Source organism: Cinclus cinclus, chromosome 25 (genome assembly GCF_963662255.1).
Source record: "Cinclus cinclus chromosome 25, bCinCin1.1, whole genome shotgun sequence".
Lineage (NCBI taxonomy): Eukaryota > Metazoa > Chordata > Aves > Passeriformes > Cinclidae > Cinclus > Cinclus cinclus.
The window spans coordinates 6939989-7081602 of NC_085070.1; the positions used below are offsets into that span (position 1 = coordinate 6939989).

Sequence of the window (141614 nt, forward strand, 5' to 3'; positions counted from 1 at the left end):
TGCCTTCACTGTTTTCTTGTATTAATTACAGAAGTGTATAACCCTTCAGTTCTGATTTGAATGTGAGCAACCAGCACAACCACGTTATTAAATCAAGTTGCAAATCCGAGATCAGGGTCATGTGGTTCTCTGTTTGATGGGCTAATTTCTTAAGTGATTGAACTTCTATCATTCCACTGGATACCATGGTAATTTACTTATTTCACAAATGTGATAAATAAACCACAGCCAGCAAATCACTCAAATGGTCCTAATTTAGAGCTCCTGGCTTTTGCTGACACATGATGGGAGCGTGGCAGGGCTATCAGGGAAATGGATGTGCTGAGGAGCCAAGGAGAACAAGGTGGTTTGGAGTTAAAATGTCAGAAGCCATCAAAACCCACCCAACTGGCCCAGCAGCTGCCTTTCCTGGGGGGGTTGGTCTGTAAATAAAAAAAATCCACTAAATTAAAAAAAAAAAAGAAAACAAAAAACCTGTAAATAAAAAGTCCAGGTTTGCTGTACCTGCCTGGATCAGCAAACTTCCAAGTTTAGTTTCATTTGTGGCAAAGCTTTTCTCCAGAGCTGTGGATAGGGAAGGAAGATGGATGGATGTGGATTACAGGCAATGGAGTTTCCCAGTAACTCTTTTTGTTAGAGCTCCAGCTTCAGAAGTCATTTGAATGTGACTAAACGTGTCATTTGAATGTACCTAAAGCTGTGACCTCAGGAGGGGCTCAGAACGGGAAGAGGGGGAGCCCCAGTGTTAGGATCCTAGGGAAAAACCTGCAAAAAGGTTTGAGCAAATCCTGAGCAGGCAATTGTTTGTGTTAGTGGCACTGGAAGTGGCAGCAGGGCTCTGAATTGCCTCATTTGCAGCAGTGTTGCAAAGTGAAGTGTCCACATACTTAAAAAATGTAAATAAAATTGACGAGTGGAGCATTCCTGGGGCGAATTTGCATTTCAAAGAGCTTCAGTGGGACCAAGATCTGCTCTTTGCAGGCAGTGGCTGGGCACAGGCATCTGCTGGGGTTTGGGATGTTTTCCTGGTCAAATGTGGGTTAACCAATGTTTTCCTGGTCAAATGTGGGTTAAGCTGTAAACGGTAGGGACTGGTTATCCTCGATAAATCCCCCCCTTCAGCTGTGGCTGGAGCCCCTCTTGTGCACCCCTGGGGATGGGCATTCCCTGAGCCTGCTCGGAATCAGAAAGATAAAAAAAGGATGGTTTTGGCAAAGCATTTAGTGTACGGTATCAGGTTGTTTTTTCAGGCCAGATCTCACCTTCGGCATCCCTGTCACAAGTCCCCATGGACTTTCTGATTGAGATTCCCTGCTCTTGGAGGAGACAGGGAGAGGAAGGACGAAGTGCTGCCCACGTTTTTGTGGCAACTTGTGACAAACAATTTCAAATCTGGCAGCTGCAACAAAATTGTTGGCTGTACCCTGCCACCACTCTGGGGCTCAGGAATGTGTTTTTGTAGCAGATGGAGCTATTAGTTAGCTGTGCTATCTTGAAGAATTGCTTTCCCAGGTAATCAGCTCTGCTCATTTAGGATGTCGTTTCCCCACCTCGATATGTCAGGCGAGGAAGCAGGAGTGATTAATCACTGCGGCTTGGACACTGCACAGGAATCACTGCGTGGAGGGAATCGTTCTGCCGAGCACCAATGCCACAGGGAGTTTAAAGTGCTCTGATGCAAAGCAAACAAGATGGAAAAGATGACCGTGAAGCTTCCTGATGGCTGCGCGGCACCCTGAGAGTTTCTGTGGCAACCTGGAGATTTGAAATTCATGGGGAGCTTGGAGCGAGACAGAACTTTGGGCTGCGGCTACTGCGGAAGGGCCAGCGCTGGCCTCGCTGCCTGGCAGCATCCCCCACGCAGGGACGGACGGACGGACGGACGGACGCCTTCCGCGCCTCCCACCCGCTCCTGCTGAAGGTCTCTGAAAGGTTCATTAAGAATCAGCTGTTGATCCCCGCTGCAGACTCTGCCTAAAAGGCTGGGTTTGCTGGACCGAGCAACAGAAACACTGGGAAAGCAGCACATTTTTATTCTTCCTGGTTTAGAGGCTGAAAATGAGATTTTGTTTGTTTTTTTTTTTTTTTTCAATTACTGATATTCTTAAATTACCGGCAAAGAAGGCTAATCCCTTTTTTTTTTGGTTATTTTTTTTTTCTGGCAGATCTCAGGCTTAAGCCTGTTGGTGGCTGTCTCTCTTTTCATTCCACCCCTTCGAAAGCAATTTGGGATATTTTGCAAGACTTAGTGTTGCCACGTGCCTTATAAACATAAGATGCAAAATAGGGCAGTCTGGGATTTGGGATAGAAAGGGTATCAGCTTTAGCTCTGAAGTGTGACCAGGGAACTTGTTGTGAGGATCACGACGCAGGTTTTTCAGCCTGTCCCTCCTTGCAGCAGCCTTCTACCACTCCCCTTCCCTGCTGGGCTGAGTGCTCCGTGGCACCGTGCTCCTTGGGCTTTTCCTCGTGGGGAGGGATTCTCCAGGGTTTGGATGTCCTTGGAAAGAGAAACCCATAAAGGACTTGTGGTGTCCCAGAGCTGAATGCATCAGAGAGCAGCTGCAGAGGGGTTTGCTGGCTGCTGGGCTGAGTTAGAGCCAGCTGGGGCGGGTGGAAGGCAGCAGGGTGAAGCTGTGGCCCAGGGAACGCCTGGCACCTCGGAATGCAGACCCTGGAACCCCAGCAGCAGCTCTCCTTTGTGACCATGAGCCTTAATCCCATTTCAGACTGGGCTGTTCAGCCACTGCCGAACCCGGACCATAAAAATGATAGCAGCATTAAACCTTGCAGCGTGAGCTTTACGGTGGACGAGTGGTCCTGCAGGAATTTATGGTGGGAGCTGATCAGTGCCTTTGGTGTGGCCAGAGCAGCTGGTGCCAGCACGGTGAGCCTGTGGGCGTCCATCCTTCTGCTGCCTTTGGGAAAATCTCCTGGGGGAGCTTGCAGCTTCCTGTGGACCTGGCTGGAATGGTGTCCTGGGTGTGCTGTGGGCTGTCTCTGTCCGCGTGCCCTGTCCTGGGGCAGCTGCTGCCCAGCTCCCGGCGTGTCCCTCTCCACACTGATGGACACGCAGCTTTCCTTGGCCTTTCTGCACCTCATCCTGGCAGCTTCCATAAACCTGGGAGCAGGCCAGGCACCTTTGCTAGGTCTGACATCACCACGTTGTTCTGGACGTGGAGAACCAGCTGGGTGAGGAACGCAGAGCCCCAGGGAGGCTGCTCTGTGCCAGCTGCCCCGGGTGCCCAGGGCTGTGCAGTGGGGATACTGCACCTCAGAGCCTGTCTGGGAACTCGTCTTCTTCTCACCTAGCTCAGTCATGGCTGCTTCTGAAAGATCTTCCTGTTTATTTTCAAAGCACCCCGTGCCTGTAGCAGAATTTTGAAGTTAATTGCCTGGATGCAGACTGCACGGAAGGCGGAGTGTTACAAGGAGATAGCTGGAGATAGAGAGGCTGAGAAAATAACCTCAGGGCATCTGCCTGTGAGCAGGCATGTAAAAATACTAATTTTTGAACTTTTGACTTCAAATGGTTTGTGTAAAAATGTTTAAGTATTTTTTTTCCTCTCAGATTTGATCTTTTTGAGTCACAAGACCTTTTTGTGGTTGGCAGGGCTCCTGTAACATATTTCTTTTTAAACGATCTCTGAAGTTGTTGAGTACACGGGTATGAAAGTGTCTGATGGAAAGCTGTACAATTTGTTCAGGCAGGAGCATAGAATGAGTTTCTTTTCAGTGGAAACTGAGTTGGCTTTTTTTGAAGCTCCTCTTGCTGTTTGAGAAGAGATTTTCTATGTGAGGGCTCAGCTGCTGCTTTGTGGCTCTTCCCAGAGAGCCTGTGAGCAGCCCTGTGTGCAGGTACCCTGGGGGTGTGCACTGACAGGTACAATTTGGGGCAGCCTGGTTTCTTGGAACTGAAAAGTTTCCTAGAATAAAAAAAAAAAAAAAAAAAAGAGAGAGAGAGAAATGCAGGGGTGTGGGGCTGGTTGGAGCTGTTTTCGTGTCAGCTCCAGTGTTCTGTCTGTGCCCCATCTGCCAGCATCGTGACGTGACGGGCGAGCTCCTTGGCCCCTGGTTCCCTGCTGGTTTTGGCAGAGCAGGAGCATCCCTGTAGGACACACGGCCCTGTCCCAGACTGCAGCTGAGTCACAAATGCTTCAGCTGCTTCCACTGGATTTCCTCCACACACACTGGGAAATGAAAACCCGGAATCCCAATAATGGGAGCTCCCAGTGTAAATAAATGAAAAACTCACCACGATGGCAGAGAGCTGCAGCCTGCCCCCAGCCCGTGCCTTTTGGGATGTCCTTGCAAACCTCCTGTGGTGTTTCTTGGGTGCTGGAGGTGACTTTGGTGGCTTTGTCCCCCTGAGTCTGACTCTGCTGTTGTCTTGAGCCAGGGGCTGGAACATCAGCGTGTCTGTCCTTCACCAGCATTAGCCACTTGAGTGTAAGTAACGTGGAGCTAAGAAACACAACAGAATGCTCCTGGAATATTTCATAAATCCCAGAAAGTTGTGTTTCAGTCTTGGTCTCATTCTCTGGGAAATGATAACATGCACCAAAGGATGTTTTTGCTAGTCTTGACTCTGGTTTTGACCTAATACAGCAAAAGGACAAGGACAAAAGAGCAGGGAAATGGAAAATGGAAAAGAAGGTGTCTTGTTTGCACATGGTACTTGGCAGGCTCCCCTTGGTGTCTGGGGTCTCAGCCCTGTCCCTGCAGCTTTCCCAGCTCTCCCAGTTACAGCTGAGCACATGGCAGAGCATTCTGCTGAGTCTAGGACTTAATGAGGGGCCATGTTGGGAATAGAGTTGTGCTCCCAGACTGGAGTTCATGGTGGAGTGTACCTTTAATATGAAGTGACACTTGTCAAAACAAATGAGCGAGATTTTTATTGCATGTTCACTCGCTTGTAAAATTCGCTAGTCTGCAGTGGCTCTTAATCACCGCCACGAATTAGCCAGGTCCTCCTGCAGTTCAATTACTGGTGTGTCATGTTTAAATTCTCCCTTGATGAACTGATGGTGAGATTATACGCACGGTTTCATAATAGGTAACGGGCAAAACACAAACACGGGAGGGGAACACAGATGGTGCAAAGCGCTCAGTCCGCAGCAGGGAGAGGTGTGCTGGCTGCTGGGGTGGGACCGGGGGGGCTCTGGGGCACCACAGCCCCCTGTGCCTCGATGGGGACGGGGATCCGGCCGAGAGCAGGGCCTGGGAGCTGCATGCAGGTGTGCCAGAAGGGGCAGGCAGTGCTGGCCGTGCCATAGCCAGCGTTCCTTCAGGTCGTCCCCGTGTTCAGCAGCAGCATCGCTGGCACTGGGCTCTTCCCGCTCTTGGCACCGCGCTGTGCCGTGTTGCTTTTTGACAATGCCCACGGCCAGTTTCTTATAAAATCACAGGGGCAGAGGATTGGCCAAAGATGCGGATTTTGGGAGGCTGGTTTCTCTCTCTGCTGTTGCTTACGGCTTTCCCATCCCTGCTCCTTTCCCATCCCTGCTCCTTTCCCATCCCTGTTGGTGCTGACTGTGCTCAGCTGCTAGCTGAGCCACAGTGTTTAAAAAGAGTGGCAGGTGGAGCAATAGAAAACGTTCAGCTGCAGTGAGATGCACTCCCACAGACTGTCTGGGACACAGCACTGCCTTCCTTTCCCTTTCCCCTTCCCTTTCCCCTTCCCTTTCCCCTTCCCTTTCCCCTTCCCTTTCCCCTTCCCTTTCCCCTTCCCTTTCCCCTTCCCTTTCCCCTTCCCTTTCCCCTTCCCTTTCCCCTTCCCTTTCCCTTCCCACCCATCTGGAAACAGCCATGCTGCCTCCCTTGTCTTGACCTCTTGCTCAAAATGAAATTCTTAATTACCAGGGAGCCCATGACTGAGTCATGCTGCGCGTTGTCAAGGAGACAAATAAAGCCCGTTGAACTCGCAGGGATTGTACTGGAGAGACTGGCATGATTCCTCCTTGTTCTAGAAGCACTCTGAGGCAGTGCAGCCTTCCAGATGTTAAGTACAGCTGCTACCTTTACAATATAGGTTGCAAAATTGGGTACAAAAAAACAGAGTCGTTCCCCCATCTCTTGTCTGTGCTCTGGAAATTCTCTGCTTACCTTGATAATGACCAGAGGAGATGAGATGAGATGCACGAAGTTGTAATTGGGGAGGAAATAACATTTAAGGAGTGGGAAATTGAAGATGCTTTCCTGATGCTGAACAGGTCTAACCGATCTCTGTAAAGTTTCCATAGAAAATTGAAATGAGGGTGTTAAGTCCAGGGCTTTAAACTTCACACTGAGCTGTTAGAGCAAGGTGAGTCTGGGGATGGAGTGAGTGTTGCCACATCTCTGAGCAAAGCATGATCAGTATCCTGAAAGCTTGGCCCCTCTGCTCAGTTTGATTACCCAGGAGATGCTTTCCTGTGCCTGTACCCCACTCAGGGCTTGGGAGGATCCAGATGCACACACCCATCAGTCTGGCTGATGAAATTAGAGGTAACAAATTATTGATAATTAGGGCTGTTTTTTGTTTTACCATTGCAAAAAGTGAATTTATAAAAGCCAATTTATTTTTATCTCTGGCCTCAGGAACTCCAAAGCAGTTGTACTTATTTTTAATTGCTTATTTTATGGGTGAAAATGAAGCTGGGATGTAAACGACAGCACGGGGGGGCCTGGGATAGAGCTGCTGCCACACTCAAACCATGAGGAGGAAAACTGGCATTGAAGATTGCCTAATACTCCACAAATTCCAATTTTTATTAAGTTTAACAATGCAGCCGTTTCCAACCATCCTAGAACTAAATATAGTAATGAAATTTTATTTGAAGTCAGGAACATTATCGAGATATGACTTGATGTGTGTGAGATACTGCACATCACCAGAGTGGTACAGATTGTGTTAAATGGGCCTGAAATAATCTTCAGGAAAGAAAATCGTTTTCTATTCTCCTTGACACAAAGTGTTTGTCACAGATACGCGTTCTTATCCACGTCTTGTTAGTGAAATCATTATACTTTTCATTACAACTTTTATGCAAATATGCTGGTTTTCCTTGATTAGGTTTACATGAATAAGCTGTAATTGCAGGCTGAGGTGATATTAATGCGCAACAATTAAATATGTAATTACTGTGTGTAAATGTGGTGTGAGGGGTGGGTGGTGGCAGCCTGGGCACTGGGCTGGGCTTTGAGCTGGGCTTTGAGCTGGGCTTTGAACTGGGCACTGGGCTGGGCTTTGAGCTGGGCTTTGAACTGGGCACTGGACTGGGGTTTGGGCTGGGCTTTGAGCTGGGCACTGGACTGGGGTTTGGGCTGGGCTTTGAGCTGGGCTTTGATCTGGGGTTTGAACTGGGCTTTGAGCTGGGCTCTGGGCTGGGGTTTGGGCTGGGCTTTGAGCTGGGCTTTGAGCTGGGCTCTGGGCTGGGGTTTGGGCTGGGCTTTGAGCTGGGGTTTGGGCTGGGGTTTGAACTGGGCACTGGACTGGGGTTTGAGCTGGGGTTTGAACTGGGCACTGGGCTGGGCTTTGAGCTGGGCTTTGAACTGGGCTTTGAGCTGGGCACTGTGCTGGGGTTTGGGCTGGGCTCTGGGCTGGGGTTTGGGCTGGGATTTGAGCTGGGCTTTGAGCTGGGCTTTGGGCTGGGCTCTGAGCTGGGCTTTGGGCTAGGGTTGTGCCCACAGGGCTGCTCTGAGTGTCCAGTATCCAAAAAAGATGAGGAGAGGGAGCAGGAATGCACTCAGCATCCTGCAGTGCCCAGTATAAAGTGCTGGATAGTTTTCACTTGTCCCACTTGCATTCCTAAACACGTGGAGTCTTTGAAGTCTTGTATTTAAGGAAACTTTTCTCCCAGGCAGCTGCTTGTAGCTGCTGTCATTCCTGTTAATCTCTGTGTGCACAGGGCTCGCTGGGGTGCTTTCCCTCTCTGTGGCACTTCACTGTATTTGCAGTTGGTGCTGCAGAGGAAATACAAAAAAAACCCCCAAAAGCACAAAAAAAAACCTCAAAAGGGGAAATGCTGAGCCGTGTGTACCTGCCAAAATTGTCCTTTTGGCAAGCAATCAGATGTGCCTCTCCAGTGGAGGTGGCACTGAGCTGTCCCTGATGCTGGGATACCCCGGTGGTGCTCTGGGAGCATCTCCAAGGCTCTGTTACTGTTCGCAATCCCCGTGCTGGGAGGAGGTGTCATTGTCACCAGCCACAGGGCTGGAGGTGACCACGAGCAGTGAAAAGATGTCTTGGCAAAAGCAGGTGTTCAAATGGCTCTGCTTTATTTTTTTTTTTTTTTTTTTTTTTTTTAAATCAAGAGTTCCCACAACTCTAATTCCTTTATTTTTTGTTTTGAGTGGATTTTTCTGTTGTTTTCTTTTCTGATAAGGCAGCGAGGCTCCTCTGGCTGCCCCTTTCTGTCCTGTGCTGTGCTGGGACCCAGCACACCAGAGCACAGCTCACTATCTGCAGCCTGAAGAATGAGTTATTGTGCCGCCAAGAATTGTTTGAGGAATTAAAATTGACCCATTTCCTTCAGGCACGGGCGAGTTAATACTCGGGAGTGTTAACATCGTAGGAGTGATTTGAGAAGTATTATTCGTCAAATCCCTGTGCTCATATGTATGTAGGTATAAATAAAAAGGCCTCAAAGGTTGTTTCAGCATTTATTAACCTCTCCTCCTCTTCAGGGGCTTCACTTGGCCAAGGCTTTAACTGGTTGTGTGTTTTTTTTCTGAATTTGTGGAGCTGGAGGAGCAGCTGTCAACACCTCCCTGCATTTAAACTTCTCTTTGTCCGGGGTTTGATATCCAAGTTGCTGCATTTGTGCTAACTTTGTTTTCCTGGCCTTTTTTAGGTAAGTGAGCACGTTCAGAGGTGGGATTTGAAGGCTGGTGTTTGGCACGGGGCAGGTTCAGGCTCGGGCAGCAGATCAGGCAGCTGTCAGCCAGGAGATGCTTCATTAGTATCTCTGGAAATGATGGGCTGTAAAATAATGCTTCAACAGCTTTTGGAGATTTTCTGGGATTCTCCTGTTTGGATAAGGAAAGGAAGACTCAGAACTTTCCTCTCACAACACTGTAGGGAAATCCCAAACAGCCTTTCCTGTCTTGTGATTTCTGTTTCTGATTTTTCTGTAGTATATTTAAGAGTATAGCTCTTCAAGGAGTAATTTTTAAATACAGCTGGATTCCTGGGCTTGGGAGTGTTCTCAAGCCTCGTGTTGAAAGGGAGCGTGAGGAGGTAGGAGGCAGCAGGGGTGGTTTGTTGTTTTTTTAAATAATGCTTAATCTAGAATTAAATTCAGTGGAGTGCCTGGAGAAAATGAGATCTCTCTGATCAGATGCTCAGAATACTTTTTGTCTTCTCTAATAAGCAAGGAAAGCTAGTAGAGGGAATTACATGCTGGAAGAGGAATTTTAATAGCAAACAGATATGCAAAAAGGGAGGTACCTCAGGTGAATAGAAGTGCAGGCTGGTGAGCAGGAGATCCTTTCCCAGCTCCAAGAACACGAGTTTCTGTGGCACAGACACAAACCTGGGACTCCCCAGCAAAGCCAAAGAGAGGAACCAGCTCCCTTTGGGTTTCTGCTGCCTGCTGTGGGGTGACTCCAGCAGGAACGAGCAGGAGGAAGCAGCATCCTCATCCTCATGCCCAGGGCTCCCTGCAGCAGCCTGCCTGTCCTGTGCAGGCTCTGTGTTCGTCCACCTGCGAGCACCCAGCTCCTTGGAGAGTGTCCTGTGGACACCTGAGCTCCCTGCTGGAGTCTGCTGCTTTTACCAGATCTTACTCAGCCAGCTGAGTGCAGAGGGGAAGATCCTCCTTTTCCACTGCAGGAAAACAGAAGCATCTCATGGTGGGCACAGATGCTCCCAGTGTCTTTTTGCCTGTGAATTTAATCTGGTTAAATAACACAGGATTTTGCTGCAGGTGCCATTCAAGGTCAGTTGTTCGGCGGTGCTGTAACTCATTCCAATTAAAGCAGAAAGCTTTTCCCATTTTTTTTTTCTTTTTAGAAAAGAAAGACTTAAAAACTTTAATTTGCTGCAGTGAGCTGCAGCTCATGGTCTGGACGTGCAGGAGGTGTTCCTTGCTCCAGCAATGCCCTCCTGAGCTGCATCTCCCAGCCTCAGCATCCCAGGGGAATGGGGATGGTGGCTTTGGCTGGTGCTGGGCTCCTGCCTGTCTTGGGAGAATCCAGACGTCTGGAGAGGTCTGTATAGGGACAGAAGGGAAAAGCAGGAGCAGGAGCTAGATGAATTGTGTTCCCAGGTAGGACCCACTCAGCCCAAGAGTGTGCTGTGTGTGCTGTGGGAATCCCATTCTGGAGCAGCAACTTGTGCCTGAGTTCAAACAAGGAGATAAACGCATCCATCTAAATTCATGATTTGGGGTTTTTTCACGGAGTTGCTAATTATTGAACATAACTGCTTATTCATAATTTCTCGTCTCCTGCCTGATAGCCCTAATCCCGTATTTGTGTGCCTGTCATTCCCATGGCAACAGACTGGTGTCTGAGGCAGAAGATGATTAAATACCGAGCAGCACATTAAAATAATGGGCAGGTTCTGACTTAGAGACTTTTGCATGGGGGAAAACTTCAAAAAAAAGAGAGCGCTTTCACAAAAAGCAATTTACTTTGCCAGTAATGTTCTCTATTCCCACAGCTCTCACTGGAGAGAGCTGTTTGAGGAGCAGCCTCCAGCCCATCTCCTGCTCCTCCCGCTTTGCAGAGAAATCCTCGGCTTATGTTTATGTCATCAGTCTGTTGCCATGGAAACTTTGTCACAAACCTATCCTGACCTCACCACGGGATGGCAAAGGAGGAGAATGTGGGCTGGGAGACGGCATTAGGAATGATCAGCAGCAGGGGAAAACCAGCCCCAGGCCCTGGGAGATGCAAGGAAATAAAACACAGAGAAAGAGCCGGGGCTGGGGAGCACTGACCTGGTCACCACTGATCCCCCGTCCCACCCCGATCCTGGTGTGCAGGAGCTCTGCTCCAGAGCCAGTTAAAGCTCCAGCTTTGCTGTTCCCAGCACCGTCCATGGCAGAGGAGGAGCAGACCCTTCCCTTCTGCTATGGTTCAAACAGCAGGGCTGGCACCTCTTTATAAGTGTCAGCTATTTGTCTTTTTGGGATTTCAGCCCTGTGTCAGATGGGGACAAGGGAACAGCAGAGCCCTGGGTTTGCTGCAGCACTGCTGCACTGGGGAAGGTGTGTTTGCAGGCCTCTGGAGTGACAGGTGTCAAGGTGATGCTTTTTGATGCCTTTCAGAAATCAGACTTTCTCTAATGAAAGCTGCAGCTAAAATGTGAAAGAGGATTAAGCAAGGATTAATAAAGGGAAGGTAGACAAGAGATTTGATTGTCTGTCACAGAGATAGTGGCTGGGTAACGTGTTGTGGCAGTGAGATGGAACAGAAGATTCTGCACACCTGGGGTATTGATCCCTGGATGTTGCAACTTCAGGTGCTTTTTGCTCATTCGTGCTGACCCCAGACTTACGTAATACACTTCCCAAAGCAGAGGATTTTCCCTGGTGGGAGCTGCCCAGGACTCTTGTTGCCAGGTCCAGCAGCAGTGGAGCCCAGGGCAGGTGCTGGTGTGACACTGCCTCGAGCTTGGCACCTCCTGGACATGAAACCAAGGTGATCAAAGCAGAGAGGCTGGTACAGAGAGCCAGTGCTGCTCCAATGTTATCTCCCTGTGCAGGTGCTCCAGCCAGTGGAGCCACATCCAGAAGTGCCATTCCCTGCATGTTTCATGTATTTTTAATACAATCCTTTAGAGCACTAATAAGATCTTTGTGCAGCCCGTGCTTTGCTGGGAGCCAGTGGCAGAGGTGGGGTGGGTTGTGTGTGTGTGTCCTGCACAGCTCTGGTACAGGATGGGGAGAGGCTGCCTGGGCTCCCCCTCCCCAGGGCCCACAGGGCACAAGAGCCTGCTTTGGACACAGCCAGCCCAGCAAGGGCAGGGCAGACTGGGCTGGAAAACCCTCAGGAGGGAATTTCACTCGGTGTGCTGGGGCAGAGTCAGAGGAACAGCTTCTCCTTGCTGTTCATCCCTTAGGTTTCCTGCAGGGAATAAAACGAGGGCTGGACTGATTTGTAGAGCGTGTGCTTCAGCACTTCCTTTCTCTCTTAAGCAATTTCCCTGTCCTCTGGCTTCTTAAGAGCTTAAGGATCATTTTCCTCTTGCAGTTGGTAAGTACAGATCTCTGCGACCCATAAACCGTAAAGTCCTGCCTGCAACTTAAACCTCTGCGGCTTTATTTGCTTTGTCGTGGCTTCTCACATGTGTTGGGGTTTAACAAACACGAGTTTTCCCTCTGGAGATAGACTGAAAAAGAGGCTGTAAGGAGCAGTGTTGTTCTCAGAGCATCTTGTCTCTTCTCTGCCTTGAGAGGTGTGTGACTCCAGAAAGGAGCAGCAGCAGCAGCTCTGCACGGGCTCTTTGCTCCTCCTGCCTTCATTTACAGCCTGGGTTTGTTTTTGGCTGCAGCCTGCAGTGCCTTTGGGACAGCTCTGTCCAAGGAGGGTGCCCTCACACTTCCTGCACACTGTTGGGGTCAGTGGCTGGGGCTGTTTTGGCTGCAGGGGTGGGTGGTGCTCTCCAGGTGCTGCTCAGGCAGGAGCAGGAGCAGGGGCGAGCTGGCAGCAGTGGGATGCTGTGGGATGCTGTGGGATGTGTGGGATGCTGTGGGATGCTGTGGAAGTAGGGCACGTTGTGTAAGAGCAGCTCCCTCCCCTCCCCAGCCAGCCCTCTGCCTCCTGGGGAATTTATGACCGAGTTCACTGCGAGTCTATATTTGGCTGAAATATTGAAAAATGCATTTGCTGTCAATGGGTTCCTTTAATATAAAAGGAAGGAGATTTATGGGAAGAGGAGTGCTGGCATCACAAGTGCCCTTTGTCTTTACTTCTTTTCTCAGTTCCATCTTACCCTGTTTGAGCCAGGTGTGTTGTTGGGGAAGGTGAGCATGCAAAACCATAAGGGTAACTTGGATTTCCACCTCCTGGGAGATCCTGAGGACACGAGGCAGCACTTAGAGAAGACTTTGAGGGTTGTTCCTTTTTGTGCTCTGCCCATTTTTAGTCCTGAGCTTTTTCATCTGAAAATGGAGGGGTAAAACAAGGGAAGCAATGATTCTTAGCTTTAACTTGACCCTTTTCCTGCTTGTGTCCAAATATGTGAGGGTACTTTAAAAAATACGCAGTAGCTGCCCCTGAAAGATGCAATCCAAAGTTAGTCAAGTTAACAGCTACCACCTCTGAAGAGAAAATCAGTAGCTGGGTCAGGTCTGCAGGGTGTGACAAACAGTGGCTGAACCCAAGGCACTGGAGGTGTGGGATGGTGTGGAATGGAGCAGGCTGGGCACAGCCACCAGAACGGTGTCACAGCCACCAGAACGGTGTCACAGCCACCAGAACGGTGTCACAGCCATGGCCTGAACACCCCGTGGCAAACAACCCTCACATCATCCTCCTGCTTCCCCTTGCAGCTGAGTGGCTTTGCCAGCACGCTGATCCCTGGGCTCAGGAAAAGCCAGGGAGCTCTGGAGTTGTGAGGAAGGACAGGATTGATTTGGCTTCCAGAACCAATGAGTTGTAGGTAAAGATCTTTCTAGAAAGAAAATGTGTAGGGAAGCACTGAGGTTTGCAGCAGAGTACTCAGTCCAAGGTCATTGCTGTGGGTTCCGTGGGAGCACGTGGCAGGAGCCAGAGGGTGACACAGCTCTGGGAAGGGCATCAAGGAGCCTCGGTGCTCAGCTGGGATCTGGGTGCTCAGCTGGGATCTGGATGTTCAGCTGGAATTCAGTGCTCAGCTGGGATCTGGGTGCTCAGCTGGGATCTGGATGTTCAGCTGGAATTCAGTGCTCAGCTGGGATCTGGGTGCTCAGCTGGGATCTGGATGTTCAGCTGGAATTCAGTGCTCAGCTGGGATCTGGGTGCTCAGCTGGGATCTGGATGTTCAGCTGGAATTCAGTGCTCAGCTGGGATCTGGGTGCTCAGCTGGGATCTGGATGTTCAGCTGGAATTCAGTGCTCAGCTGGAGCCACAGCTCCAGACCCAGCACTGGTCTTTGCCATCCCACGCTGATGGAGAACGTGGGTGCAGCAGAGGATCAGTGGAAGCCAGGGCTGTGCTACACAGGGCAGCATGCTCCTGGAAAGGAGCTAAGGAATCCAATGGGAAGTGTCTTTGGTTTTGTTCTTTTTGCTGAATTCTCTGAACTGTGTGTCTAAGTGTGCTCAGTTACTCCCTCCTGGCACAGGTGGGTTCACGGTTTCCAGGCAGGGATGTACATTGATTTCTTTTGCAGGCCTGGAGACAAAAGTCATTCATAAAGGACAAGGAACTTTGCTCTGCTGTCAGTGAGGGGGGTTTGCATTTCTGCCTCTGTATTGTTGGCAGCTTTTACATTGATTCAATTTGAAAACTGAATGAGAAATTAACGTATTCTCATGTGGACATATTCCAGCTAAATTATTAAATGAAGTGGTCGACTCTTCTCCCTGCATTAAACCAAGAGAAAAACTATAATTAACTATTTCATTGACTGAGGAGGAGTGGCAAAATTGATGGGAGACATTGAGCTCATAGATTTTTCTTGCCTGTGCTGTGAAAGTGAGGGTGAGATTTTAGGAATGAGTGTGGTGGGTCAGCTTTGTTCCCAGAAATACAAATGGTTTTAATTCATTATTGCACCTTTTGTGCTTTATCCCTTTCCGTGGGAGGGACCTGCTTCTGCCTTACTCTGCCAGGATTTAGGAATCCCATCACTCTGGGGCTTCATGTAATCCCTGTTCTCCTGGTGGTCCTTGCTGCCTTGTGGGGAAGGGAAGAGGCACAGAACACCTCTGTTTGGGATATTTGTCTTACAAAACACCTGTTCCACTTAGGCAGCATAACCAGCTTTTCCAGGAAAAATCCAGCACGTCTCAGGCACCAGCAAAGGTCACTGGGTGTCCGTCCCTGGGGTGCTGGCAGGTGTCCTGGCTGTGCTGGGCACCATCCAACACCATCTGCTGCCAGGTGTGCTAAGGGTGGCAGGGAGACACTTCCTTGGCACAGCTGCCTTCTCCTGCTGCAGTGTGGGAAGATGGTTTGTAAGAGTGGTGCAGAGGGCAATTTTCCTCAATGAATTACAGCTCTACTGATTGCCAAAGAGTGGAGACAGCCTTGCCTGTCCAGTGAGGCTGGGGGTTATAAAAGAGTGGGTTAGCTGGTCTAGAGTTAATTGGAGCTTGAGAGCCAGAGTGTGCTGCAGTTTGGGATGGAGTGTGGACATGGGGTCCTGCCAGGGACAGAGCAGGTGAGGTGTTGTGTGAGGGACAGACAGGGTAAGGCACAGGCTGGGGTTAGCTGGTCATGCAGAAGAGAGAAAGAAACTTGCAGAGAGAAGGAGGGAAAGAGTCAGTGCTGTGTGGAGCTGCCTGAGAGAAGTCCACTGGCAGAAGGCACAAAAAGTTTTGCACAAAGGGCTGGTGATGGTGCCAGGGGTGTCTGTCCCAACAGCTGCAGCAGTGGAGCACTGGAGCTGGCAGCGTGTGAGTGTGGGAGCTCAGATGGGGAGCAGCACGTGGGGAATGGCTGGGAAGGGTCCCTGGGGCAGCTGAGCAGGGCTCAGCTCTGGCTCAGGGGTGAGCTGAGAGATGGAGCTGTCTCTCACTGCCCTGAGAGATGGAGCGTGAGGGGTCTGTGGCACAAACCAGACCCGCACGTTCAGTGTGTTGCAGCCCCCTGACCAGATGGCTGGCAGTGCTGGGAGCAGGGCAGCAGTGACCCTGGCTGACCCCTCATGCTCCCCTGGGCTGTAATATCTGGATTTTGGGCGCAGGGTGTGGTTGGGATTAAGCAGAGATTATGTAGAAAATCCATGGGATGTGGAGTGCTGCCAGCTGTTTGCTCTGGGGGATGATGCTGTCGTGGTTGGAAGAGCAGGCAGTTTTCTGTGCAGTACAGAATAATGTGCTTTTGCAAAATGTGGGAACACATGGCTCCTTAGAGCACTGCACAATGAGAACTGCAGGCTTGCATTGCCCTCATTGTGAGTGCTGCCATAATGCAGTACTCCAAGCCCCTTGGAGACAGGAAAACACAGGCATTTTATCCAGAATGCCCAAGTCAGTCTTCTAATACAGAATTTTATTGGCTACATGGGAGTGCATTTCTCACACCGTGCGGCATCAGTAATGGGCTCTGTTGGTTCCAATGTAATGTCTTTAAATGTCCCAGCTGTGCATCCAAATATGTAAAACACAGAATCCCACAATGATTCAGGCTGGACAGGGTTTGAAAGTTCATCTCATTGCACACCCCCTGCCATGGGCAGGGACATCTTCCCCTGCCCCAGTCTGATCCAAGTCCTGTGCCAGCTGGCCCTGGACACTTCCAGGGATGGGGCAGCCTGTGCCAGGGTCTCACTACCCTCCCAGTTCTAACAGGGCATCGATAGGAATACCAGAGTTTTGACCTCTGCTTGAAGTTTCATTAGGAATTCCTTGGGACTGCATGTGGTATTTTGGTATGAGGGAAGTGTGGGAGAGACATTTGTGTTTGCCCAGTTTAAGGGGAAAGCAGGGGATGTTTCTTGCCTTATTTTTGTCTCCTTTTAAGCCAGCCCAGCACACCTGGGTGCTGGGGAGCTGCTGAAGGTCCCTCCCTCTGATGAACACTGCCAGTACTGAGGGGATGCCTGAGGGAGGGACAGGTCCAGTCCTGCAGCCTGGTACTGGTGAAAGTCTCTTGTGGCACTGGGGGTCTGTTAAGTGTGTTCACATATCTCTGTCTTACATGTGGCAGCTCCTTGAACCTTATCAATTTTTAATGGTACTCTACTGTAATAAGAATATATGATCACTCACTGGGCAGGAGAGGCTGAAATCCCTGCGAATGCAGGTTTTCTGTGAGGTTTCTGAGAGCAGTATAGCAGGAGGCATTTAAGGCATGCTGGTGGAAGAAGGTGAGCTATCCATCAACTGCACAATCTTGGATTTGAGTCTTCTATTTAGATTAAACACGTTAAGAAAGATGGATGGTAAACGTATTTCAGCAGCATTGTCCCCAAACCAGAGTGGAATATAAAGAGTCTGGGAGAAGGATTCAATTACACTGGCAAATAGCTGGAGCAGGAGCTGGGTGGGAAGGGAGCTCGTGGGGCAGTGGGATGTGGATTTATGGAGCTGTGCAATAAAAACATGGCTTTCATTAAACCCTGCCGTTCACATGGCAGTGGTACTGCTGGAGACACCTGTGAGCTGTTTGGGGTTGGCTTTGTGCAGCTGGTGTGAGTGTGTGATAGTTCATGGACATGGATGGCATCCCAGACTGGGGCTCCCTCCAGCTGGGGAACTGGGGCTGCCTGTGCTGCTGTTGGGAAATATTTCTGTGCTGGTGCCTTTGGGTGACTGAGAGGTGATGTTGGCTTTCCCTGCCTTAGGTACACGGAACTGGGAGAGGGAGAAACCTGCCCCAGCCCTTGGGTAATCTCAGGGTTGGCTCCCAGGGTGTATTCCTGAGCTTCTTCAATGCACTCGGGGCAGGAAGGGTGAGTCTGCTGCTTATGCCCAGAAAGAAATGAGTGGTGTTCTTGACATGTAAAGGATGTGCTTGGAAAGGCCAAGGCATCAAGGTGGCTGTGTTACAGGGCTTCCTTGGACAATGAATTGGTGCCCAAAACAAATATGAACAGGTAGCTGTGTATTGTGGCTCAGTGTGAGGTTCAGAGGAGCAGGAGTGGCACTTGCCAGCTCTGGTGCTCCTGAGCAAGGTGTTTCCTCACCTTGAGCTGAAGCTTTGTTCTCTTCCTCCCAGTCTGGTACTTTGCAATGAAGGAGCTGTGTGATGCCAGTACTTTGATCTTTGCCTGCTCCTGCAGTCCCTGGTGCTGCTGTGGTTCTGAGGAGGGGAATTTGTGTTGGCCATTGCTGTGACCCATGGCTCGCGTGGCATTTTGCTGTCGGTGTTTCAGTGTGTGCTCCCTGTGCTTCTTCTGTGAAAAACAAACCCCCCAAACCTGCTGGAGTGGAACTCCCATCCTCAAAATTCCTCAGTTCTCTGCTAATGCTCCTCTTGTGGGGAATTACAGTGGAGGAAGAGTTAACGTGTTTGTGTTCTGCACTGGGGCTCTTCTCATTGAAAATAGGTGATTTTTCTTTCCCTATTCTTGTTGCTGTTCTCTGCTCAGTTGAATTGCCCTTGCTTGGGCAGGTATGAAGATCCAGTAGCTGCCCAGGTTTGAATGCTGGGTGAGCTCAGGATTAAGTTAAGATGCAGGCAGTGGGTGAGTGCTGTGGCTGTGATTCATCCCAGGGGTTAGCAGTACATGGTTTTGTGCTCCAGTCCTCCCTGCAGTACAAACATCTCATATCAGCTCACGGGCTGTAGGACAAGAGGCCCCAGTAGGTTGCTGAGACTTGTGAGCTCATTCTGCTTTCTCTGGGGCTTTTTCACTTGGCTGTTTAACAGAAAACAACACAGAAGCTGAAAAACCCCAACCCACACACCTGTTCACCTGGGATTTCTCCCCTCCTGCAGTGTGCCTGGATGCACAGCCTCTGTAGGATAACTTGATCTGTGTCTTGCTCTCTTTCTGTATTTTAGGCAGGGTTTGTGCAGGGAGGTGGTGGTGTTTTTTTTCGTGGAGGTGGCGGTTTGTGTTTGATTTCATTCTAGCTTTGACTGACCCATGAGCTGAGTGCCCAGCAGAGCTTCCTCTGTGTGTTTGTGTTCCAGTGTTTTCACCTTCCCTGGATCCCTGGGCTCACGGGGGAAAGTTTCCCAAAGTGGAAGCATCAGGAGAAGCTCTCGAGTGAAACTCTGAATTTAGCTGTGTGGATGTCCAGTATCATTCTCCAGCCCATTTTTGGTCCTTGCTGTGCAGGTTGCAGTCACTGAGGTGGGAAGGACCTCACAGTGCACCCCACAAGCTGGGACAGAGCTGGAGCCACTCAGGAGAAGGTGACTTGGATGATTTTGTAGCCATAGGAACTACCAAAAGTCTTCATACTTTTTTTTTTTGGTTGTTGTTGTGTCTGTGGCCTGTCAGCCATTCAGATTTTTTTTCTTCTTTCAGGTTTGGTGACCAGCCAACATTTAGGATGTTTTTTCACTTCATTGCTCAAGTCTTTTCATTTCACACCATTACCCGTGTGATTTGGGAATGTTTGAGTGTGTGCCACAGTCACTGTGCTGTGAGCCAGGTCCTAAGCCTTCCCTCCAGTTCCTGGAGGTGGTACAGAAAGTTGTGTAGGTCAGCTTGGAATCATCATGCTTGCAAAGAAAAAAATTAAAACTGACTTCAAAGGACAACTCTGACACGGTCAATTAATAATTAAAACAGTTTTTTAATGAGCTATGCAATTACCTGTGTGTCCCTGGAGATGATAGTTTATGGTATTATTGCTCAGTGCCCTTTCTTTAGTCATGGCAGATGACATCTGTAATTTAAAGCAGACGAGACATTAAAGTGACAGAACTTTCATTAACCTTGTCTAAAGTTTGTTAATGACAAATGTCTCGTAAAAAAAAAAAAAAAAAAGCTATTGTCAAAACAGCAGCTGGGTGTCAGGAGGAGCCTCAGGTCCTGTGGCTGGGGGCTTCTCTTTGGCCACTGGGGTGTGTGAGTCCTCCTGCTGTCCCAGGGGATATCTGCCTCCCCTCCCACCCTGGAATCCTTGCATGGAGCATCTCCGTCCTGGGCTGTGCTCACAGCTTGGCCTCCTGGGGATTTCTCTTGGCCTTTGCACTCGGGTTCAAACTCTAAACAGTTCAGGCTCAACATTCGAATTAAACTTGGGGCTCGGAATTTGGTTTCTCAGATTCAAAACCACAGTCTTTTGAAAGCCCCTTGGAAAAGCAGGATGTCTGGAGGGGCAGGAGGCCCTGGGATTGTGGCCACTGCTGGTCCTGACCAGGTTGCCACTTCTCTTTCCCCAGCTGTGAAAGTCCAGAGCCTCTGCCTGCTCCCAGCCCTTACTTCCCATGGGGATTTGTCCCTGCATCCATCGGGAGCTGCCTGGGAGCATTTGGATCCTTCTGTAAATACCTTCCCATGAAATATCAGTAAATCTGATTTTTTAACTCTCAGGTGCAAGTTCTCCGGGGTTAATTCAGTTTCCACTGGGGTCTTGATTTAAAGAAGAAATTTTCTACTTGAATCATGAGCACCTTTGTGGGAAGGGGTGAGGCACAGGGAGGTGCCTTGGCAAGGAGATTGCTTTGAGAAGGGTCAGTCAGATCTGAACATCTCGTGGTGAATGCCAGGCTGCTCAGAAACAGAATCTTGGCAGCATTGTGTCCGTGAAGACACTGCAGGGAAAAAAAAACAAACATTTTGTTTGGCATTTTTGCAGTTTCTAATATGGAACAGGTAGGAAGTGCCTTGTTAAGTTATTGATTACCTTCAGATGAACTTCAAGGAGTTTATAGCAGCACGCTGCTGTGCCCTCGGACTTCGTTAAACTGGATTAATTTTTGCTTCTGATCCCATGTGGCTTCCAAACCTATTAATACTGGCTGCAGCATTTAGGAAGTTCTGTCCTTCTGGGGGAACATCCCGGCTGCGAGCTCGGCTTCGTCTGCCTGGCAGAAATGTGGTTTCCCTTTTCAAATTAACAATAAGGAATGTAAATGCCTGTGTGAGGGTTACACAGCATTTCATGCCTTTGTTTGTTGTGGCAAATTGGATTTAAAGCACTTGCTCCTGCGAGGGGGTTTTACGTGCCCTGAAGAAAGGATTTGCTGTAGTTGGGGCTCTACCTCTGATCACTGTGTGTGTCCATACAAACACACACACACACACATTTATTGTGTTTGTGCGTGTGGACACAGAAGGCAAATGCAAGATCTGCTTGTTCTAATGTCCCAGTTTGGTCAGAATTTGGGATGCAGGTTCATCACACAGGAGCAGTCCCTAATCTTGGTGTCTCCTGATTTCAGTGTAGAGTTCCTGTTGGTTATTCACTGGTATCAGATTCATGTCTCTTCTCCTTTGGGAAGGAAACAAAACTTGTGATTAACACGTGATGTTAATGGTGTAGTTATAACCCAGAGCAGACTCTTCATTCCATGTCCCCTTTCATTTTGCTGTCATTGTCCCATAGGAAAAGTTCCTTGGACGAAGGGCACTCACTGTGTGTGAGTGTCCTGATGGAATCAGGGCAATCCTTTGGTTTCCCATAGAAATTCCATGTGCTCCTGTACACCAGCACTTCTTGATAAAGACAGTACAAAACACAGCAGACCCTGCGGATTACTGTCATGGAGAGAGAAAGGGCACTGGGGATGCTCTGGACAGCATCATTACAAGTGGATTTTGAAGGAAACTAGGATTATTTGCAGCCTTGTCTGCGTGTCTGGTGATCCCAGAAATGCTGCTGAAGCCTCTCTGCACTTCCAGGATGAAACACCAGGTCCCTTGTGGCTGCTCTGCCCTTCCTCCCTGTACAGGTAGTGGTCCTCTGTGGGTACTGCTCAGTTCAAGTGGTAGCAGAGGTGCTGAGAAGAGAATAGCTATTATGTCTGTTTATCTAAGTAAGACATAATGTGTATTCCCCAGATGGGTGTATCATGTTGCCAAACTTTTGTCTACAAATTGCTAAAACCGGTTAAGCAAGCACGTTTGCAAATGCACAGGGCTCTAGGGAATGCACTTTTGTGTGAAATAGCCCCATTAATTTGAACAAAATGTTTTAAATAGTTTCCGATGATTCTTTGTAAAAGCTCTGTTGCTCCAGCACGAGGAGTGCTGCATGAAGAGATGTGCTGGTGCTGCTCCTTGCTGATGGGGATGGGAAAACAGGGCAAACCTGGCTGAGGGGAGCCCCGAGTGTGCCTCACCTGCCCGTGGCACGGCCAGCAGTGACCTTTGTGAGAGCCAGGGCTGCCTGGAGCCGTGCACTTTGGTGTTGGAACTTCTCAGCAGCTGCAGGAACGTCGCGCGCCGCAGTCTCACCCGCTGCAGCTTGCCAGGCCCCTGGTGTCTGTGCAGAGGGATGTGCTTTCCTTACTCCCCAGCTGCCTTTCAGGTGTTTGAGGAGTCTTCTGTCTCTTTTCTGCTCAGATTGTGTCTTCCAGGAGGCTGGGGCGCTGCTCCAGCTGGACACAGCACCTGGCTGAGCCTGCTCCTGCCAGCTCCCTCCAGCCCCAGTGCCTCTGCCAGGTGCTGGGACCTTGGAGCAAGCAGGATGGATGGGGGACCCACATCCTAGTGCCTGAGCTGATCCCCCAGCCCGTGGGGAGTCCAGCAGCCCTTGCTCATCCAGGGTGACTCGGTGTGAGGTGTGAGGAGCTGGCTGTTGAGGTTTGGCAGGATGCTGGGATGCTCACTGGGTGCCTCCTTTGATTTGTGGCTGGCTCCGGCGTGATTTCGTGGCAGATGGTTCAGCTTTGCCAGTCTTGAAGGAGGCTAAAATAGGAACAGGTTTGTTTTTAAAGACAGCGAAACAACCGGTGCATGGCAAATTTGTGATTATTGTGGTGTTTCTTGATGGTTTACAATACAAAAATATCAAATGCTGCACGGTTCAGGACTGAGGGTGCTGGGGGGAAGCAAGGTTAAGCAGCATCTCACACCTTCCACTTCACATCTCATTATTCATTGCTAATAGAAGCCTGGACCATCTGTCTCTGCAGAGAACATTTGGATGTGACAGGCATAGGGGATGTTACAAAACTTTCTCAGTGAGATGTTTATTTCTGGCGTGTTCTGCTCGTGTTGTCCCTGTGCCTCCCGCAGTGGCTGCTGCAGGGACCTGGCTGGGATGCCGGGGTGTCACCGTGGGCTCCAGGAGCTAGGAGTGCTGCTTAAATTCCCTTCAACTTGCAGGCAGCCTCCCAGAAACCCTCTGAGTTTTTGCCATGTCTTAGCTGCAGTGCTGAGTGTTCATCTGAGCCATGGAGTGGGGAGCAGAGTATCCCATCAGGATTGCAGCAGTGTCCACTGGGGACTTGCTGCACGTCCTGCCCCTGTCCCATCCCTCCCCCTCCATCACCTGGATGGGGCTGGACCCGGGGATGGATCCAGGGATGGGGCTGGACCCGGGGATGGATCCAGGGATGGGGCTGGACCCGGGGATGGGGCTGGACCTGGGGATGGATCCAGGGATGGGGCTGGACCCGGGGATGGATCCAGGGATGGGGCTGCAGGGTGTTTCCCTCTGCCCCACAGCACACACAGCACCCCTGAGAGCATTGCCTGCTTCTTTCCCTACAGTTCTGCTGTAGGGAGACTTAGAATATCAAATATCCATCTCCCCTGGAGGGAAGGAGCTGCTGTGGGATTTTCAAATTCTTTTATGTTTTCTTTCAGCATTGCTAAGGAAAAGATCTTCCTGGCTCCATCAGTTAAATTGATGCTTGTTAAAGACTTACCAAAAACCTTCTTTCCATCCGTTGTTAGGTTTCTGAATTGAGGCAGTAATCAGAAAACCAAACAGAAAGGATCATGTTGAGTATGAAGTCCCTCCTGGTTATGTTTCAGTCGTCTTGGTGGCCGTGGTGCCATCCAGAGGGTGTTTCCCCTCCTGAGAAGAAACTCAGATGGGGCAAAATTGGCTTTTGGGGGCTGTTATCAGCTGCAGCTGTGGCTCTGTTAGCAGCAGCCCCTGAGCCCCAGTGCTGCTGACAGAGCAGGGACACAGGAGTGGCACTGCTGGCACCAGTGCCCAGACCTGGCAGCTGAGTGCCACGAGTCAGAGAGGACAGGGTTCCATTTCAGTGCTGAATAATGGAAGGGCAGGAGTGCATCGGGCGAGGTGTTAAGGCTGGCTACTTAAGGAAGAGATGATGGATTCCTGCAGAATCCTTTCTTCTCACTTTTGAAGGCATTTTAGGGAGAGATTCTTCCTAAGGGGATTGAGGTCATCGCTCTTTCCTGTTTAAGACCTGGTGAATTGCCTCTTGGACACTTTATCTGCTGAATGACACGGTGTTCAGTCAGGGGGTTCTGCTGACAGCCTGAGCCACCGAGCACAGCTCAGTTTGTGAACATCAGCAGAATCGGAGATGGAAATACCTCCGTGCCTTGGTGATTTAGTCATGGAATGTAAAGAATTTTCAGCAGTAAATGCACCGGCTTTTGAAGTTTCTTTATCCTCTGCAGAGTTTTAACTTAGATGGCAATGGGATATCAGTATTCATTTTATAGAATTTTTTCTGGAAGATATTTTTCTTATTTTTGCCAGCCTGACGTCGTTTGCATTCAGTTCTTCCGTTATCAATAACTGTAGAAGCAATCCGAGCAGAGTTTGCAGAAATTGCTTTGTCTGTGCTTTGCTCCTCCAGTATTTATTGGCTGATGCTCTAATGTGATTATTTCTCTGTGTCCCTGCTAAAGACACAGCTTGGAAAGATGCTACGTCGAGATGCCAAATCTGCACTTTTCTTCATATGAGTTTGTGAGAGAACAACTGTTTATTACAGGCACCTGATTTGAAAATTATTCCTTTGGAAGATGAAGACTAAGCAGGGTTGAATTTATATTTGTGATAGATAGGTCTCAGCTCTGTGACAGAACAGTAGGAGTGTTGAAATCCTGGAACGATTTCGTGTGGTTGTGCTGACAGGAGATGGTAGGAGAGAAAAGTTTTTCCAGGACAAGAAAGAAGTTGCTGAACTTGGCATCTGCAATAATCTCGATTGGCAATACATGCCTTGGAGCAGAATATTTGGCCACTGAGCTGGAAAATTGTTATCAGTTGTGGCAAGGCTATTTTTAGGCAGTAACATCTGTGGAACACCATTTCCTCAAACTTTCACTATCTTTTGACAAGTCAGCCAGATGTGACTCACTTGAGCATATTGGGTGGAGAGGAAAAAACAAAGTGTTGTGTTTACCAGAAATGCAAACATGACCTTTTCGGGATGAAGGCAGTCTTTATTCCCAGCCCATGGAAGAGGCAATAAGAAAAGATGGATTTTCATCAGCAGCATTAAACCTCTTTACAGTGCAGTATTGTGGTCCAATGCTCTCACAGAAATCATGTTGCAGAGGGTTCTGCAAAAAAACAATTTTCTCTCCTCGTTTCAGAGCAGAAAGGGGAGGGAGCCAATGATGGGGTCCTGATTCTCACCCCCATGTCACCGTCTGTCCCAGGGCTTGGCTTTGGCACTGCCTTGAGAAGCTTTTCTCACCTGCAGATGGGTCTGACCTTTCCCAGAGCATCCTGCCCTGGGAGCAGAGTGTTTCTGCCCTGCCTGGAGTCACCAAGAACCCCTCGGTTAAATTAGACAGAGGGCTTGGTTTCCTGCCTGTGTCACAAATGCCAAGGACAAGGACAAGCCCCTGGTGAGGAATTTGTGGAGCAGTTTTGTGTTCCTGTGGATGATGAGCATCTCTCCCCTTGGCTGTTTGGGTGTCTCCAGCTTCAGAGCTGCATTCCCACTGCTTGCTGGAGCTGGGGCTTGGCTGGGGAGCTGCAGCTCTGCATCTCCATGCCCTGCTGGGCACAGATGCCCGTGGCACGTGGGAGCCCTGCTGTCACCTGGCGAGCTCCGTGTGGGAGCGGGCCACCTTGAGCCACCCTGTGTGTGGGAGTGGGAGCCTGACTGCAGGGCTCACCAGCTTCAGATGGCTTCAGATCCATTGCTGACTGCTGGCAGCATAAGCAGATCTGTTTAAGCAACTTCCAGAGCTTGCCAGGATGAGTTGAGTCCCAGCCCCGCACTCGCGGCTCGCTGCTGCCTTGGTGATGCAGCCCAAAGAGCATTGGGAAGCACTTTGGGAAGGTTTGGAGTGGCTTTTGTAGCGCAGGAATCACGTTTGTACCATGCAAGCAGCAGTGGAATTGCCGTGGGAGGCTGCAGGAGCCCGGGGGTGCATTTTAGTGGAAGAGGAACCCGCAGCACTGAGGGCATCTCATCCTCTAACAGGGCTTTAGCCAAAGCATTAAACCCCAAGGAGCTGCTACCTGCCAGGCTCGGTCTGGGGCGTTCAAACAGGAGTCAGACCTTGACATTTGATGTCTCTGAAACAGGTTTTGGCTTAAATTCAGTTGTTTACTACCACAGTCGGGAGCAGATTTGTTAGACAGGGCTAATTACATGTGCTTGTTCCAAAATCATTTGGAAACTGTAACATTTGTTGCTTTTCAAGCGCTTTAAAATATGCAAATATTTCATGCAATGAAGAGAGCTGATTTTTGCAAGAAGCCACAAATGTGTTGCAGCCAAATGTGATTTTAGAGGTGGCCCAAAGCAAATCCATAGGGTCCCCTGAAAGGAGCAGGGAGGAGGAGGATGGGGAGGGTTCTGTGGTTAGTGCCAGTGTGCAATCACAGGTGAAAACTGAGCAGGTGGAGAGTTTGTTTGCTCTCTTCGTCTGGAATTCGTTGAACAAGTGCTGGGAAGATGACCAGGAGCCATTCCCAGTTCCAGGTGAAGGGATGTGCAGGGGGTTTCTCACTGGGTGTTTGTCAGGGTCCCGCTGTGCACCAGCCAAGAGGGGCTGGCACTGCCTGCAGCTGCACTTGCAGGCTCTGACCCCTCAGCTCTGGGAATTCCTGTGCTCACAGTGTCTGGATTTCTGACTCTGAAGTGTTTGGCTCGTGCTGCTCAGACATTCTGCTGTGTTGATGGGATCCAAGACTCCCTTCCCCAGTGAGTGGAAGCTCAGCCTGGCCCTCTCTGCTCTTGTCTTGAGCAGTTCTATAGGAAACCAGTGGATCTGGGGCTTCTCAGTGTTGTGCTGAAGGTCCAGCCTCCCCAAACCACCTTGGAAAGTGTTTCTTTTAGGTAAGTCCAACCACCCAGAAGCTGTTGGAATGTCCAGGGACACTGATTCCTCCCATATTTTAAGTCTGGATAATTTTATGAAAGTCCTCTTATTTTGTTTGTGTCTTTGCTGGAAACCATGTCTATCTGCCAACCCTTTGGAAATGTCATGATGTAGTTATTTTAACAGGCAGTCTGTGCTCCTTTATTTGGGGGATATTAACCTTTCTAAACAAAAGAAATGTTAATATACATGGGAGACGCAGCTAATGGGATTTCATTTTTCTTATTAGAGCAGACTGGAGTTCTCTTTTTAAATTATTGTAAAAGAATTCAGCAAGTCGAGTAATTGCCTTCAGCTAATCCAGGATGGCAAATTTGAATGTGAATATCCAGATCATTCTGTATGGATGGGAAAAAGTAATGTGATTTTCTTGTTTTTTATTTGCTTTGGCTAAACAGTGTTGAAGGATGATATAAATTCATTGAATTCGAAACAAAGAACATGCTAATTATTAATGTGCCGAGTTGTGACGCGCTGTGAACGTGCTGTTTAATTTGCAAGGCCTGTGGTGGCCTGCTTATATTTCATTGCATATTGATTCAAAGTTTGTGTTTGTGTGTGGTGTGGTGGTTTTCCCTGATAGCCAGGGAATTGCAGCTGGATTGATGAGCTTTTCCCCCTGGACACCGTCAGATCCAGGCACGGCCGCGCGGGCTGGACACGAACGGATAATCCTTGAGAGGGCTTGGCGTGGGTTGGGTTCATTCAAAAAATGATTTTTGTGTGTGCAGCCTGTCCTCAAGGCTGCCTCCTGCTCGCCAGGCAGCCCCTGGGCTCCCCATGGCCTTTCTGGGGCAAGCACCGTTGCCTTTACGAGCTGATGCTGCATTTGAAGCCGCTCCTTCCCCGGCGTGCGTCGCGCTTGGAACGCGCCGGGATAAATATCCCAGGCTCTGCAGGATTTACCTTCCAATCTCGGTTTTTAAAGGGATATTTCCAGGCTCTCTAATCACTGGCTTTATCTGCAGCCACCTGCTGTGGTTTGCAGCGTTCTGTCACTGCCCGGGCAGCAGTATCCTCACGGAATTCCCTGTGACCCCCGGTGCATGAAGGAGGATGGGTGGAAAGCCGAGCTGATTGCATGTCTGGAAGAATACCTGTGTGCCTGATTTATGTTCTAGTTTTAGTGCTGGGATTTCTTCACCATAATAAAATGTCACATTAGCATGGAACTTTCCATCCAGTACACTGAGGACGAGCATCGGTGTCGAGGCCGTGGTTTGGGCTTCCCTGCACAGCAGGATCCAGTGGCTGTGCTGCAGCAGAGTCTTGGTTAAAGCTGTGCTGCCACATGCAATGCTGCAGGATATCCTTGGGTAGTAGTTGCCTTCCCTTTTCCTCAGAAGTGCTCAGGGAGATGTGCCTGGGGTCGTTAATCCTGGCGTTACAATGTCAGGATGCTCGTTAGAGGCTGGAATAAAATAAAACAGCTTCCACTGATGACTCTCAAATCCCTGGCGGTGTTGAAGTACGCAGGTGGGGGAATTCCTTTTTGGCACTTCGTGTTTGCGTTGCGTTTTGCCTATAAGTCCAAGTGGAATTTTCATCCAATGAAAATTTTGGTGCCATGGTCCCTCAGTGCCACTACATCAGACCCCAGGCTCCCCAAAGTGCCAGCTGCAGTGACCACCCCCGAGTGCTGCTGGTGGGAAGCTTCCAAGATCTCATCTTCTGCAGTGTTGGAGGCTGCTCCTCAACCAGTGATATGAAGGAATTAATAATTCATCTTGTGTCTGTAGGAGGAAAATGAGTCTTAAATTTGATTAGTAAATGACAGGTTTCAGCCTGGTAATTTGCAGCCTTTATTAACAAACTTGTAGAACTTATCAATAACGCTGGAAACCTCTTTATTTTGGGCACCTTTATTGCAGCTGGTGTCATTTTTCCCGGGAAAGAAGTGCTGGCATTCCTATCTTGAGCCAAGCTCATTAAGGCTCCAGGACTGTTCCACTTGTGCATGGTGCCTCTTGCCAGTTATATGCCACAGATGAGTCACAAGCCTGTTTTGATTCCTGGTGGTTCTCCGCCTGCTTTGCCAAATCCCCCAAGATTTCTTTTTGAGATGATCCTCAGTGGTTAACCACGACTTAGAGCCTGTCCACAGATTTTATGTGGGATTTTTGGGTTTCTCTCAAGCAGCGGTATGAGACACGCTGCGAAGAAAATAGTAGCCATATGTAGTCTAGTCTTGTCAAAAGTTGGGAGAGGCTGTGGAGTGAAACTCCTCCAAGTCCTGTTGGAGTTTCCTTGACTCTGCAGTGCGTCAGTGACAGGGACTTAAAAGTCCCTTGAATTTCCTAAAAGTCCCAAGACAACTTGAGGAGCAGTTTGTTTTCTTGGTGTTTATTTTTGTGCCTTTGCACCGTACTGGGAGGTCACGAAGCAAACCCTGCTGAGATGGGGAATTGCCTTGGTTAAACTGTGCTGCTCTGTGGGTGTCAGGAGGATTTCAGTGAGCGGGAGGAGGGTTCTGGGGGTGTTTGGGGGGCTGTGGACATGCTGGCAGAGCCTCTCTCCGAGCTGGTTTCCTATGCAAATCGGCAGCTGAGCGTTGCGTCGCGCTCGCTTGGGATGATGCTCTTAAAAGTTGTGCTGCTTTTGTAGATAAACACGAAGACGTCTGCTTTCAACTTCACATTCTTTAACCTTGTTTTATTCCTTGCCTAGTGCTGGCACTTTCAAGGCAGATGAAAATCAGACTAAATTTAGCAGGGAGCGGAGCCCCATCCCTCCTTCCCCCCCACCCTACCCATTCCACGCGTAGCATCCGTATCCTTTTGATTAGCTTTGCCCTTGGTTTCTGCTTCAGATGTGAAGTTTTGCAAAGTGATGCTGAAGAGAAGCCTGGGGTTTTTTATGAAGTGAGCCCTTGGCATGGCATGTCTTCAGTCCTTTGCAGAAGTGAATCTGGAGACTCTTGTTTCCCCTTGTCGGGCTCTGCCCTGGTCTCTTCCTGTTTTTGGGACTTCTGCTTTACTTGTCCTTCAGAAATGTGGATTTTTCTGTATCTCTTGGTGCAGGATGGAGCCACTGATCTGGAGAAATTTCGTAGCTGGCACTGGTGAGCATCAGTGTTGACAGACTGTGTGTGTGCTGGTCCTCACTGCTCCTCTGACATTCCCCAACTCATTTAGTCCCATAGTCTCATTTAGTCCCTGTTTGAGCAGAGATTAATTATTCTGCTGTGTTGTGATGGCTGTTCGAAGCCGAGCCCTCGGGGGAAGGAATTTTTTAAGGCAGTTGAGCCTCAAGATTTAATTTGAACTCCTGTCTCTGCATTTGGACAAGCAGATTAATTGACCCTTGATAGGTATGGGCTCTGCTCCAAATGAACAAATCCCAGCTGCTTCCACTGTGCCTGTGCATGGGCAGATAAACGGCTGGGATGTGTGAGGTGGGGCACTCAGAGCCCCCTTGTCCAGCTGAGAAGGGAGTTGAGTGTCAGGAGATGTGTGTGGCTCTGCTCACCTGGTTCATGGACAGACTGCTCCCAGCTGGCTGCTCCTTTCCAAAGGGATCTCTGTGAGCTCTTCCCCAGCTCTGGGGGCTCTGTCTGGCAAACCCCCAGCATCTCCCTCAGCTCCTCCTGTCTCTGCTGCCTGGCTGTTCCTTGTTCTGCAGCCCTTCATCCCTCATCAGCTGGTGTGCATATGTAACGAGGAGGAATTGGTGACATCCCAGGATTAGCTAACCCCTTGGCTTGTGGAACCGAGCCCTCTTGAGTGCTGAAACGCTGCTCGATGGCAGGTGAGCATTTCTGTCACTAGACTGGAACGTGCAGCTGAAGAAGGGACTGGCTGTCCCCTTACCTCCTCCTGTGGCCACTTGAACTCACCTGTGTGTGCTTGGACCCAAACACATCTGAGAAATGAGTTTCACATAGTGCAGAGTGTGGGCACAGCTGAGCTGAGCTGCCCACGGGGGAATGTGGCCCTGGGCTCTGGGCTGGGATGTGCCAGATGCCAGCAGGTTCTTTGGGTGAGCAAAAATGCTCCCAGCAATTTTCTTCTTAAATAACAGCACTTTGCATATTCCCTTCTGCTTTTCACTTAACGAAAAACAACTACCTGTGCCCTTTACTTTTGAAACCAAAGAGATGTGTGTGCTGTTTCCAGCTGGGAATGAAAGTTGAGTTTCCCCAACTGAAATCACATTTCCTCAGTGCTGCTTAGATGAAAATTACAAGTTCTGTAAATTCTCTTCCACAGTTGATGTGTTTTGTAGCTACACACTGATAACGTTCATGAGCCAAACATAACAGTGGCTCTGCAGTATGATAAATTTGCCCAGGTTTTTAGGTCCTCTACTCCCTTTGTTCTGAGTAATCAAATTAAAGTAATCTCTTATTACAGCATGGCAGAACCTGCACATGCAGCTGTTTTTTATGGTAGCTGCAGGTCTTAAGGTAAGTTAAAGTTATTTCAATTGTTACTTATCTTTGGAATGACGATCATGACAAATGGCCAGTGTAATTTCTTTCCTTAGCAGATGGATAGAAAGGGAAGATATTGCACAGGCTGCTCACTGAATTCATAAATTTTTAGATTGGAAACACTGAGTTGGATATTGAAACACTTAACGTGACAAGAAGACAGAGAATTGTTTTCTGATCTTGCTGGTGCCATAAAGTGAAACTCGGTTGGTGAACTTCGTCAGCAGCTTCTTGCTGCTGTGTGATGTAGATGGGAGGAGAAATAATCCATGAGATAAAATCACCGGGGTTTGTTTTGCCTTTCCTGCCATGAGGATGGAGCTGTGGGGTCCAGCAGGTCTGTGTGTCCCCCCAGGGTGACCCCTGGGGCAGGGAGTGCAGTGGCCAGTCTGACAGGGATGCTCCATCAGGGATGCTCCTCTCACCCCGTGTGTTTTGGGTGCTGTAGGTGAGGGTGCTGGTGAAGCTCGGGGTGGTTCTGGGGCAGGGCACACACCTGGGCCCTGGGGAGCCCGTGTTGTACCAAGCAAATAGCAGAGAGCTGTTTGAGTCTTCTCTCCAGCAATGTCTCTTCTAGCTGCGTGTCTGCTTCGAAAGGATAATGATGTTTGGTTTAAGGTACAGCTCATGCAGAGAAGGGCCTTCCTTTGCTGTCTCTTGGCTAACTGCTATGGACAGGAGCTGCAGAAGGGACATCCAGAAACCAGAGTGACTTGGCACGAAGCTGCAGAGCCACGTCTTAAGGATTGCCAGCAGTGCTGATGGGGGTAAGCTTCTTCCCTCAGTCCTGGGCTGGCTCCATGCTCTCTTCTTTGCCAAAGTGCCAGTAGATGTGGTCAGCACAGAGCTCAGGGTACAGATCCAGCTCCTCCCAGTGTTCCTTCTCCTGTTCTGCCGTGACTGTGAGCCAGGCAGTACTGCTGTGAGGTCCATGGGTTTGCTGATGTGCTGTTATTTCTGCATGAAAGGAGGTTTTATTTAGCATGATGTTAATTGGGTGTTGCCCTTCAGAGTATGTTGTGTGATCCTTTAGGTTTGCGAGCTGGATGGGAGAGGAGCAGCTCCCTGGCTGCATCTGCAGCACTTACACTTGCATTTGTAAGAGGGAAGGAAGATTTGGCTTCAGGTTTTGCCAGCTATAAAGAAAATATTTTGATACAAGCTTGTGAGTCACTGGAGGTAACAGGGAGCTCTGAGCGCTGGAGCTGCCTGTGACTTCCCAAGCAGCCAAGTCTGAAATACAGGACTGTGGTCTGAGGAGCAGCTGATCCCCCAGAGCTGGTACCCCTGGGGTTCCCCATTGTCTTCCCAGTGACTGGGGCTGCAGCATCCACTGTGGACTAACCCTGAGCCCTGTGGGTCCATGCTGAGCATCTCTGGGTCATCCCTGGGGCAGGCTCCCTCCCTGTGCAATAACCAGGTGCTCTCCCTAAGGATGAGTGGCCACCCTGCAGACCCCTCCTGGTCTGTACAGGTGTGGCCTGTAGGCTTCTTCCATTGTCATTTGTCACCTGTGACCTGAACAGGAATTGCCATGGATGGGCTGCCACCAAAGGACATGAACTCAGATAAGCCTGGGGGGTTTCTGCACTCTTCAGTGTCTGTGCTCCCCTGGGAATGCTCCTCACTGGTGCCTGGAGTGCCTGTGACACAGAGAAGTGTCAGGGGAAGAGCCTGGGCCACTAATAGCTTCTTTTTTTAATGCCACCTGGAGAATACTGACCTCAGAGAGGACCTGGGCAGGGGCTCAGGCACTGGAGAGCTCGGCCAGCATGAGAAGCCTCTCCCAATTGTCCTCCTTGATGTACCAGTGTTTAAACGATGCTAATTTTCTGTTCGCCTTTCATTTGTTGGATGGCTGCTCAGAAAAGATAATTTTTTCATTTTCCCCGGGCTTCTGGGTGGTTAAAAGGAGGCTGTGTGTCGTGCAAGATGGTTGCAGAAAAAGTGGCTCTTGGAATAAATAAACGGAGTGCCTGTAGATGTGAGGCAGTTGGGAAGGGAAGGAGGAAAGGCGAGGCTGTCGCACGGGAAGCACGGGCTGGCATCTCTGGCTGCCTCCCTTCAAGGTTCCACCTGACACAAAAGCAAACTCACCCGCGCCTGTAACACCACTTATTTCCCTCAGCACAGAATTCTGATTATTAATTTGAAGCCGTATCAGTGTGTGAGTGATGTGGTGACGTGCAGACAAACAGAATACTTTGGTCTTCCAGGGGCTGCCTGCTCGGTATAATTGCAGCTTTAAACAAATTCAGTGGCCGGAAAGCTGTAAAACATTTGCAGGCGAGAGCACGCTTTGAATATTCATCTTGTGTGAGTGTCACCCAGTGACATCTAAGAGTAACTGGGCAGATATGGGTGCCAGGCAAAATAGAGAGTGGGGAGTCTTGCTTGCTGATTTGTATTCTGGATGTAAATCTTAAATTAGTTTGAGATTTTAAAATGGATTTTTAAATGCCAGGCACATAAGAGGCAGAATTGATATTAATATTAATAGGCTTAAAAAGATATTTAATGAAATATTTGTATAATTTAATTTCTCCATAATCAAGTCAGAAAAGTATCAACTGACCACAGGGCTCAGAGACATCCATGGTGTCATCCCTCTGATGGGCCTCGATGTGTGGAGCATGACCTTGGACACCTGGATCTGCCCTCGGGCTGGGGCTGACCCACAGCCCGGTTCTGCCACCCCAAATGTCACTTATTTGGCAGTAAGGTGAGGATCCATATGGTGGCAGAGGCACCACGTTGTCCCTCGGCCTTGGGGCTGGAGTTCAGAGCAGGGAGGCAGTGCCAGGAAGGTGCAGTCCCTTGGCAGGGAGCCTTGCTCCAAGCAAACAAGAACTTGGGAGAGTTAAGAGTGGTATCTCGCAGATATAAATAAAATGAGGCCAGTTGCAGGAGGAGGAGGAGATGGGAGAGGCTGAAATATTAATGAAGATATAAAGCACTGCACCTACACTGAGAGCAGTGTGATGTTCTTGCTCATCTATTCATGTTGAGCTGGCTGGAGCTTTAAATTTTAAAGCCTGGGTGGAGAAGAGGGGCAAGGTTAGGCAGCTCATTAGAGCTGAGGTGGTGCTCACAGGCAGCTGGATGGTTCCAGGGGCAAGGAGCCTTCCAGCCCAGGGCTTTGGCAACATCCCTGAGGATATTCCTGCTGTGCTGGGCATCCCTCCCTTCTGCTGCCTGCTGAGGATGGCATGGCATGGCATGGGATAATGGCATTGCATGGGATGGGATAATGGGATGGGATAATGGGATGGGATGGGATGGGATAATGGGATGGCATAGTGGGATGTCTGTGCTGCTGCACACCTGTGTGTGCCAGTGGTCAGGGAGCGAGGGCACGACACCTTTACACAGACTGGGCAGCTTGAAAACCTCCGGGAGGCGAAAGGGGGGCGAGTAATGACCCCTGCCCAGGTGCCATGGTGATCCACGGGCTGGCAGAAACAGCTTGCAGGGTGTTGTGCAGAGAGTGCTGTGGGGCAGCCACCCCAGGGGGACAGCTGGGAGCAGCTGGGGCTGTTCCACCGTGGGTGGGGCTGCACAAAGGCCGGGCTGGGAGCCGGTTTTGGGGGCAGGTGGGATGGTCAGAGTGCTCCTGGGGCCATCACCCTGCAGGGCTCCTCTCTGGCAGCTGCTGCAGGTACCTCTCTGCCCGTTCTCCTGTCTGTCTGTTTTCAGCAAGGAGTTTGCCTCCACCTACAGGAAGCAGAAAGCAAGAAAAGCCCCGGTGGTCGCACAATATTCTGTTTGCCCTGGTCTTCCAGAGGAGCAGCTCATCCCTGTGTGTGCAGCACACACCCTGCTCCTGGAGCTGCTCTGGCAGCCTGAAGCTCTGTGCCTCTCCAACAGGTTTAACTTCCCTGTTCCTCCTGCCCAGGCCTCGACAAGGAAATGCTGTGAAAGCTGACAAGCCAATAATTGAATTTTGGCTGCGTTAGCGAGGCTTCTGCTGGGGTTTGTGCTGAAAGACAAAGCAGATCTTTGCGAGGAGACGTGGGATCTTTGCAGTGATGGTGCAGGAAGGTTTGGGGAATCTCAGCTTTGGGGAGAGTGGAGTTTTGAGTGTGGAGTCATTGGCCACTGAGCAGCACAGGAGAACAGGACCAGGATTGATACCCAGGATTGATTGATTGATTGATTGGTGGCACACCAGGCAGGTTGGGCAGGATTAAGCCTGTTAATATTCCTCAGCATGGGGAAGGGACTGGAGCTTCCACTGATATGGAGCTGACAGGTCAGGGGCACTGGGAGTGCCTGCAGTGGGGCTGAAGCTAGGTTACACCATACCCATACAGTCACCTTCTGAATTCAGTTTTGTTCACCTTCTCCCTGCATGTGAATACACAAGACAAAAAAAAAAAAAAAAACAAAACAAAACAAAAAAAACAAACAAACAAAAAAAACCCACACACACAAAAAAACAAAAAAAAACAGAGCTTGGGTGACTTCTCCAGGGCCTCTTCACAGGGAACTTCTCAGTTCCTGTTTCACTCCCAAAATGATGGGTGGCTCTGTCACTTCCTCCCATCCCATCGCTGCCCTGGAGCCATCACTCCCCTTCAGGTACTCAGTGTTTGGTTCTCATTTGAATATTTGGGTGGTTTGCCAGTGCAAGAGACCTCTACCTGGGACATCCTGGTGTGGAGGACTTGTAGGATGGGGCACACTGGGGTGCTTCAAATGTCAGTGTTGCTGTTGTGGGCACTCCATGGGACACCAGGGCAGCCTGGGCAAAAGCCTTTAGCAGGATCTTGTGGATAGGCACAGTCCTTGGTGCTGCTGCAGCCCTTTGGAGCAGTGTTCTCCAGGTGCTGGGGGCCGGGATGAGGGGGGTTTGGATGGCAGGGAGGGGGTGCTCACCCTGGCCTGGTCCAGCCAGGCATCCCCCTTGTACTGAAGGAGTGCACTGTGTCCATCCATCCATCCTGGCTGTCAGTCCAACAGCCACTCCTCAATCCATTGTCATGCTGCTGGAATCATGGTTGTGTGTGTTGGGGGGATGGTGCCACATCTGAGGGATGTGTGGGTGAGAAATTCCAACCTCTGCCTTTTCTGTACTGGATACCTGACAGTAAAGCTGTGGGATGACCTTTATCTTTACGAGCTGGGAGAATTAAGGAGTTCTGTATTTTAGTTTAATTAAGCTATAAGGCATAACAGATGGTGCTTTTCTGGGTGATTGTTGAATGTCTCTGCTTTGACTGAGAAGTGCAGTAGCACTGTGATCACAAATGTATTGTGATTTGAAATATCTGAGCTCTTATGAACACGTGTTGGCAGCTCTGTGTCTGCACTGCCTGCAGGGCACCCCTGTTTCACCCTGTGGGTGCTGATATTTTCCATCCTGTTTGGCCAAGGTGCTCAGGTGGCATTGGAGAGCAGAGTCACCTGCTCCCCTCTGCATCCCTCAGCAGTTTCCAAGTGTGAGATTCTGCAGGGAAACATTCTTGTTGTGCCAACTGACCTGAGCAGAGGCGGGTCTGTGCAGTGTTCTTCTAATAAAATTGACAAACAAATTACCCTAGAATTTCCAAAATTACCCTAGAATTTCCAAAATTACATGGATTCAAGAAGCCCCCAAACCCCAGCGTTCAATCTGCAGAAACATCTCTCTGTAGGAATCACCAGCCTGATGAGATGGCACTGGCAGCAGCACAGCAAGGAGGGACTGAGGAACACAGCAGGCTGGAAACCCAGAGCAGCAGCCAGCTCCTGTGTCTGCACATCAGGTACACCCAGGGCGTTGGAGATGGTGCTGTTCCAATATTTGCATATACATAACCAGGTCAGGCATTAAAGATGCATTGTAGCACGGCTGCTGTGTAGGACTCGGGAAGCTGAGAGGAGCTGAGGTCATGGCAGGTTGATTTGCTGTTTGATTTTTTTTCCCCCCTCTATTACATGAAAACTTTGCATGAATTTGTCTATGCTGGGTGTTCCTCTGCCCGCTGGCAGCTGCCGTAGTTACTTCAGATGTTAGAAAGCAGCAGAAGCAAGGAAGAATGTGGAATTAATTGAGCAAATCTGACCAGTCCGAGGCTTTTGCAGCAGGGTTCGGGCAGTGAATCACAGAATGGGTTGGGTTGGAAGGGCCTTGAGGCATCATCTCATTCCACACCCCTGCCCACCCACTATGCCAGATTGCTCCAAGCCCTGTCCAGCCTGGCCCTGGACACTTCCAGGGATGGGGCACCCTGTGCCAGGGCCTCAGCACCCTCCTAGGGAAGAATTTCTTCCAATATCCCATCTAACCCTGCCCTTTGGCAGTTTCTTCCACTGGTGCATCGTCATCATCCCCTTTTCTTCCCCCCCACTTGCCTGACATGGGGATTGCTCACAGCCTCACCCTGAGCTTGTGCTTCCTCACTATTTCAGATCTCTGACTAATACACCTCAATTTTTCTCATTAATGGAGTATTTGAAATGATCAAAATGAAATAGATTCACTTCCTGGCTGTAAAGTTGTTACAAGGATGATCTATGGGAAGTTTTTAACAAAGCTGTAGTCTTTTTTGGAGAAAACCTCCCATTTGTCTTGATCTTGTGTTGTTACAAGATGATCTGGGATCATTCTTCAAGCGGTGAACTTTGAAAACCAGCAGTTACGCAGGAAAGCTCCAAGTTGTGGTTTCAAAGGGCCTTGTCCCTTCTTGACCTTCCTTCCCTCTGTTTTTGTGAGCCGGTTCCTTGTCCCCCCGGTGACAGGGTGGTGGGCTGTGCTGGGACACTCTGTGCCCCGCACTCACAGGGTCCCACACTGGGGCAGGAGCCCCTCGGGTGCTCCCCCAGCCCCGAGCTGCCATCCTGGGCTGCTGCGTTTCGGGGTGACGGCACAGAGAACCTTGGGCTGTGGATGAGTTGGCTCGCTGCCATTTCCTGAGACAATGCCCTGCCTAAATAGCCTGGATCGGGCTGAGAAGAATAATTGCCTCTATGAAATAATTTCGCAATTACCGCTGTAATTAAGGGCAGTTTGTTAATGAAAGTGCTTGGTGAGTGATGGCTGCAGGGCACTCCATCCCGGCCGGCTGGGGATGTGGGGACGCAGCTGTCGCTGGCAGGATGGATGTAAACACCCACCACTGCTGCTGATGAAGTGCCATCATTACCCCCCTGCCCTGCGGGAACTGGTCAGACAAGGAAAAATAAACTTAAAATATGACGGCGAGCGCCGTGGCTGCCGAAGGCCCCTTCTCCTGGCTGCCTTAATGGGATATGCAGATGCCCTTCCCCAGCTGATCCATCCTGCAGTTCTGCACCTCGGAAGCCATTTGTCAGGAATATCAACTTCGGGCTGCGTTTTTGTCACTTGGCTTGTTTTGAGCTTGTTTTTCCACATCGTGTTTCCTTTTAGAGCAAAAATCCTCACAGATCTTTTCCTTCGTGTAGCTTAAAAAAAAAAAAGCTGTTAGGAAATGCTGCCCTGTTTGCATGTCTGAGTGCAGAGGGAATGCTGGCTGCAGACCCTGGCACAGCGTGTTTGCAGGGAAGCAGTCTTGGAAATACCTTGGTGTGCTTGGGCAGGAGTCAGACTAATGGAGCATTTTAAATTGCAGGAGGAGGCATCTGGCAATGGACACATTGTCCGTGGGCTGAGGATCTGCGAGGGTTTCCTGAAGCCAGCATCACAGGACTGCATGGAATTGTTTAGACTGGAAAAGGCCTGTAGGATCACTGATTCCAACCATTTCCCCAGCACTGCCCAGTCCACCAGTAACCCATCTAGTGATGATGGTGCTGGCATTCTCAGGAAATGCCATTTTCAGGAGCCTCCCTTGCTTGCTGTGTGACCCAAACCCTTGGTGTGTTGGTGGCTCTTGGCTCTTCGTAGGCTCATGAGCAGATTTTCCAGCCTGGGAGATGGGATGGGATTTGGTCTCTCTTTGCCCCTAAGAACAGGGTGGCTTTCCCAAGGTACCAAGTCACCCTGCTGATATCTGGGTGCCAGATTCCCAGTGAATTTCAATTCCAGCTGCTGGAGGGCTTTCCGTGGGAGGCTTTGACTTAGATCAGGTGGGACCAGAGGTGAAGGAACTTGTGGGAAGATGGGAATGGGGCAGGTTTCGGATGTGCTGAGGAGCAGGGAGGCTGCTGGTGGTGCTGTCTAGTGTTGGGCTGCAGCTGTCGAGGAGGAGTGGTGGCACTTGTCCCCATCCCTTTGCTCCGTAGCCACAGGGCAGGACAGGGCTGCCTTCTGCAGAGCAAGGAAAGGCTTTCATTGGTGCAACTTGTTAGAGGTGGAAGGATGTTTTTGTGCCCAGCACATCGCTGGGTAGCAGTGCCTCTTGTTTTAATTGGATTTGCAGCCTGCTGAAGAGCCGTGATTTACAGCAGCTGCTCAGATATGCACAGCGAGGTCTTGGGGACTGCTGAGGTGTTCATCTGACCATCAGCAGAAAATCATTCCAGCCCCGTGCTCTCCGTTTGCTCAGACCGGGCTCCGGGAAGCGTGCGGGAGAGGGGGAGCACAGAGGGCAGCGTCCCTGCCCTGCCGCTCCCGCAGCCGCCGCGCATCCTCTGCCCGTGTGCATGCCAGGAAGCAGCCTGTCTGCCTCTACACGAGGCTTGTCAGAGGTTTTACAGATCTCCATAATGAAGATGGATCAGGTTCATTCTCGTTGCCAGTTGCTCTATCAAAATAGCACTAATTACCGCAGGCGCACGTGCCGCGCGCTGCCATCTTCCTCCTTGGAGCCTAGCGCACGTCTTGTGCCGCTCACAATGGATAAAATGAGGCAACTTTTCCCCTTCTATTTTTGGAAAAGTAGTTAGTAAAGGAGAAGGAAATTGATTTTGGTGTCAGAAAGGACATTTCTGACAGGAGCATACTTTGAAATGATTCAAGGCATCTGTTTCTGTTGCAGACACCCAAAGCTGCTGAGAGCGGTACCTAAATTAAACTGTTTAAGATGTCAGCTCTGGGTACGAAGGCAATTTACATCCCGGTGGCACGGTTGGAATTTTTATCGTGTAATGAACTTTCTCACTCAGTTTACGAACAAAGCCTCTCCCACGGTAACTATTTTTGTAGAACGTGCAGTCCTCAGGTGCAGGATTGATGTTTGAGTTGGGAACGGATGGGGAGGGTCTGGAGGTACGAGCAGGCTTGCAGGAGGTTTGGGCGTGCTGTCTTCATCGTGGCTGGCTTTGGGACATCAGTTTGGTGGCCTTTCTCTTATAATCCTGATTATCACGTGATTAAACACTGGGGAGAAGCAATCCTCCTTGCTGCCAGTGGTCTCCTCCATCCTCTGTGCTCTGCAGAGGGTCTGCGGCAGGGTCGCCTTCCAAGGTGAACGTTAAATTAATATGGAAGACTTCTAGAGCTCTACAATTAAAAGGTCTTTTACTTTCCCCACTTCAGAACAGATCTGGTGGTTTATTGCCAGAGCCTTGGCTCCCAGCCTGGCTGACCTTGGATCTATGCCTTTTAACTATCAGCGGGGTTTCTTGTGCGCTGTTGTGGCCTTTTATGCAAAAAACAAGCCCCTATTGTGGCCACCAGCTTTGCTAAAGCATTTGTGATGCTCAGAGGATGCCAGCAAAGGTGGGAGGCTTGATTTTCCCTTTCATGTGCATCTCTCAGTCGGCATTTATTGTGCCCATGAGGTGGTTGGGAATGTAGAGACCCTTTCTGGTATAGATATTTATCTTTGCAAGGTTTTCCTGGTGAATTGAGGCAGATGAGGAACCCGAGGGGAAGCACAGGCTGCATTTGCCTCTGTCAGTCTGGGACTTCAGGGTCCGGTTGCTTCAGCACCTTTCATATTCCCAGTTCTGATACCTTTGGCAAATGGTCCAGAAATGACAGCAAGGCTGATCCGATCCCATCAGAATCAGCTTTGTGTCCCTGCTTTATGTGCTTGAGTTCCAGCCTTGGCTGCTCGAGCGAAGCATCTGGTTGGCATTGAAAATCCAGTGTCTGGTCTCAAAAAGGGGCATTACACGTGGTGCTGCTGTTGGGGACGTGTCAGCAGCTCTGTACTGACACAGTTTCGGTATTCCTTTGCCCAGAGTTAATTTTCACTCAAATTGAGTTGTCTGCTTAAGGGGAGAATCAACACCCAGCTGCCAACATGAGCAGCGTATTGAAGGGGTCATGGGTGCCATGTCATTATCATTTGTATTAGTTTATATTGGCTGAGAGGATGAAAGGGGAAACAAGAATATTGACTTATGTTACTTCATATTGAATTAGCATCCCTTTGCAAAGGGCTCTGGTTTAACTTGGAGCTGTGAATAGTTTCTGCTCAGCAGAGATGGAGAAGTTTTGGAGCAGGGATGTACATGTCCCTTCCCACTGCCTCTCTGCCTTTTGCTGGGTATCTTGAGCTCAGCAAGACCTCGCCGTGCTGTACCTGAGTGGAGTTTGTTTAAGCTTTGGCTTCAAACAGTGGATTACCTTTTATCACATTATATAATGAATTATTGATCCGCTGATTGTGAATATTCTGGGGGATGCTGCCACAGGCAGGTCCAGCCCTGCCCTCGGCCGAGCAGTCTCTCCTGTCCCAGGCTCACGCTGCCACGTCTCAGACCAAGCACAGCTCCTTGGGCATCGTCCTTGGAACGTGGCTCCAAGGGCACGGATCCTCAACCACCCTTCAGGCTGTCACCGCTCTCCCTGAAATCAGCATCGCTGCTGCTGCTGCTGGGAAGGGAGAGGTGAGATGTGAAACCCTGCAGCTGGTGAAGGTGTTGGTGGGCAGCATTTCAGTCTGCATGGGGAGATCCCTGCAGAATGGCACCCCGGAGCTTCCTAGGGTCTTTACTCCTAGGAAATTCAGGTTTTGTCTGTGTTTGCTGATGCCAAAGAAACCCGAGTTGGTGTTTATTGAGTTGCTGGCGTTGAGGTGGCACTTTGTGCTGACGTTCCGTGCTGTTCCGAATCTCAGCCTCACCAGTCTCTGTAGGTGAGCAAACACATAGTTCTGGCTTCAGGACCTGTTCCCTGGGGCACTGAGGGAGCTGGCAGAGGCTGGATCACACATTTCCATTGTCCTGCCTGTGTGGAGGACAGAGATAAAGCAAGAACATGGGTAGTGCTGGCTGCAGGCTGTCCGGACAAGGTGTCGAGAGCTGTTTGCACCGAGCACGGCGCTGGGGCGTGCTCACCCCCTGTGAGCACAGCAGATCCCATCGCTGGGAGCAGAAAGGGTTTTTCAGGCTGTGAGATGAGTTCCTGATTGTTTTGCTCGGTGCAGACTCCAGTCTTTGGCATTCCAGCAGCATGGCCCTGCTTGCATCAATCGATCCCCGCCCGCCGTATTGACAGGCAGCTCCGATAGTTCTCATCTGAAGAAGTGCAGCATGGATAATTAAGCAATGCACTCTGCAAGTTGGTGATCAGCTTCTCGTGGAGGACCAGTAATGAATAAAAAGTACATTAAGTAAATTAAACTCTTGATGCCTGTAGGTCTGTAACTGCAGAGTTGCCTTTCTGAAATTCATTACAGTTTATAGGAGTTCTGTTAATCAAGTGACTCCTGCAGAAAACATTCTGGGAATTAAAGTTTATTTTATTTCTGTGTTGTTTAGGACAGACACAAGTGATGTTGCTGCTGGTCTCTCTGAACACTGAGCAGGGTTTTGAACCTGGGCCCACTGAATGTGAAAAAATTGAATTTTAGCAGCTAAATGGTCTCACCCCCCACCCAAATATATATATATATATATATATATATATATATGTATGTATGATGGGACTTTCTGCTGTTTGTTGGTGACATCTTGTCTCTGAACAGACACCCTGGTGGCTGATGGGCTCAGTGTCTGTGAGCCAGCCCCCTTAGTGTTTCTTGATGTGTCCAGGCTCTCAGCAATGTCCAGGATCTGTCCCGTGCTGGCTGGCCACGGGTATTTGTTATGTTCAGATCTCTTCCTGGGGAGCACTGGATCTTTGTTACATTCTGCAAAGGAGAGATGCCTGGCTGAGCAGGTGCCCTTCTTAGTGTCCAGATGTAGGAACGTTCTCCAGCGACATGAACACGCTGCAGAAACCGTGTTTGCTCTCTAAACTTTTTTCTTTTTTTTTTTTTTTTTTTTTTTTTGCGAGCGGCTGCCAACTGCATGCTTGGATGGGAGCCATTTATTTGTAGCACAGTCAATCTTCCCTTAAAGAAAACCACCAGTGAATTAGCTTTTGCATAGTGTTTCAATCAAAGCATTTGATCCTTGTTTCTGCGAGATAATCCTAAGAACTTCTTATTTGGAGAATAGAAGACCGTGATGGATTTAATTCATAAAGGGAAGCAGCCGTAAGGAATGTAAATGTAAGAGGCTGATAAGGTAGGATTTCCTAGTTGCTATGACAACCCCTGGGTCATGAGCCTGAGAAAATATAAAGTAAGTCCTGGAGCTGTGAAGATGATTATAAAATTTAACTGTCATTCTTCATTTGGAGTTGATGGCAAACATTATTTACTTAAGTTTATCTCCAGGCAGGCGAGGATCCTTTCTTCCTCCCTTAAATCGGAGCCTCGGATCACAAATGAACGTGTTGTGCACGGCCGACATTATAAGGCGAAGCCACTATTTATTATTCTAACCAGACAATTTGCACGGAATATCCCTGCAGATTCGGTCACTCTCGTGCAGGAGCAGAGCTTTTATCCAGCACATCCCTGCTAAAAGGCTCCCCGACGCCGCTCAGTGCAGGGGGATGTTCCCAGCGGGGGGATGCCGTGCTCAGGGTGGTTCCCCCGCCCCAGGGGTGCCCCGATCCCTGTTTTCTTACCCTGGAATCCCGTGTTTGGCTTCCACAGGGGAGGGAATGCTCGAAGCTGGTTATTTGTTGAGCATGTGCCTGGTGCCTGCGGGAGGGAACAGGGAGCCACAGCAGCCTCTGCATTCCCCTGGTGCATTTCTGGTGCTCTCAGAATCCGCTCCCACCTCAGCCACGGCAGCATGGCTTCATCTGCTCTTCTTTGTTGTTGCTGCCCTGCACTCTCAGACCAGCAGATGAATCCTTTTCCATCCTGTAAACATTTTATGGTCTTGAGGGCTGCAGGAGCAGTCCCAGCTGGGACGGAGTGAGGGATAAAATATCCCTGAGCGAGCTGCTGGCGTTGAGCAGCTCCAGCAGTTGGGCACCTGGCGGTGTGGCAGTGGCACAGCTGCCAGTCTCCCCCTGTCCCAGGTACCCAACTGCTGCAGAAAGCTGCATTAGTTCTTTGACAGCCTGTCTTAAAGCTCTGCTCCAGATGGAAACCAGGGAGCTCCTGGCTTTCAGCAGCACCGTCTGCACCGATGGGTTCTCTACACATTTATAATGCTTTCAGCCATTCCCGATGTCATATAATTTAAAAAATACATATGTGATGAGCAGTTGTGTTTGTACTCTAAGGGATCAGCTGTGCCTCTCAGCAGCAGCCTCTGGCCTTTGAGGGGAAGGTGGGAGAAAAAATTCTTACAATTACTTAAAGGATGTTCCAGCTCCAGTATTGGAATGTCTGACTTGAGCGCTAAAAATCGTTCAGCACCTCCCTCTGAACTTTATTTTACTGCTTTTGGAAGACTTTTCTCTCACTGCTCACTGTACTCGAGGGGATGAAAAGGGAAGCACTGGATTCAAAGAATCCACGTGCAGCAAATGCCTTTTGAGGCTTTACACTGGCTGCAGGATTTAGTGTGATGCTATTTTCGAGGCTGCTCTCACAATTTCAGTTGGGAAACTCTTTCACCTTTGCAGCTTTCATCCTGAAATGATGCTGGTGCAGGCGAGCTGGCAGATTGTGGTAAGGATCAGAGTTTGTAGCCATTACTGGAGAGAAGTAGCTTTTGTGCAGATGGAACAGAGCAGTATCCCTCTACTGGGAAAACCAGAACCCCTTACTTTTCCTGGGGTGGGAACTTTGTGAAAGCACATGCCTAAGTGGAAATTGCAGCAGCCCCAAGTTGTACAGACAGTGCCTGTGTTACCCATGACCTCTCTCCTTGTGCACACAAGGGGATGGACTCAGAAACTTGGGTGGACACAAGTTGTGGTGGCTCTGTAAAGTTAGGAACTTTTTCCTGAGAGAAATTTTTCCTGTTTTGGTAGCACAGCTGTCTCAGCCATGTTTGAATCCTTCTGCACACTTTGCACATGCTTAAACACAAAAACAAGTTTTCCTTCAGCCTGTTTTAAGTGTTTCCAATTGCAGCCAGGGGTCTGTTTTTATCTTCAGAAGAAAGTCATTCTGGGAGTGTGGTGGTGAGCACGTTGTGGTGTTGAACATCAGCCTTATCAAAATGGCTGGTTCCCAAATCTTTTGTGTTTCCCCATTTCTACTTTTTTGATAGGCAGAGCCTCAGCAGCAGCTGAGCACTGTCTGGGGAAGGAGTTCATCCTTGGACTTTCCCTGGGCAGGCATTGGGGTGTGGTTGTGTTTCTCCATACAGTATTTAGTCATTCAAGGCCATGTTTCAGGAAGGTGCATCAAAAGATCTGGTTCAAAAGGCTTCCCCAGGACAGACCACTGTGCTGGAGCTCTGAAGCACAACAGAGGATGAAACATTGGAGTGTAACAAGGCTGATGAACAAAAAGAGCATTTTTATTTGGTTTCTCATCAGTCCTTTGTAAGCGTTGCAGTGTCTGTGCATCGATTGGAGATTTAGCCCTACTGCCCTTGTTATCCCTAGTTTAAGATGTAAAATGCTTTTTTTGCAAGTGTGGAGGCAAAAGGCTTTTGAGTTAATTAAATCTATGAAGAAATGAGCTGTGATCTGAGCATTGTAGTCAGCCCTTTCCAACCTGAGCCTGGACCCCACGGCGCTGGCCGCTCGCTGTCGGCGTGCCGATACCTGCCAGCATTCAGGTAGCATCAGATCCCTCTATAAAATGGAGATTTCAAGCAGCTTGCAGGAGGCTGTGCATGTAAACCTAAGCCAGAAATAGCTGCTCTGACAAAGACTGACAGGTACGTGCCATTCTCTTCATCTGGCACATGCTGTCGGCGGTGCCGCTACGGGAGCTGGCAGCAGCCTTGCAGTGGTGGGTGGCAAACAAAGGCTGTTCTCAGAAATATTTTCTACACAAAGTTAGGATTAAAAGCACAGAGCCGATATAAAATACCAGCGATAACGATACGGATGAAGGGAGTTGCTGGCAACACACAACTAAACTGAAATCTGTAAAATGAGGCTTTTTCTTTTGTACTGAGTTTTCCAGCGTTGCTTTCGCTCAGGGTGCATTGCCTGTGATCTCCTCTGCCTCCTGCAATTGATAGAGCAGCCGGGATCAATAATTCAGGGGCGTATGGAGCAGCATTAGCTCTGGAGACGAGGCTGCTCAATGGCTGGGGAAGATGCTGATGCTGCTGGTCAGCCCCAGCCGAGCGTGGTCCGTGCTCGCCTCTGCCCGCAGCCCTTGACTCATCTTTGACTCACCTCCAGAGCACCGGGGGTGGAGACAATCGCAGTCATCTGCCAGATCCCCTTCAAGAGCTCCCACAACTCGATGCAAATGTAGCTGTTCCCCTCCCACAGCTGCTGACGCGCTGCCTTGGGCTGGGGCTGGAGCTGGAGCTGTGTCGCTCACCAGCACTGTGATGGTGTTGGTCCTGATGGCTCAGCAGAGCCCACTCTCCTCCCTCCTATCCCAGCAGAGTGAGGGAGGGCTGCTGCTGCCTGCCCAGTGTTGGTGATGGGAGGAATACGGGGTATTTGTGCAGAATCTGCTGGTTAGCACAGCCTGGCCGGAGCAGAATGCGCTCCCTTCACTCTGCCTTACACTGTGCAAGGTGAACAGCACCTTGGGTCCAGCACTGAGAGGATACAGTTTTCCAGGAAATGGTGGTGGTTATCTCCAGGCTGAAGGATGGTTTCTAGGACAGCGTGAGCCCCTTCCCAAGCTGATCTGTCTGGCAGGAGGAACTGCCAGGCTGGAGATGCGGGAACATTCCTGGCCAAAATGAAGTTGGGCAGCGATGGGTATGGGTGGAATCCCGTGCCAACATTTCAGATACCTTCAGCATCAGAATGCTGAGATAATTGAAATCAGAGATAATTGCAGAGCAGCAGCCGTAGTAAATGCTGTGGGTTCTGCTCCTGCAAGAGCTGAAGCTGTGCAGGCAGGTGGGCAAAGAGTGCACGAGCAGTGAAGGTTCTTATGAGTAAGTGCAGGAGTTGAAGATCAACCTCTCCTCCCAATGCCAGCATCTGGTGCTGCCAGAATGTAACAACTGTGTTAAATATGCGGCTGTTCAAGCAAATCCTGTTAAACCTCTTTGTGGTGTGTATTGTGTTGTAGGAGGTGATGACTCTGTTCCCTTGCTTCCTTGAGTAGGAGCCCAGGTCAGCACCCCCAGCTCTAAGGTGGCTTTTTGGGGTGCTTCTGGTTCGGGTTTGGCAGTCTGGAGTCGTTAAGGATTGGAAAAAAAAGGCGTGCTGTGATCTCCACAAGTCCTCCAGGTTGTACTTGGCTCCACTTTCACATGTCTTCTAACTTGACTCCAGTTTTGATCTGGTTTTTTTGCAGCTCTTGAGAAGTGGAAAGGTTTGAAGAGGATAGGTCCTGTTCTTCTTGTCAAGTTTTGTATTGTCTTCATATATACCAGGTACCATTAAAAATTCCCATTGAAGAGGCCAGTGTCACGCTGATAATGTTGGCAAAGTTGGGGATTGGACTGGCATCCAGCACTCCTCTGGTGACAGAACCCATTTTTTAGTGAAGTTTTGTTTTTCCCTATTTGCCCATTGAGTGGGCTCCACACCCTCAGCAGGACCAAAACCAGAACAGCTGTGACAGCTTTAGGGGACTGCTGGAAAAGCCTGTTAGGAGGTACAAAGGCTGTGTTTAATTTATGGAAAAGAAGGGAGGGTAATGCATGAGAGTCAGAAATTGGCTGTTCTCTTTGTAAGTGAAAGGTCACGTTACCGAGCACGGCAGGGTGGATTTGTGAAAAACGAGCTCCTGTTTGCGAGGAATTAGAATGAGTAGCTGATTTTTTATTTTTTTTCCCCACTTGTGACCTTTAAAGATGCTGCTCGTAGATTGATAAGCACGCTGATGCTTTTAGCAAGCCGATCCTCCATTTCCCTGTCGCAGAAGGACAATCTGTCAAACGCCATGGGTGTCACTTGCAGAAAACCTTCCTCTGTAACCCCCGGGGAAGGAGGGATGTGGCAGCACGACCTGAGCTGACAAACAAGGAAAATTCAGCATTGTCTTCAGCGAGTAAAGAGCTGCATTTCCTGTGGTCTGGAGCCTCTGGCTAAGGACTTTCCCTATGTCCTTTCCCCCTGTCCTTGGCAGCGTTGCAGTGCTCCTGCCTGGTGGGACAGTGGGGGTGGTTTGGGCAAGTTGGCTTTGCCCCCTGAGCCAGGAGAGCTGCTTTCCCTCCTGTGCTGCTGAGGAGGTGCATTTTGGGGTTGGGAAGTGATGGTTTGGAGAGCCCCATGTGCACTGCAGGTAGCACATGGTACCTGTGACGCGTCGGCACATCTTATGTAGCTTGCGTTTGGTGACAGAAATAATGGCAGCAGAAGGTGGGCTGAACTCAGAAAAATCCTTTTGTTAGTGGTGGCCAGCAGTTCTGTGTGTTCAGGTGTGCCCAGAGCATCCCAGGGATACAGAGGAAGCTCCTGGTGCTGCACGGAGGTCTGGCTTTCTGGGCTTGGCAGTGTCTCTGAGAGGCTTCACTGTTTATTTTCTGTTCCTGGAGTGCTGCTGGCACCGAAGTGCTGTGGCTGCAGACACCCTGGGTAGTGCAGTTCCTGTGGCAGCACTCTCCTGTGCTGTGCTGGTGGATCACACAGTCAATCTGTGGCTGTCCTGGCAGGAGCAGGATTCTTACCAGGTGACAGCTTGCTGCAGAGAAATCAGTGCTTTTCTGGTGATACTGCCTCCCATTGCCCCTGGTCATCCTTTCCAGTTCAGGCAGAAACTGGAACATGTGGCTTTGGTCCAAACCCTGCTCTAAATGCTCTAAGCCACCTGAGAGCTGTTAACGTGGATAATTCCACCGTGTCGTTTGGTTGCCCATTTCTGGAGGGATGTTTGTGCACAAGTAATTCTCTTGCCACAGTTGTGAGGCTGTTCCCGACCTGTTTGTTCCTAGAAGATTGTTGTCACTTTGCCTCTGTGATGCTGAAGAACTCACCCATCAGGTGTTTTTCCTTGCTGTAATGTGCTGGTCTCCTGTGAGGAACAGCTGGACAGGTTGCCCCATGACTCTGATCATCCACACTGCCCAAATTGCCCCGAGTTTGGCACATCTGGCCACTACCCTGGCGGGCAGTGGGGTGTTTCTTCACCCTGCCCTGCTTTAGGATGCTCTGACTGCTCATTCCCTGCGGGCAGAAGGTTCCTTCGTGGTTTCACTTGGGCGAATCCTAAGTGCAGGTGCTGAATTCCTTGCTAGGTCGTGTGCAGGGCACGAAAGGTGGAAGGTGCTGCCAAGACTGGAAGCTCATTCCCTCGAGGGGAGCTGGCCCAGGGCAGTCTCTGTTCTACAGAGCCCCTTTGTGGGTGCCCTTACATAAGCACGATGCTGCAGCAGCACGATGGAAATCTCGTCAGGCCGGCCAAGTTCCCTGGTTTGGAGCCAGACATCTGGGATTGGGGTTTTCATGGCATTCTTCAGTAGCATGAGGAGCCTCATAAAGCAGCTTCTCTGGGGTATTGTGCCGAGAGCTGCATTCCCAAGCAATTACAGCCGGGGCTGCAGCAGTAATGAGCCCTCGCTTTGGGAAGGAACAGGAAGACAAAAGGGAAACGTTCAATGGAAGCTGCGAAGCCTTTGAACGTGAATAGCTGTGGGCTTGTTAATTGGGATCACCATTGGGAACATTCCCTGTTCCCTCCGGCTCTGGCAGGGTGACCAGGCTCTGGCCAGGGGAGCGGGGTGGCAGCAAGGGAAGAGGGCTGAGAAGCTGCAGGTCATTGGGGTTTCACCATTAATGATCTCTGGCAGTGGGGATGAGGCGCAATTGAGCCTTTTTTGGGCCAGAAAAGTGCTGCAAGGGCTGTTCTCAGCTGAGCCAGTCTCAGTTGTAGGAAAACGCTCGCCTGCTGCTTTAGATTGTTTTGCTTCTTTGGCCACCAGCAGCACCCTCAGTAGCTGTGGGTGGCAGGGATGGAGGAGCTGCTCGGACTGAGCTTGTTCCCAAAGTGCTCACCCCAGTGGGTCTTTGGGAAGCAGCAGTGGGAGCAGGCTGCTGCTGGGGACAGGCACCGTGTCACGTAGGCAGGTGGCCAAGCTCCCATTTATTTACAAACCTGGGATTTCTATTGGAGTGTTTCAAAGCTTCCTTATTTTGAGTGTTTCCTCTGGAGCGTGGTAGGTTCCAAATAAGAAGTGAAGTTTGAATAAGAAGCACTTTGGCTTCTGCAGTGAATTATTACCGAGGCTGCTCAGAGACAGGCTGGTCATGTCTGTGTGGGTAACTATCAGAAAACATTTTGTTGGTGCTTAGAAGACAAACAAAAACCCTCTGAGCCCAAGTGAAACACGTGTCCCTGGGATTTTGAGTGAGACAGCAGGTACGGTGTGGATTGTGGCTCAGTCTGAGGCACCAGTGCAGTGCCCATAATAACTCTGTGTGTGCTCCTGTCTCCACAAGGCTCTGCCCATTTGGGGTAAACGATTGCAAACTTGCAGTTTCCCCAGGAAAAGCAGTCGGTGCAAGGTTCAGGGAACCAGTGCTTCCCATCCTGCGAGCCAGCACTCCCAAACATTCTGGTTGGCAGTACAAGGACAGAATCCTGGGCTCATGGATGCCAGAGGCAATCGCGCGTGGTTCCACTCCGTCGTGCGGTTTGCACTTGAGAGTTTAATTCCTTGTATTGCATTTCGTATGGAAAGGAAGAGTATGACAGATGAATTTCCTTCTTTTCTGATTCCCTCCCCCCGTTTGATTGCGCTATTGTTTCTTTGGGCACATTAAAATAGGATTTGACTGGAGCCGTTATCCGCTGTCCCTGTAATCCGCTCGCAGAGCCCTCTGCTTTGTGCAGTGCCGTTTGCTAACGAGCCGAATGGAATTCGTTTTTTGGGAAATTGCATGAAACAGCACACCCATAAAACCTTCATGTGCAAGATGGCTTGTTTAGTTGTCGTGAGCAGCCCAAACTCCAGAGCCATTCATCACCTGCACGGGGTATCCACAGCGAGGATTCAGCCCTGCTGCAGAAGAACCTGTTGTGCTCCACCATCCATTCCTATGCTTGGATCCCTGTGCTCAGGGGACGAGAGCAGGATGAGCTGCTCCCAAATTAAGTGCAAGCAGTAGGAAAAGGAAATTTTGCTGGTTGAAGTCACCTGCCTCATCGTGGGTGTTGAGCATATGGTGTCTGTGTCAAAGCATTTTTCCACAAAACTTGAGTGTTTTATCTCATCAGCTGAGCTGAATACATTCCATTCAGAGGATGGTTATCCCAGGGTAATGATTGCAAGGCTCAGCCTGAGGGCTGAGCTGAGGGAGGAGTGCTGCTCCAGGGAGGATGCTGAGGCTCGAGGTGTTGGTGCAGCTCCCAACCCAGCGAGTGCCTGACTCCAGTGATGGATGACACCCGTGCTCAGAGAACCTGCCTGCCTGCAAACCTCCCAGTAACACACAGCCCTGGCAGGTTTAGCAAAGAAAAAAAAAAATCCCCAACCCAAAAGCACCTTCACTGCAGGATCTGCCCAAGTGGCTCCTCAGCAAAAAACCCTTTTAATGTTTATAAACCAGTTTTAAAGCCAGCCTGAACCAGACTGTCATTTCAGTGCTTTGCTAGAAAAATGCCCATGAGGAATTGTCCTTCATTTGTAGCTCCAAAATGTGGTGTGTCATCCAGTTTGGGGAGAGCAGCGTTTGCTGGAAGGTCACGGTTGCTGGGGCTTAAGGAGGGGTGTTCTGGACAGACTGTGCTCTGAGTTAGAGCAGGTTTTATAAAGTGGTTTTAAATGCAAGTGGTTAAGGGGAGGATTTCTCTCACTCTCAGGTGCAAATGCAGCTCCTGATTAGAAGTCAACTGCTGAAATCTGAAATTTTCACAACAGCTTTGCTGAGTTATTTATTGTGGAGAATTTCCATTGAAAATGAGCCTTGTTTTAAATATCCTACCCTTGATGTGCTGAGTGCGAGGGGGCCAGGCTTACAGTTCGTGAAAACTTGGCAAAAACAAGCAGATCTCTTCAAACTGTTGGGGTTTGAGAAGAGAACTGTGAAGAATGTGTCTAATTGAAACTGTTCTTTCAAGAAATGCTAAGCAAATGTCTGGTAGATTTTCAGCTGCTGTTGGCAACATCTGTAAAAGGTCTCATGTCTCCTGTGACATGGCAGCAGGAGGGTTGGAGCCTGCCTGGCTTTGATGGTTGGAGTGTATTTTTATTTGAAATGCTCGACGGTTGGAGTGTGTTTTTATTTGAAATGCACTCACTGTGTGTACAGTAGAAAGAAGGGAGGTTGTTGTTGCACCTTGGCCTGAGGAGTCACCTGTGCTGCCTGGCTGCTCCCTCGTGGGCATGAGAGAGCAGGAATTTGTCCAAAATCGCAGCCACAAAGCCGTGTACCAGATTGCTCTGGGGGCTCCCGGTACTGCCCAGGCGTGTGCCCAGGAGGACAGGGAAGAGCAGGGCTGGAAAAGCCAGAGCTGGGATGTGAGCAGCGACCCCCCCAGCCCCACATCCCTCCCCTGTGCCCACACTGGGCTGCTCAGAAGGTTCCAGAGAGCTGCTGTGCAGCACTGTGGGTGGCACTGAGGGCTTGGCACCGTGAGGAATTTGTCCCTGGTCACTGCAGTGCCTCTAATCCTGGCCAACAGCACTGAAGCCACCGTGGGGCCAGGCGTGGTGAGAGCCTGCAGGGGTTTGAGGTGGTTTGTAATCCTGGGCACATTGAGAAGGAGAGGCTTTATTTAATTCTAATAATGGCAGAGATAATGTTGGCTTTGTGATAGTCCCGGGCACAGCTGTTGTGCAATATCCACGGCGGTGCATGCTGTGAATGGCTAGCAAGGTATCAAGCCCCCGGGATGTTTTCCTTGCTTTTCAGAGCCTGGATGGATTGCATTGGTTTATTGGAAGAGCGCTGACTTTGTGCTTGCAGTAATTAATTCTCTTTTCCGGGCTGGGGGAAGGTTGGCTATAATTTCCTGCATTCTTTTATCATAAGGCCAAAGGAGAAGCTCAGAATAGCGAGCAGAGAGGAACACTGCATACATGCATTTTAAATTTAGTTTCAAGCAGTAAAGAAGACGGATTTTTGGTGGAGTGGCCTCTCTGTATTTGCAGTTTTCAAACAAGGTGACCTGGAGGATCGGTGCTGGATGTAGTGTCCGTTTCCAAAATCCCTGGCTGTACTGCTTGCTCCACCTGCAAATCCATACTCCCTTCTCCTTCAGGGGGCTGCGTTGGGCTGGAGATCAGGAGTTTGTTTCCCTGCTGGCAGTTCTGACCCTGCCTGTGGACAGAAGGAGGGTTGTTGGGGGGGAGTACTGGTGTGTGCTGACCAAAATTCATTTGTGTCTGAGCAGCCCAAAGTGTGTCCCCCCGCTGCCTGCCCTGATCTTCAGGACATTGTGGTGCAGGCTGGCAGCAAGGGCTTTCCATGGGCATGAGAGAGCATGAGAGATGGAAAGCACCTGAGAACAAGGAGGGCAAAACAGATGGGGGAAGAATGAGTTTCTTGTGCATTTTCACTGATTTTGGGGGGTTTTCCATAAGGTGGCAAGCGCGGCGTGGCTCTCTCATGTCTGGTGTCACCTTTTGTAGGCATTGCTGTTCCCAGCTCGTGTCCCGTTGAAATGGGACACTGCAGACAGGCAGTGGGGGTGTCAGCCAGAGGGCTGGGCTGGGAATTGCCCCAGTTGTGGGCAAGCCCTGCCAGTAATAGCGTGCAATTTGCAGAGGGAGCTGCAGACAGGTCCCCACGGCTGCTCCCAATGGTCCCTGGGTGAAGAAGAAAGACAAAACCTCTGCCCTGAAACCTCCGTCTTTCTCTCTATACATTGCTATATTCCAAAACCTCAAATTCCAAGTTTTCCACCATGTGATACCACACACCTCCATTCAAACCACACACCCGTGATCCTAGTTCCATCACTCGGTTTTGGAAGCCTTCTCCACAGCCTCAGGTCAAAAGCAGCGTTTCCTTGGGGGTCAGCACCTGTCAGCACAGAAAGTCTAAAATTCTCCTTTTCCAGGGTTCCAGCACCTGTGTGTCATCAGGGTGCCAGCAGCATGGCACAGCCTGGGCTGGCTCCAGGAGTGGAGCCAGGCTGAGTTTGGGGCATTGCTGGGGGATCCAGCCCTTCCAAGCCCCGCGCTCCTGTTGCCTTGCCAACACGATGGAGATGGAGCAGAGAGCTGCAGCACAGCCGAGATGCTGAGGGCTCGAGGGACAGGAGAAGGAGGAGGAGGAGGAGGAGAGGGAGGAGGAGAGAACCTCACCACCCAAAAACACCCCTCTGCACCACGGCGGGGAGGGAGAATTAATAATACTTGCAGAGGCATTCAGGTTCACTCCTTGCTACTTCTGAGATTGTACAACAGCATAATTTTTTAATGACGGGTAATGATGAAGCATCAATTTCAAATCTGTTTTTCTGCCTGGTGCCTGGAGCTGCAGCGTCAGGCTCGGCACAGGGAGCCGGGTGCCCAATCCCTGTGGATGAAGCCAGTGCCTGCTGATGTTTGCCATGGGGATATCAGGGAGGAGCAGTACATGGAAAATTGCTTCTAAACGGGCTCAGTTTGATGTTTCAGTGCTTCTCGGGAGAGCACAGAAAACACTGAGATTTTAAAATAGAAGCAGTGCCTGGTGAGCGTTGCTGGTGTTTGTCTTTGTTTACACTTCACGTCCCTTTGGTGGAGGCTCACCTGAAAGCAGGAATGAAATGCCATTTATCCCAGCCCTCCAACCTGCAGAACACTGTGGTGCAGGGCTGTGGGGACAGCCTGGAGTCAGCTGGGCAGCCCGGTGCCCAGGGTGCTGTGACAGGGACACTGTCCCCAGGGAGGAGCAGTGGCACCGTCCTGCCCTCACCATCAATTCCCTTGGCCACGAGCTTTGGCGTTACCTTGGGCTCCGTTCTACCTGAGGTTGCTCATCCCACCTTTGGGGCTCTCCAGGACACCCTTCCTTCATTGGTGCACGATGGCCACACACCACCCATCCTGCCACATATGGGAACGTGGCAGAAATTGAACATTTCAGCCCAAAAGATAAAAATATAAAATGGGAAGGCTTTTCTTGCTGCAGCTCTCCCTCGGAGCAGACGCTTCAAAGGCAGCAGCGAATGGAAGTCACTCTCTGGAGCTGTCTCATTCTTTCTCGAGGCAGTGTTTTGATAAATGTTGATGAGTTTCACTGTAAAACTAAATGACATTTATAGCACGATGTATGCTTTACCCATTGCTTAATTATACCTAATGGTGTTGGATGGAAAAGGCATTTACCATTTTACTTTTGTTTAAAATGACAATCTAAACCTCAGAGCCCGTGGGGTTTTGCAGAACGATGACGATTTAATTAAGAACTAAATACAATCTAATTTTAAAAGGCAATAGCAACTTTCAGAAATAAGTGATAAAATTTACAAAGAGCTTGCTGAGAGAGGAGTGCAGTGCTCGGTGTGCCTGCTGTGGGATGGGGTGGGCATCTCAGGGGTTTGGGTGCACATTTGAGGAAGGTGGGATGAGGACCAATCCACACTTGTTTTCTCTCTCATCATTACTGTGGTTTTTTTGTCGTATGCTTTGCAGTCCAGTCGCTGCACCTGCGGAGGCAGTGAGAGGGATTGGCCTAATACAGTTTATAAACCCAAGGGTTTATTTTTCTGTGCACAACACGGTTTCTCTTCCCTTCCTCCCAGCTCTGCCTTTGTCCTGGCAGCCAGCAAAGAGAACAGAGCCTCTATTGAAAACAAGGCGTGAGGAATGAGTGTGGATCAGGCAAGCTGCATCTTTAAAAATAAACACTGGAGCAGAGCTTTGTGCCTTCCACTCAGCTGGCAAAGCACTGACAGCAGGCAAGAATGTGTTCAGGAGCATCTGCCCTTTCTCTTCTTTTCATGGGTTTAGTCAAAACAAATCCCATAGATGAAGGGGAAAAAAAACCCTACCAAAATGCATTTTATTTCCCCAAGCCTGGACGAGACACCAGGCAAAGGCTGAAGGGGGACATGCAGGATCTGCAATGAGGAGATTAATGTTTAAAGATATTAGCACTGGTCCCATACTAACATTTATAAATCCGACGGGTGGCAGATTGAGGGCTGATTCTACGTTTTTTCTTCCTCTTCTGTAAAATAATAAATATGGTAAAATAGCTCTCAGGGCTGCCTTTATCGTGGGGATGAATCAGGACAGTTGGTGTTGCAAGAGACTTAAAACTTACAAATATGTTGCCCTTTAGGTGAGCATTCATCATTATGTCTGATCTGGGATCTAGGCTAAAGGTTTCTCTTATACCTTTTTATCCTTCCTGGGAAGTAGAAATTGGAAGGAGGCCTCACTTTGATCGTGATGTTGCTGCTGAGGTTCTTTCACCTGTTTTGGGGGGAGTGTCTGTCGCTGGTGGGGGTCTGTTGTTCTTTGAGAAAAAGTCTTGTCTGCCATCTCTAAAAAAATTGGAAGGGGGAGGACATACTTTAAATAGAAGAAAGTGAAGGAAAAGAACCCCTTAGGACAGCGTCCTTCTTCTTGGAGTCCCTACAGGTGATGGGCAGGGAAATGACACAGCAGGGCTCCAAAATCCAGGACCGTGGCATTCTGATCTGTGCTCCTGCCTGGGGAGATGAAGAGTGGACAGATAACACCTGTGAGCAAAGCCACTCCAACGGCTGGGAATTCATGGAGAGCCAGGTCAGCTTTCCTCCCCTGATGGCAAGCTGGGAATTAACTTCAAAGGGCAAAAGGAACTCTGCCTCATCTGGGAGGACGGCTCACCCTGGAGCCTTCAGTGGTTGTTGGGCTGGTAGCAAACAGGTCACTCCCATGTGCAAGCTCTTGGTCATTCCAGCTGGGAAATGTTTTGTCTTCTGCTTTTACACCACAGTTTTGGGGTAACAGCTGGGCAGGGGTTCTGTCAAAGGCTCACGGAGTCGCTCCTGTGTATGACGTGCAAGGACAGTGCTGGGATTTAAGGCTGGCTGCATGTTGAGCCAAAGGGTGGGAACAGGCCAGGATACCCCCCAAAAAACCACAGTATTCCCCTGTATTCTTTGTTGGTCCTTTGCTTTGAGGACGTTTTCTACAGGTTTGCATGTTTGTTATTAGTTTTGTCATTTATTTCTGGTTTATTTCAGTGGTGAGCTAAAGATTTCAGACTTAAATATGCAGCAGTTGAAAGGAGGTCCTTTTTATAGGGAAGAGACCAGGCTGATGTTGATCAGAATTCATTGTGGGTGCTTTATGGAAATACAGATTTCTTGGGTTTAAAAGAGATTATTAAGCCACACGTTGTGACAGATGCTACTGACAGTAAAAAATAAAAAGGATGTGAAAAAGTCTGCAAGAAGTGGGTTACAGGTATGGATATAAGACATATCTGCTCATTAGAGTAAAATGAAACTCATCATCTGACTTGAAACAGGATTCCTTGTTCCTGGGAGCCCTGTCGCTCTGACTAATGGGAATCAGCGTTCCGGGGCACACCTGGGGCAGGTGCAGGATCCAGAAATGGAGTGTGCACACCTCAATAGCAATGGCATCATCCCCGGGGGCCTGGAGGGGTCAGAGGCTGTCTGGAGCTAGGGGCTGGAATGGTGGGGTCCATGCAGGGGCTCCCTGTGCTGGACAATGCTGTGGGACCTTCCCCCCGTTGTGTCCCTGTCCCATCTGGGACCTTCCCCCCGTTGTGTCCCTGTCCCAGTGCCACCCCTGGAGCAGGGATGTGCTGAAGGGAAGGTGGACAGGAGCAGATGGGGAGCTCCCTGCACAGAGCCACATGCCAGCTCGGGGTGTGAGCAGTGCCAGCAGTGCGAGGCAGGTGGCAGCTGCTGGCCACCACAGGGCAAAAACAGAGGTGACAATGATGGTGACAAACCTGCAAACATGTAAATTCTCTCCTCCTGTGCTCAGGTTTTGGCAGGGGCTGCTGCAGCTTTACCCCCATGGCAGAGACAGAAAGGAGTGTGAGGCAGCAGGTGTTGCTCTGGTCAGGGAAATGCACAGAACATGCTCTTTGATTGTGAAAAGTGAATATTTGATCTGTGCTTCCTCCTCTTACCTGCAGCCACCTGCTCCTCATCAGGGTTTTGCTCCTTGTGGAGCAAGTCAAGGCAGGGAAAGGAAATTCCACCTGTGTTTGAAACTCGGGTTTAATCAAGGTCTCCTTCTTGGATCTAGGTTGTGGGTGTCCTTGGTAGCGGTGTAGCTGGAAGATAAATGCAGATAAGGAATTCTGTATTAGGGCTCCATTAATAATAAACGTGTGTTGGTGCTAGCTGAGTGTTATTTAAACACACTGAATGAAGGCAGCAGCCTGCTGGGACTGTCTGGTGTTGTCAAACCTTCTCCCTTGCTGATGCTGCTTCCCAGCAGTGCTGGGGCACGGCAGTGGGGGATTTTGGGGGTGTCCTTGGTGGGTGCTGGCTGCCAGCGATGGCTGAGTGTCAAGGGGAGCACGAGGGGAGGGCACCTGGCTATTTCTGCTGAGGGACCACTCACAGCTTTGCCCTTCCCGGCCCTTGTGGTCTTCCTTGCATCTGTCCCTCAGTGCCCCCCCCAGCAGCCCCCTGGCAGTCCTCGGCAGCCTCCCCTTCTCCCACAGAAGATGTTCTGTGTCCCGTGCTGCGAGGAGCTGCTCACAGCAGTGTCCCTGGGGCACGCTTGGATAAACCCCTGCCCTTATGGGACAAGGACAGTCTTTAGTAAGTGACCTTTTGCTGTCCAGGCAATGCACCATCAGCTGCTGGAAGCAGAGCAGGAGAGCAGCTGCTTCTGTTTCGTGGAAACACATCAGAAATGTGGAATGCAAAGCTGAGATGTGCAGAGCAGCAGACCCGTGCCGCCGTCGCGAGTTCTCCGTCGCCGCGCTCCCGCTTTGCCTCTGGTCAGTGACAGAGCAGATGGATATTGATCCTCAGCAGTAACCTTTGAAGGGACAGGCGACGTATGGCCAGGGAGTTTGATCTATCAGTATCTGGGTAATAGAAAGACAAGGGTGACATCTAATCCCAGCACAAGTGACAGATCATAAATCTGTGCAGACGGGGCGATTGGCGGCACGAGTGTCAGGGGAGGGTGAAGGACCTGCTTCAGTCTCAAACAAGCTTTTGCCACAGATGCACAGGTTTTTGCGGCAGAAAAAAAAAAGAATTTTGTTCTTCAGATTCACAGAAATATTTCAATTTGGGCATGACACAGGATTTTTGTTCCTGTACCATTTTGGTTTCAGCCAGTGGAAAGAATTCCCTGATGCCATTGCATCACATAGATATTCTCTGTGTTTAAAGTCAGTGCAGCCTCCAGTGTAATTTCGGAGCTATTGTCATCTTTTATTCTTACTCTTTAAGCCAGAAAAGCCATAAAGGTGGCAATGGCATTTTTTTTCCTCCACAAATTTAATATCTGTGCACAACTCTCTTGAATTTGCCGTATATTTCTGTGAAGTGGCTGTTTCATAGCGTAAACTCGCTCCTCACAATAAGTAATTTTTAGCACCATCTTGCACGTTCTCGGGGAGTGTGGAGAGTGACTGAGGGGAAGTGTGAGCAGGGAGAGGAGCGGGCGCTGCAGAAGGTGCTGAAAGTGCTGCTCACGAAAATCTGTGCTGGGAAGGAGGGGAAGGAGGTCCCTGGGAGTGCTGGGCTGAGCACAGCCTGTGCCAGGGGATGAGATCCTGGAGCAGCTCTGTCCCTGCAGACAGCTCCAGGGGGACTCAAGGAATTCAACATTTTGGGAACGGTTTCTGTTAATGCAAATTTCTCCCGCTTCTCCTTTTTTCCATCCTAAGTGGGAAATGGGGGCTTTGAGCATCACCAGGCGATCCCAAATGTGGCACAGCAGAGTTGTCTGTTGGCAGTGCCCTTCCTCAGAGCAGTTCCCTTAAACCTGGCTGCGGCATAAAGAAAGGATAACATGCATTAAATCTGAAAAACGCAAGTACCAGGTGAGCGTTACCGCATCAGTTTGCTGTGGTCTCTGGCTCAGAGGGAGACGTGGAGCTGCCATACCCCATTCCCATCATCACTGAGCAAGCTTTGCCCATCTCAGCTCAGCTGCACCTCACTGGAAAGTTCTTGTTCCTCTTAGTGCACTCCCAGGAATTTTCATGGGCAAGACTCCGCAGTGCTGAATTGCAGCTGACAGACCTGCACAGAACTAACTCAAAAGGGAGATCTTTCTAGAATTCTATTTGTTTGCCACCATCACTTTTTTTGAAGAGCTCTTTGCCAGGGAATTGGAGTTGCTGAGTCTGTTTCTGGCCATGGAGAAGATGCTGAAGAGGGAATAAGAGCTACTTGAATGCAGGAAGATCTCAAAGAGGCTTGACTCAGGGTCACAAAGCTGGTAATTACATCTTATTAGAGGAGAAAGTTGCTGTTGCAAAAGGTTAGTTGTGAATCTTGGTGGAAAACAAGCTTTTCCTCTGGGGTGAGGGCCACTCTGACAGAAGAATTGCTCAGAGGTGCACGTCTGGCTCCAGGGTTTCCCTTAGGCACTGTACACAGTGTGCACTGTGCTGTACACAGCCCCTAAGGTGCAGGGAGCAGCAGTTGCCTCTGCTGGTGCCCTCCCTGCAGCCCTGACGGTGACAGTGACCTCGACCCCTGTGTCCTGCTGTGCTTTCAGCACCACAGAGGGCTCCAGGCTGGCTGTGCTGGGGCTGCAGGAGTGTTGCATTCTCCCCCAGCCTGGTCCCTGCCTGCACAGGGACTCGTGCTGCAGCTCTGCCCTTCTGCAGGGAGAGCCACACTTGTCCGTGTGCTTCGTGGGCAGCCTGGTCTCCAGCTGCTGCCCAGGAAAAGATGCCATGAAATCAACTCCGTCGGCAGCAATTGCCTTTCCTTGCCAGCACAATCAGTGTGGATTGTCTGTTCTTTTCCAAAGTTCAAGTGTGACAACTGCAGCCTTTTAAAGCAGTCTCTCAGGACGTGGAGCCTGGATGCACAGAGCTCCAGTGGCTTCTCCCAGCACTGCCCTGGCAGTTCTCCTCTCCTCCCTAAAAGGAGATCTGCAGGGCAGTTCAATGGTCTTTGGGTTCCTCCTTTTTCCTGTACCCATGCCCAGGAGTTGCTGGTTGCTGTTCTCTTCCTGAAAAGCCAATGGTGATATTTGTGTTAAAGGGGAGAGATGAAGCTCTCAGTGATGGATGAGAGAGCAGAGGAGCTGCTCAGCTCAGGGAGGAGAAGGAGCACAAAGGAGACAAAGCTTCTGGGGAGGTGGATGCTCAGTGTTTATAAACCCACTTGTCTCTGCTCTAACCACCACGTTCCTTTTAGGTACCTGAAACTGATAGATGAATGTTGACATTCAAATTGTGTTAATTCTGGGGATGGAGCATTGTGTTGCTTTTTTTCCTTGAGTACATGGACAGTTTGTGTATCTGTGTGAGTTGTTCCTTCTGACTCAATCTATTATGAGGAATTCTGTTTAGGTTTACAGGCTTACATAGTTCAGGTGTAATGAAAACCTCTCTTCCTTGGAAAGCATTTGTGTTGGGATCCTGCAGACTGAGCCAGCACGTGCTGGGGCACCTGTGGTTAGAAATTCCACAGAAATTGAAAAACCATGCTCCCCAGCACGTATTTTTAATCTTTCCTCTTCCCTCCCTGTCGCTTCCCTCTAGCCTGGTGTCCTACAAGCGGAGAAAGAATTGATTTTAAATGTGACCGCTGCATATGAGCCAAGGTCCCTGGGCTGTGTCCAGCTGAGGGGAGCTTGTTTGAAACACAATTTACTCGTCTATGTCTGTCTGCAGCCCTAAGAGGAGAGACTGCAGTGGTCCAGGGCAGGAAGACAAGTGCAAAAATTAATTGTACAGGTTGCAGCCAAAGCGTCCCTCAAGCATTGTGTCCCCCCCTCACCCCCCTTCCAGTAGATATAAAACAAGGTGTCACTTCTCACCTTGCCAAAGGAGATTCAGTAAATGAGGCTGGAGAATTGCTTTGGGTAATGAAGGAAGCACACATTGTATTTCCCCTCCTCCTGGCACTGCAGACACCTATTTTGGTGTTTCCCTTGCTTATTAGGACTGGTGTATTTGTTAGATAGGAGCTCACCCCAGAGACCCCCCACACACAAAGTGACTTCCTTTCTGTTCCTGTTCCAGTCCCTCTGGAGCAACCCCTTGTACTCCAAGTCAAGATTTTCAAGGCTCCAAGTCCAGTCCTGGAGTCTGTCTGTCCTGGTGCCTGTCCAGCACATCACACGCTGGGGTGAGGATTTGTCCCTCGTGTTGGAGTCCCAAGAAGAAACTTTGGTGTGATCCATGGGCACTGTGCTGTGACAGTCCCTTCAGGTGTAATAGATGAAAATCTGTCCCATATCATCCTGTTGGGGGCTTTCCATTGCATCTGCTTGTGCTGTGTCCCTCCAAAGCATTGCCAGGGATTTAATGTTTGCTCTCAACAGTAATTTTCCTTTGCTTCTCTTAGCTCCTGAGATTCCTTGTTGAATCCATAAATTCCATCTCCCCTCCCCAGCCTGTCCTTCTCTGTTCCAAAACACTGTCATGCTGTGTATGTACTAATACTCCTCAAAATACATATACCCTGGCAGTAAATATTTACTGAGAAACTTCCCGATGTGTTGACAACGAGGACGGGTCTGAAGAGTTCTTGCTTTGTGTTGCATTTTTATTTCATTTAGAGTTTATAATTGCTGCTGCTCGTGGAAATAGCTTTCCTGGGAGCAGATGGGAATAGATGCCCCAGAGTCTGGACGGGGACAGCCTTGGATGGGGTGAAGCAGGCTGAGGTCAGCAGAGCAGACGCCCTTTGATGGGGACCAAAGAGGCAAAGCCCAGGAGGCTGAGGCTGCTGAGAGCCATGGAGGGGCTCAGCCTGTCCTCATGTGCTCCCTGCCCATCATTAACCCAGATAAAAGCCTTGTTCAGAGGGATCTGGTGCCAGCCCAGACCGAGGTGCTGGACTCTGCAGCCATCCATCGGCAGGTTTCATGCAGCAGCATCCCGGTGTGAAAAGCTTCAGTGGCTTGAACTTCAAATAATTTATTTCTAAATTACTTCTACTGTAATTCTTATTAATTCAAATAGTCTTCTAAGCTGATGTAAAATTCAGTAAACGCAAGGAACAGTTTAATGAATTGAAAATAGGATTGAGTCTTTTAAAGTAAATGTAAAAAAATATGCTGGCAATAATTGCTTAGATGGAAATCGAATCTTAATAGCTTTGTTAATGATTTGTAGGGAATATTGCATTTATGAGAACATATCAAGCTGATCCTTGTGCAAGAACCTTGTTTTGAATGGGTTTGATAAAATTATTCCCCAGAAGCCGTTAGTAGTGTTTAATATTTTTGCTTGAGCCACTTTGGAGATATTTGATTTCACTGATGCCAGGGCCTGGCTGTGGCTGTGCAGGGCAGCATGTGGCACAGGCAGGGTAGGGCTGTGCTGTGACAGCCTTTGGGGCCTGCACAGTGCTTTGGGATTTGAGAACAGAATCATTTAGGTTGAAAAAGCCCTCTAAGGTTATCGAGTCCAGCCATTAACGAGTGTCCCCACGGTTCAAGAACAGCACGTTAAGGGTGTTGATAGTGTGGTGGGGTGGCTGAATGTTCATCTTCTGATCAGAGGACTTTGAGCAGGACCAGGCAGATGTCTGGGACAGGCTCTTTGTCCCTCTTGAGCGGGGCTGGGAGGTCTCTGCTCCAATACAGGGCTTACTGTTTGATTGTAAATCTTCTTGTTGCTCTTCAAAGTTCATCTATCTATTTAAAATTTATACTGAGAGGGCAGAAAAATGTGCCCAGACTTCAGCTCGCTGCCCATCGAGCGTGGAGAGGAGTCTGATGGTTTATCAATCTTTCTTTTTCCAAACAGTACACCTTTTTGTCAAACATTTGTTTCCAAGGGATGTCAAGTAATAAAGTCAAGTTGGAAAGAAAGAAAAATGAAGAAAATGCAGGGTGAGAGAAAAACTGGGGTTTAAATACAAACCCCCAGATTTCCTGTGTGCTAACTTTATCCTAGCCCTGCATTTTTGGGTTTCTCATGGCTAAGGCAGCCGTGGAGCAGCAGAGGAGTCTCTGACCACCCAGCCTGTGGCCAGGTGTCCTGGCTTCATTTGGAACACTTCCAGTCCAAGTCTCAATATTTCTCCCACTTTGATTCCCAGTAGTTATGGAAGAATTGAAATGCAAGGCACAGTTCCCCCTGCCATCCCTGTTCCTTTGGCGAATGTCTCGGCGCGCGGGCGGTGCTTCGATTCATTAGGAGGAGAGTTTTCGGGGTGATGACCTGTAAATGATTACAAGGCTCCCACGGCATAATTGCACGGGATCCTTTTTTTTCCCTGCCTCTGGACATTAATAGCACCTACTGATTACACAGAGTGAGTAACGACTGATTCCCTGAAGTCTGTCTGCTCCAGTCAAAGGATAAGTGCTTCTTACAGCAGGTTGTTCTTTCAAGGTAATTTAACAAGATGCGTCTGTTGGGAGAGGAAGGGAATTTTTGGTGTTTGTGTGTGGGGCAGTAGTCTGTTTTCCTCTGTTCCCATCACAGAGCTCCTTTCTCACTGCTCCTCTCTCCACCAGCTGGCTGGGACCCAGAGTCAATGGCTCACTGGCCGATGTTCCTCCCGTGGTGGCAGTGGAGTTTTTCATTCCCAAGTGAAACCCACTGGTGCCATTTCTGACCTTGAGTCCCGCCTTTGCTGTCTCCTGCAGGTGATGGTCAGAACCTGGTGACAGAGGACGTGACAGTGGTGGAGGGGGACGTGGCCACCATCAGCTGCCGCGTCAAGAACAGCGATGACTCGGTGATCCAGCTCCTGAACCCCAACAGGCAGACCATCTATTTCAGAGATTTCAGGCGTAAGTTCATCCTTCCTCATTTGCTCATGACTCCTTCTGTGCCTCACTTGTGCTCAGGCCATGGCATTTGCTGAGATCTCTCCTGTTTGTGCAATGCTGGGCACTTAGAGTTCAGCTGGTTCTGTGGAGGCAGGTAAGATAGACAAACATCATCTTCTCCTTAATGGAAAACTTCACAGTCCCCTCTAAAAGTCAGAGCATCTTACTTTGCAATGGGAATTGATTGTTGTAATTCAGAGTGAATTGCAATTGAGTGTCAAATATTTAGCTGACACAAACAAATTGAGCAGGGCGACACCGACACAGCGCAGTGTTCTTAGGAGTAATATCTTCAGACCAAAGACTGAAAATTTCAGGACAATCTGTGCTGCTTTATACCCAAACAGAAATAACTGAAATCTCTCATCAATGCATGTCCAGTGGATAAGTGTGTGCTGTGGTGACAGTGCCAGGGTGGTTGCAGTGAGACACTTCAGATGGTCTGTGTTAGTGTCACTGTGGGGACACGGCTGTACTCTCTGCCCAGGAAGCAACAGGACAGGAAACAGACTTTACATTCTACTTTTCCCAATTCGTTCCTCCTTTAGGTTATCCCTGAGTGCCTGCATCTGCTGCTGGGGCTGTGTAGGCACCATCAGCATTTTGCCTACACATCCCTAAGCCTGGTAATAAAACCACTTCCAAAGATTTGATGCTGTGCCCAGTGATTGGCTCATGTTGATAATTTGAAATTATCTGAGAACCAAGATTTTATAGGTCTAGCTTCCAGGTAGGAAACAGGATGGAAGCCAGCCAGGAGCCCAGGGGTGCTCACCTCAGTGTGCTGCTGTCTGTGGGGATCTTTGGGGTGTGGAGGGGCAGGAAGGGGACGTTGCCTCTCTCTGTGCAGTCACCCAGGCTGTGCTTGCCCTGCAGCACTGAAGGACAGCAGGTTCCAGCTGGTGAACTTCTCCAACAGTGAGCTCCGAGTGTCCCTGACCAACGTGTCCATCTCTGATGAAGGGAGGTACTTCTGCCAGCTCTACACTGACCCACCCCAGGAGATCTACACCACAATCACAGTGCTCGGTGAGGAGCAGGGTGGTGCTCACAGGGATCCTTGTGGGACACCCAGGGTCAGTGGGATGGGGTCCTGTGAGAGCTGGGAGCCTTGTGGGACACCCAGGGTCAGTGGGATGGGGTCCTGAGGGAGCTGGGAGGGCTCCAAGCACCTGGAGAGGATTTGAATCAGGAATTTGAGCCCCGATGGCCAGGCACGTGTGGCCACAGGAGCAACTCAGTGGCAGTGACAGCAGCTCCTCCATCAGAGCAGCTCCTGCCGATTAGCAGCAGCTTTTAAGGCTCCATTAATGGAGAACCTGAATCAGAGAGGGTGACTTAATATGAGATCTCACTCGCTGATTAGTTTAAATCTTCCTTCTTTTGCTTAATGAGATTTGGGTCTTGGGTTTTTTATACGTTGTTAAGTGATGTTTATAAGCAGTTTTACTCCAGCTATTACAGTTATCAACACCTTCAAAGTTTCCATGCACTTTCCAGCACTCACAGGCATGGGAAGCTCTTCCAGCTCCTGCCTCTAATCGTGCACAAGCAAAAGCAGTTTATTGGATTTAATTTCACTGCTGCCAGTGCTGAGAAGATGTTTGAAATGAGAATACTCATTTCATTCACCTGTAAGCCAGCACTGCACGCTTCTCAAGTGGGAGACATAATGCAGGTTTTTGTTGGGTTTTTTAAGCATGAGTCGTGCTTCAGAACTGAGGGAAAAGTCTGTTTTCTTGCCTTGTACTTCAGCTGTTTTTAAGAAGCCTTTGTGGCATGGCCAGTGTGTGTGCTGCCTTTACCCCACATCCATAAAGGAGGTGATTTCTTGTCACCTTCATCATGCACTCAGGTCAAACCTCAGCTCAGGAAGCAGACAAGGGTGAGGAAGGTTTATTAGTAGAAGATGAAGGAGGGGTCTTAGTACTATCATGGAGAGATTGGGCACTGTGATGCCAGGGATGGCTTCTCTTGCCTGTCTTTTCTACTACTGCCTCCCTAACTAAGGGAACTAACGAGCCAGGGTGGAGGAGTGGCACTCTGTGTTGGTGTTGGCTGCTCCTCCCAGGAACTTGTTCCTCACCAGAAATCTCGTGGCCATCACCCAGCCTTTGCTGGATCTACAGTTGGGTCAAAGACTGGTTTTGCTGGCTGGTCTGTAATGCTGCCAGCTCGGGAGGGCAGGGGGGTGCCCAAGTGTCCCCCTTTGCAGCCAGCATTCCGAGGGAGCTGCACATTTTCTGCAGCACTTTCATGTCTTCTGTGACACAATATGTAGATTTATTCATGCTTAATTGGAACATGTGAAAGTCTCAAATATGTAGCTCATTCTGTTCTTTTTAGAGAGAAGCCACAAGTGACTAATTAGTCCATTTGATCATCTGGATGGTATTTATACATATTTGTTCTTCATTAGCTTGAAGACCTGTGAGTCACATCTGAACTATGCAGTTGCTTAATCACATTGATCAGAGCAAAGTTGAGTTTCCTTTGGAAGTTCTGGGATTTTCTGAAGCCATGACTCTGCCATAAGGGCTCTCACTGTTCACTTTTTCCTGGTTTTGCCTTGCTGCTGGTGCTTTAATGGGAAAGAGATTGCCTTGTTTCCGTGTCTTAATTTTTAAGCTCATTTGTCCCATTTCTGGGCTGTGCTGCAGTGGTTGTTACCCCTGAAGTCACAGCCTGTTTTTCAGTATTACTGGATGATTTCTCATTGGGTACAATCTTCCAGCTTTGTGTTTTCCTGATCTAGGGAAGACGTGTGCCTGGGCAGAGCAGCAGATCTCCACCCCAAAGGACGTGGCACTTGTGGCTGGGTGCAAAGGCAGCTCCCTCCTCTCTTTGGGATGGTGTGGGGTGGTTTGTGGGGCCGTGATGGGAGGCAGGGCTGTCCCCAAGGGATGGTGTTCCACTCCAGGCTTGTGCTCAGTGGCTTTTCGAGCATCTTAAATGAGGTTGATGTTTGCTGGCCTCCTTCCATGCTCACAGCTGAGCCTTGGAGCTGAACAGCAGGAGAGAAAAATTGCCGTGGAGGTTAGAGGCTTGGTAAGTAATGCAGTGCCAAGTGTCAGCTTTTGTGTTTCCTCTCCTTGTCAGAGAAGTCAGGAAATGTGCACGGAGTCAAGCTGGATTTTTAAATAGCAGCACACACCCGAGTAGCGCAGGAGGCTGCGGCTCTCCCTGGAACCGTGCCTGCTTGGGAGAGGGAACAGAAAGTTACAACCCTGATAAGCAATAATTTGTGAGACTGCGGTGATTATTAGGTGGAGAGTGAAAGTGCTCACTCCAATTACTGCAAAACCACCTATCAAAGGGTTTGATTGATTGAAAGATCAAATAAATGCTGGTTGCTTGTTTCCTTCAGTAGATTTTACAGGTTTTCCTCCAGGTTTTGTCTTGTGTTAGCGATCAAAAGATGTTTTTTTCACCTGGTATGTGTTGTGTTGTGTTTCCCATTGCAGTCCCACCACGCAATCTGGTAATCGATATCGAGAAGGAAACGGCTGTGGAGGGAGAGGAGATCGAGCTGAACTGCACTGCCATGGCCAGCAGACCAGCCACCACCATCAGATGGTTCAAAGGCAACAAGGAGCTCACCGGTAGATGTGTCCTCTCAGCCCCTGCCTTTGTTCAGGGAGCTGAAGTGATTTATGTAACGCTGGGTGTTTGTTCTCTGCTGCCAGTTTAAGGGGAAAAAAAGAAAAAAAAAAAGTGGAGCGAGTTTCTCTGAGCACCAGCTGAGGAACAAAGGACTGTGTGGGCAGACAGATTATTCCCTAACGCAGGGGGCTGAACTCCATTTGGTCCTCTGCCTACCTGCCAGCCTCAAGTGCCGGGTTCTGGAGTCCTGCTGTAACTGCAGGTGACCTTGAGGAGCCCGGAGCTGTGCACTGAATTCATTTCTGCATGGCTTGTGTAGCTTTCTGCCCTGCTTTAGGTACGAGAGGGGTCGGCTGCGCTTTGGGCTGTAAAGATTTGCAATTCACCTTCACGTCTGGCTCCCTTGTTTGTGGAGCGTTTTCCCTGTGTTCACTTGAATATTCATCTAAGATGGGTTTCTCCGACTCCCTGAAGTCTGGTGGCTCCCAGTACTTGCGCATTCAAGTCACTGACTCTGATTGCATGTGACACGCTGTTAGTTTAAGTCTGCATGTAGATGTGAGCTTGGTTGACAACACCTTTGTGCTTTACCCAGTCTGAGACCCTGATGGACTCTCTGCAGAAGTCCAGACTCATTACTTCAAAACCACCCTCCTGCAAGGACAGGATAAAGTCCTCTCTTTAAGCCCAGCACTTCAGAGCATTTGAGCAGGCCACATGCTGGGAGGATGCTGATACAGGTGGGATGCAAACCTGCTGCCTGGAGAAGTGGTGCCCGCTGAGCCCCAGCGCTGTGGTGTGCAGGGAGTTAATGATCCCCTCTGGATCCCCTCCCCATAGCAGTGGGCAGCAGGACTAAGTGTTTGGCCCTTTCTGCCTCACCTGTCCAGCTTCTTGGTTGAGTTTTCTTGTGTTAGCAGTTGAATCCCAGCTTTGAGTTCTCTGGGGAGAATGCTGAGCTTCATGTAATACCACTTTACCTTGCTCAGTCTTCAGATATTTTTTTAACAGAGTAGAGACTTAAACACTTGGCTGTGAGTTTGTGAATCACAGGAGGTGTGGTTTTGCTCATGGGGAAGCTTTTCCTCCAAATATCAAGGCGTGTCTGCGTGTGTCACCTGTTTTCACTCTCATATATTATACAGCAATATTTGGTGTCTGGGAGAGCTCCTCTACAGAAGTTACTCTTAGCATTTTGCCTGTGAATTCTTAAATAAAAAGGCACAGATCAGAGCAGAGCTGCGCTGTCAGCAGGTGCTTGCTGAGTTCCTGGAAAAATCCTTTTTCTCCTGTCTTGTCTTGTCTCGTTTTGTCTTGTCTTCCTGCTCGTTTCCATCACAGCATCCCTCAGGCAGCCAGTCCAGAGCTGGGCTCCCCTCCCTCAAACAGAGCTCTTCCAAATGCTCCCACCTACCCATACTACCTTTAATTAATTTATTCTGTTAAGCCGCTTTTGTAGCTAATTGTCGGTTCAGGAGTGGGAGGGGGTTTGTGGCTCATTGATTTAGAGTTTGGGGGTTTAGGGACGGTGTTAAGGGGATTGTTAATCATGGCGTGGACTTCACTTGGATGGAGGGGAGGACAGGATGGGTGTGCAGAGGGATCGTGGACAGGAGGGAGGTGGCCTGGCTGCAGGAGGGACGGCTCCAGGCTGTCCTCACTCCCCTGTCTCTGTTCCCTGGCCCAGGCAAGTCGGAGGTGGAGAGGTGGTCTGACATGTACACGGTGACCAGCCAGCTCCTGCTGAAGGTGGGGCGGGAGGACGACGGGGTCCCTGTCATCTGCCTGGTGGATCACCCTGCGGTCAAAGACTTGCAGACACAGCGTTACCTGGAAGTCATGTGTGAGTAGCAGAGCCTTTAATTCTCTTAAATTAAGAAACTGTGTGCTTGGGAGTTCAGGAGCCGTTCCCTACTTGTTAAAATCCCAGTGTTGATGAGGGTTATATCCTTCTACGTAGGAATCACAATCACAATATAAGGTAACACTTCATGGGTGAAGCCACCACTTTCCCAGCCCTCTGTGATAACATAAATACTTACCTTTGTTCTCTGATGAAATAACTCTCTGTACATAGAATTTGCATCAAAGGTTTTTGGCTGGGCTTTTTAATTGTCAGAACAGATTAAATCTGAGTATTTTTCTTCTAGCAACCTACTTATCTCTGAAAAGTACTTCTCACCCTTCAAAGCAACTGGCCACTGTGGCAAAAACTGGGTATTGTGCAGGAGAAACCTCAGTCTTGTGCCCTCTGTGAACATATAGCATCAACTGGAGTTGTACATCAGATTGTGGATTCTGTGGAATCTGTAATAGCAGCAGTGATGGAAGCCAGCCTATTTCCTGTGCTGGTCCTGATGTGTTCATTGTTAATAATGCATCTCACTTCCCTCAGGAGTTGCTCCACTGTACATGACAGCAGCAAGCAGCTACCTGGAAATATCTGTGGTCCCAGATGTACCTGGTGGAAATTTTGGAGCTGTGTACATGCATCCCTATGTTCTGAAACATCTCCCAAAAACAAAGTGGGATGGTCCCTACAGCGAGGCCGTGTGCTTGGAAAGCCAGGCCCTGAGACAATTCAAAGTCCTTGTTTTTGTAGGGTTCCTTCAACTACATCACGCCGAAAGGAGGAGAGGAAGTTTTGTATTAATTTATTTCATCTTCTTCATTATGTAGTTTCATTATGAACATCTTGGTTACAATTCCTGTATCTCCAAAACTAGCGGGAAGTAATGTTCCTGTAATGAGGAAAACAGGAATTATCAGATACTGCCTAAATTGACAGATCCAAGATTTCTTGCAACTGTGCTAATGTGTAATTCATTTATGCAAACTTAATGTCCATTAACATTTCTTCTAGAGCTCCATTAGCTTTAATAATACATTAGCACCTTTGTGAGGCTTGATCAAATACTTAACGGGGAAGAGCAAAAAATGCCATCCACCCTGTTGTGTGGGGGGATTGGAGCTCGCTGGGTTGAAAGGGCACTGGGCAACCTTGAGGCTTCCTTTCAGAAATCTCTGGAATCCTGATGATTTGGTGGAATAGGAGAGGGCCATTGTTTCGGGGGAAAAAAGCTAACATTTTTTCTCTTCTTCCTCAAGTAAATCCCTCCTTGGCCACTTTGGTTGGCAGCCTTAGGGGTTGCCCATGCAGTGAGAACAAAGCATCCCTGAAAAGCACAGTTCTTTGTTCAGCTCCTTCACTGGAGGTGCTGCTGCATCCTGTGCACAAGTTTCTGCCCCTGTTGCTGATTTTTCATCTCCTTGGGCTGTTCCAGAGCTGTTAGTGGGAATGAGGCAGGGAGCCTCCTCGGGAGGGAATGAGGATGAGCAGGAGTAGGGAGCTCAGATGGATTTGATTTTATGTTCTGAGTTAAACTCTGAGCTTGTTAAAAGTAATTATGTTCCAGTGTGGGGACGTGACCCCGTTAGCCCAGTGTGTTCCTTGGGTGGGCAGCAGCAGATGGCCAGAGGGGAGCCCCTGCCCAAGAACTGTCCTGCCTTGTGACCTTGTGGCTCCAGGACTCCATGGGCTGGAGCCTGGCCAGACACCTGCATTTCATACCTGCTGCAGGGCTTTAGCTTAAAGAAAAGGCATTTCAGAACAAACTCTTACCCTTGAGCTTCTCCTGCCTGACAAAGAGGATTTGTTGGCCAGTGGGAGAGTGTGGGCAGGGGGAAGAGCCTCTTGTCCTTGCACGAGGCATCTCCACCAGTGCTCCCGTGGAGCTCGGCCCCGGGGAGCTGGGGCTCTTGCACTGACACCTTCTCAGCTGGTTTGAGATGTGGAATGTGCAGCAGAGGATGCCTCTGCAGCTCCTGCTTGCCTGCCACTGTCCATGTTGTGTCCTTGCAGGCACCCAGCTCTCTGCTCAGTGACACCTGGAATTCCTTGCTCATCCCGTGGGGATGCAGCTGCTTCCCTGCAGTTACCCGGGCTGCCTGGTCCACTCTCTGCTCTGACATCCTCTCCCCGCAAATCCTGCCCACTCCCCTCACAGGCACAGCAGATCCACCCCTTCAGAGCATCAGCAGGGCACAAGAAAATGTTTTTCTCAGCAGATGTCGTATTTCTCTGCACTTAATGTATCCAACTGGAGCATGAAATGTGTTGGGGAAGGACAGGAGGATGATGGATGGAGCCTGCTCAGATAATGAGGTATTTTTTGTCTGACTAAATTTCAGAGCAGGGAGATATTTTTTTCTGAGACATAACTCCTAAGTTGTGGGGTTTGTTTTCCAAGAAAAAAGCTGAAAACAGCAGTGCTGGGTGTTAACTTGCCCTGCTCATGGAGTAAGCTGTTTGTTGCATATCTGCCCTGGCACAGCATGGTGAAGTTTGAGGTGAATGCTTTCACGTGGCTGTAGGGTGTGTCATGAACAGGAATCTCTGCAAACAAGCAGTGTAACATGTGTGAAACCTTCCCCAAACCTCCTCAAAAGCAGAGCAGGGCTGGCCCAAGAGTGCCATGCACTCCTGGTGGCCACAGCAGCACTGTGCCAGCCCCAGCCCGTGGCACTGGAGTGGAAATGGCCCCAGGTCTGCTGCAGCCTCTCCCTTGCTGTGGCTCAGATCCATCAGTGAGTGATGGGAGACCACTGCGTTGGGTGTAATTTTAGAAAGGAAATGAAGCAACAAAATGCATTAAAATATCATTAAGGAACTGAATGGAACCAGATATTCTGGGAGACGTGCGAGGTGAGCCCGTGTGGTGCGTGTGCCGCTCTCGTTACCTGATACTGGATTTTGGCCTTTTCTCTGGGCTGGCTTTTTGTCCTTTTCTGAAGTTATAATTACCTGTGCATTCATTTTTGTAATACCTACACATGTACCTTTAAAGCCTGCCCCAGTGGAGTCTTGTTGCAGCCTCTGCTGTTGCAATAGGAGAAGGTTTTGTGCCCAATTATGTTCAAAATTGGACACATACGTTCGCTGCCTCATCTCCAGTAATCCTTACATTTCCGACCAGTACAAATATTAATTGCATAGTTTGCAGTGAAGTTATTAACATCAATGTAATTTATCATCTGGAGATCACTAAAAGCGAATAAATGAGTTGTTTTGTTCAGCGAGGTGTTGACCCCTTCAGAAACTTTGATTTAAAGCTATTTTTTTTCTTTTAGTGAATATGAAAAGCACCACAATCAGCCGAGTGTTCAGTTATTTGATTTTCTGGGGCATTAGCCACTCTTGTTTGTGACATTTCCCAGTTGGGTGCTCGTTTGTGAGCTCATTAATAAGGTTTTCTCAGAGGAATGTTGTTGGGAGCAGGGAGCGTGTGGGGCGGCCGGGGCTCTGCCATTTGCAGGCATTAAGCAGCAGAGTGTGCTTAAATATTAAAAGAGGAGTGTTTATCCCCAAAATGCCTGTCGGGCTCTGGCATTCCTTTTCCCGCAACAAGTAAAATGATTAAATTGCTTTTGCTAAGGGTGAATTTTGCAGAGCTGTGTTTGGGGTTGACAGGCTCTTCCAGACAAGCTGTGATCTGCCAGCCCTGCTCATTCCTTATTTTAGACACAGGATCTATTTATTGAATAGATTTCTGTATTTTGGCTGCAAATCAGCAGTGCAGCCTCTTGTCCTTGTCAGAGGTGAGGAGCAGGCAGGGGATTGCCAGGCTGGGCTGGCTCTGACGCAGAGTGCATTCCTGATGAGCAGCCCCACTGGATTTTGGAATAAAGGTGGCTGTTGTTTACACCTGAGAATCAGTGGTAACTTTGCTGACTTCTTTTAGTATTGAAAGACACGTTTTTCCTGTTCTTCCCTGAGTGAGATCAGAGACTCCCACAAGTCAGTTTTTTGAGCAGCCCTCCTGGGCACAGAAGAGAGCAGGCATGAGGAGCTGGATGAAGCAATGCCCACCTGAAGGGAGATGTGTGAAGCATTATCTGGGAAATGCTGAGGCTGGATTTGCCTACAGTGGGCAGGAACACGGCTTAGGCTGCAGATCCTGCTCCCAGGGATGCCATCTGGCATCAGGTTTGCCAAGAGGTGCGTCAGCCATCCATGCAGGGATCGGAAGATGGATTTTAAACTTGGAGCCGGCACCTCCTCGCCTGGCAGAGGCCAGAGCCTGCTCAGCTGAATCACTGGCCCAGTCCTTGTTGCCAGCTTCCCTGTCGGCCGGGCTCTGGCACTGCCAAAACCACCATGAGCTGGGGTCCCAGCACTGGGGAAGGGTGGGCTGGGCTGTTCCTGGGGTGGGCAGCGAGGCTCCGAGCCCCTGGAGCCCCCTGGGCTTGGCAGATCTGCCTGGTGCAGGCTGTGGGGCAGGGAGCTCTCCTGCCTTCGAGATCATGGGCTGGCCTGATCAAGGGAAATGGGTGCAAATAATAGGCTTAGGCTTTTGTAAGGCCCCGAACTCGGTGTAATGTTTTATCTCGGCTGATTAATGACATCTAAGCATTATCGATGAAGTGCATGTTTAAATGGATTAAGAAATCACTAACTGGCAGATCTCAAAGGATAGTCATTAGGGAGTAATCAGCAGTGCTGGTATTTTTAGAGGGAACGCAGGGGCCTGGGTGCTTGGCCTGATGCTGTTCAGTTGAAGCATTTGAAGTTCTTAAAAAGTCACTGTTAATAATCTTTGCTGATGGCACAAAAATGGGCGAGCATCTAAAAAAGGAAGAACTGGGACGAATGCAGAATAGCTGGAGTGGTTTGGTAAGTTCCCAAGCACAGAGCTTGAGAGCTGTGAAAGTCAATGGGTTGCAGGTTTTGGTGGCCTGTGGCACCCTGAGGGGAGGTGAGGGTTTTTGGGAGGTGTGGGTTTTTGGGAGGTGACCGTTTTGGGGAGCTGAGGGTTATGGGGAGGTGAGAGATTTAGGGAGGTGAGAGTTTTTTGGGAGGTGAGGGTTTTTGGGAGGTGAGAGTTTTTTGGGAGGTGAGGGTTTTTGGGAGGTGAGGGTTTTTTGGGAGGTGAGGGTTTTTTGGGAGGTGAGGATTTTTGGGAGGTGAGGGTTTTTGGGAGGTGAGGGTTTTTGGGAGGTGAGGGTTTTTGGGGTGCCTGCAGACCTCGGTGCACAGGCACGTGCAGTGCCTGTTGTGAGAGAAATCTCATCAAATGCAGAATGGCTTCGTAATAAGTTTTTCAAATTGGCTGCTGCTACAGTGTAACCTTTAGACGACTGGTATTTAACCTTGTATATCACTCTGAGCTTTTGAATGAATTTAGCTTAATAAAGGTGCCTTATTAAATTACGAGGCTTTTTTTTTTTAAGCCTAGAAAGAGGCATAGTAGGAAATAGCTCTGGGTTGTTGGGTCTAATTGGCTGCCATGGAGCACGCAGGGCCTCGGGTGCACAGATGCAAGTGTTTATTTTTCTGTACCAATCCAGTGGTGTGATGTTCTGAAGTTCCAAGATGAGGATTTCGGGGTACTGGAATGCACTTGGTGGTGAAAAGTGCCACTTCTTGCCTGGCGTCCTGTGTTCCCATCCGAGCTGGTCGTCACCTCACATCACAGGGCCACAGGCATCACTGCTGGAACGTGTCCCTGGGTACCAGGGAGGTGGCAAAGGCTGGAGCACACCTTGGAAGCAGCAGTGCTCTGTCCATGTGTGCTGTTAAATGTCACAGGAGCCAGGCTCAGGGTCCCCCAGCTCTCAGCTTTCACAAGGCAGGAGTGTTCCACTGCACTCAGAGTCCATAATCTGCAGGAAATACACTGACTTGGTGAGAGGCACGGCCTGAGCACTGCAAGTAAAATTTAAGATTGTGTAGAGGCACATCCTTAAACAAAGGGAAAAATACACCACTGCCCCTCCAGATTCTTGAGTGAAATCTTTTTTGCATGCCATGATCCTAATGCCAGCTGGGTCTCTGGAGTGTCCAGCCATCCCTCTGAATCCCCCAGACTTGGGTACCTTTTCCTAATGCCCTCTATAATTCCCAGCATGCCGACAAGTCCTTTGCTGTGGTAATTCCGTTGGGAAGCTCTTGCTTCAGCAGTGCTGGCACATGTTCTGATAGACCCAGACTCCTGTGGCAGGTGACACCTCGACAGTGCCTGAATCTGAGTGGGACAGGTCCAGTCCACTGCCATGGGGTCAGTGAACCACTGAACCCCAGTGAACCCCACTGCCATGGGGTCAATGAACCACTGAACCCCAGTGAACCCCACTGCCATGGGGTTAATGAACCACTGAACCCCAGTGAACCCCACTGCCATGGGGTTAATGAACCACTGAACCCCAGTGAACCCCACTGCCATGGGGTCAATGAACCACTGAACCCCAGTGAACCCCACTGCCATGGGGTCAGTGAACCACTGAACCCCAGTGAACCCCACTGCCATGGGGTCAATGAACCACTGAACCCCAGTGAACCCCACTGCCATGGGGTTAATGAACCACTGAACCCCAGTGAACCCCACTGCCATGAAAGGGCAGTGGAAGGGCTCACCCAGCTTGGGGGGAGCTCATGGAGATGGCAATTTGTGCTCAGTACAGTGAGCCTGGGTGTATTCTCCTGATTTCCATAAGTAATTGTCATTAGTAAACAGCTCATTAGAAGTACTAAACTCACCTAATGGAAAGGGGATGCAGCGAGAGAGGCAAGCAGCAAAAGGAGGTGTTTCAGTCCTTGAGTACACAGGGCTGGGGAGGTTTCCTGCTCCTTCCACAGCATGGGCACCAGCACCATCCATGTTCCTGGCACGGGCTGCTGCTGCAGAGCACATCAGAAAAGGGGAGCAGATGGCTGAGGGGGTGGCAGTTGTGGACAGGATGGTCAGAGCAGTGCCAAACTTGTGGCAGGTGATTTATTTGCTGCATAACACCGGAGTGAACTCGTCCTCCCCTGCTCCTGGTTCAGAGCTATTGCCACTCCAGGGCTGGAGGGTGTTTCCAGGCACACCAAAGCTTCCCCATTTCCTGTGGGATTTGTCCCCTCTGCAGGTGACACCCCAAAGTGCTGCCGTCCCACAGGGCTGCCACTGCCCCCAGCCCACAAGGACACCCCAGTTCCAGAGCTGCAGGAAGCATCTGTAACAGGGATTAGTTGATGAAATGTTGTGGTAGAGTCATCTCGGGAGAGGATTTACTTGTGTAGCTTATTCCATTACTGAAAATTATGAGAGTTTAAATTGGTTAAATCCTGACACGCGGGTTTTTTTTCCTAATCTCTATTATTCCATAGGAGGCATGTTAATGAGTTAAACACAGTTAATAAAATGCAGCCAGCCAATATTTTGGGTAGCAGTTACTCTCAGAGGAAATAGAAACATTTAAATTGTTTCAACCTTTATGCATACTGATTTTTTTCCTTCCTTTGTTCCTTACAGTTGAGTAAATTCCTGAAAAATATCTATGGCTTAATGGCACTTGTAGCCTTGAATTGATTCCCTGCACTGATAATGTTTTAGCTACAGCTCAGATTGCATTTTTAATCTCTGTTTCAGTCATGGGAGGTAATGAATTTTTTAATTGTGGACTCTAGGTTTGTGGTTTGGCTCTTTTTTTTCTGCAGGGTCTTACTAAAGTGTTTCTGAGTTGGCTCCCTAACTATCCAAGCTTTAATTCTCTGTTTGTTGTAGGATTTAGAGGAGCTTCGTCTGGACGAAATGCAGCCTCCTGTTGTTTACACAGAGGCAGCAGTGGCTGTGGCTCTGTTTGTGTCTCTAACGAGCATCTCTTGTCCAGCCCAGCGCGGTATCACTCGAGGACTCCGGGTGTCGTGGTGCAGGAATCGCCGATTTACCACAAAGCCCTTCCCTTCCACGCGTCCCTCCAGCTTCCCCTGAGCGTGACATGAGATCCTTCTAGCTGGAGCAGGCTCAGGGATGAGCTTGCAGCAGAGCCCTCCCTGCCGGGCAGCTCGGGGGGCCGGCGGTGCCACTGGCCCCAGCTCCTGCTGCCGGCACCGAGCGGGAGCGGCGAGGGCGAGCCGGGGCTCACAGAGCCGTGTTTTGTGTCCTGCAGATAAGCCTCAAGTGCGGGTTTCTCAGAATTACCCCTTGCAAGGCCTGACGAGAGAAGGGGAGCCGCTGGAGCTGACGTGCACAGCCTTTGGAAAGCCACAGTAAGTTGGACCCTTCCCAGGGATGGCCCGGGGTGGCCGGTGCTGACGGGACACTGTGTGGCCACTGTTCCTGTTGCCATTCTCTGCTGTGAAGACAATGTCCCAGAGTGAAGGAGAGAAATGCTTCCTGCACCCAAACATCTGCTGAAGACATCTGGTTTGATTTGCATTTATTCCTGTGCACCTAATGGCCAGTGGATTTCCACTGGAAGAGCTCCTAGGAGAGCTCATCCTGGCCACCGTGCAGCAGCCTTCGGGTGCAGAAGGGAAAGGCTCCCTGCTGGACACCTCTTCCCCCAGGGAATGGCTTGGGTGGCATTAATCTGCAGTTAAGCTTGGGTTTGGTTCATCTGCGAAAGCAAGGTCAGGGGCTGCAGTTGTGGCCCCGGGAGGTGCTGGTGTGCAGCGCTGGGCCCTTGGAGAGGTGGGATGGATCCCAGGTAAGGCAGTCCATCCCTCTGCTCCTGCTGATGATGGTTTTCCTCCCCCTTGGTGCCCCGTGTGGTTTTTATAGAGCACCAGTTTTATTCTCTCTCCTCTTCTTGCCAAGCCCTTGAGGCTTTCTTAGGCAGCTGAAGAAATTTATGCATGAGGAAACTCCTGGCAAGGGAGGGTAGATTTTCTCACACTTTCATTGCTGTTCTAATTTAAGTTTTGTCGGCTTTATTTTTTTTCAAAATACTTTCTCTTCCACTTGGATTTATGGCTGTCAAGTATTTACTATCCTTCTTTATTTTCATCATGTCCATAAGATTTCTGCAAACATCCCTGAGATCTGTCAGTGCCTCCTTGGCAGCATGCCCAGAGCTGGGGCGTGGGGAGCTGGACCTCGTCCAGCTCGGCGTTGTGGGCAGGGCAGCGCCGAGGAGGCTCAGGCTGCCCTCATCCTCCCTGGTAGCCTACATCCCTTTCCACAGTATTTTCTTGGTTCCCATAGTACTTGCTTGATTCCCACTTGCCAGTTTGTTCTGTTGGGCAGGAGGCCAATCCCTTCCCTGTGCATCAGAGGCCAGCATGTCCCTGCTGAATTCCGTTTAGGAGCTATTCCCTGCTCAAAGCCTGCCAAGCCCCTTTGCATTCCTGCTCCCCTGGGTCCCTGCAGTGCCTCCCATTTGCTATCAACTGGGAATCTAATGAACAGGCTTCTCTACATTTTTTCCTTGCAGGCTATGAGTAAGACATTCCCATGTTAAATAGGACAGACACATCTCCCTGGCAGCTTGCCGCTGCACATTGCGTGGTGCTGGTGATGTGCTGGGAATTGGCTTCTCTAGGTCACTCTGCCTGGGTCTCCTGAAGCTAAGAAAATACACAGTAAAATAATGAGCTGGCATTGGCTCCATCTTTTTGAGACAAAGAGGTTTCATGAAATCTTTTATAGAGGTTTTAGATGAAGGGGGAGGTTTCTCCAGTTAAGTGAAGTGATTTCTCTGCAAAATTTGGCAAGATAAATACTGGGGGAAGGACACTCAGAGGGAAGAAAGACCACGGAGGAGAAATTTCTCTTTGGTATTAATACAGATACTTTGTTAGATGAGACCCACCCCCCTAAAACTATGACAGAAGTGGGAAGATGCTGAAATGGTCACTTGTGGGGCATCCAGGGACACACTTCTCTGAGCAGCAGCTGCTGTGTCATGTACCAGCTGGGAAACCTGGGGACTGCACAGCACGGAGAGCCCTTTAAAAACTGTAGCCAGGAGCATTCAAACCCTTCCCACCTACACTGAAGTTAAAGTGCATTCGGGCTCTGCTGCCCAGACCGTGGCTGTCCCATGGCAGCAAGGGACACAACACTGAGCCGAGTCCAAAACCAGTCAGCCAATGCCCAGCTGAGTTTGCTTGGTGCTGGATCCACCCAGTAGCATGGCTGGGATGTTGAAGCATCAGGAACTTCTGCATCATGGCTCTCATGTGCTGTTTTCCCTGGCCCAGGGAAAAGCCTGAGCCATGGGATATTTCCAGCAATGTGAAGTCCCACTTGCCAGCCTTGGAGCCAGGCAGGCTGAGAAATGCTTTGCTGCAGGAAACTCCCCTTTAAGTGGAGCTGGGGGGCCTGAAGGATGCTGGAATTTTCTTGCTGAGAAAGAGCTGATCTGTGCCCTCACTGCTGCTTAAAGACATAATAATAACAGATGCTAAACACCCTCACAAACTCAAAAGATTCCCCCCAAAGCCTTTCAGCACTTCCAGTCTTCACCAGCTCTAACAAACCAGGCTCATTTCATTCCCAGAGTGATGCAGACCCCCTGCCCACGTGGGTTCCATCAGTGTGGGTGCAGGAGGGGGCTGCCAGGTGGGCTGGGGGACAGGAGGAGGGCTGGAACTCCCTGAGTGCACGGCACAGCCCCCGCTGAGGTCACCAGGTCCCTGGCAGCTTGTGGAAGGGTTCAAACTTGACAAAACCTTACTTGTTCTGCTGTCCAGCTCTGCCCTCAGAGCACCCCGTGGATGAACACTGAGTCTGTAGCCTCAGAGCTTTCAGGTTTGCTGAGTAAGCGAATGATTAACCACTAATGAACTTTCTTCCTGCTTGCATTAGTGTTTTCAGAAAATTTAAGCTCTGGATACAGTTTCCTGTTGGGTTAAAATAAATTTAAATTGAGGAAGCCTGACAGCATCTGGGCTTGAGTAGTGCAAAAAAAGTATGTGTTGTTTCTTTACAGTTTTTCTTGGTTTGGGCTTTCTGTCTGTGGATGAACTTTTGAAGATGCCATCTTGACCATAGGAAAATAGTAATGTGACTGTTTCTTTTTCTCCCTCCTCTGTAGGCCTACGGACATGAGGTGGTTAAGAGTAGATGATGAGATGCCTCAACACGTTGTAGTGTCTGGTTCAAACCTTCTCATTAGTAACCTAAACAAAACAGATAATGGTACATACCGCTGTGAGGCTTCCAACGCGGTGGGGAAATCACATGCGGATTACATGCTGTTTGTATACGGTACGTGAGAAAACCACCGTTCTTCTAGACTCCTTTACACCTCATTGCAACATGCCCTGCTCCGAAAGCTCTGACAGAACTTCACGTTTGCTCAATGCCAGATTTGCAGGCAGCTCCTGAGGCCCCGAGGCTGCGCTGGGCTGGGGTAGGGGCTGGGAAAGCACTGGGGTGCTGCTGGGGCTCTCGGGGTGTGCCTCGGGCACGGGGCCCACCCTGGATCCAGGGAGCTCCCACCCCGTGCTGCCAGGGCACGCCTAAGGAAAAGCCAGAGCAGGGGAGTGGGGAGAACTGTGAAGTTCTCCTTGGACTTCTCAGTGATTTCTTGTCCTTCTGGTAATGCCTGAACAATGGTCCGAGGGGTTCTGAGCGTTTCCCTAGCAGGTTAATCAGCCAGCATCCCCAGATAATTACAAACCAGTAAATAAGCTGGAGGAACGAGATGCCTTCAGCCTGTCTGAAGCTGGGCAGACACTAAAACATGCCTCAGCATCTTTTAAAGCACTGTTAAGTACCTGCTTTAATTCTTCCTTTCCTCTGGGTTGCTCTGGCATTGCTGTGAACCTCATGCTCCTGCCGTGAGGTGTTGCATGGAATGGAGATTCAGGAGGCACTTGCAGAGCAATCCCCCAGTTTCATGATGAGCTGTTCCTTGGGCTGCATATTTAAACTTCCTCTGTTAAGGGTGGTTGTGTGTGGCTGGGCTGAGTTCCTGTGGGTCTTGGTCTCTCCTGACCTGAACGATACTGCGGTTCCACTCAGATGGGACAGAAACTTGCTTTGAAGTTTGTTCCATGCAACAGCCACTCTGCAGTCTGAGCTCTCTGGTAGTTCTCTGAGCCAGTCAAAGAGTGGAGAACCTCCCATACCTGTCCAAATGCCACCTCTGCAAGAGTGATTTTAAGCCCAGTCTTAGAAACTCACCTAAAGACTCAAGGTAGCAACAGCTTTGAGCTTATACAAAACCCATGTACCCCATTATATAGGAAGTTTTCTGAGTGCCTCTCGCTCCACAAGACTCCAGTTTGCAAAATGAAGTCAGATGCACATTTATGATTGGTAATTTGCATGTTCACAATATAAAAACCCCTCTTGTTTTCATCAGTGTTGGGGAAAGCAACCAGTGTTGCAGAGAGCACAGCAGTTGAAACAGGACCCAGGCAGTTCCCCACGGGGTGGAAACCATGCAAGCTGCTGCCATAAGGCAGCTGTGGGGCAGCTGTAGTTCAGTGCAGCCATCCTGGGCCAAGGCAGGGCTGGGGGAGCCTCCCCAGCATTACTGACCTGGGCTTTAGAGCTCGTGGGAAATCTCACATAATTACTCTGCATTTTGCATGTGAGTGAGAACAGACAGCACAGGACTTCCTTGGGGCTGCTTTCTCCTGGGATTAAATCCCCAGGAGGAGACCCAAAACAGCATCACTTGGAAGGAGATGCAGGTTCCCAGGGGATGGGGACCTGTGGGTTCCAGCTTAGGCATCTGGCAGATGTGGTACCCATGGAGAGGAGGGCTGCTCATGGGAAGAGAAAGGTTTTACACATCCATCATCTCCAGTTTCTGCACGTTTGGGGACATCCTGCTAGGCTCTGCCACCCTGGACAGCACAAGGAGTCCCTTTAGCCCTTGATTCAAAAGGGAAAAGCCCAGAGTGGGGAGGGAGTGGTTGGGCTGTGGCCATCAGCTGCCTCCTCCTGGTACAGAGCCCAGCTGGAGCTGCTGCTGAGGGAGGTTCAGCTCGGGGGTCTCACCCTGCTCCGTAGTGGAGCACTTACACCTCTGGCCCGTGGCTTTTTTCACCCCCAAAAGCAGCCAATTCCCCAGCAGCACCGGGGTGTGTGTCCATGCAGCCACGTCTCTGTGGGCACGGCAGGAGCCGTGGTGGCCGTGCCTCGCTGTCCTTCCAGGCCAGCTGTGGCTGCTGGGGTGGGAGCTGGGGGCTGCAGACACGGAGCAGGGTCTGGCACAGCCCTGGGAGAGGCAGCATTCAGGCAGCTCTGTTCCAAAGGGACATCTCTGCAGGGTTTGCCGTGGCTTCCAGCAGCTGAGTCGTGCCCAGCCCCTTCCCAGCTGCCCGCGTGGGATGGGGATGTACAGTCACATTGACACACGCTGGAGACGTGCTCATTTCTAAAATTCATTTTATGCTTTTCCTCCCCGTGGCCGGGGGCAGATACATTGCTAGAAAATTCCAGCTCCATTAGCACTCCATCTTTTTGGGTTTTTTTGCTTTTATGGAGGAAGACCCCACGGCACAACCAGTCCCAGGCTGGTCAGGGCGAGTCTGGGGCCTTTTCTCAGGGCTGCTGTGCCTCAGCTGGAAGGGTCCCCACTGCTCCTGGGGAGATGTGTGGGTCAGGAGGGAGAGAGAAGCACGGGCTGAGATCCTTGGGATGTAGAGGAGACACTGACTGCTCACAGCACAGCCAACTATGAGGTGATGTTCCTTAACTCTTGGGAAGTTGGGTGGAATATAATAAAAGTGCAGTATATAATTAAAGTTCAGATATCTTAATTAGGGGATCCAAGGGAGCTCGCTCAGAGATAAAAGAGCAGCAGATGTGTTAGTGAGGAACAGCTGACGTGCTACGGAGGAAACCTAAAATCAAAAGCCCATGAAAGGTTTCATGCTCTATTATTGCCGAATGAATCCGTAGTTCAAAGTCTTTCTGACTACTTAGTGCATTCAGTTTGATCATCTGGGCATTGATACATATTTTTTCTTTTACATCTTCTCATATCTACCTTCTCCTGCCCGATAGTTTTGATAAGGATGTGTTCCTGTGTGTAACATCAATCCCGTGACGAGCAGCAGGGTTTGAATCTCAACAGGTCCATCTGAGAAATGGTCACAGAGAGAAACATCTCATTAACGATGCCCTAGTACCGGAAAACAAGAGTGTGCAACTGAAATTGTCAGAAAAATATTGACTTTTTTTTAATTTAAAGATCTTGGTGGAATTCCTTATACCTGGAAATTGATATTCAGCAATGATGTTGTCGTTTCTCTGTATTCCTCACCACCTTTGAAGTCGTTTTTAACATCCTGCTGCCGTGTGTTTCTAGAGGAAGAGCAGTGAGGTTCACGGCCCTGGGAAGACAGTGAGATCTGTTCATGTGCTGTTAATGCTCAGGCTGTGGAGCACAGCAGGGCCCCTCACACAACCCTCCCACCTGGGTTTGCAAATGTATCCCCAGCCAGCCACCAAAGCACCCCTGTGTCTCTCCTTGTACGTGCAAACTGGTCTTTTTGTTGTGGAAAGCGTGCGGTTTATTTTCCTTATGCCTCTCCCATTCCATTGCTCTCTCTCATTGACTAATTTGTGCTGGGTTTTGTTTAATTTTTTTAGCATTGTAGAAGGCAGGAAGGGGGGAGGTTGGGGCCAGGTTCTCCAGCTGCAGTAAGTGTGAGCAGAGGATCTGGCCCCGCTGTCCCTGCAGCTGCTGGGCTCTCCCCCTGGGGTTTAGCCAGGAAAGGCTCCCAACCCTTGCACTGCTTCTTAGCATCCTTGTTTTCCTCTGATCACGATTGACCGCTGTTGTGTTCTGCTTGTTTTTTTCTTAATTTGCTTTTTTATTATTTTCCTTTTTATATTTTATCCAGATCCCCCCACAACTATCCCTCCTCCCACAACAACCACCACCACTACCACCACCATCCCTACCACCATCACAGGTATGGTACCTTCATAACCATTGGAAATGTCCTGAATGTTTATTGTCTTTTATGTATATAAGCCGAGCATGAAGCCTGGGGAAAAACAACAAACCAATCACTTGCAGTATTTTTTTTTTCCTCAAATACACCCACCCGCAGCACAAGCCCTGGTCCGGCAGCTCGATGTGTCAGACAGTCCTTGCTGTGGGTGTGGGTGTTCCTGAAACGTGGGAATTGTCATGGCAGGAAGAGTGATTAATTCAGTTACTGGTGGCCAGCACTGGGTATTTCAAAGGCAGGGTGCCCTAGAGCTCCCTTAGCACGGGCAGTGTTTCAGCTCCACCCCGTCACTGACAATTTCTGAACAATTTAGACAAAGTTTGTTCTTCGGCCATTCAGTTTCCTGGTGTGACTCAAGTGCCTTTCCTCGTGCTGAGGTGTTGGTTTTTCTCTGTGATAAGCTTCTCCCTCACTCTCCCAGAAAAGGGGATTCCACCAGTTGTTTTTATGGAGTGAATGCCATCCACAGGCCCCTTCTTGAGGAGCTGCCTTTCAGCTTGTGAGATTTTCCATGTCTTGCAAGAAAAGATGAATAAAAACAACCAGCAAGATCATGACATCTCTCTGACACATCCTCATACCTCCTCACAGACCTGACTCATCAGGAAAATCCTTCTGATTTGTTTGTAACCATTCACATTGTCATTCCTCTGACCTTTCCTATTCCAACCGCTGCTTTTGCTTTTGCTCGCTGCTTTTTGTGGGTTTTTTTGTTTGTTTTTTTTTTTTGGTTTGGTTTTGTTGTTGTTGTTTTTTTTTTTTTTTTGAGGCAGAGGTGACAAACAGCAGGTGAGGATGGACCATTGAATAGCTAATGGCACAACATTTACTGTTGCTGTAAACCACCCCTTGTGTAAATGCCTTCACGTTTTATTTGCTTTTATGATGCTGCTCAGCTGACTCTCACCACCCTGCCCAGGGCATTTCGTGGCTTCTTTTCTTTTCGAGGTTTTTGCACCCAAGCTGGCAGGGACACGCCGACAGAGCCTCTCATCCAAGGTGCCTTACCACCCACCAGTGGCCACCATCGCCCTGCCAGCCCTCGCCGTGCTCTGCTTCCTCCTGCAGGTGCTCCCCGGTACCCCCAGCTCCGGGCACCCAGCCCGGCTGCCTTGGGATGCTCTGCCGTGGTCGCTCTCCCTTCCTCCTTGTTTTTGATTCCTGGATTTAACCCGCTTTCGTTTCAGAGGAGGTTTGAAGCTTTCTCAAAGCCTCCCTAAGAGCTGTTGGCAGAGAAGCTGGGCCGTGTGTCCCACAGGCTGTACCTGGACGTGCTCACAGGTTTCTTTCTTTGACGGTAATTGCTCGTGCTTTCAGTGAATTTTGGGGGGCTAAAAGGAACAATGTGTCTTGATGCTTGGATAACCCCTTCAGTTAATCTTGGTGCCTCCAAACCTTAATGACTGTCCATTTTTGGGGAGCTGGGTTGTTATCAGCCTGGCGTTTTAGGGATTGCCCCAGCACTGCCTTCCAAAGCCTGTGCTGTCCTGCTTGTCTTCACCTGCTGTGTCAGTCCCACAGCAGTGGTTGGTTCTTCCCAAGAAATAGCAGTTTGGTTGGTTGCTGTCCTGCTGCGAGTGCTGTGGCTTGTCTGTGGATGCTCAGTAGCCTTTGGGCTTTCCTTCACATAGCTTTCCAGCTCTTTTATATTAAAAAAAAAAGAAGGGGAGGAAGGTGGTGATTGCAGCTGGAAATAGCCATGTCATCAGCCTGGCAGAGGTCCCTTGGGGTAAGGAGCACATGGCTGTCCAGCACTGTTCTCTCACCTTTGTTTGCAGGGGTGGAGGATCTCAGACTCTGGTAGCAGAACCCCGTGGGTCTCCATTGCCTTCTTGATGCTTTTCTGTGTTGGCTTTGAACTGCTGCGGAGGCTGGAAAAGTAATGAAAATGTGATATTGCTCCCTGATTCCAGCAGTTCCTGCTCGTGATTTGTCGGAAGAAGATTTGCTAATGCTGATAAGAGAAGTTATTATTTTCTTCCCTGGCACTGGGTATTCTTGACATGCATCTTACCATCGTCTGCCCGTGAGTTCAGTGTGCTTTTCCCACCCAGAGCAGCCGAGGCTTCTCCTCCCTCTGGCATGCAGAGAAGTGTGTCCGTGTCCTCTCCAGTCAGTGCTCAGGAGCATGGAGCCACACCAGCTTCTGCCCTTCAGCAGTTAAGAGACATCGTAGCTGGAAAAAATTAGGTCAAATTAACATAATCTCTAGAATTACATAGTGTTGGAACACTTTTGAAAGACTTGAGAGACACCTGATACCTTAATTCCCTTTCTCACCCAAATGCTCCAGCGTTCTTCCTGTCTGACAGGAGAGGTAGGAGCCCAGCAGGGTTCTCTGAGCTGCTGGCAATCCAGGCACCTGGAGCCAGCCCAGTGGAATCCAGTCCTTAGGATGAGGTGGGCTTGAAATCTGTTTTATTTTGCTTTTCTCCCCTGACTTTTAGTGTAACCCTGACCTAGTTCATGTCCCCTGGAACAATGGAGTAGTTCTGCAAAACAGTTGTCTTGCTTTAATTGAATAAAACATGGGGAGAGGGGTTGTACTGAAGCAGTTTCTAGCAGGTGACCCTAGAAGATTCTGCCCTTGGAGTTGTCCTTTTGATTTATTGGTTCAGGGCATTTCTGGGGGAGCTCTTGGAAAGCTGACCTGATGCTTTCTGCAGAGAAGGGCAAGCTGAGCAGTGGTAAAGTTTCCAGACACCACGACCTTTAGAGCTTTCCCTCTGTCACTTTAGTGTAGGTGCTTGAAAAGATTTCCTGCGTGACAGCTTGATCTTTTCCGTGTATCCTCCAGCAGCATTGATATTCCAGCCATCCTTTGGTGTTTCAGCCGTTATCGCTGCCAAGCCCTTTTTTATCAGTTAAATTGTCCTTGTGGCTTTCTTCATTAAGATGTACAATACGATACAGCAGAGCAAACAGCATCATTTGAATTACCCTGAAGTTGCTCCTTGAAATGCTGGGCTTGGGCAGCTGTTGTTTCCTGGGAAGTGAAAGTCCTTAATCACAGCCCAGCCCTCACCTCAGGGCAGGGTGCAGAGCTTCTCCTGCCTATCCCAGCTTTCTCCTGCCTGTCCCAGCCTTCTCCTGCCTGTCCCAGCCTCCCAGGATCCACAGCTGCACGTTTGCATTTCCCACACTTTGCACAGGTGGAATGGCACAGGTGTCTTGGTTTTGGGGGGCGACACATGCAGGTTGCTGGTGTTGGCAGCCCTGCAGTGGAGGCTGCTGACTCTGCAATTGCTGCTGACTGTCCATCCTTTGCAGCAGCATCAGCAGCAGGCTGGGGGCTCCCCATGTCCTCCCTGGAATGCCCATTTAGAGCATATTTTAAATCCCACTGATCCCTTGGAGTAGCAGAGGTGTGTGGGAGTGTGTGTTTATTTCAGGGGACTGTAACATTGCAGGCAATGATTTTCACTTGAGAATTCCCAGAGGTGCTCCAGCCCCCTCAGTGAATGCATGTGGAAGGCACCAAGCCCATCCTGTGGAAATAGCTCTGAGTTCTTTACTGAGGCTCAGGATTTCAAGCAGGAGCAAGCTCTCTTTGTCTTGGAGGTGTGCAGGAGCCAGTGAGCTGCAAAGCAGGAGCTGAGAATTGATGCTGAGTTGGAATATCAGCTCTTGAGCAGGGGCACATGGTGGTGGAACTCTCCTGGCACGTCTCCTGAGTAACACACCTTTGTGCTATCCCAAGTGCTTTAAAAATAATAGCACGTGGAAATGTGAACTCGGTGAGCAAAAATAGTGTTGCAGTTTTTCAGGGCTTTTCACACACCAAAAACTTCCTCGAAACAAGAAACATTATTTTATCCGCATTAGGAGTTTGTCCTTTTCTAATGACAGCCGCTGGTGTGAGAAGCTGCAGCTGCAGGGGTTTATTCCAGCAGGGATCCCCGTGACTGGTGGGCAGGAAGAATGCAGTCCCAGTGATCCTTTTGTCAGGTTTCCTTGCAGTGGGTCTGGGGGAGGCCGAAGGCAGCGTGGGATGAATGGAGGCTCAGGGACAGCCATTGCTGCCTGGGACTGCTGCAGGTGCTGCCATGGAATTTAATCACAAAAACACATTTGCTCCCCAGTCAGCTGAGAGTGGTCAGCTTCAGCTTGGCTGTCTGGACTCTGTTGCAGTCTCTGACTTTCCCAGGGATGTGGAGATGCCCAGGCTGCCAGCAGGAGCTGGGCACGTCAGCAGGAGCAGCCAGGGCTCCCAGTTTGCTCTCAGCATTCCCAGTTTGCTCTCGAGCTGTGACACGCTCAGGTGCTTGATGCCACTGGGCAGGGACGCAGCCCAGGGATTTGTTCCCCCAAATTATTTATTATTTAACTTCTGCTTTCCGTTGAAGGTTCTGCCTGTCCCTGGTAAAATGTCAAGTTAATTTAAAGATGATTCTGCGCCTTTCTGACATTTTCATCCAGGATGTGTCCGCATTAAAGGGGCTAAAGGCAGAGCTGACAGGCCTGGGGCAGGAAATAAAATGAGATAAAATTCAGTCTTTCAGCCCCATGTCCAGCCAGTAGCAGGCAGGACCTATCATATGTGGCCTTACCTTTGGTGACACAGCATAAGCAGTGTACAAACCATCATCTTGCTGAGCAGAAGCCTGGGGTGTGTGCAAGCTTGGGCTTGAAATCAAACCCAAATCCTCCCAAATCTGTGTGGAGAAACATGCAAAAGCATGACTGGAGCCACCGTGCTGATTTCAGACTCTTTTTGTTCTGGTCACACACAACATCCATACAGATTGCGATGATTTTTGTGAAATATCTGGTCCACTAATCAAGCTGCCCCCAGGGCCCATTGCAGCACGCCTGGACAGGGCACTCAAGCACCAACCTGGAGCACTGTCCAGAACAGATCAGGGCTTTGGAATGCAAAGAACATCTCCATCCATCCTGGGAGGAGCGTGTGGTGAGGGAGAGGATGGCTGAGGTCAGGGAGAGGATGGCTGAGGTCAGGGAGATGAAGGATGTGCTACTGTGCTCTGATGTTTGAGCCCCATCACCCCTCAGCTCTCACACTGCTGTGGGATGTGACGTCTGTGCTGTGTCCCACAGCAGCTGGGTCCAGGGAAATGCCAGGAAGGGGTTTGTAGGCTTTTCTTCAGCCCCAAGGAGTTGAAGCAAAGCAGGGATCTGTTTGCAGTGCTGCATGCTGTTCCCTCAGGCTGCGACGTGCAGGAATTCACACTCGCCCCGGTCAGTACATGTGAAGTAGTCTGGAAAATCGGGAAGAATAAGAGCTCCACGCGTCAGGGATCAGATTGGCTTTTGGTTTCAGTTCAGAAAGCAATTTAAAAAGCAGTATATTGAATGGATATCTATACTTGCTAAAGCCTCTTTAAATTTAAAAGGCAGCAGCGTGTTTCGCCGTTATTTTGTGGATGTGCTGCTGTAATTCTGTGTGTGCTCCTCAGCCCCAGCCCCAAGTACCTCTGCGAGGCTGCAGCACTGCAGCTGCAGCATTCAACCAGGGGAATTCAATTTTGCTGCTGGGGTTTTAATATTCCTCCGTCGTGCTTGTTCTGTTTGAGGCTGTGGACTAATTACGGCCAAGTTTAAAGGGCCTGGTCTGTCACACTCTGCAAACAGTTTGAAGTTGGAGAGAATCCATTTGAGAAAACGAGGAGGCTCAGCAGTGGAGCTCATAACTCTGAGAAATGTTGCCCAGCTGCCTTCATGCAGTAATTTTATAAATATGTGTGTGTATATGTGTGTGTGCCCTTGTGTAGCTGCCTAATGAGGTGAGGAGTGCCTAGAGCTTGGGTGTCATCAGTTGTCTTAGCTGGCAGATATTTATTTCCTACAGCCAGTGCTACACAGAAATCACAATAAAGTGAAATTTGCAGCTTTGTAGAGGCCAGTGGTTACTCCCTTGGGTACCTTCTGTAACTATAAACCAAGCCTCTGAGGAGCTTTTGTACACAAAGAATTTGAAAGGCCTTGGCATTGTTCTGCTTTTCCTCAACAGCATGTTTAGTTCTCTTCCTGATTGGCTTTGGGAAGAGAAGCCTTGATATTAAGATACAAAATCCCACATTGTTTGGTTACCTGATTTCTACATCCTCTTGGCTTTGCTGAGCTTGGTGGACAGCCCATTCTTCATCACCACTTTCCATTTGAAATGATAGCTATCAGCCTTGTGTGATCGTGTAGCTGTTCTGCACGTTGATGGCTTGGGACCAGAACAGCACTTTTTGTCACAGCAGAGCCTTTCCTTGGCTTTGGTCAACATTAGTTAAGTCAGGAGTGTATCAAAGACTTCTTGTTGGTCACCATTTGTGGAGAAGAGATGGTTTTTATTGTAGGACGTGGGACAGAGGGCTGGTCCCTGGGGTGTGTGTGCCTGCTCTTACATGGGAGTATGGCTGTTCTTGAAAGCAAAGCAGAAGCTGGTGGCAATACCCAGGATTAAGGAAAGCACCTTTGGAGTTAGCCTGAAGTTCCAGGTCGTGTGAGCAGCAGCACTGCAGGGCTGGGATGTCCCTGCCCGGGTGAGGAGGGGCTGGGACACACCCGGATTTACAGGAATTCACTGGTTTGGTACCAAGGCACCAGTGAGTGTTTTCTCTCCTTTGCCATGTGCTGATGTAGAAACACGACGTGTTTAACACGGGCTCGTTCCCTCCGGAGCACTGGTGTGTACATTCCTTCTTCCCAAAGAACACTGGGGCTGCACAGGACTCCCCGAAAGCTCGCTCTAAACTTTAACCGGTCTGTGTTTCCTACTGCAACCATCCAAACCATTTGCTAATCATAACTTTGTCATTCCAGCTGCAGCCAACATGTTGTTTGACGTGGATATTTGTTCGCACTTACAACTGCTTGAGAACTTTATTTTGTGTAACCTGTCGGTCTCTGTCCCCGGACGGGGAAGCGAGATGCACTGTCCAGTTTGCACTGTTTCTTGACTAATAATCTCTTCCAGCACATCAATACAAGTTTGCTTCCAGCAGATTCTCTATTTAGTGTAAAAGCTGACATAACTTTTCTTTATTTCAGGAAGACAGTAAATTGAGACTATTTATAGATGCCAGGATGCTATCTCAGGAATTAATACTCAGTTTTACAAACCCTTCTAAACAATGGCTTTCCCCCCACCTCCACCACCATTTCTCCTCCCACCATTTGCTTGGTTGAAACAAATGGAGATTGCTGCCCAAAACCAAAGCAAAGCCCTGCTCTTGGTCTCCTTGTGGCTTTGGAAGATTTCCCCTGCAGCCCCCAGAGCTCCCGCAGGAGAACAAGGGCTGGCCTCCTTGAGGGTGCCTTAGATTTGGTTGCCAAGTTGAGAACAACCGATGTTGGCAGTGGAAACAGGCTAATGACGGCTTGATAATCTGTTATGCAAATCTTGGTGCAGTTTGTTAAACTGTGCAGGGTTTATTTGTTTTGCTTCCATAATTAAAGCATGTAGACCTTGTATCTGTAAGTATTGTGTATTACTTGTATGATTCTCGTCTTTGCTGCTGCTTCAGGTATTCAGCCCTGGGCTGTCCTCAGCTAAATTGCCAAGAACCAGGTCCTCCTTTTTCCACTGCTGCCTCTGCCCACAGAGGGGGTCCAGAGTTGTGTGCCAGCATGTCAGCGAGGGGAAACGCCGCTGTGAATTGTCTGTCCTTGCTGCAGAACACAAGCTCCAGGCTGCTGTGTGCTCTCTCTGACACTGTTACTCACTCAAACACTGCCTTTCTCCAGGCTGGGCTGCGCCCTTGGCTCGGGGGATTTATTCCAGTGGCACGTTCCGAGGAGCCAGCCCGCTCCAGCCCCTGAGCCCTGCCACAGAATACCCACCTCCAGGGAAAGTGAATGGCCTCCAACAACTAAATAAGTCAGTAAATTTGGGCAATGTGGTCACATTTGGCTGAGACCTTTCGGTGTGGAGAAAATAACTCTGAAAAAAGCCTTCAGATTTGGGTCAGCCTTTTGAAACTGCCTGTTGCAAACACCTGGAAGAGACAAAGCATCTCTCCATTGGCAAAGCAGTGTTCCCCAAGAAATTTCCAGTGGGATCTAGTCCATATGGAGTAGAGTCAGCTTCAGACTAACCAGCAAAACATCGTCCAGGATATTTTAATTACCCATAGCTGTTCAGTCAGGTACCTGCTGCAGCAGAGGGACTGATAATGTTTGTCCACAGTTGCCAGTTCTAGAGCATACTTTATGCTGAAAAGAATGGTTCATCATGCAGGTGGTGGCTGGGAAGCTGGAGGAGAGGCAGGAGCACACTGTTCCCTGGCCACAAGTGCTCTGATGAGGCAGTGTTTGAGTGTGTAACAGTGACGTGCTGAGCCTCAGCTCCTCATCCCGCTCTGGAGCTTCTGTTCTGTCAACAGCCAAACCGTTGGTGTCGGTGTTCTCTCCTGTCTCCTGTTCCCCTGACTTTGCAACCACCAGTAATTGTTCTGGCAAGGACCTGGAAAAAGAGAAAAATTTACTGTTTTCCTCAGGCTCATAGCTTTTGAACTGGAGGCATGTCTTCTAAACAGTGCAACTCACTTCAAATGCTTTTTGCCTTTCATTTTATTATTGCTTGTCACGCAATGTTCTTTGAAAGCTTGCTCATATATTATCTGTTCCATTTTTTCCATTTTCCCTTTTTTTGCATGCTGTTCCTCCTGTTTCTTCCCTTCCTCCAATCCTCTGTTCCCGTGTGTAGACACAACGGCGACGACAGAACCAGCAGTTCACGGTTGGTATCACATTCCTGTTTATCTTATTTCTCAGCACTGCTGAGTGGCAAGACAAGCCTGGGAAGGAGAAGCCAAAAAGGGAACCGGAGTCTTCAAGGGAAAACTGTGTTTCAGGTGGACTCATCTCATAAATACAACATGGGTTCTAAGGCTGGAAAGTCTGTCTGCTCTTGTCATTTCTGCTGCGCGCTCCCCGGCCGATCATCCTGCTGCCAGGGAAGCACAAACCCCATGGAAGTGACATCCGGGTCCAGGTGATGCCAAGTGCTTCTCCACCCATTGGCTAAGAGAGTCACTCCACACATGGAAAATATTTTTTTAAAGATTTTTGAATGTTTTTCTTGCATCTTGAGTTAGCTTTTAAGACAGGGCATCCTTCCAGCAGGTCTGTTGGCCTAGGGCAGCACTGGGGATCCTGGGATGCTCCGCAGAGGAGCGCTCGCCGCAAGGTCGGCAGGGAACTTTGTGTTATTACACTGCAGAAGGAGATGGGGAAAACAAATAGCAACACTTTCCTCTCAGCATAGCAGTCTAGCAAAGTAACCTCGTCTGCTCGAGGCAGTCTAGCTAACAGCTTGACAGCTTCCTGAGCTTCCTGCATTCCCCAGCAAGCCTACGTACACGCTGCGGGCTGGGAGTTGAGCATCCCAATTTTGGCAGAAGCTTACTTTTCAGCTGAGGAACCGAACGAAACCCCTCTGACAATTTTTAATTACAGCTAATCCACGTTGGACTTTGCTGTTCTAGTTTCTTTTAACTCTGATAAATTGGCTGATTTTTTTTCTGACAGAAATCCCTAGCACAGAGCACGCTGTTGTCCTGCCTGCTCCACTCGAGGCTGTGCTTGGGTGAGGTCATAGGCAGGACTGAGTGAAGCAATCATTCAGTAGCAACGTGCCATATCAAGGCAGGGGACTTGCACTTCTTATCCCAAAAAACTTACCTACCTGGATGCATTTTCCCACTTGGCATAAAGATGGGAAATCTTCGGGCACGTTTGTGTTTTGTCTGTGTGACAATCTCCCCGTGTGTGTTAGATGTCAAGAGCCAACATTGCTGATTTTGTAGCTACACGTTTGTGGCTAGATGTTGATCCCTAAATTGAAAAAGATCAGGTAGCCTTGGTGATAGCACAACTGCCAACATCCTTTCTAGGTGTCTGTGTCAGGAAAGGCTCAGTGTAGGCATGCATGTATTAGACTCCGCAGTGAGGACAGGCTGGGCAGGTGCTTGGTGGCAAGCCCTTGCCCCATTTTTTATAGCAATTCCTGATGTCCTTCCTTCTTTTTCTTTGTTCTGAGGAAGCTACAAAAAGCCTGTTTTTAACTAGAGGACTTCCCCCTCCTTGGGGAGGATCGCTGCCAGGGACGTGGCCAGCTGAAATGACAACCTGTCCCAGTCAAACAAGCTGCCACAAACTTCCCTGCCTTAAAACCAGCCAGTTTGTTCTGAATTCCCCTTTGCTTGCCCTTGTGGGGTGCTTTTCCCGTGAAGACTCTGGATTTCTTTCCAAGCTTGTGTTGCTGGAGTGTGTATGGAGTATACCAGGTGTTTCTGTATGTTGGCCATTTGTTCTTTCCGATGTCCGATGGGAGTGAGCATGTCTGTGAATGACTAGAAATGCATGGGCATGAATACAGCCAAATGGATTTTCTCCAAAAACGTTTTAAAATGAACTGGGGGAAGAAAAAAATAAAATAAACCAACCAAAAAAAAAAAAAAAAGAAACCAACCAAAATCCAACCCAAAAAAAGAGCTTGCTAGCAAAGAAAATGGAATATAAGGCCAGTGTGGAGCCAGCACAATGCTTCAATCGGGGAAAGAGGGTTTTGAGCCATTGAAAGTTTTGGAGTGTATCCTAGAGGACTGGGGGGAAGGAGTCCTGTGTGTGTGTGCATGTCCCAGCAGTAGCCAAGGCCCTGCCATTCCCGTTTCCTCACGGGATGGAGTTGACGGCAGCGATGCATGAGTGACCTAACGCACGAACGTTGTTAACTCTTCTGTTGAAAAATGAGAGCTTAACTGTGAATTTTCTGATGCACTTTCTCCTTTCTCTGCACTGTTCATTGCCAGAGCTCCAATAACAGCATGGTCATGGCCGGCAGGAAGGCTTGTGCTTCCGCTGCACCCCACGCAGCTGGGGTTTCCCAGCTTCAGCCCTCTCCCCTCTCGGTGTGCCCCCGTGGGGTCAGGGTGCCCGTGGGGCTGAAATCACAGGTCCCACTGTTTGAGCTGGAATACAGAATGGCAGAACTCGGTGGAGCCAGGAGTGTAAGAACCTGGAGTGTCTGCGCCACTCAGTCTGGGGAGAAAGCGCTTTTCCTGCCATGCCCTTGCCGTCTTCCTCCCTGCCCCTCTCCCCACCATAATCAAGGAGCCAGTTTTTAATGTCCTGGCCCCTGCTGCCCCTCGGTGGCCCTCACGAGCTGCTGGCCTTGGTGGAGCCCCTCAGGTGAGATGCCCAGCTCATGTTTGCCTCCTACACGAGGAGGATATCTCTAAGCAGTCATGACCTTGGACGCACTGACCTTGTGTCCATTTTTTTTCCAAATTCTGCCCTTACCCTGCTGTAAGCAGGGAGCTTTAAATGCTCAGTGATTCCCCAGGATGTGGGTGCTGCCCACACAGGGCTCTGTGCCTGAGGCTCTGTCCATCCATCTGTCTGCCCATCAATGGGGGGCTCAGGGCTGCTCCCCACTCCCTTGGCAAGGCAAGAACCACGTAATGCTGCCTCAGCACAGGCAGAATTTCTGCTCATTCTCATGGGAAGGTAGGGTTTTGAGCCATTTGGAAAAGCCTCCTCTGAAGCTGGCAAAGCAGGAAGCCTGGAGTGAAGGTTAAAATAAGGAAAACACCCCAATCACAAATGAAGAGTGATAAGAAAATATTCAGCCCATAATGAAGCAGGTAAATTATTTTACAGGCTGGAAAATCTTCCCCGAAGGCCTGTATGGGTTTTTAATTGTGGCCTTAGCAGGTTTGGTACAAGAATAAGTGACACTATTGTGTTACGCTCTTGTTCCTTTTCCTGAGAGTGCTCAGTCCCTGAAAATGAGTTTTGCTTGGCTGATGCCAAAGCCTGGCTGCACCAGAGCACCGACCACTCGTACACCACGGGAAAAGCCTCAGAGCTTTCTGCAGTGCCATCACCAAGCACTGCCAGTCCAGCTGCCTCCTTCCCCCTTGGAAATGCCCTACTTAAAAGCACAGCTAATAGTAAATCAGATCCTCAATGTATTTTACAGCTGCTGTCCTTGGGGCGGTTGAATAAAACATCAGAGCGCTGTCTGCGCAGCATGGCATGAAACGGAATCCCTAATTGCTTATTTAGAGCCTGAGATGGGAGAGAAAATGGCTTTTTCTTAAAATGTGGATGTAGCATGGGAGCCCACAGAAACCTAAATACAGCCAGGGTGCCTGGTCCTCGTGAGGGCAGCAGGTTGAGCTGCAGGACGCCCGCTCTGCCTGACGAGGATTTATCATTTCCAGGGAAATGCAGCAGAGTGAAAGGTTCCCTTCCATTTCCCTGACGGGAGTAGTGGCAGATTTCGACTTCATCCCCTCAGAAGTGAAAAGAAGGGGCTTTAGTAGCCAGTATGAAAGTTTAATGAGAAAAATCAAGAAGTAATTTGCCGCCTATTTAAATGCCTCACAATAGGTTTTAACACCGGCCGGTGGCATTTGTGAGTGTCCCAGGTGCAGGAAGACATGGAATTGTGGAATTGTTGAAAATTTTATTCTGCAAAGGACTTTTTTTTTCTTCATAAAAAATGCATCATTGCCCTTTTTCATCAGTGAGAAAATGTAGTTCCTTTAAAGGGAACTATCTACAGAAGCAATTTTGGAGAGAGAAAAGTTGAAGGGCTCCTCTGCCAAATGCATCTTTGTATGGCCAATGCTTCTGTGAGTCAACTGTTGTATTTACAGATCACTTATAGGAAAAAGGCTCCTGAAAATCTGAAAAGGGCTCCCTGAAACCTGAGAGTAGCACACAAGCAAATTTCCTGCTATTAATCTAAATGGCTTCCCACTTCAGGAGGTAATTCCAACATAGCTTCCTGGTGATTTGATGTATTTAAAAACCAGTCACTGCAAATGAGTTTCATTTTTAAAGAGCAGTGTGTATATATATATATATATATATATATATATATATATATATATATATATATATTAATATACATGCTGCTGCTCTGCAGTGGGGCCAAGTCTACACATTGACCATACTGCACTCACAGCTTGGCTATTTAACAGTCAGCCAGCTCTGGTAGCAGTCCATGAGTTCCCCAGTGCCCAAGGATGTGGGATCTCTTCATGGGATTTTTTCTTCTTTGCTTATGCATTTGCTTTTAGTGGCCAGCAGCAAGGATGAGCCCTGGAAGTCGCAGCCCACGAGGTAACACTGCCCCACCCCACATTTCAGTAAGTCTGGGTGGCCTCCCAGCACTGGGTGTGCCCCGTCACTGGTGCTGGGATGTCCATCCCTGGGGATGCTCTGCCTGCAGACCCCAGCACTTCCTCAGACTCCCAAACCAAGCAGCACTAATGTCCCCACAGACAGCGCTGGCTGCCTGTGCTGGGCACGACCACGTGCCTCCTTATTGCTTTACAGCTTTGAGGACAGATGCTTTTCCCATAAATCCATCACATTTGGGCAAATGAAAAAAAGCTGTTTTGTCCCATGGTTTGGCAGAGGACACAGCCTGCAGCCTGCAAGCAGGCCATGACATGCACTGTGCAATATTCGTATTCTCTCATCGAGAAATGTCCAGACTTGTCACCATCACCAAAATTAATTGGATCGGGTGCAAAACTGGAGGCAAGTTTTCCATTGCTCTCTGTATGCAGGACCGAAATCAGCCTGGACTAAATTGGGAAATTGTCCCCGTGACGGCCGAAAGGCAGAGTCTGGGGGCTCTGCATGCTGTTATGAGTGGTCTCAGTGCCATGGTTCGTGTGCCAACAGTGTAGAGCGAGGAGCATTTCTGTCTGTAATAAAGGCCACTGGTGTCACACGGTGGCTCTGCCCGCCCTGGCAGACAGTGGCAAGTGACTGACACATTCTCTTTTTCCCCCCCAAGAAATTCATCCTCAGTTCTTAAGTGTGTTGTTTTTTGTCGCTTGAGAAACGCAGAGAAAAACGAGTCTGTTTTTACTTGTAAGGCTTTACTCAGTTGCCCAATTCGGCCGAGGAGCTGGACTATGGGGATCTCTCAGGTAAGGGCTAGTCTGTAGGTAACCTGCTGCTGTCCTTCGCTAGACACTGGTTCCACTCTGATTTCTGCATCTTGGCCATGTTGCATTGTGCAGTCGCTATGGCACAGCCATTCCCCTCCATGCTCTCGCAGCTTGGAATTGCTCTCCTTTCTGTTGGGGTTCTCCTCTTTTTTATTTTATTTTTTTTTTAATTTTTTTTTTTTTTGCACCCATTTCTGTGTGGCATCCTCGGACATGGGGCAGGAGGTGCAGGGCACCAAAGCCAACCATTGTGGTTCCGTCCTGGCTGGGATTTTTTGAACGCTGAATTGGAGACCGGTTGAGTTGAATCTTTGTAAAACACTTGACTCTGCCGTGTTGTGTGAAACCTCCCTTAAAACAGGTGGCCAGCACTAACCCTTGGCTGCTTGGGGATTCCTCATCATACCAACATCAGATTGAGGGTGAAAAGGAGGTGGTTGTTTCATCAGTGAGGCCAAACCAAGTAAATGGTTCAAGCCTCTTTTTATCCGCACTGGACTGAAAGGGGCATAAATGCATCCTCATGGCTGGTCCTTGCCAATTAGTGCTGATTGAGATTAAGGCATAACAGCATCTTCAGTGGATGCAGTTGGGTGCATTCAGAGCAGATCCTGTACCAGCGCTACAAATCTCTGTTTTTCATGTTTTCCTATAGAAATGCACCCATTTTTTCTGGCCCCCCCTCCCCCTTGCAGAGCATCCCTGCAGACTCCTGGTGCCTGCCAGGCTCAGTGGCTCTTGCGCAGTCCTGGCCATGGGACAGGAGCAGCCATTTATCCCCCTGGGAAGAGCCCAGCCCAGGGGGTTGGAGCCCAGTGCTGTTCCTCTCGGGGGTTCATCATGGAGCAAAAAAAATACCCAAAAAACCCCCGAGTCCTCATCTTATTCCATCAAATGGTTCCCTTTCACCCAATCCAGTGGGGAATGTCCCATCCCATAAGCCACTACAGGTGTGCTTTGGCCAAGAGGTCAGAAATGATGGATTCATTCTGGACGTGTTCTAACACTGAGCGATGCTAACAATTATTATTGCAGGCCCTGGACAGATCCCATAGGTAAGATGCTCCAGGGCTCTGGTGAACATCCCTGGGTGGATGGGGAAAATTGTTATGCTCTAGTAAGTTCTTTGACTTTTTAAAACTCTGGGTTTTTTAAGAAAAAATACACCTTTTGGTGAATTAAGAGAACCTGAAAAAATGCCTCAAAGGAATTGCCCAGAATGGGTGTTTGCTCCCCAGCCTGTGCTGCCCAGAGGGTCTCACGCCTTTCCCTGAGCGCACAGCTCAGTGTAGTCCTTTTTCTGAGTCTGGAACGGAAGCCAAAATTTCCCCCCCATTACAGAATGCAGGCAGAGCCCCTGCCCACAGCAAGCACCTATCCGTGCTGCCAAACAGCCTTTTGGGAGCATCTCGTTTGGCTACTGATTTTTCCTCTAAGAATTTCAATTTTTTGCTTGTTGCTCTTCAGATTGCTCCTGCCTGCCCAGAGGGTGATCATTCCTGGTCAGGTGTGGTCAGGATCATACTGGGTCAGCTATGGGAGAGGCACTAGAGAGAGCCCCAGGCCCTTCTCTGCTAGCACAGAGTGGCCTCTGCCCCATAGCCCCAGTTGAGAATGCCAGGGAACTGAGACCAGGTCACATTTTTGGCCCGGGCTCAGCACCTTTGGGCTCTCCGATGGGTGGTGCAGGTGAGTGCTGGAGCTGAGCTCCCCAGCAGGAGCGGGCACTGGGAGCCCTGGGCACCACCCCGAGGGATGCAGGGCGCTGCCCACCCCCACGGGGACCGTGGCGTGGCGGGCGTGGGGCTGCTGCCGTGTTTGCTCAGTGTGCTGTTCCTTCCAGGTACATCTGTCCCGCCCACAGCTTCCAGCGAGGTTCTGCCGACTGTGCAATTAAGTAATGCATCCCTTGCCTCCCTCCCAGGTAGCCCGAGTGCAGAGCCCAGCTCTGTGTGTCCGTCCTCTCGCAGTCCTCCTCTTGTTCCTCACATCCTGAGCCCTTAGGGTGCGGAGAGGGCTGGCCTGGCTCCTCTGGTTCCTTGTTCCAGCAGGGTTCCTGCAGCACCGGGAATCGCCAGGGCAGACCCGGGGCGTGTGTGTTGTGCACACCTGAGCGTGCAGGTGCGCACGTACAGACCCTGCCATGGGCAGGGCACGGCGCTCCGGGGACCTGCCCCGAGCTCTGCAGGCTCTGCTCCAGAGCACAGGCACCTCCTGTCAAACAGGGGACGTTCCCTGCCCAAAACCCCATGAGCACCTTGGCCGAGGGGTGCTGGTGGATCGATGGCTGCAGCAGGGCTCCCTTCTCCAGACAGGAGTCTGTGGAAAGGCTGTGAAGCTCTGAGCTCTGCCAGGGTGAGCACATTTATTCAAACAAGGAACGTTACTTTTTATGAAGCGATCTTGAAATGGGTCGCTGAAGGGGAGATTATTGATTGAAGAAGGATGAACTCCTCAAATTTCTCTGGTTTAAATTAGACCAAATTCAATTATGATATGACAGGCAGGTTAACGCTGCTCTTTAACGGCCCCTCAATAAATTTGAGGAGGGGTAGCCTGCTCCACACCACGCTGTGGGAATGAGTAACATCATAGCTCATCCTGTCATAGGCAGTGATTTCTGTCCTCCCATGTCGTGGCTAAGTGGTCTGTAGTGTTCATGGAGTAACAGCAGCCTGTTCTTCCACCAGCACCCCCTGCTAAGTTCAACCTCTAGTGCTGCTCCATCATTTCAAAGACTTTATTCTACAAAAGAATTGACCCCAGATTCACTTGGGAAGTGTCAGTGCAATCCTGATGTTTCCTACCTCCAGGGAAAAGGAATAATTGGCTCACCAGGTTTTCAGGAGTGCTCAAGTGACTTAAGGCCATTAAGCACTCAGATCATGACCTGTGGGATCTTCAGGCATACTGATGTGATAATCATTTAATAAACTAAACTGTAACCAGATTTAGAAAAGATCACTTGTTCAGGAATTCTTCAAAGCCATTGACAGAGGTTTCCTTTCCCCTGGTGCGATGCAGATATTACCTGCACATCTGGGAATCTCAGGAGCTGTCAGTGGGGTCAGTGTGTATAAGCTTGCTCCTGCCCACAAGTCGAGCCCACACTGTCCCATGCCAGGAGCTTAACATTCATTTTCACTGAGAAATAGAAGGTAAATTTTTGTGCAAGTGCAGCAGTAAATCCCAATATGCCAAAGTTAATGTCTAAACTACATTTTCATAGAAATCTCCCTCTGTTCTCTGCTTTTACAGCAGAAATGCACATAGAGGAAGGTCAGGGCTGTCCAGGGATAGCCCAAAACATTGCAATTGGGCTCCAGAATGTGAAGCTGGAGGGAGGTGAGGAGGAAGGATAGGAGGCAGGAGCACCACAAGCAGGGGTCCCATAAAACCTGAGCCTTCCCCCATCACAGCAGGACAGGCTGCATCTCCCAGTGCTGCCTTTGCTGCACTCCTGTGGCACTGGGTGAGAGAGGGAGAGCAGTAGTGGGCTGGGGAGGGTGCAGGAGCAGTTTGCAGCTGCAGGAGGTCCCTGGAAGGAGCTGCAGGATGCTCGTGTGTGCAGAGGTGACCAAGTCACCAAGGTGAGCCCAAAGCCTCGAGCCTCGCGGGACCCGCGGTGGGGAGCACTGAAGGTAAACGTGGAGTGGTTTCACCCAAATAGGTCAAAGCTGCTAGTGTGGGTAGAAAGGAGATTTAAATCACAGGCAGCCCAGTCCAAGCCAGTCTTGCTTTTAGTCTTGAGATGCTGCTGCTGACAAAAAGAGTGGAATACTCATAGATGCTTCTATATTTAAAGCCTCATTAAAATGGAATTGAGTGGAACCTTTTCACTGTAAAGTTGGGAGCAGAATAGTCTTCCCTCTGCTAAACCTCAGTGTAAGCACTGACCCAGACTGTCAGAGTGCTGCTCTTACCATCACCAACATTTTTCTTGAGAGCCCACAGAAAGCTGTTTTTAGCACTTATATTGGTAGAAATGTTAGAAACCTGGAGATCATGAATACATTCACTTAGTAAGAGAGTCCCCCAAAGCCCCCATAGCTGAGAACCTGCAGGTGCGAATTGCAGATGATGATTATCAGTGCTTAGGTGGACAAGCCCCAGCTCAGCATCTGCTCCATACTGCTCCTGAGCTTTGGAATTAGATCCTTAGTTCTGTGATGAGTAGGAGCCAGTCCCAAACCCCTTTCTCTCCTGTCTGTGTGCTGTTTGCTGAGCCGCACTTTTTGTTTAAAGGAAAACTTCAAGGTTGTGTTCCAGCAGTGTAATCACTATTTTGTCGATTACACGAGCAGCTGGTAAAAATAATCAGCAAAAATAAACTTCAAGCTGCCCAAGTCTCTTCCTGGCCACCCTAGAAGAGGCTCTGGAGCACTCCTGCTGCTGTACAGTGATCTGCACCAGTACTGCATCCCATGAATGCCTGGCATCCCCTGTTGTGGGGCACAGCCATGCCAATTCCTTGGGGGAGCAGCGCAGCACTTGGAAAGACAAATTGATTTTTTTTCCTGCATGAGTTCAGCTCTTGCAAGTGGATTGTACGATTCCTGCTGCAGTTTTCCTTTAAGATGCTTTGGTGCCAAGCAAAGCATCGACCCAAAAACGGTTCAGCCAAGGTGCGCCGTAGCTGCAGAGTAGCCCTGAGGGGACATGTTGGAGACAACATGCTGTGATGTCTGTTCCTTCCTTGCCCTTCCTTCCCTCCTCCTGCCCCACCCACAAAATCTCACAAGCAAACCCAAAACAAAACTCTTAATAGGAAAATTCCCGATGATTCGCTGGAGAGGCCAGGATCCGGCTTGCTCCAATATATATTAACATCCTAATGGGAAAGCTCTGCATGTATACATTTACTGCGCCCTGACAAGAGGGAATTAAATGTCAGAAGGATTTGTAGCATCTGTAATTGAATTGGTGCTGAGAAAAGCAAATCTTGAGGAAGAATAACATATTAGGATTAGCAAATAATGTGGCATTTTGTCAGTTCCTGCCATCTCGACTGTTCCCTCTTCAGCAATAAAGTTGTGATTTCTGGTTTAATCAGAGATAGGAGGCAGGAATAGTTTGGGTGAATTGGAGACAGCATTTAAAACAGATTCTGGTTGTTAAGGTCAAGTCCCTCCTTGGCTTTGGGGAATTACTCCTTGTTCCATAGAGCTGACACTTTGTTAATTACCAAAGAAATAAGGGACAGGATGTGGAGGGGCTGTTGCCGTGCTGGTGGCACACAGACAGGTTTGCTGGGAGCAGTGTTGGGATTGCTGGCAGTGGATTTGGGCTTTGCTGTGCCGGCAGGCAGAGCTCCTGCTGCTGGGTCATGCTGCCAGAGCATACAGGGTTTGATAAGGCAGGGAGAGGAGATGCTGCAGGAGGAATGTTTTAGGCTGTGTGTAAGCCTGAAGATGTGTTTAGCCACGTGTATAACAGTGTGAACTTGGGGCTGGCACCTCGCAGGGGTCTTCCTTAAGAGGAACAATTGAGAAAAATGACCCTGCATGTCTCAGCAGAGGAACTCACACTTTACAGTCTCTGCTGAGCAAACCTGGCAAGGCTTTAGGCCCAAGTCCCTTCTTAGGGGAACCCTCTGTCCCTGCTCTTGGTACAATGCCAGTCAAGGGGAAGCCTTGAGGGGTGTGTGAGGCAGGAGGCTCTGGCCCAGCCCTGTCTCCACAGCAGTGGGTCGGTGGGACACCGTGGAGGCTGCCACCACTCGCACGAACACGCAGCTTCGTCTTCGCAGAACCTTAATTTATGATGATGAAGAAGAAATGCCTCTTGATGCAAAATCCTGCTGGAAGCACATTACAGAGCCGTAACTCAGCGTGTTTATGCCCCGCAGCTGTTCCAGATGTCAACAAGGCACTCGTCTGCCCAGGCTGGGATGCTGCTGGCTGCTCCGAACGCAACTGAGCGGAACCGGGTGCAAAGTTTCTAAAAAAACAAGAAAATAACAGAGTGAAGCGTGCCTGAAGCAGCTGCTCCAGCAGAAGAGCCAGTTTAGTTGCTTTGCAGAGAGCAGGTTCACAGAGGCCAGATTGGCCGAGCTGGAGCAGCAGTGGGAAGGCTCTGTTGGACTGGGAGCTCTGGTGTGACTGGTTTTTCCCAGCTGCACCCCGGGCAAGCGGCCGATCCTGTGCCTGAGCAGGATCAGCTCAGCAGCCCATGAGTGTCCATGGGCCCCTTTCCCTCAGCATGCAGGGACGTTCAGCTGCTCACCACAGAGCAGATGCTGGGAAGTGATCACAGCATGCGCTGTTCCCACTGGAGATGAGACAGAAGATGCCCCTTTGCTGTGCTTTTGGATTCCTTGGCACACTGTCACAACAGTGCTATGGCTTGGAGTTCAGGGATGTGACAGTGAAGGCTTTTGGTGTGCAGAGGAATAATCTCTTTTGGCTGCAGCTCTTACCTTATCAGCCTTATCAGCCAAGCTGCTGTGGAAGGACGCCAGTGTCCCTCACTGTGCCCCAGCTCATCCCAGCATCTCCCTGCCCACACTGAGGCTTCTGCTCTCAGAGGTCACTCAAAGGGGCTTTTTTCCTTAAATTGTTTTAATTAAAAGGCGCTTTATGGTGCTCTTGGTCCCGAGTTATTTACTTGGGTCCCTCACTCCTTAATCTTGGAGCAGAATTGGAAATATCGATAGAAAGCGTAAATCCCAGCTGCTGCTCGAAAGCTTTGTATCAGGTCTTGGCTCAAAAGAGCCCCATTACCTTTAGCTGTCACGGATCTGTACGCTTGATCGATAAACTTCAAATATTATTAGAGGTGGAGGCTTCAGAGATTTGCTCTGTTCTTTGGAGGGAGACGGAGATAAATCTTTCTTAAAAATTGACTTGCATTTGCTCTCTCAGTCGTCCTGGCAAAACGCATTTCTCCGAGGTGTCCAGGCAGGCGCATGCAGGGCAGATTTATGGGCCATGTGCTTCTTGTAGTGAAAGATTTAAATGGTAAATCCTTCACATATGACTTCACAAATCATGTAAAGTTAAAAGATTTTTACCGTTTCTGTTGCTGCTGTGCTTAAATTGTAAGGTATGGCCAGTAAATCATTTTAATAGAGGTGTCGCGCTTGACTCACTAAAAAAAAGAGACAATGGTTTAGCTTCTATTCCAAAATGTTAATGTATTAATCAGCGGGAGAATAATTGTTTTTTACTGCGTTATAAATCTCAGTTGCCATTAGGATTGCAGCGAGGGTTGATGTAGCTGCGTTCTTAAATTAAAATTGTTTACACTGCTATACATTCATTTTACATGGCCATAGCTCATCCGGGGTTCATTCCGGAGCTGTTCCTCCACCACATCAGTCATCCCTCTCCCAGGTGACGGCATCTCGAGGGAGAGGGTCTGAAAGGAAACTAATTGTGTGCTGAGGAGTTAAATAAACACAGGAAAGCACTTGAGGCACGGTGCAGTTACTGCTTACTGTCGGCCCCCGACTGGGTGTTAGCTTCTGGGTCAGGAGTGCTGTGTCCTTGTGGGTTGCACTGAACAGTAAAGGTGGGGGTTCATGGTGGAACCCAGTTCAGTCGGGGCAGAGGATGGCTGTAAACAACATTTTCCATGCTGGGTGGGTTGGGTTTGGGGCAAGGAGTGTTTTGGGAAGTCGAAATGTTTCCAACAGGGCACTCGTTAATGACGTTTCTCAGAGCTAACGATTAATATTTCCGTATTGTACTGCTCTTCTCCGTGCCCCATCCACCAGGCAGGCTGAGATTTGGGGAGCACTATAGGGAAGTTTCCCAAAAGGGATCCCCACCAAGGACTCCACGTGCCCTTCCTCCCCTCTCCCGGCTGTCTCCCACGTGCGTAGTCATAGTGCTGCTGCTTTTAGCGGAAAACAGCTCACGAGTCGAGCCGCCAGATCAGTTCGGCTCCGGACAGAGCTCCTCTGCCTGAACTCATCTGTCTAGTTAGCTCCGTGCTTCACCCCCTCTCCTCTGGGGAGCCTGATGGCAGCTCTTCCCATCCTGAGAGCAGCTGCAGCCAGAGCCTGCCGAGAGCACCGGGAAAAGTCCCCAGTTCTTATTCCTCTTGTGATCCCAACAGATTCCCGCGCGGGTGAGGAAGGGGCCATACGGAGCGTGGACCATGCCGTGGTTGGTGGCGTCGTGGCCGTCGTCGTCTTTGCGATGCTTTGCCTGCTCATCATTTTAGGGCGATATTTTGCCAGACATAAAGGTAAGACAGAGACCAAAGCTGGAGGATGAAAGGCCAGGCTCGCGTGTCCCCTCAGTGGCAGTGTTGTCATGTCTGATGTGACAGACCCCTCCAGTTTCTCTCCCAGTGGCATTTCTGTTTCATTTGTCGATCGCTCCCTCAGCACCACACCAAGACCCCCAAAAAGTCACTGAGCCTCCACTTCCCTTGCAGGTACATACTTCACTCACGAAGCCAAAGGAGCAGATGATGCAGCCGATGCAGACACAGCCATCATCAACGCAGAGGGGGGACAAAACAACTCCGAGGAAAAGAAAGAGTACTTCATCTAGAGCAGCCTTGGTTCCCATGAGGTGTCCAACCGTGGACGGTTACTACTGGCCCTATTTAAACGCTACAAAGACAGTGATCTTGGAAGTTGCAACCAGCTTGTGTCTTTTTTTTTTTTAAGGAAAAAAAAGCAAATGGGTGGAGAGCAGTGAGGCCGGGAAGGTCTGAGATTTGCTGTGTAAAAATATTCCTCGTAAAGTACACTCTGCTGTTCGACACCTCAGTTCGTTTGGGTTTTCTTTTTTTGGCCAAGTCCAGCTTGGATTTAGTTTAGTGAAGTCATTTGCAGAAGATTCTGTGCCTTGTTTAATTTCTGTTCGTTCGGGTCGGGGGGAGGCTGGGAAGAAGAGGGGCTTCTGTGCGTTAGTTCCCTTCGGGTTTCTGTGGCTCTTCGTTTCCCCTTTCCTGTTTCTGGAGTTACCAGCTGGGACCCCGTGGAGTAGGTGCGTTTCTCTGAAGGTGTTTCCCCTTTTTTCTCTTCACCGGTTTCCGTTCAGAACTCGAGCTCATCGGAGGAGAACCAGCACATTTTAGATGCGTAGTTTGCAGTTCAGTGTGCCCATGTCCCGTTCCCCTGTTGCCGTCAAGGCTCGGATAAGACCCCCGAGCCCCCTTTTGTGGCTGTTTCAGGTGCTTTCAATGGTGGCGGCTGGGAAATGGGCTGGAGCTCGGCAGAGGCGCTGCTCGGCCGTGGGGATGCAGCAGCAGGGTCCTTGCTGGGCAGGCAGAGCCCTCCCGCATGCAGGGGCTTCTCATCCTCTCCCCTCTTGGTAGCCGTGGGGGCAGCCGGTAAAGCCCCTTTGGCACGTGAGCCCAGACCTGGAGAGCGGCTGGATGAACAAAACTGCCTTTTTTTTAATACCTGCTGAGTAAAACGCGGGAATTTGGTGTTGAAACGAGCGTGCTAATGACCACTAAAGCCATAGGTGCACAGGAGGCTCTGGCTCAATCGGAATTGTAAGCGACAGGTAGCAAACCGCGGCGGGAAGACGGTATAAAGTTGTATATGCTGACTTTTTTTTGGTGAGTAATCATGGATTTCGAGCGATACTTTTTTATTGTGTTTATGTGGCAAATGTATCTGATTTATTTAAGGGAAGCATTAATCTTAGTGTCAGGTTTGGGGGATTTTTTTAGGGGTTCGGGGGGGGGGTGGGGGGCCATTTTCGTGTGTTTGTTTTCTAATTGCTGTCTTTGGGCAGAACCGTTGCGATGTGGGATTCCTTTGGGAGCGGGGTGGGGGGGGCGGCGTGGCGCAGCAGCCCATCCATCCCCAGCAGTATTCCGTCTGTGCCCTCTTCACGAGCAGAACACCCTTTTTTCCGAGCAGCTTTTGTCGAGCACAGCTCTTTCCTGAGCCCTCAGCACCATTGCCAAACCCCATCGTGGTGAGAAGCAGCCAGGCTGGGGCTGGGGCTCCGTGGCCCGGCGGCACGGGACGGGCATCCTGGCCCTGAGCAGCCCATATTTGTTTGGAAGTGTACCGTAGTGCAGTGTTACCGATGTAACTTTTGACTTACAATGTTGACATGTCTCAGGTTCATGTGTTTGATTGGTGTTTTCCGTCTCAGGTAGATTGCAAAATTTCGGCCCCACGCATTGGAAAAAATAATAATAATAATAATAATAATAAAAAACCCGCATAAAAACAGGAGAAAAAAAACAGGAAATTATTAATTTTAGTTGTATATTAGTTTATGTATTTTTTCTTCAGTATACAGTGCACTGTTGAAATGTATTGTTGAGTATTACTTTGTACAGCTTTAGATCATTAGGACTTTGAAGCGTGAAGAAAGAACAACCTTGTTTAAAGGAGGATCACAAATGAAGAACGCGGAACTGATGATAAACAACCTTGTTCTTTATTTACCCGGCCTTTTTATTTTTTCCCCTTAGGCCAGTTCTGTTTTAAGGTGTCCATGGAAGATGTTACAGTGTAAGAAAATACATATCCATCTGTTCCCATTCACATTTTGTATTGGTTCATGTATCCCATTTTTACAAAGGAAAAGAAGTACTATAAAATATCTGTCTTCTTAATAAAAAAAAGTTAATGTTACAAAACTAGATCTTGTTTTGCCCTCTTTATCCCAGCTGTTACAGAGTCCACTGTTGGAGCTCCACAAGCAGCATGGGCAGGAGGAGCTGAGACCAAGCAGGTCACACCCAGCACTGCCTAGGACAAAAGGAATTAAACCTGATGTACTGAACCTGCACATAATGTAGAGCAGATTTCATAACTTTCTTGTTTATAATTGCTAATTTCTTTGAGGAGTAATGCCTTGGAGAAAATGGATCTGACACTGATATTCCAACCTTCCCAAGCTGGGATAGGTCAGTACGCAAGTTCTTAATAGCTGACAAATACTTAAATCCTCCCTTGGAAGGTGACTGTTGAAGTATGTGACCTCCTTCACCCCGTTCTTGTCTCCCATTCAGTCCTGGCACTGCCGGATTTCCTGGCACCTGTCCTTAAAACACCTGGCATTTCCAAGTGGTGACACACGATGTGTGTTTGCCTCAGGACCCCCAGCTCCAGCAGCCAGTGCTGCCAGGAAGGCTCCGTTTGGCTCCGCTCCTCCTGCTGCCCTTCCCTCCACCACAGCCCCCCAAACCAGGCTGCGAGGCAGCTGCAGCGCTGAAATTAGAATCGTTAATCTTTTCTGTTTTGCACAAAGGTTGAGGAGGGGGACAACTGCTTTTGGAGGGGCTCACCCCGAGAGCAGCCGTGCAGCAGCCGCGTGCGTGGCAGCGCAGGGGCCGCAGGAGCCAGGGGTGTGTGCCACCCCAAGGGCACTGCCCAGCCCTTCAGCGCTCGCTGCATCTCGTGCCTATGGCACAAATAAGGTTTTTCTGAGAGAAATCACCACACTGAGGGAAAAACCGTAGGGCAGAGCCAAAAAAGCAGCTCGGTCTTCTCTCGCCTGAAATGAGCAGAGCAGCTCAGATGGTTTCCATGGCTATTGCAATTATTGCAGTCCAGAAGAGCTTTGCAGCTCGCAGGCCCCCGATGCAGGCTCACAATGGTTTTCTCCTCAAGCCAGCACTAATTGTGTCTCACACTTGTGGGGTCTGTAATTTATCCTGTCAGGGGTCCGCGTCTTTCAGGCATTTAAGGTTATTTAGTGGTGCTTTTCTTCCCATTGAATCTAAACACACTGGTCCTTTGCTTTTCTGGCCCTACACAGGCATTACAAATAGGTGGCAGGAAACTGTACCTAAAGCATGCAGGATCAGGTACCTGATGAAAACCTTTGAATTAACTTCTCAGATACTGAGATACAAAGAATTTGGATGGGGAAAGCTGGAAAGAGTAACAACTGAGGAACAAGGCTTAGTGCCCCCTGTATCCTGTGTCCAGCTGCAGAAACACGCTCCCCAAACATGACCCCACAGCTGCTGAGCCTGGTCCATTACACAGAGCTGAAGACACCGCCAGGATTTTATGAAAATGATGTAAATAATCATTACTTCAAATAAGAATGCAGTCTTTGCTCTGAATTTCACATTTTCACAAGTTGCAGAAGTCATTTGGTCCTAATTGCAAAATTATTTTATTAGGTCAATAATACCATTCTTAATTTTCGTCCCTTTTTAACCAAATACGGGAGGAATTGTTTTAACTGGGTATCTGAGTGTGACTTGTGTAATTACAGCCTGTTCTGCCAGGCTGAAGTTGCCAAAAACCTTATGCCACGTAAAGTAATTAGCAATAAATGACACTTAAGCTCACATCAGGTGATGTGTACCTGGATCCTGGGCTGGGCAGTTGAAATACATGGGAGCAGGGACGAGGTGTGAGCTGGCAGCATCGATCTGTGCTGGCCAGTCAGTTCTCATCAGAGGGTCCTGACAAGGGGCTAATAGCTTTTTCTGAAGATCCAATCCCATTTTCTAGGCAGCGGCTGGTGCCTGGGATAACACCTGCTCCAGGTGGCATCGATTGGGCAGGGGCACGTGTGGCACCCCAGTGCTGTGTCCAGCAGCTTTACCTGGTTGTGTCATTCAGTGAATGACACAAAATTCCATCTAAACCCCAACACCTGGCTTAAAAGTTTACATCTGAATTCATGTAATCAGAGAAAGAATTTCAGTCTTCCTGAGCACTAAGGGTTTAAACTGGGCTTGTCCTGTTTGCAGAGTCAGCTCTGGAGGTGATCCCTGCAGCACCTGGAGGGCTCTCCTGGAAAGCTGTGCCCTGTGAGCAGGGCAGGGGCTCAGCAGAAAGGGGATTGCTTCTGCAGAGCTCTGCACACCCCGCAGCCGGGCTGCAAACTGAGCAGCTCCTCGGTTAGTTTCGGTTAAATAAACTGCCTTGGCGTCAACAAACGGGTTTTAGGAGGGGAAATAAACTTTAGATGAACTAACAAACACTATGTGAAAAAATAAACTTTAGTTGAATAAGCAAACTTTAGTGCAATAAAGAGTTAAATAAGCAAACTCTGCTCAGGGCCGGCTGCGGCAGCGAGGAAGAGGATGAGAGCTCAGCAATCCTGCCCAGCACAGGCTGTCCTGGAGAGACACCCCTGAGAGCTGTGCCTGGGGACATCAGCAGCTCCTGAGGTGTCTCACAGGACGTGTCCCTGTCCCGTGTCAGGTCAGTTCCTCACTCCTCCAGGATTCCTCCAGGATTCCTCCAGGCTCACTCTGGCCCCTCGCCCGGTCCCCAGGGCCATGGACTGACAGCCCCACTCTGCTCAGGGCTCTCAGTGCCTCACACCTCGGTGCTGCTGCTGCCTGCAGAGCCCTCCATCTGTTTTCCCTGTCACCCGGGCTGAGCTACATTAATATCAGCTCTAACCCGTGTGCCTCTGCCTGTCTGCCCCAGCCGTGCGCTCCCGCTCCTGTTCCTTATCCTGTTCTGCAGGATAGCAGCAGCCCTGTAAGTCACAGACCCGGGGTGATGTGGGCAGCATAGGAATAATGCCTACAGATGGAACAGGGACGCAGAATGTGGATAGGGAAGGGTAGGGAGAGATGCCATTCAACAGTCTCAGCTCTGCAAGCCAAGGTGAGCAGGGTTTGGGAAGTGGGCAGCCTGAGTGTGGTTTGGGGGACACCCTGCGCCCCAGAAGGTGCAGAAACTGGGCCTCAGTTTGGAAAACTGAAGGGATTCAGCAGCCCTGGAATGTTTAGTTTCTGTCACTGCTGTGAGCCAGACCCACATCTGCCTCCTGACTTAACTCCCTGTGGTGGCTGGCAGCGTTGCCCTAAGCTGTTCTATGCCCTGTCCCCAGACAAACTCTGGAAATCCTATTTTCCTGCTTTGTGTCCCAAGAGTACCAGTCCTGACCCAAGTCCTCAGGTACAGGCTCTCAGCATCCTTTGGGATCAGTGGGATCTCCTCCTCTTCCTCAACCAACTGCCCAAAAGTGGGAATCCCTCTCTGCAGTGGTACCTGTGCAGGGGGTGCTTGGTGCGTGTCGTACCTGGGCTGTTGAGCCCTGGGCTCCAGAGCACCAGGTTAAGCATGTGCCTCAGCAGCACCCAGCATTCCTGACAGGACTCCTGCAGCTCCCTGCTGGCAGCACCCTGAGCCTGCCAGAGCACACCCAGAGCAGGCACAGAGCGAGCAAGGGGAGACGTGAAGGCTGCCAGGAGCAAAGGGAATATTTGATCAGACGCCCTCCTCTCTCCTCTGTTCTCAGCTCTCAGCCTCCCTCGGGGACAGCACCTCGCTGCCTCCAAGCACCACAGCTGCGACAGGTTGGCAGCAGCTCCTCAAAATGGGACCTGCATGGGAATCTCAATGAGATGGAGAAAGTAATCTTCAGCCTGCGACTCTCCATGTTCTTTTCTGCATCTTGCACCTTTGTTCCCTTCTCTGTTCCAGCTCCTCTCCACTGTTTTCCGTGCTCTTGTTCAGCTTTCCATTCTCTGTACCTGGTCCCTGTGTCCATTCCCAGCATGGGAGGTCCTGCCCCATGCCCTGCACTGGAGCACAGCTTGCTCAGACGTTGTCCTTCCTCAGACATGCCCCTTGTCCATGCTGTGCTCTGGGCATTCATGCCTCTTCCACATAACCTGCTCCAAGCCAGGGGAGCACGGTGCCCAGAGCATCCTCCAGTGGTGACTTGGACCTGCTGGGAGCCAGGGCTCTTCCCACATCCACCAGCCTGGCAGCCCGTCCATGCAGCCTGGGCATTCCTTCCCCAATGCTCCTGTCCAAAATCAGCCTGATTATCCCTGGTAATTGTCCCTTCTCCGGGTAATGCTGCTGAGCAGGGACAGGGAGCGTGGCAGTGTTTTTCTGTGACTAAGAAAAGGTGTGTACGTGGCCTTGATTGCAAATGAAAAATTAAGGCCCCGTGTCTCGCATTCATTCCTACTTGATTACACACCAGTACATAAACAAATCTTCACCCTGTTGCCTGAGGGGTGTCAATGATCCACCTTTGCTTCGCTCGCCTCTCCTCCAGCAAATCTATAACACATTTAATCTTCGCCACTCACTCTGCTCAGTTTTCAAATGTCTAATTTTGGCCAATTCTCCCTGTGCTGCTGCTTGAACTGCCTGGTGTTTGCCTGATTGCTTGGCTGCTGGGCTGGAGCACCAGGGTGCTCCTGGTGCTGGGAGGGGACCTGCTGCAGGGCACAGGGACAGCAGCCCTGCCCCAAGCTGTGCCCTGGCACACAGCTCTCGTGCCACGGCCAGCGGGCTGCTTTAGAGTAAATCCCAAACTTCACAGGTTTGCAAGTTGAGGGAGGAGAAATCAAATCCGTGGTGACCTGGCCAGGTTCGGGAGCTGGGTCACCGGGTCACCAGGGAGCAGGGTGTGCTGAGGTTGTTGGACCCTTTGTGTGTTCAGTGGAAATCCCTGGAGCATCAGCTTCTCGTGTTGAGACTGGCAGGGTCACAAGCAGATGATGCCAAGGGTGCCCATCAAAGCCCTGGAGCTCCGGAGGAGCTGCCCTTACCTCCCACCACCACTGTGCTCCCATGGTCTGCCCCTGCCCGGTTGGTCCATGTGGACTGGGCACCGTGTCCAGCACTGGGAGTGCTCCTGGGGTCCTCTCTGGAGCTGGGGACAGAGGCTGCCAGCCCATGGCTCTGCCTCTACTCACCTCCTCAGGCTCCTCAGGGCTGTGTGTGAGCTGTACTCCTGAGGTGAGTCAGCTTGGAGCAAAACCAGTTCAGATTATCCAACTCCCCATAAATCTTGCAGCACATCTTCTTGTGTCTGGGTGTGTGTGTATGTGCTGCTTTCTTTTTATTTAATGCTCTATTGAGGTCTGAGACTTTTCCTTCCACTGGCTTTTATCTAGTCATGACTCCTACAATATTTAATCTCTATCAGAAACTGTAAGCCCTGTATTTATTTTATGGGTCAGTTGTTCATCCTTTTCCCTTGATGTTCTCACTGGCAGTGGAGAGTGTAGAAGGTGGAAAAAGAGAGAAAAGGGGAGGGGGGGAAAAGAAAGCCCTGCTTGTTTCTGCCCATCAACATTTGTCCAAATGACAGGCCGACAAATCAGAGCTCTGAAGGCTAATGGCAGGCAGAGAAACCCGGGGAGAGTAAAAGGGAGCATGAAAGGGATGGTGGAAATTTCCATCCCCAGGCAGATGGCAGCCCTGTCTCAGGCAGGCTGCGTGCTCCTCTCTGCAAGCCCTTGGGAGATTTGGATATCACAGGAGCTGGAACTCAGGCACCTCATCCTCACTGAGCCAGTCCTGCACAGGTGGGGGCTGCAGGTGGCACCAAGAGCATCCACAGTCCCCATGTGTGACCAAAAGGTGACATACCTGCCAGCCTCAATGTCACTTTGCTATCCAGAGTCTTTGCTCATATTTGAGATTAATAAAAGATTAGAGTTACAGGGGAGAGACAACACCAAAGGTGAAGGTGATCCACTGAATTTACTGAATTTGCTGCAGAGACATAAATCGGGAGGAGGTGAGTGCTGCCTGGGCATCCCAAATCAGCTTTAAAGATCCACCTGCAGCCTCCAGCCCCTCTCGGGGTGCAGAGGAAGGAGCAGGTGGCTCCTTCCTCAGAGTCCAGGCTTCTCCAGGGCAGGCAGCTTGGGATGGGGCAGGAAAGCAGCAAGACCCAGGAGCTGCTGCTGGGATGGGGCCAGGGAAAAAGAGATCTTCTGTTACCTGGGGTAGAGAAGTGCTTGCCAGCTTGTTGACCCTGCCTGGTTGAAAAGCAATGAATATTTCACATCTCCAGTGCTGTCTGCAGTGTGGGCAGGCAAAGACTCCCTTTCTTCTCCCCCTCCATTCCTCTTGGGCTTTTTCCCCCGAAGTCAGAAAAATCTGTCAAAATATTTATCAGAAATCCATATGAACTGGCTGAGTGCCACAAGGAGCTAATCTGTGTGGAGCTAATCTGAGTGAACAAAGTTGCCATGGGCTTCCCACAGGCAGTCAGATAAGGATTTATCATGGGAAATTTGGGTGAAATAGGGACTGCCTCTGGGAAGTGGAATACAAACGCGGCGCTTTGCCAAGGGTTTACCTGGGGGAGCTGGAAAAGGGGAAAGGGGAGAGCAGGGCTCCCTGCCATGATCCCAGGCAGCAAGGAAGATCCCAAGTAGCAGAAAGGTGTATCCCCTGCAACAGGTGGAATTTGGGTGCAGAGAGTGCGTGTGCTGCTCCTCAGGCAGAACAGACAAGGCCATTCTTGCAGCACTGCTTGAAGTCAAAGTTGAGGAGCTCGTGCATTTCCTTTGTTCCCTTTCCTTTTATTTGGGATGGTTAAAGCTGAGTTCTCGTGTCATCCTTCAGTGTCTTTGTGCTTCCCTGTGCAGAGAAATGGGCGGGTGGCTAGGGAAAGTGTCAGGTTGGGAAGCAGCTTCTCCCAGACTGTTGATTTACTGATTTGCATCAAAGGAGCTGGAGCTGGGGCTGGTGGTGCTGGGAGGGGGTGAAGAGGCTCCTTTGGTGCTCCTCACTCATCATCAGCACCGGTGGTATGGGGCACCAGGTCCTGTCCCAGCTGCTGCTTCCCCTCCACCAGGCTCCAGCCATGCTGTGCAGCTTTGGCAGCTCTCTCCTGGCATTTCCAGGGCTGTGGGGGCTGCTGTGTCCTGCACTGTGCGGGCTGCTGGGAGAATGAGCAGCTCCTTGGAGATGGCCACCTGTGTCCTGAGCTCTACTCTGAACATCCTCCAAAGCAGGGAGTAGCTGGCCCTGTTATCTTCATTTCCTTGTAAGAGATGCAGGGTGGCATAGCACAAGCTGGAAGAACATTCCAAGTGTTGTCTGGAGACAACTGGCCCAGATACGGCACAGAGACAACATTTAAAACCTCATTTAAGTGAACACAATGAGAGGGCTCTTGGGTAGAAGGAGAATTAATTAATCTCATTCCTACGTAGATACTTTTAATTAAATGGAAGTGCATGGTCTTTATTTAAAAAAAAAAAAAAAGAGCTGGTGCCTTTGTGTGAGCCTGTGAGAGGAGGATGGGGAGCAAGATTATTCTTTTTTTGAGTGTCTTCAAGAGGAGTGAGCATCAGATCAGGAGAGGTCCGTATTGTCACACTCGGCACGGAACATTTTCTCTCATCTGGGAGGCCAGCAAAGGCATTTTCCTTGTCAGCTGCTTCACAAAGTTGCTTGCTGCAGACTTGTCCTTTCTGGGTGGCTCCATACAGGGATGGGACCCTCATGTGGCTCTTGGCACGGCCGTGTCTTCAAACAGGCTGGCTCTGGATGTGCTCCTGTTCCCTGCTTGCCTTCTCTGCACCTCACCGTGCCTCGTCTCCCCGTGGTGATCCCCCACGCCGGCAGCACAGCCATCCACAGGAGCTCAGTGCCATGCACTGACGGCCGGGGAGAGCTGGCAGCCCTGGGGAGGGCTCGGGCAGCAGTGGCTGGATGTGCTGGCTCTGTGTTCCCAGCTCAGACCGTGCTGTGCTGCGGCTGAGCCTGCCGGGGAGGCCAGGGGGGATCCAGGGGAGAGGAGTGAAATTCAATCAGAGAAGTGCGAGGTCTCTGGTGCTGTGCAGGCGCTGCCAACACGCGCTCACCTCGCTCTGCCTCAGAGCACTGACTGCTGCTCAGCTGTTATGGGAAGGGGGGCAATGGGATTTCTCTTGGATTCAGGAAGCTGACATGGCCAGGGACCTCCTGGCTGCTCTGTGGCACCAGCATCTGCCAAACTTGCTGCCCATGAGCATCTCACTAGAAGCAGATGCTGCCATTCAAACACAGGCACGTCGTTCCAGCTTCCAAAGTGGAATTCAATTTTCCGAGCTGGAATGCTCTGGCTTGCAGGCACACAGCTCCTCACCCACCTGCCTGTGGGTGCCCTGCCAGGGGTGAAAAGCACTTGGTTGTTGCTCGCTTGGGTGCTGGGGTTTTGTCCCCAGTTTTAGGGACTCACCACAACAAACACCGAGCTTAAGGAATGTACTTGGCTTTTCCCCAGTAAAAATAGTGTTGCTTTATTATCCTGTCATGTTTTGGTGAAAGGTGAGAACACAGGTCTCTGCGGCTGCCCCTGGGAGTGACAGGATGCTAATGAATTGAGAAATGGCTGCGGACAGCGCTGCCCGAATCACATCTTCATTAGCATCCTTCTCCCAGAGACTGCTGTGATTAACACTGTCACCACCGACGGGACAGGAATGAATAAAAACAGCCCAGCTTCCACAGCAACTGCGCCTCCTGCTCAGCAGTGCAGCAGGGATCCCACAGAAAACTTGCAGCAGAGTTTGGATCCTGCCACATTGTCTTTACTGGGCTTTGTAAACAGCTCCTCTTGCTCTGTCTGCAACTGGAACATCCTCTGTGGCTCGGGTTGGAGCACGGGGAACACAGTGACTGCTGTGCTGGGAAAAACTCAGGAGCTGGGAGCTTCTTTGTCCATCCCCTGAGGGGTCTCATCAAACATCTGCACTCCCCCAGATGTGTGCTTGGGCCCCGAGGGAACTGCCTGGGCTGTAGGGAGTACTGCAAAGGTATAGATCTGTTGGAGAGTTTGTGTCTGGGGGCTGGCAGGAGGGAAATGCTGCTTCCCAAACCAGCCTCATCCTGCTGGCTTCCCAGCAGCACCACAGCTCAGCTTGTGAGAGAAGGCAACTCAAACCATCCCCAGGTCATGTCTGCCATCCCTAACCCCTCCTCCTGACCCCACAGCCACAATGTCCCACCCCAGGCTCAGCACAGGGACCTGTAACAGGTCTCTTGTTTCCACAAGGAGATTTTTCAATGGGCTGGGTCAAATGCTCCGAGTGACTGTACAAAGGCTGTGTGTACATCTGGGGAGACATTCCAGAGGCCAGGGGAGTGGAGGTGCTTCTCATGTGCCACCACTTGCTCCTTTGAAGTACCCTGAGTAGGGAAGGAGGCTGAAGCTGTACAAAACTGAGAAACTCGTAGAGGTCAAAAGAATAAATTATAGTAATTTTTAGGGTTTTGTGGGTTGTTTATCTCCCCTGTTTTCAAGTCAATCTAATCAAATGCGGATTTGCCACAATCACAGCTCATGCTAACCTTCACCTGGAGGGTATTAATATGCATGACGCTTGTTAAGTGTTTGCTTAATTTTTATTTATGGAAACTAGACTGTGTGAAGTGTAGCTGAGCTGGCTGGAGAGCACATGTGCAGGGTGTGCTGGGGTGGGAAAGCACCAAGGGGTAGAGGCTGCAGGATGCTGGCCAGGAGGGCTGGTCCTGCAGCCCCTCAGTCCAGAGCACGTGGGCAGCAGGTCAGGGCTGATCTCTCAGTGGACTGGAGAGATGGCAGGGGGAGATCCCTCATCACCAGAAATGCTTGACCCCAGCTCTGGGTGCCTGTTTAATGCTCTGAACCTTGTGTGCCATTTTTCTCATCTCTTGAAGATGTGCTCACAGGTCACTTAACAGCAATAGTGTTGTGTCCTGGGAGAGAGACGGGGAAAAGGAGTCTCAGTGGTGGGGGATTTGCCTGCAAATAGCTCTTATTTTTAGCCTGGCTTTTGGGAAGTCAAAAGGGAAGGAAAGGACAGGATTTATTTTTAGCATCTATTCTTACCAAAGCTGATCTGAGGTCTGCAGGCTGAAGGACAAGTTTCTCCAAGGGCCAATCCCTCAGTGTCCTCCCGTGCTGGGATGCAGAGAGCATCACAGCTGGCACCAGCACGGTCCCCGTGGCTGTGTCTCAGGAAGAGCCCGTGGAGACAGCACAGGCTGAGGTGTTAGCAGGGGCCACTGTTGTGTTTGCAGACTCCCCAGCTGCTGCTGGGCCTGGAGAGGCTCCTCTAGAGCCTCATCCAAAGGACAAAAGGGATGATCAGGGTTCAGCTCCACCACAGCATGTCCAGTCTTGGGCTCCAGAGAGGTGTTTGGGGGGTCAGAGAGCACGTGGGGGATCTGGGAAGATGTTTGAATAATCACTGAACTGAAAGGGGACTAAACCTGCGTGGAATCAGGTGATTGGAAATGGATGAAAGGTTCTGCTGCCCATCCTTTAAATCAAAGAGAGATCTTCCCAAAGGCTGCCCCAAAGAATCGCAGCCAGCCCTTGGCACGTGGAGGGATTGATCCAAACCGTAATGGGCTCCCTCTCTGCCCTGCCTCCGCAGCAGCTCTATAAATAATCATTTACCATTGCCTTCTGATCCGTAGGCTTTATTGAAATCTGCAGCACTGGATGTTTCTACAGCGACCTGGGTGTGTTCCGACAGCCAATCCTAATCTCAGCATTGATTACAGCATCAATATTTGCTGGGGCTGTTGTTGTGATCCCTCCGGAGCAGGCGGTGGGTGGTGGCCCTGCCTGGAGCATCCCTCCTCTCCCACATCCAGCCCCTCCGTCCTGCACAATAGCAGCTGATGGCAGCGAAACAGCCCCGCAAGCCGTCTCCTGGAAACCCTTAACGCATTCTTAATATGCGTATTTATGTATCTGAATTAAAAAAGAAAGGAAAAAAGCCTTAACCTTGGGGAGGGGGGAGCTCGGGGATGGTAGAAAGGTTGTGGTGATTAAAGAAAGCTGGGAGCATTCGAGCAATATTAAATCTGACGGGCATAATGACGACTGAGATCTGATAGAACAGAGAGAAGGCTGGAAAGAAAGGGCTGGTATTTTTCCCTGATGTAACATAATGGTCACATTTTTCTTTCACAATGGTTTTTCTGAGATAAAGAACAAATTATACTGATTTGATTGCTACTTAGAAATACTTAAAATTGAAAAAGACAGCAGGTGGGCATGGTTAGGAAGGAGGGTTATTTTAGCATAACAGATGCATGCATAAAGCATTGGGGAGCCAATATTTTAATCATGAGACCCCCCCCCCAAAAAAAAAAAAAAAACCTTTGGAGTTTTTCTGTGCAAGGTGTGGAGGTGAGGAGGAGTGTGGGGGACACTGGGGCGATGGAGGAGAACATTCCTCTGCTGCTGCCAGGGCGGGATACACCGGGGAGCAGCCCTTGCACCAGCTGGGGCTTGTCCTGGTGGGAAATAAACCCTACAAGGGACATTTCATTATGGAGAGGGGGATGATTTCCCAGGGCAGTGGGCTCCTGGTGCCTGGGATGGCTACACCAGGAGGTGACACAGCCCAGGGTGCCAGGCTGCAGGGACAAACCTCCTCAAGCAGCTCTGCCAGGCTGTGCTCTTCAATAAGCACACGTAGCCATTTTTAATTATTCCCACTATTAAAAATGACTTGTTTACTCAGATTTATGCAGCGCTAATAAATATGCCTTGGAAATTACTTAAGTAACTAGGGTTTGCTAATAAAAACACCATATATAAAGCAAGTGCGTTGCTTGGTTAATCAATTAATTCTCGTTTAATTACTGGGAATTGCTACCGGTGACTGGCCATCGCTCCAATTTGCTCACAGAATGGACGTGCTTGTCTACAGCTGCAGATAAATGGTGTCAGGGAGGGCCAGGGCTGCCTCTGCAGAGCTGTCCCTGCTAGAATGGGAGTGTCAGGAGGGCTCCCAGTCCCAGACAAACCAGTGGTGGCTGCTCGTGTGCCAGCTCAGGGCTGTAGGCTGGGCCTGTCGGAGGCTGGAGGTGCCAAAGCAGCCACGGGGAGTTTCTCTCATTCTGTCAGAGCAAATCATCTGTTCCTTTATGTCTCTTAATTTAAAATTTAAAAGACGCTCGGGCCTGGGTGACCATTTACAGCAGTTTCCAAACCAAACTCCATCCATCATTTTCTTGTTCCTGTGAGCAGGGTGAGACAACAAGCTGTGACAGAGGCAAACCTGTTAATTCCAAAATTTTGTTTCCATGACACCAAGGAACTTTCATTTGGTGATGAAGTGTATTTTATGTTTCTTTTCTAGTGGTATTTTAAAAACATTTTGGACTTTCCTGGGATTCTCCTGAGCTCCCTGCCCAAGCCTTCCGTGATCCTTACTGCAATGGTGAGAAATCACCCCCCTTGCTGCAGAGAAGTTATGCAGGTTCTGTACTGACCTCAGGACTAATTTTCAGACAAAAAAGACTATTTGATTATCTAACCTGACCCTTCGTTAAATATTAAACATGCAATTCAATCAGACCTGCTGCTTTTGAGCTTCTGTTTGGCTAAGGGAGAAGAGTGGTTTATAAACGAGACCTTGTACCCTGGAATGCCCGAGCTCTGCTGCAAGGCTCATCAGCTCTCGAGCCCTGCCCGTGGCTTTGGCTTCCAGGTGCTTGTTGCAGCAGCCAGAGAGGGAATAAGCTGGGGAAAGTGGGCAAAACAAGCAAAGAGCATCCTGGCTGGGGAGGGGAGCAGGCAGAGAGCTGCTGGCACAGGGGCAGTGCCCCTGGCCTGAGCACCACCAGCCAGACTCTGTGAGAGTGTCTCTCTCCTCTTTCCTTTTCCCTTTTCTCTCCCCCTAATCCTGCCTGTCCTGGTGCATCCACTGGGGCCTCCTGTGAAAGTGTGGATTTGTCTGGCTTTTGTGTTTAATCCCAAATCTGTCAAGCCTTGTTAAATGTGATGGTGCCTGAAAGGTCTGGTGTTAAGCAGAGGTGATGACCAGAGCCTTTGATGGGCATTAGATGAAGTCTAATCCCACAGTAATGCTGCTCCCTGTAAGCCAGGGAGGCCCAGGGAGTGAGGGAGGAGAGCTGAGAGCTGAGGGGCTGTGCTTGGGATGGGTGTCTGGCAGCCCTTGCAATCCCTGATGGGCCAAGTGCTGCTCCATTTGCATCCCTCCTGCCAGTGGAGGGTGCCCAGCCAGGGATGGGAGGCGTCCATCTCTCCCACCAGCACAGCAATGCTGGTGATGGATTTTGCTGACACACTGGATGCCCAGCTCCTCAAATTATATCACCCCACTGAGATTCAGGAAGCTCTGCCTGGCACAAGTGTCCTCTGCACCACATCACCATCCTGGGAGTGAGGGAGGCACTGGGACACAGGCAGGTGAGGTCCCTGTCTCACAGGAGTGATGCTTAACCCTTCTTTTTCCTCTCCTTCCTTCCCACTGCAGCCCACCAGGCGAGGATGGTGCTTTTCATCAAGTGAATATTACTGGTCATATAATTGACATTCAGCTTTAGGCTTGAAACTACAAAGCAATGAGCCTTGAAGGAAAATGCAAAGCTCACCTTCGCTCCCACCTTGTTCCTGCCTCCCCAAGCAAGGAGCAGCCACGTGCCCCAGGAACAGCCCAGCCCATGGCTTTGCCTCCAGTGCTCCTCTGCCAGGGCTGGTTGCTGCTTTTATCTTAATCTCTTTTTGCCCTTTCTCATCACACAGTGCTCCCCTGAGAGTTCATAGGGTTACTTTGAAGTAGTGGCACTTTCTTTTCCTTTTTGTCCTCAAAATAGCAAAAATTATCAGGATCCATCTGCCCCTGTCCTTTCTGACTGTCCCTTTCAGTGTCACTGTGGGTACAGCCAGGCAGTGCCAGGTCTGTGCTCTCTGGCACAAGGAGGGAATAGGAATGGGAATGGGAATGGGAATGGGAATGGGAATGGGAATGGGAATGGGAATGGCTGGAGCCATGCCTTGCTCCCTAGCTGCTGCTGCAGTTCCCAAAGATGAGCAGAAATGAAGATGTATCTGCTCCCATCCGCAGATAAACCAGGCGCTTTTGGTAAATTAAAGTAATTCATTGTGCATCTCCAGACAAATATGTGTGTGCGCCTTGTTATTAATTCAGGCTCTGTTTTTCATTTGCTTTTTTCTGCAGCTAATTACCTGTCAGAGAGAGTTCTCTGCTGGTCCCTGTGCCCAGTGGCGGTTTGGCCACAGGGAGGGAGGTGCAGGGAGTCCTCAGGCTGCTCTAAGGGCAGCCAGGCAGCAAGGGGCAGGGAGGGGAATGCTGGGCTGCAATACTGGAAATTCCCCATCCATGTTTCCACAAGGCTTCTTTCAAGGGACTAGAGGTGGAGAAGGTGAGGAAATCGTGTCCTGACCACCCCAGTGCTTGCCAGGAAGGTGGAGAAGGTTTGGATTTGTGGCAAGAAGCTTCTGACCAGCTGAGGAATCCATCAGCTGCCCTTTGCCAACATCTTCCCAAGGGTGAGATGTTGAGGTCCCGTGCTTTTAACAAGGTTTCTGCTGGAAAACCCACCAGCTCAGCCGAGCCCTGGCTGCATCAGGAGTGTCTGCTGTGTTTTCTCTGCTCTCTGCTGCTTTCTGTGGGGCTGACAAAGGAGTGAGTAGCTGTTGTGAGACACAAGTGGCTACGTGAGAGGTTATTATAAGCACATTAGCAGAACGAATTATTTATACATTTATAAGAAATCATCGATCCATTGGGTCCTAATCATGCAGTTATTAGTCAAATGATCTATTTCTCACACATTAACCCTTTTCAACCCACTACAAAAGCATCTTGTGTATAAACTCTGACAAGTGGAAGTAAATTATTTCCTGGGTGTCGCTTTGGGATAACCACAGTGGGAACATGTGAATCCCCCCCCAGGCAGAGTCTGGCAGGTGAGCAATCAGGATCTAGGGGGTGAGAAATCCTCATAAGACAGGAATTTGCCAGGCCTGGATGTTGTTGGGTCAGCTGGATGGCTCCTTGGCTGCAGGATGGGGCAGCCACCAACACGGTGTGAGTGCCCAGCACAGGAAACACATCCTGCCCTGCCCTGCCCTCCGCTCGCTCGTGGCTCCACTCCGAGCTCACTGCTGATGGAAACAACTCTGGAGCCAGCCTCCAGGGACCCCGTGAGGTTTGTGTTGCTTTCAGCAGAATAATGCAATTCCTCATATTTTATTAACCATAATAACACCAGTCTCTAGCCGTTGCTATATCCCCATCCACATTTTTTTCCATCTTTCCAATTATTTCAGCTCCTTGCACCTTGCTGACAGAAAATACATTGTGGTGCAGTTTCTCTGGGGCACAGTGAGCCTGGCACTGTGTGAACCAGAGGCATGGAGGGGAAGGGGTGCTCCCCACTGCCCACAACCTCTGTGACACTCCAGCAGCCCTCCCCACGATCCTCTCACACTCCAGCAGAGTCTCCCCATCCCTGCACGTCCCTCACACCCACCTCAGGCCACATTAGAAATTGCAGAAACTGTTGGGGAGATTTATTCTCCATAAAAAATGTGTGACTGTTATGCCAAGTTGTTGCATTTTTCTGTCTTTGCTTTAATGGGTGCTAAAACTGATTGACTCTCTGGCTTTAGACAACTCCATGGCGTATTTGTTGGGGCAGGATTGATTTTTTTTTTGCCCCCCACTTTTTTAACAGAGCAGCCACCTGATGACTTCAAGTTACAAACTCTGAGCTAAATTATGAACCTTTTAGTTTTGCATTACAAGGAGTATCTGAAACCTGATTTGCTACATCAAACCACATTAGTTGTGTTATGTTATTTTCTAAAAACACATTTCGGAGAAATAACTCCAATCTGTGTTGCATTTTATAGACCAAAATAATTGAATGGCGGCTGTTTGTAATTTTAGCAATCTCTTAACCTTAATCATATTTAATGGCTTTTCTCTTCAGGCTAACAGGAGGGAAAAAAACATATTTCAGCTCCATCATGGAGCAGCACTACAGTAATGCACTCCCGGCTCCGGCAGGCACTGTAAATTCCTGCTTTCTGAATTGTTGGTTCAGGACAATCATTCAGCAGGGAATTACTTTCTCCTCTATGAAATAAATGAGATGTTAAACTAGTTTTCTGCTTCCTGCAGTAGGAGCAGGGCAGCTTGCAGACCCCGGGGAAGGCAAAAACAACGCCCGACCCCCAGGCGGTCACGGAAAGGGGTCGGGGCAAGGCACAGCACCCAGGAACCCGGAGGAAGGGATCAGAGGAAGGGATGGGGGGAAAGGCAGGGCAGGAACGTCGCGGAGAAGGGATGCTCAGCATCCCCCGGGCGCGGCTGGCGCCCACGCTGCGGGGAGCTGTGGCCTGGGGATGCAGCGAGGGGCTCCGGGCCCCTCTGCCCCGGCTCTGAGCTCGGAGCCAGGGCTGGGTGTCCCCCCGGCTCCCCCTGCACCCACTGGCAGTGCTGCTGGAGCTGGGAGCGGGGACGCTGCCAAGAAATCCTCCCGTTCTAAAGGATGGCGGGTGGCCGTTCGCAGTCCTCGCAAGGGTTTCCTTTCGGGGTTATGTGCGTGGGTTTTAGGCAGGAGACTGAGTCGGGAACACTTCGGTGGCGCTGCCGATTAAAAGTTCCAATTGCTTTGGTAGTTCAGTATGTGCCAGGGCAGAGACTGGGTACCTGACGTGCGCGGGCTGGATCCTACCCTGTGCTTGCCCCGTGTTTCACTCGTGTTCCCCCGGTGTTCTGCTGAGAACTGTGGTGCCACCGGGAGGAATCAACAGCTTTCTATCCCAGCACAGGGAAGGAGGTTAATTCCTCCCCACAGGAGCGCTGATCCTTCGGAACTCTCTCCCATTGTACTCATGAAAAATAGGTTAGTGTAATTAGGGATAGCGGCCTGGGCAGCAAAGGAGAGGCATGGTGGTGATTAACTCGAGAGGTCACCTTCTCTCACCCTGCCAGGAAACAAAAAAAATCCCTCTTTTTCTAGCCCCCCACCAGACATGCTGGAGCTATTTGAGTGACAGGGTATTGTCCATAACAATACTCAGAGTTTTGTGTGAGATGGAAACCTTCAAAGACTGAAAGAAATTCCCCCAAATCTCTGGCTTCTATCAGGAGGAATACTGATGCTGTTTAAACAGGGTCCCTTTTATGCCATTTTTACAGGTGGATTTTTTACAAAATAGTGGTATTTAAAAGGCAGATTCCTCTCTTGTGCCCTCCCTGGTTCTGGGTCCCACCAGAGCAAGCTTCTAAAAAGGTCCTTGATGTATCATGTGCAGTAATGGCTCCTGCAATCAGTCTGCACCATGGAGAAGTCAGTGGACAGATCTGTCCTCTTAGGCCCTGGCTCAAGATTCCTTGCAGCCCAAGGCCGAGGTGCACCTGGGATCTGGGAGGGATGGAGAGCACTCAAACCAGGTGCTTCAGCTGTGGGATATTCTCCTCTCCTCACGCTTCTCAGTGCATCATGCATGGGAGGTTCATCCAGTGACTGATATAAGGGATAGCGAGACCGAGGGGGAAAAACCCCAAAGTTCCATTTTGCTTCTTCCCCTAAAAGGCTGACAACTCTGAAGCTGGCTCATGTGTTTGAATATCTCTGGCGAGGTCGAACGTAAAGTTCCTCAACCAAGGAGCCCGCACCCCTTCGTGCTTGGTGACATCTGAGGCCGGAGGAAAATGATAATTGCCTTTTCATTCTTCTCAGTGGCATCGGGAAACATTAAAATTGAGTTTGGTTGGTCACATGGGAGCGTCATCCATCAGCAGCGCGGTGCGAGAGCACCGTGGAGAGTTTCTCCCACTGCAGGCAAAAGGCATTATTAAAGAAACTAATCACTAAAAATACAGTACAAATAACCTACGTTTCTGGTGAGCCTGATGGCTTTATTTTTGTATTCTCCAGCATAATGAGTGCAGCCTGGGCTGCTTGGATCTGCTTCTCCCAGGGCCTGATGGGTTTTAAATGTCTTTGCTAACCACTCCACATTGAGCCCATAAATCTGGGTTTGGGTAACTGAGAGCAGGGCTTCTGAGCTCCCAGTTAGGATGAGGTGTTAATTAAACACACGCTTAGGAAGATGCAGAGATGCAATCCTTCAGCCCTAAAACGTGCTGCAGTCGCTGTTCTGGGTGCCAGGTTCTGTCAGTGACCCCCAGGGTGGAGCAAAGCTTGTAACACCATCTCCCACAGGATTCTCCTGGAGAAATCGGCTGCTCATGGCTGGGATGGGTGTGCTGCTAGCTCAGTAGAAAGCTGGCTGAGTGGCTGGGCCCCAAGGGTGGTGGAGAACGAAGCTACGTCCGATATCACTGTGCTTCCCTTTAAAAACCAGACACACAGCCCTGAACAGAACACAGCCTGTGTTTTCCCCTGGTAAATTAAATGATGTCTCAAATGCGTTGTGACCTTGACCCTTGGGCTGCGTTTAACCTCAAGCAGCACAAAAATTTGACCTTTTTTTTTTTTCAGTCTACATGCCAGCCTTTCTTCTTCTCAGAAGACAAAATATTAACTGTGTCTGCTTTGAGCAGTTGTGGTTCAATTGGCCTTCTCCCTTGAGCTGCGAGCTGCAGCTAATGCACAGGGATGGAAGTCAGGCACGACTTCCAAACTGTTTTCTTTTTAGCAGCCCATTACACATTAACCTGCAAAACTGTGTTTTAAGGGAGCCTTGTTCATCACCTCAGAAAAGTCAAATTAACATAATATCTGGAAAAGAACAATGGAGATAGAAACTGTTAGTCATTGTTGATGGAACAGGTAAGTTTCATGGCATGATCTGTTGAATATTCATACCATATTGTTTTTGACATTTAAGAACTCAATTATCAGCTGACTAATCAGTCTTTTACAGGACATTATTTTTGTGATGGAAAACACAGCGCTGGTAAGCCTCGAGGGAAACACTGCTCAGAGAGATCTTGGATCTTGTTTTATTCTGAAGGCAGGGTTTTTCTCTATTAAATGGATTAATTTAGCCCTTCTGCCAGCAAGCGACTTGGAGCCCTCTGGCAGGGTGGGCAAATTTTATCCAGTCTTTCAGGCTCTGTGTGACCCTGGGGCTCGGCAGCATCCTTCCCACCAGAGCCAGGGCTGGCCCAGCTGAGTGCTTGGGGGTGTTCAGGGAGGGGAAGGGGAGCAGCCCCTGCTCTGGTCAGGAGCTCCAGCACAGCAGGGGTCTCCTGTGCTTGGGAACCTCAAAATTTAATGTCTCTGAACGCAAGAAAGGGCTGGGAACAATGCAAGCCTTAGGAAAGATACCCAAATCTTGTCCTTTCCCTTTCTTTCTCTTTCTTTGGAAGGCATTTTGGAAATCTAGTGATAATCTTTGTGTAATTTACCTCTTGCATTGAACAGCTCAGGGACCAGCTTTCCACTTGATAGATTATTTTGACATATTTACTCATAGCTGTGTCTGTCTCAGCAGCATCCCCATAAAAAACTCAAACTTTAAATTAATACGTGGGGACTGGGATTTTTCTTGCCTGCACTTGAACAGTCTCTTAACATACTCTCCTCTCTCTGGCTTTTAGTTATATTTAGGTCTGGAAGTGTAACTACAAGAAAGCACCGAGTGCATTTGTTTTAGAGCAAAAGTGGAGATGTTTTTGCCGAGGGTTCGGTGCTGGGGAGCTGCCCTGGGCCATCCCGATGGCCACGGTGTCAGCAGCGCTGCTCCTCTGCCAGCATCGGGGCACAAAGCAGGGCAGGGGACCCGGACAATTCCCCACAGGTTTAGTCTAATCTATGGATGAAAGCAAGCCCATTATTTCACCTCCGTGGACCGTGGCAGTTATTAATAACCCCATTAGGAGCGGAGCCACTCGGCTCTGTTTAGGCAGCCGCTGCTGGAATGATTGCTGGGAAGCAGGAGGGCTCCCCCAGCTCCCTGAGTTAACAAGATGTTGTGCTGCTGAACATTGTTTTTGTGTTTTGGTAACGAGCTGCGCTCGGGGTGCTGTGGGTCAGATCGATAGCAGCACTGGCCCCCTCCATCACCCCTGCAGAGAGCAGGGAGGGACAGCACTGAAGGATTTCTTACCCGTTCTTAAAGCAAGTGCTTTCTTTTACACTCATGTTTATCACACACTTCAGAGGGGGTTTCGGTTTTTTTTTTCCCTTTTGCAGAGAAGCTTTACTCCCCTGACACACAACCTGGCTCACGGAGATCCTGGAGTGGGTGGCACTGGGTGGTCTGGTCCCCCTGCTCTGGGGGGCTCTGGGGGGCTCTGAGGGGCTCTGAGGGGCTCTGGGGGGCTCTGAGGGGCTCTGGGGGGCTCTGGGGGGCTCTGGGGGGCTCTGGGGGGCTCTGGGCAGCGGGGTCTCTGCGCTCTGCTGGACCCACATTGCCAGTGGCACCACACCAGGTGTTCTGGCTGCCTTGTGCAGGCTTGCAGAGGGCTGCGGGGATGCTCTGAGCTCTGTCGGCCCTGGGGCTGCAGATGCCCCCAGCTCACGGTTGGGATGGGGGGGCTGCTGCTCCTGGGCTGCTCCCGAACGTGGACAGAGGTGGCACATCAATGCAGAGCTCAGGCAAAGAGCCAGAAACAGCCGGGAAGCCTCGGCAGCTCCTCCACATCTTGTGCAGGCACGCACGCGTGTGCGGTGGGTCACACTGGGTGCGCTGGGGCTGCAGCCAGGGTGGGCCAGGGGTTAGTGGGGCAGGGGCAGGGATGTGAGGCACAGCAGCCTCTCATTAGCAGCTTGGCAGGACTTGGCGTGCGCTGCTTTTCTTTCAAAGGAAGAAAAAACAGAGCATTGCATCTTGGGGGTTTTGTTTGGGAGGAAAATACGAAGAATTGTAATTCTTTTTAAAGCCGGTGTTATATCTGCATCCATGTAGATGTGCACCCGCTCCTTTATCTCACATGGGGATAATGATGCCTGGCTCCACACAACTTGAATAATTCATTGGCATAAACACTCGGTGCCCGGCGTGTGACGGCCTTCTCTGTGCAAAGGAAACAATGCCAGGAAGATATGAAGGGATAATTACATATCTTGGGTCTCTGGGTGGTTTTAGGGTTCAGTTCAGAGTGCCAAGAGCTGCTGACACGACGGGGCTGGCAGCAGTGCCTGGGGGCTGCAGTGCTGGCTCTGCCCTCTGTCCCATGGGCAGGATCAGCCCTCTATCACCTGAGACTCAATTTCCCACTTTCTTATCAGCAGTTAATGTTTTGGTGTTTGTGCAGCCACTGAGCGATCTCCAGCGTCCCCAGAAAGCAGGTACAGGACAGGTAACTGGGACAGGTGCTCCTGCCAGCTGCGCTCTGTGCCGCACCACGGGATTTGGGTCTCGTGTCACCTTTATCAGATAACTTTTGAAAACAAACCTGCATTTTATTTCCTGTAAGCAGAGCACTGCTCAGGTCCAGCTCTCTTTTCTCTTTGCAGAGAAGAAAATTGGCACATTTCCCCCTGCAAATACATTTATTGTGCAGTAAGGGATCAAAACACCATTTAATCCTGAAGATTAAAACCTTATGTTGTCAGGGGATTCCTACGTGGAGCACTTATTTCCTTTACACTTGTTTTCTTTCTTTCCTGATGGATACAGCTGTCTGTTCTCGTCACCAGCCAGACCCCTCATAGCTGTGCCAGGGCTATTACTCCATCACATTGCCACTCTGCAGAAAGCAGGTATTAAGCAAAACAGCATTCTCAGAAGCAGAAACAGCTATTGTTAGCAAAACAATACCTGCAAAACAATTTCCTCCTGCCTGAAGCCTCCTTGCTCCCAGTAGCTGGATGGGAGGGGTGATTTGTGAGCTGGTGGTCACACTGGTGCTGCTCCTGACCCCAGGGTGGTGCCTCCTCCTGCAGGTGGGCACAGGGAGGTGGGGGAGCTCCATCCCGAGCCCTCTCATGCAGGATGCTTTCCACACTATGGGCACTTTAGAGGTCACTTTGCTGCTGTCCAGAATCTATCCGAAACCAGTCACAAAGCACTGGTTGGCATCCTCTAGTGCCCCCGAGTGTTTCTGTGTGTAGAATTTGGGCAGGGAAAAAGGAAAGACAGTCAGTAGCACGGGGGAAAGTGGGCTTTTTTGGGGAATGTTTTCCTGACTGCAACAGCAAAGGATGCTGAACCTCACAATAAACAAGCCCAGGTTCCTGGAGTGGCAGAACGCCAAACCTGGAGATTCACTGCTCGTTTTTTCAACAACAATTAGCTTTTCCAGCTAATGAGGGGTTTCATAAGCAACCATGAATAATAGTGCTTAGGGACTCTTGGCAAAAATCAGTGTTTTGACTCAGACAGCCACCATCTCTTTGATATCCTCACACAGCAGTTTCCTCCCTGGGGCCAGCGGGTTTGGGTGGGTCTGTTACAGGCACCTCCAAAGGCTCCAGTTCTGCAGGGGCACTCGGGGCTATTGGAATACAATGGTGGCACTGGGAGATGTGGGGAGACCTTTTGACTGCATCGATGGGGAGGGGAGGAAATCCATTCTCTCTTTTTGAATTAATGAACTACAGTCTGAAACTTGCAGCCTGGTGAAAAACAGTACGGATTTCACCCACTTGCTGCTCCAAGAGGATTCCTGAGCCCCCTGTGTGCTCCCCCCAGGGTTCCCTGCTCCCCTCTGCCCGGCAGAGCCAGGCTCCCTGCACGCTGCTGCCCTGAGGAGAGGCTCAGCAATGCTCCCCAGCTTTGCCAAGGGCTGCCAGCCCAAAGTGCCTTCCTCTGAACTGCTCCTTGCCCCCATGTCCTGGCCCCTCTGCCCACCTGGCATGGCAGGCTCGGAGCGCTGCCCACCCTGCAGTGGGGAGCAGAGGGATGCTCCCCCAGGGAAGGGCTGGTCACACAGCTGGACAGAGCCCAACTCTCCTGAAGCGTTGCCAGTGCCAGCTCTGATCTTCAGCCTCTTCCTAAGCATGAGGCAGCCTCAGCTTTCCAATTTTAATTTTATTCATACAGCTGCTATTACTCCATCTGGATTACGCAGGATGAATACTAATGGCCCTCTGGATTGTTTTAAGTGCAGATCTAAACCAGATACTTGCCTTCATTTTGTCAGGAGCTGTAGCATCACACTGAGATTTGTGGAGTGTCCTCCTAAATGTATCCCTCCTGGTGCCAGCATCAGACCCTGGTGTTTGTGTGTGTGTGAGGGCACATGAACCTGCCAGTGCCACAGAAAGGGAGACATGGGCAACCTTCTCTCTAGACTGGAACATGCATTCATTTTATATGTGTGCATATATATACATATGTATGTATGTATGTATATGTAAATAAATAAAATACATATAGGTTGCCCTAGCTGAGGACACCCCAGGGAACTCCTCAGCCTCCAGTGAGGTCCTGGCTCTCCCCACGGGGTGCAGGAGCTCCCCTGCCCCATCTGCCATTACAGTGCTTGGGAGGATGCCCCCAGGTCTGCTCTGAGGGCACTCCAACCTTCCGCTGCATCCGAGGTGGGAATTATTCCATTTAGCAAAGAGGATTAATGTTTCATAACAAAGGGTAATTTATTCAATTGTATGCAAAAAAGGTGGTGGTAACGCACAAACGAAGCTGGCTTTATTTCTGGCTGTTGTACTGGAAGTTTAAATCCTGTGAAAACATTGCTAACACCGTTGTGCACCTCTGGGGAGAGCTTGACCAGCCCCAGCTGGATTGGATTGCCTCCATTAACTGCACTTGACTCTGACACAGGGGGCAGCTGGCAGGGCTCCAGGGTGCACAGCCTGCCCTGGAGCAAAGTGCTGAACCCACAGGGAGCTCCACAACCTCCCGCCCCATCCCACAAGGGGATCCTTGGGGTGAGCCATGGGGAGCTGCTCCTTCTGGCAGCCCCATTGCCCAGCAGCTGCCACGCACATCCTGGCTCCAGCTCCAATCTCCTCTTGCTTCCCTGCAGAGGAAAGGCTGGAGTGCAAGGAGGGACCCTCACCCACAGGATGGCCGAGCCCAAACTGCCCACATTCCTTCTGGGGCAGCAGCAGCTGTGTTGCTGTCGCTGTTATGGGCTTGGAAATGAACTATGGGCAGATTTAGGGACATGTAGGAAAAGCTAGAATTGTCCACTGGATGAAATAATGGGAAAAAGCAGACAGACCCTTGGGAAACAAAAACCATCCCGTACTTGAAAGCTTGGCTTTACCCCAACCATCTCAGGGCTCCTGGCTGCCAGTGCCTATAGCCAGGCTCTGACAGGCAGTGACAGAGCAGGAGGCCCTGAACAAACACAGTTGTTATTGTTTATCTAGGCCAAAATGAAGGCAGTGAACCCCGTGCAGAGGCCACGCTGGTCCCATTCTGGCTGTGGACTGTCCCCGTGGCACTGACAGCACCACAGCACCAGCACAGACATCTCTGCAGCACCTGGGCAGGTATTTATAGCATTTCCAGATCTTCTGTGTGGCATGAACTCTTCAAATAAGCAACCAGTAAGAGCTTTTACCTTCCAGGGAGATGATAAAGCCTCCATATCTGCATTGATCCAGCCTTGGGGATTTGCATTAATTACTTCTTCCTCCGGTGACTTTCAGCTCCGGATTGAATCCCTGGCAAAGGCACCTGCAGCACACACAGTCCTGACACGGAGCCCGAGTCGCCTGTCACAGCAGCACAGGGCAGCACGCTGCGAGAGGGGACACCCAGAGCTTCAGACCGAGGCAGCAAATCCTCCAGCCCTGTCACATCACCACGCTCACGGCAGGTCAGCCATCTGACCTGCAGCAGGACACTCAGGGGGCTGCTCCTGACAGAAAAGAAGGTTTAAATAAAATAAATCGCTGTGCCATGTTGCTGGCTGCTGTTTTGACCAAAGACAAAAACAGAGGGGTTAAAGGACTCTCATATCCTCCTCCTCCCCACCTGAAAATTCTGTTTTCACCAAAAAGCTTCTCCCTTGGGCTAAAGACTAAATTGGCAAAGTTGCATTTATAGGGAATTTCTTAGAAAGGATTTATGAGGAAGCCTTGGAAGCCCCTTTGCTGAAGGGACAAGAGGGCTCCTTTCCCACCAGCCTGTGTCTTCAGGGAGTCCTGCTCCTGCTGCCCTGGCAGGCAGGGCTGCAGTTTATGTCATTTCTTGTGTTCCAAACCCTGCCTCTCTGCCAAGCTCTCCAGGAGCTGCTGCTCAGCCGCCTCCCTGCAGGGCTGTGTGGGACCGTGGCTCTTCACATTGTTTCTGGAGGAAGGGCTCTGTGGGGACACAGCTCTCATCACTGCTTCGCTGGCCGTGGCATCAAAGAGAATAGCAGATAAATTGTGGCTGGAGACGATGAAGGGGAGTGAGCTTCTGGGATTTGCTCTGCTCCAGGACTGTGCCATGCAGTCATTAATGATCTAGAGAAGCAATAAGCTGTGAAGGAACAGAATTTGCAATGACACGCAGCTGTGTCACGCAGGCAAGTTTAAAGAAGCTGGAGAAATTTAAAGGACATCTACCAGTAGCTGGTGAGTGAGTGCCTGGCTCAGAGAGGGTGTTTGCTTTGCCCAACACAAAATGATGAACTGAGACTGCAATTACCTGAGGTGTTGGCAAGAATGTCTGTACCCTGATTAGCCCTGTCAGCTCAGAAGGCTGATACACAGAGGAAACCCTGAACCCACACCCCAAAAGCCAAGAAATACAGTTCACTCCAAAGTGTACAATAGGGAACATCCAGCCTTGGAAATAGGAGGTTTTAATGCTCACCTGAGCATTAGTGTTTAGTTCTGAGAAACCTCAGAGAAAATATAGAAGAAATAAAAATCATAGCAATGCTTTCCTGAATAAGATGAAACTCCCTGCAGTAAGTTATTGGGGATTCCAAAGTATTAGCAGAGACCACACAAGAAATCCAGGGTGGTCTGGCCCCCAAGCAGGCTCCTCACAAGCCAAGGGCTCAGCCCTGCTGATGACATCCTGGGGCAGAGGGTGGCAAGCAGTGGTAATTCTCCAAGCCCAGTACTGCTTTACTTTTTTCCCCATAACAACTGAAGTGATTAGAGTGAAACTTTGACTTGATGAGCGATCATTGTCGCAGTGGCAGCTGAGTGTAGCCCCTTCATTTTCTTGGTTTGTCTTTAAAAGAACATTGGCAGCATTTCATCCCGATTTAATGCTCAAGCTCTCTGTTCCATATTCATTTCTCTCTCCCTCCTTCCCCTCCCTCATGCTTAAAAGAATCAAATTATTGTTTTATTTTTGTTCCCGTGTACAAAGCAGGGACTTGTGAGGTGGCGTTCCTCTCGGTACATGTCACCCGTGGGACACCGAGCGTGCTTCGTCAGGGAGAGAACAGGGACAAAGCTGCAGCAAGCCCTAATTACAGCATAATGTGCAAAAGTAGCTCCATATTTCTTTCCCCTAGGTTCCAGCTCAGTGGAGTCCTTTACTTCTCAAGCCCTGATGCGTCGGAAGCTTATTCAGCATTATTTCTGTTAATTAGTGGCATTAGAGCAGTTTCAGGAAATCCTGGATGAGCTCAGAGCTGTTGCTGTTGTACAATTTATTGCCACCTTTCTTCCTCCCAGGGCTCCAGCCCAAGGCCATAGCTCTGCAGGCAGAAAACAAAAGAGAGAGTCCCAATCCCACAGCACTCTCAGGCTGGAGAGGGCAGGGCAGCCCAAAGCACACACACCCCTGGTGCAAGTCATCTGTGCCACCGTGTCACCACTGGTGCAAGTCATCTGTGCCACCGTGTCACCAGTCACCCCAGGACAGGGACTGAGGCCCCTGGGAGCCTCTCGGTGTCTCCCACTCACCTGAGCCCCTTGGAGAGCTGAGTTCTGCTGGGTGCCCACCCTGCAGCTCCTTTTCCTCTGTTCACTGAGCCCTCAGTCCCTGGCAGTATCGATCCTGGCACTAAACCACCTCCCACCTTTCCTCTGCCTTGCAAACACTGGGCAAAATATTTATAGCAGGGATCTGCAAGCTCCCAGCTTCTGCTGGGAATGCTGCTCACGTGCCACGTATTTCAACAACAAGGACTTATTAAATAATAACTGACATTTACCTAGCTGCCTCTTGTCCTCAGGGCCCCCAGGACTTGGCAAACTTTAATTAATAGTTGTTTTAATAGTTAAATAACCTTTATAACTGCATTTCATTTATTCCAGGCCCGTCAGAAATAAAGTCATAATGATCTGAGTCAAGCGATAAAACACAACATCTGGTTTAATGTTTGCAGGTTATTTAATGAACTGAGGAACCTGGCAGAAGAACTAGATATTTATTTCTTTTTCTTCTTGTAAAAAACGGGGTTTGTAGTGAGAGATGGCTTGATGCTGGTGCTTGGCTTCTGCAGAAGCGGGTTCAGCTGCGGGATCCCGTGTGCCCATCCCATGGGAACAGGGTGCCAGGGCATGACCACAGAGCGCAGAACACCCCTGATTTATCTGGGGTGCATTCCCTGCCATCTGTTTTTACACGGCCTTGGGCAGAGGATGAGCAGTTCCAGCACAGCACACGCTTCACCGGCCACAGAGTTCCCACGTCTGCAGAATTCATGGCAAGGCTGGCAGCTGTCCCAGAGCATCCTTCCCTGGAGTGGGTTCCAGGACAGGCAGTGCTACCTGCAGAGGCTTCTGAAGCCTGCTCCAGAGGGCTGAGCAGCCCCTGATGTGGCTCCCACCTCTTGCCCTCTGGCATGCAGCAGGCCCTGTCCCATGTCCCACCTCAGCCACCTCCCTGCAGCTCGGTGTTACCTGCTCTCCCTCAGCTTGTGACACCTCTCCTCATCTTTCTCTGCAGCCTATTTAGAGTATCCTGAACTAATGTTGCTTAACGCAGCTCACTCTGGATCCCAGAGTACCGTCTGCACAATAAAATTGCCTTCCTCGGGCATATTTCGGGTACTCGTGCTCCCCCCGCAATGTTACCTATTAATTGCACAGAGAAAATATTCCAGAAACTTACTTGTGCCCTTGAGCTACATTCATGTTTATTTCCATAACTCTTTGATACAATATTTGTCTTTGCCTGACTTAGTTTGCCAAAAGGAAAGGGAGAAGGAGGAGAAGCATGTGAGGGATTTGGATTGCTTCACATCTGCCTTTCTTTAAGCAGCCCATATGGGAAAACATATTCTTCTGCACAGAATTTGTTAAAGGTTTCATAAAACGCATTGCGTACACATTTAGCACAGAACCCAGCAATATTTATATTTAAAATGGGTCCAAACAGATCCATTTGGAGAGCATTTGGAAGATGTAGGGTGGCAGTGCACATTGTGAATGTAATAGTCTCGTTAGCTGGCTCAGCTTGTGGGATCTGCTCCGGGAGCTGATGGGAGAAGAAGCTCCCACTATGGTAAGTGTAAAAATCATAATGTATGCAATGCTGTGAGCATATTTCATCTGTGACGCTCCGAAGAGGCGACATTATCCATGCTCCCCTTTAAGACGGAGTAGCAGGGGAAATGGGAACGGACACGAGTGGATGCTTCATCTATTCCCCGGGTGTGGGTGTAAATCAGGAGAAGCAACCTGCACCCCCTGGCTCCTGCTGGTGCACAGCTACTCACGCGGACCGTGCCATCGAGTGCCCCGCAGTAATTCATGGAATTCATGCGGGATCACGGTGGGGTGAGGGAGGAGGAGCCGGACCCAGCGCTCCTGGAACTCCGGTGCGCTCCCAGTGCCGCTCCCGGGGCCGCCAGGGATGGGGAGCCGCGGGAGGGAGAGCAGAGGCTGACCTCAAAGAGCAGCTCGTGAGTGTCTGTGTCGTGATTCCAGCAGGGTAGCGGCCCAGTTATGGGTTATTTTATAGGGATGAGATTTAAAACCACGTTAGTGTCTCCCGCTCCCAAGCAAGGCTGGAGATGCGACGTCCTGCCAGCAGCAGAGGCTGACAAGCACTAATCACATCCCATTAGCTGCTTTCAGCCTTCGCCGGGTTTGGCTTGGTCTGGTTTATCCGAATCTTTATTAGATAAGCTTGAATTAGCACCAGGGCGTGTGATGCAGCAGCCTCTGATCCCATCCGGAGAGGCGGAGCCGTCCCGAGCGCGCACAGCCCTGCCTGCCTGCAGCTCATTTCATTTCCTATTGCCAATCTTCTGCTGTGCACTTAAGTAAACAAAGATCAAGCTACTCACAGCCTTAATTAGGCTGCACATAAATAAGAGATTACTGGATTAGCCAGGAGTATACGTGGGAGAGTAACAATCACAGCGAGAAAACCCCACTAGCAGTGTTTCCCTCGCAGCACATCCCTGTCCATCTCCCCTGTTCCTTCCCACTCCAGGTCCTGAAAACCTGCGGGGCTGCTGTGAGCGCGGCAGCGCTGGGAGGATGGAGGCACTGAGGCAGCAGTGGTGATGAGTCCTGCAGCTGTGCCAGGAGGGGAACCTGGCCAGGGTACCCCGCTGGTCACCGGGAGTGAACACTGCGGGATGGACAGTGCGGGATGGACACTGCGGGATGGACACTGGGATGGACAGTGCGGGATGGACACTGGGATGGACACTGGGATGGACAGTGCGGGATGGACAGTGGGGGATGGACACTGGGATGGACAGTGCGGGATGGACACTGGGATGGACACTGGGATGGACAGTGCGGGATGGACACTGAGGGATGGACACTGGGATGGACAGTGCGGGATGGACACTGGGATGGACACTGGGATGGACAGTGCGGGATGGACACTGCGGGATGGACACTGGGATGGACAGTGCGGGATGGACACTGCGGGATGGACACTGGGATGGACACTGCGGGATGGAGACTGAGGGATGGACACTGGGATGGACAGTGCGGGATGGACACTGGGATGGACACTGGGATGGACACTGGGATGGACAGTGTGGGATGGAGACTGAGGGATGGACACTGGGATGGACAGTGCGGGATGGACACTGGGATGGACACTGGGATGGACAGTGCGGGATGGACACTGCGGGATGGACACTGGGATGGACAGTGCGGGATGGACACTGCGGGATGGACACTGGGATGGACACTGCGGGATGGAGACTGAGGGATGGACACTGGGATGGACAGTGCGGGATGGACACTGGGATGGACACTGGGATGGACACTGGGATGGACAGTGTGGGATGGAGACTGAGGGATGGAGACTGAGGGATGGAGACTGGGATGGACACTGTGGGAGTGGACACTGTGGGAGTGGACACTGTCCTGCTCCACCCGGCTCAGAGGCTGAAGCTGAGGTGTGATGATGCTCATGACAAGTCTTGGGGAAGGCGAGGTCTCTACTGCTGGAATTAGACCAAAGGGTCTGATTGGAAGGTCTGGTTTCCTTGGCATGCTGTGGGATGGAGGGGTGAGGCAGGAAACATCCCAGCTCTCCCCCAGTGGAGAGGCTGCTGCTCTGGGCTGCCTCATCTCCCATTTTCAGCAGCAGAGGAGCATGGGGAGACATTTCCCAAAGACATAAAATATTACAAGAAGATGCTTTTTCAGCCAAGGTGCTGACGCAGCACCATCCATGTTTCTTAACCAGGAGCGATGTCGGAGTTATCTCAACCTAAAGCCTGAAATATACATTATAGGCAGTGTCTTTCTGTGCTTTATTTGGGCTGTAAAGTGATATCTTATTATTTCTCCCTCCTGGGCATCCTTTAATGAATCTAGATTTGAAAGTGAAATATTTATTGTATTTCGGGAGCTTAAGCATGGAAGGATAGGAGGAGGAATATGCAAATTTTCCAGAAAGCATTAAAAAAAGGTCTCTTCTTTACTAAGAAAAGAAGGTGCAAGTGTGAATCCACTGAGCCTCAGAACAGATGTCCCAAAAAAATAGTGTAAAGGGGATGTGGAGAGGAGGACTCCCGCATGAACTACCCTGTTCTAGCTCCTCTCAAACACTTTGGGAATGGGAAGTCAGACCTGGAGTTAGAGATGTGGCTCATTGTTCTTAGTCCTCAACCTGGGCATTGAAAAGCTTTAGAAAAATGCACAAGAAATTATTTTCCTGCAAATAAACCAGAAACAAAGTAATAAAGCCAAGTGTATTGGCACAGGTAAATGCAGATTTAATGCAAAAGTTGCCAGAGCCCCAGCTTCATTGGAGTCCACACATTTGTTTAAAGAAAGAATTATTCTGCCATGTTCCACAGCCAAAATGAAGAAAGCTATTAATGGGTTTGATTCTGTGACTTCAGACCATTGTAGTGCTGGTATTTCATGGAGCAGAGACAGAATACATCGTATGTGAACAGCACTGTTGGCATCAGCTGCTACAAACAATATGGGGCAGTAATAGTTGCACTAAAAAGAAATTACAGCTATTTGGGGAGGTGGCAACTCTGCTGCATAGAGGGGAGGCTGCAGGTGCCAAGTCAGGCATATGCTTTAAAAAATCAGGATAAAAATCATTGGGTTTGATGGGGGAGAGATTTTTGGTGGAGAGGGAGCTGCTCTGTCAGCATTCTATAGAGGCAGGGAGGATGGAAGAGGAGGCCCTGCCTATATGGGGAATTGTGTTGGGTTCAGGCGGGCTGCCATGAATCTCTGTTTGTGCTTTTAAGTCTCAGATGTATCATCCAGCCACCACAGCTTAACAAGTTGCTGTTTGTCAGCTGTGCTGTAAGTCACCGTGGGCGTGCTCGGCACCCAGCTCGGGGATGCCACAAACCTCGGCAGATTGTGCCTTTCATCTGTTCTTATCCCAGTTCTTTTAGCTTAAACTAGTTCCTAATCATTACAAAAACCCCAAATGAGGCTTGTTTCCAACCAAACAGCCATCTGGGCAGTTTTCTTGCGTCTTCACTGAGTTGTGCTGGGGGTTGCATTCCCCTGGCACTTGCCCATGCCCCAGCCCTTCCTTTCACACTGTCTCCATCTCTCTCTGCAGCAGTGGGGACACCCCAGCCTTGGGGACAGCACGGTGGTTTCAGCAGGCCTCG

The 141614-nt window shown here is 49.9% G+C and overlaps 1 protein-coding gene across 1 annotated transcript; it reads left to right on the top strand.

Annotated features, from left to right (window-relative positions):
* The first annotated feature begins 56837 nt into the window (after positions 1-56837).
* CADM1 (cell adhesion molecule 1) lies at positions 56838-107887 on the top strand. The gene is made up of 14 exons (XM_062508556.1): positions 56838-56981; positions 62395-62500; positions 64977-65123; positions 66039-66191; positions 68627-68764; positions 70453-70608; positions 78696-78795; positions 81567-81739; positions 85339-85410; positions 94112-94144; positions 99309-99362; positions 101227-101307; positions 107445-107576; positions 107769-107887. Exons 1-14 carry the CDS (start codon positions 56838-56840, stop codon positions 107885-107887), a joined length of 1608 nt encoding a protein of 535 aa, XP_062364540.1.
* The last annotated feature ends 33727 nt before the right edge of the window (positions 107888-141614 follow it).

Bases quoted from the DNA above. Each gene is read 5' to 3' on its own strand.
- CADM1 (XM_062508556.1), top strand. From the start codon at position 56,838: ATGGGCAGGGAAATGACACAGCAGGGCTCCAAAATCCAGGACCGTGGC. The intron at 68,765-70,452 runs GTAGATGTGTCC...TCCCTGGCCCAG, and splicing joins AGGCAACAAGGAGCTCACCG to GCAAGTCGGAGGTGGAGAGG. The intron at 85,411-94,111 runs GTATGGTACCTT...TCCCGTGTGTAG, and splicing joins CATCCCTACCACCATCACAG to ACACAACGGCGACGACAGAA.